The sequence below is a fragment of the Oncorhynchus nerka genome, linkage group LG3 (assembly GCF_034236695.1).
Source record: "Oncorhynchus nerka isolate Pitt River linkage group LG3, Oner_Uvic_2.0, whole genome shotgun sequence".
In the NCBI taxonomy this organism is placed as follows: Eukaryota; Metazoa; Chordata; class Actinopteri; order Salmoniformes; family Salmonidae; genus Oncorhynchus; species Oncorhynchus nerka.
In genome coordinates, this window is record NC_088398.1 from 31225993 (window position 1) to 31370171 (window position 144179).

General features: G+C 42.4%; 5 protein-coding genes and 1 long non-coding RNA gene across 14 annotated transcripts; 3 read left to right on the forward strand and 3 right to left on the reverse strand.

Annotated features, from left to right (window-relative positions):
• Nucleotides 1–16772: 16772 nt before the first annotated feature.
• On the reverse strand, nt 16773–21670 carry LOC115106847 (uncharacterized). Its single transcript, XR_003860112.2, has 3 exons — nt 21582–21670; nt 18401–18518; nt 16773–18310 (listed from the first exon to the last, which is right to left on the reverse strand). It is a non-coding gene; the product is annotated as an uncharacterized LOC115106847 (long non-coding RNA).
• A 179-nt stretch (nt 21671–21849) lies between these two features.
• On the forward strand, nt 21850–49200 carry ctps1b (CTP synthase 1b). Of its 3 annotated transcripts, none has more exons than XM_029629909.2 (18): nt 21871–21952; nt 29917–30097; nt 30204–30374; nt 30559–30659; nt 30930–31046; nt 31340–31423; nt 31505–31585; nt 31745–31896; nt 37434–37566; nt 37859–37947; nt 46951–47045; nt 47233–47295; nt 47433–47476; nt 47569–47665; nt 47744–47799; nt 47973–48069; nt 48304–48448; nt 48667–49200. In XM_029629909.2, exons 2-18 carry the CDS (start codon nt 29932–29934, stop codon nt 48731–48733), a joined length of 1758 nt encoding a protein of 585 aa, XP_029485769.1. In that variant the 5' UTR covers nt 21871–21952; nt 29917–29931; the 3' UTR covers nt 48734–49200. The 3 variants fall into 3 exon arrangements, with proteins under 3 accessions (XP_029485778.1, XP_029485769.1, XP_064867379.1); XM_065011307.1 differs by lacking the exon at nt 21871–21952 and adding an exon at nt 22477–22548; XM_029629918.2 differs by lacking the exon at nt 30204–30374 and having other exon boundaries at nt 21850–21952.
• Nucleotides 49201–49709: 509 nt separating this feature from the next.
• rab42b (RAB42, member RAS oncogene family) lies at nt 49710–57352 on the forward strand. The gene is made up of 2 exons (XM_029629959.2): nt 49710–50538; nt 56486–57352. The coding sequence occupies exons 1-2, from the start codon at nt 50321–50323 to the stop codon at nt 56925–56927; spliced, it is 660 nt and encodes a 219-aa protein (XP_029485819.1). The 5' UTR covers nt 49710–50320; the 3' UTR covers nt 56928–57352.
• Nucleotide 57353: 1 nt separating this feature from the next.
• On the reverse strand, nt 57354–62958 carry taf12 (TAF12 RNA polymerase II, TATA box binding protein (TBP)-associated factor). 2 transcript variants are annotated; one of them, XM_029629973.2, is made up of 6 exons: nt 62844–62958; nt 60838–61088; nt 60338–60415; nt 60086–60200; nt 59553–59641; nt 57354–58166 (listed from the first exon to the last, which is right to left on the reverse strand). In XM_029629973.2, exons 2-6 carry the CDS (start codon nt 61006–61008, stop codon nt 58131–58133), a joined length of 489 nt encoding a protein of 162 aa, XP_029485833.1. In that variant the 5' UTR covers nt 61009–61088; nt 62844–62958; the 3' UTR covers nt 57354–58130. The 2 variants fall into 2 exon arrangements, with proteins under 2 accessions (XP_029485833.1, XP_029485843.1); XM_029629983.2 differs by lacking the exon at nt 62844–62958 and adding an exon at nt 62473–62596.
• Nucleotides 62959–63218: 260 nt separating this feature from the next.
• On the reverse strand, nt 63219–92386 carry si:dkey-34d22.1 (discoidin, CUB and LCCL domain-containing protein 1). 4 transcript variants are annotated; one of them, XM_029629860.2, is made up of 15 exons: nt 92214–92386; nt 83337–83558; nt 81364–81501; nt 76242–76293; nt 76004–76076; nt 75669–75802; nt 75394–75431; nt 74625–74819; nt 74202–74314; nt 73858–74032; nt 73573–73665; nt 72686–72779; nt 72225–72265; nt 72037–72144; nt 63219–64517 (listed from the first exon to the last, which is right to left on the reverse strand). In XM_029629860.2, exons 1-15 carry the CDS (start codon nt 92311–92313, stop codon nt 64078–64080), a joined length of 2016 nt encoding a protein of 671 aa, XP_029485720.1. In that variant the 5' UTR covers nt 92314–92386; the 3' UTR covers nt 63219–64077. The 4 variants fall into 4 exon arrangements, with proteins under 4 accessions (XP_029485720.1, XP_029485710.1, XP_029485730.1 ...); XM_029629850.2 differs by having other exon boundaries at nt 72037–72147; XM_029629870.2 differs by lacking the exon at nt 73573–73665 and having other exon boundaries at nt 72037–72147.
• LOC115106815 (glucocorticoid modulatory element-binding protein 1-like) lies at nt 76138–111955 on the forward strand. 3 transcript variants are annotated; one of them, XM_029629937.2, is made up of 10 exons: nt 76138–76392; nt 104631–104775; nt 105114–105172; nt 105413–105534; nt 105780–105883; nt 106529–106677; nt 107212–107355; nt 107722–107859; nt 108352–108474; nt 109160–111955. In XM_029629937.2, exons 2-10 carry the CDS (start codon nt 104648–104650, stop codon nt 109795–109797), a joined length of 1605 nt encoding a protein of 534 aa, XP_029485797.1. In that variant the 5' UTR covers nt 76138–76392; nt 104631–104647; the 3' UTR covers nt 109798–111955. The 3 variants fall into 3 exon arrangements, with proteins under 3 accessions (XP_029485797.1, XP_029485789.1, XP_029485806.1); XM_029629929.2 differs by lacking the exon at nt 76138–76392 and adding an exon at nt 92734–93221; XM_029629946.2 differs by lacking the exon at nt 76138–76392 and adding an exon at nt 92734–93221 and having other exon boundaries at nt 104634–104775.
• The last annotated feature ends 32224 nt before the right edge of the window (nt 111956–144179 follow it).

Below are 144179 nucleotides of genomic sequence, written 5' to 3' on the forward strand. Positions count from 1 at the left end.
TTGTACATCTCAATTGTCAGTAGAAACCAAATGTGTACAAGCAAGTCAGCAATGTTTTTTTTAAAGGCAGTAAATGAGGCTGAATTAACTGTTTTGCTGCCAGACAAGGCTACTCTGATACCGCTGATAGCCAGGTGTAGCAGTAGTAAGGTGTTGGGACTGCTGTTGGGACAGCTTTATCTAGGCCATAACAGGTTGTGGGCACCGTTTGTTATTGTTATAGTGCAATTATAGTTTAGTGTTGTGTTGTGTAGGGGCTTTAACATTTAACATTTAACATTTAAGTCATTTAGCAGACGCTCTTATCCAGAGCGACTTACAAATTGGTGCGTTCACCTTAAGACATCCAGTGGAACAGCCACTTTACAATAGTGCATCTAAATCTTTTAAGGGGGGTGAGAAGGATTACTTTATCCTATCCTAGGTATTCCTGAAAGAGGTGGGGTTTCAGGTGTCTCCGGAAGGTGGTGATTGACTCCGCTGTCCTGGCGTCGTGAGGGAGTTTGTTCCACCATTGGGGGGCCAGAGCAGCGAACAGTTTTGACTGGGCTGCGCGGGAACTGTACTTCCTCAGTGGTAGGGAGGCGAGCAGGCCAGAGGTGGATGAACGCAGTGCCCTTGTTTGGGTGTAGGGCCTGATCAGAGCCTGGAGGTACTGAGGTGCCGTTCCCCTCACAGCTCCGTAGGCAAGCACCATGGTCTTGTAGCGGATGCGAGCTTCAACTGGAAGCCAGTGGAGAGAGCGGAGGAGCGGGGTGACGTGAGAGAACTTGGGAAGGTTGAACACCAGACGGGCTGCGGCGTTCTGGATGAGTTGTAGGGGTTTAATGGCACAGGCAGGGAGCCCAGCCAACAGCGAGTTGCAGTAATCCAGACGGGAGATGACAAGTGCCTGGATTAGGACCTGCGCTGCTTCCTGTGTGAGGCAGGGTCGTACTCTGCGGATGTTGTAGAGCATGAACCTACAAGAACGGGCCACCGCCTTGATGTTAGTTGAGAACGACAGGGTGTTGTCCAGGATCACGCCAAGGTTCTTAGCGCTCTGGGAGGAGGACACAATGGAGTTGTCAACCGTGATGGCGAGATCATGGAACGGGCAGTCCTTCCCCGGGAGGAAGAGCAGCTCCGTCTTGCCGAGGTTCAGCTTGAGGTGGTGATCCGTCATCCACACTGATATGTCTGCCAGACATGCAGAGATGCGATTCGCCACCTGGTCATCAGAAGGGGGAAAGGAGAAGATTCATTGTGTGTCGTCTGCATAGCAATGATAGGAGAGACCATGTGAGGTTATGACAGAGCCAAGTGACTTGGTGTATAGCGAGAATAGGAGAGGGCCTAGAACAGAGCCCTGGGGGACGCCAGTGGTGAGAGCGCGTGGTGAGGAGACAGATTCTCGCCACGCCACCTGGTAGGAGCGACCTGTCAGGTAGGACGCAATCCAAGCGTGGGCCGCGCCGGAGATGCCCAACTCGGAGAGGGTGGAGAGGAGGATCTGATGGTTCACAGTATCGAAGGCAGCCGGTAGGTCTAGAAGGATGAGAGCAGAGGAGAGAGAGTTAGCTTTAGCAGTGCGGAGGGCCTCCGTGATACAGAGAAGAGCAGTCTCAGTTGAATGACTAGTCTTGAAACCTGACTGATTTGGATCAAGAAGGTCATTCTGAGAGAGATAGCGGGAGAGCTGGAATGCATAATTTTTTTGTTGTTGAGTTTGCACCAACCAAGATTTACATGCTAAAATCGACACTTGTTGGGGGCCACAAACAAATCGGAACTCATCATAACGGGCCGCAGTGGGTGATGAGTAGGTCTGCGTACTCACATCCATACCCCAAACATTCAGAGAACTGATTTGGGAAGTTAAGTAATTTAACTCTCAACTAAATTAATTTTACCTGTGGCCCTAGCCTTTTGAGGGCCCACTACCTAGCGGACAAAACATTTCACTGGCCTGTTTTGCTGCCATAGAGATTTTAGTTTAATGTTAAGTTCCTGCAATGCTACACATTTTGCCATGAGACAGAGAAAATGTAGCAATTTTATAACAAATTCTTCTCATTTTGCCATTAAAAAATATATATATTTAACCTTTTATATAACTAGTGTCGGGACGTGACTATCATTAATGTGATGACTGTTATCTTATCAAATCAATGAATAACTTCTTAAGGCTAGGGGGCAGTATTTTGACTTCCGAATGAAAAGCTTGCCCAAAGTAAACTGCCTGCTACTCAGGCCCAGAAGCTAGGATATGCATATAATTTCTAAATTTGGATAGAAAACACTCTGGACGTTCTAAACTGCTAGAATAATGTCTGTGAGTATAACAGAACTGATTAGGCAGGCAAAACCCTGAGTTCAATCCGTCCAGGGAAAATGTTTTTGGGGTCATTGTGTTTACCAATTATTTCTATGGGAAGCCCTATTTATGAGGAACCTGGTTGCAGTTCCTATGGCTTCCACTAGATGTCAACAGTCTTTAGAAATTGTTCAATGTTTTTATTTTGAAAAATGAAGAAGTAGGGCTGGTCTTTGTAAGTGTCACTTCAGGTGGACTCTACTGTTTTGGTGCGCGTGAACTGGAACGCGCTTCACATTGTTTTTATCCGGTGTTGGAAACAGTTTATTCCGTCTTAAATTTTATCGATTATTTACATTTTAGGATACCTGAGGTTGGATTAGAAACGTTGTTTGAAATGTTTGGACCAAGTTTCCAAGTAACTTATTAGATACTTTGTAGTCATGTTGGGTTGAGTTAGAACCTGTGTATTTCTGAATCAAACGAGCCAAATAAATTGACATTTTGGGGATATAAAGAAGGAATTTATCAAACAAAACGACCATTCTCTTCAAAGGTAAAGCATTTATTATATGGCTATTTCTGACTTTTGTGTCTCGCCTGCCTGGTTGAATTTTTTTAAATATTTGTATGCGGGGCGCTGTCCTCAGACCATAGTCTGCTTTCACTTTTAGAAATCTGATACAGCTGCTGGATTAACAAGAAGTTAAGTGTTATTTTGATGTATTACACATATATTTTCGTGAATGTTGAATATTGATATTCCTGTAGTTTGAATTTGGCGCGTTGCCAATTCACTGGATGTTGTCAAATCAATCCCGCTAGAGGGATTGGCGCGTGAAGGGACCCATAATTAACTATGTTTAATTATTACGTGATTAAATTAATCATGTAACAATTAACTCATTAGCAATCTTGGGGCACCACGGGAAAAGTTATTTAATGAGTTACTATCTCCCGATTTAAACTCTAAAGATATAAATATCTATTACATAAATAACAGTCAATTATTAATTATTATTACCTCATGTCAGTCTCATTCTGAACGTCGTTGACTTCATAAATCTGCACAAACCCTAGTCTAAACGATGATTCAGTGATACACAAATTGGCTTAATTATTTATTTACTGCCTAACTAAATAATCACACAGAATTACATAAACATACACACAGTATAGATTATATTGATTACTAACATAATGCAGTCAGAAGTCCCTAGAGGACTAACAAAGGCAAAAAATTAACGTCCCTTTTTCAGGACCCTGTCTTTCAAAGATAATTCGTAAAAATCCAGATATTCATTGTAAAAGGTTTAAACACGGTCTCCTATGCTTGTTCAATGAATCATAAAAAATGTATGAACATGCACCTATTGAACGCTTGTTAAGACACTAACAGCTGACAGACGGTAGGAAATTAAGGTCACAGTTATGAAAACTTAGGACACTAATGAGGCCTTTCTACTGACTTTGAAAATCACCAAAAGAACATGCCCAGGGTCCCTGCTCATCTGCGTGGACGTGCCTTAGGCATGTTGCAAGGAGGCATGAGGACTGCAGATGTGGCCAGGGCAATAAATTGCAATGTCCGTACTGTAAGATGTCTAAGACAGCACTACAGGGAGACAGGACAGACAGCTGATCATCCTCGCAGTGGCAGACCACGTGTAATAACATCTGCACAGGATCGGTACATCCGAACATCACACCTGCGGGACAGGTACAGGATGGCAACAACAACTGCACGAGTTACACCAGGAACGCACAATCCCTCCATCAGTACTCAGACTGTCCGCAATAGGCTGAGAGAGGCTGGTCTGAGGGCTTGTAGGCCTGTTGTAAGGCAGGTACTCACCAGACATCACCGGCAACAAAGTCGCCTATGGGCACAAACCCACCATCGCTGGACCAGACAGGACTGGCAAAAAGTGCTCTTCACTGACGAGTCACCATTTTTCTCACCAGGGGTGGTGGTCGGATTCGCGCTTATCGTCGAAGGAATGAGCATTACACGGAGGACTGTACTCTGGAGCGGGATCGATTTGGAGGTGGAGGGTCCGTCATGGTCTGGGGCCGTGTGTCACAGCATCATCGGACTGAGCCTGTTGTCATTGCAGGCATGACAATGCCACCAGGCATGCTGCTCGTTCTGTGTGTGATTTCCTGCAAGACAGGAATATCAGTGTTCTGCCATAGCCAGCGAAGAGCCCAGATCTCAATCCCATTGAGCACGTCTGGGACCTGTTGGATCAGAGGGTGAGGGCTAGGGCCATTCCCCCCGAAATGTCCAGGAACTTGCAGGTGCCTTGGTGGAACAGTGGGGTAACATCTCACAGCAAGAACTGGCAAATCTGGTGCAGTCCATGAGGAGGAGATGCACTGCAGTACTTAATGCAGCTGGTGGCCACACCAGATACTGACTGTTACTTTTGATATAGACCACCCCCCCCTTTGTTCAGGGACACATAATTCAATTTCTGTTTGTCACATGTCTGTGAAACTTGCTCAGTTTATGTCTCAGTTGTTGAATCTTGTTATGTTCATACAAATATTTAGACATGTTAAGTTTGCTGAAAATAAATGCAGTTAAAACCTCTACTGACTGACATCGCCTGACACTAATTAGCATAACGCAACGGACATAAATATCCCTAGAAAATATTCCTATTCATGAAAATCATTGAGACACAGCTTAGCCTTTTGTTAATCACCCTGTCATCTCATATTTTCAAAATATGCTTTACAGCCAAAGCTAGAGAAGCATTTGTGTAAGTTTATCGATAGCCTAGCATAGCATTTTGTCCAGCTAGCAGCAGGTAACTTGGTCACGGAAATCAGAAAAGCAATCAAATTTAACTATTTTGTTTCAAATATTTTTTATTAAACACACACAAGAATGGTGTATAGGTATACAAGACAGGTATACAATTCTTATCTAAAGATAAAAGAGCATTCAGGAACAACAAGACCCAGAGCCCTGGGTGCAAAATAAATAATACAAAACACGACATACAAAACAAGGACACGTAGAAAGAAAGAGGGAAGATGTCCCCCCCTATCCCCCACTTATTCCCCCCCCCCCCCCCCCAACTGCTCGGGTGGCAGGGCCAGCACATGCTGCCCAATGGTAGATTAAAATATTACAATTGAGAGTGCGTTAATAAGTACAAATTCACAGCGCCGACTCGTCCAAGTAGGAGAGGAAAGGCTGCCAGATTTGATCAAATGTTGATCATTTATTGTTCAGAATATATCTAATTCTTTCTAAGTGTACAGTGTTTGCCAATTCACTGAGCCATAATTTGGTAGAGGGCGCTTCCCTCCTTTTCCAAAACAACAAGATGAGTTTTTTTGCCGAAATGAGACCGTACGAGATTAGTTGTTTTTGGGGGTTGGTTAATCCGTTTAGGGACTCAGATACTCCCAGGATTATCAGAAGCGGGTCTGGATCTATTGAAGTCTCCAAAACTTCAGAGAAGATCCCAAAAAGTCCACACCAATAACCATGCAAGCTAGAGCATAGGGCAAAGCAGTGGAGTAATGTACCCTGCGCAGCCTGACATTTATCACATGTAGGGGATGTATCAGGAAATATCCTATGCAGTTTAGTTTTGGAATAGTGTAATCTGTGTAATACCTTGAATTGTATGAGACGATGTCTGGAATTAATGGAGCATGTGTGGATATACTCCAAGCTCTCTTCCCAGTCTGCCACAGAAATGTCAGTCCCTAGTTCTTCCTCCCATTTTGCCTCGATGGCATCTGTAGAAGGTGTGCTAACAGATTGAAAAGCATCATATAGACACGATATCAGTTTATCTGAGGTGGGGCATATTTTTATGCATCCGTCAAACATGGAAGGTTTAGCATTCCCAAATGTTGGGAGGTGTTTTCTAACGTAGTCTCTCATTTGTAGGTATCTGAAAAAATTACTTCTGGGAATATTATAAGTTTCCCTCAGCAACTCAAAGGAAGTAAAGGTCCCTTCTATGTATAAATCCCCTATGGTACTTATCCCCAGCTCTCCCCATCGCTCAAAGGTGTTATCAAGGTTAGAAGGGGCAAAGGAGGGATTCCTGGCGACAGGGAGCATGAATGACATTGGTCTAAGCTCAAAGTGGACTTTAATTTGCTTCCAGATTCGGACTGTGCTATGTATAATAGTATTGTTACAATAAAGTGACATCTCCAGATTGACAGGCGACAAAATCACAGCGCCAATAGAGAAGGGGTGACACTCCTCACGCTCCATACTAAGCCAGCTGGATGCCGGAAGTGCGTCATCCAGCAGAAACGTAACAATGCGGAGGTTAGCGGCCCAATAATAAAATATAACATTTGGGAGAGACAATCCTCCTTCCATCTTGGATTTACAGAGGTGTTTTTTACCTATCCTGTGTGTTTTATAATCCCAAGTGAAAGGATTGATAATTGAGTCCAGTTGTTTATGAAAGGATTTAGGTATGAATACTGGGATGTTCTGATATAGGTAGAGCAGTTGTGGGAGGAAGACCATTTTAATGGCATTAATTCTTCCGAGCAGAGAAATTGGGAGAGTTCTCCAAAATAGTATGTTTGCTTTGAGTTTTTGTATCAGAGAGGGGAAATTCTCTTTAAATAGTAAGGAGTATTGTTTGGTAACTACAATTCCTAGGTAGGTAAACAGGTGTCTGCCCCCTCCCAACCATCACCCCCAGTCCCCTGCAAGCAATAAATACATGGTATGGTAGTAAGAATAATGTAAGGATTGTAAAATAAATAACGAAACAAAACAAAAGTGGGGGAATATAAGTATATCCGTCCGAAGGTGTCAGTGATCAAACCTGGAAGTAAAAAATATGCATCGCTCTGAGCACAGCCGGGATGAAAGTGAATTTAACGTTAAATGAGAGCTCTGACCGCCATCCATTGGTCTGCTCAGCGTCTTACATGTTCGGTAGCCCTTGTTGAGCCCGTTTAATACGTTTTCACCCAATATGGTATAGTATGGATTCGAGTCCATGAGCGGACCCTAACACGCAAATAACAAGGCACTCTAACCTGTACGGGGGATTGGTGTATATCCCCGGATAAACTTCTTTGCGTCCAAAACCGAGGAGAGCCAAATCTTCTCACCGGAAGGCGGGGTAATTCTTAGTCTTGCAGGGAAGAGCAAGGCTGGGCGAAGATGGAGTTTGTAGAGTTTGGTCATGACATCTCTGTAGTCGGCGCGATGCTTTGCCACATCGGGCACATAATCCTCATATACACGGAATGGATGCCCTTTATGTGACAGGTTGCCCCTCATTCGAGCTTCACGCAGGATAAGATCCTTGGTCTTGAAACTGTGACAACAGATGATTACTGGGCGAGGACGTTGGCCCGGTCCAGGCACTGGGACAAGGGAGCGATGTGCGCGGTCCAGCTGGGGATCCGAATCCAAAACATCCGATCCCATTGCATCCTTCAATAGCTTGGCGAAGAAGTCGGTGGGGCGAGAGCCCGCCTCTACCCCCTCTGCCAGACCAACAACGCGAAGGTTATTACGTCTGGATCGGCCCTCCAGGTCCACCACTTTCACAGAAAGCCTCTGCACACTATCCTGCAATGACGTGCATAGCTTCTCGAACTCGTCGATCCTACCAGCGTTGAATTCAGAAGCTTTCTCAAGGTCCACAATACTCTGGCCATGCGAAGCGACCGTTCGAATGATGCTCTCGATTTTGGTGTCCAGTTCAGCAATAGTGGCCTTAAGATCCTCAGCTATAGCAACACGTAGCTCCCCCAAAGCCCGGGTAAGTTCTGTAAGTGTCACGTTGTTGCATGTGCCTCCCGCCATGTCTGTCTCGTTGTTTAGTGGGGAGTAGGCCTCCGCTGTGGATTTATTGTCCTTTGGTCGCTTATTACTCAGAATTTTCATATAAAAAGTTACAATCTTGTATTAGAAAGAAACGTTTGTTGTAAAAAGTGCCATAAAGTAGGTTAAATTAGATTATTTCGCAAAAAAGTTGCAGGAGCCTCTCACGCACAGCCGTTCACTCCAACATGCTAGCTCCGCCCCGAGATTTAACTATTTCAACATGTGGATGATTCTCATGTTCTCTGGTCTCAATGTTTGATTATTCAGGGTACAGCTAGGACCACTTTACACACCGGCAGCAACCTGGCATATTTTGGTCTAATATGTTAATTATTCAGCAAGTTCTTGAAGCACCCGCCTTGGAGGTCGGTTCCATCACCTGGGCGTGGTTATTGACTTGGCAAAAGTTTATATGAAAAACATTTAGAAGGCTAAAATCACATTGATATCTTTTCACAAATAGTTCCATATTTAATCATATACGTTTTACAACATTTAGATGTAAATCTGGTAACTCGGATGTGACTACTTTCAGAGTTACAGTTATCTTGTTATACCATCCGTAATGACATCACAAAATGCTAATTGATATGACATGATTATTGTTTCGATTCCCAGCAACCATTTCCCACATTCTTTATGTTAGAAATATTGTTTCAATGTCCAATATTTTGATGTTAAAATACTGGCAAGTATCTCTCTGTTGTAACACTCAGACATTACATTCTCAATACTACAAAGGCAAGAGAGAGAAAGTTTACGACCGGTTGTTAAGTCATAAAACCAGCCCAACTTCCCCCCCTTCCTCTCTGATGGGAGAGAGAGGGAGGGGGGGATTTCTTTGATCCTCACCCAGGAGCAAGAGTCATGACACTAGGCAAGTCAGGTAAGAACAAATACTTATTTACCATGACGGCATACCCCTGCCAAACTCTAACCTGGACGACGTTGGGCCAATTGTGCGCCACCCTATGAGACTCCCAATCACGGCCGCTTGTGATACAGCCTGGAATCGAGCCAGGGTCTGTAGTTTTATTTATTTAATTGAACCTTTATTTAACTAGGCAAGTCAGTTAAGAACAAATTCTTATTTACAACAACTGCCTACCATGTCCAAACCTTAACCCAGACGATGCTGGGCCAATTGTGTGCCACCCTATGGGACTTCCAATCCCAGCCGGTTGTGATACAGCCTGGAATCGAACCAGGGTCTGTTGTGGCGCCTCTAGAACTGAGATGCAGTGTCTTAGACTGCTGTGCCACTCAGGAGCTCTATCTATATAAGGTCCCACAGTTGACAGTGCATGTCAGAGCAAAACCCAAGCCAAGAGGTCGAAGGAATTGTCGGAGAGATCCGAGACAGGATTGTGTCGAGACACAGATCTCTAGAAGGGTACCAAAACATTTCTGCAGCATTGAAGGTCCCTAAGAACACAATGGCCTCCATCATTCTTAAATGGAAGAAGTTTAGAAACACCAACACTCTTCCTAGAGCTGGCCACCCCCGTCCAAACTGAGCAATCGGGGGAGATGGTCCCCCCAATGGTCACTCTGACAGAGCTACAGAGTCCCCCTGAAAAGATGGGAGGATCTTCCAGAAGGACAACCATCTCTGCAGCACTCCACCAACCAGGCCTTGATAGTAGAGTGGCCAGATGGAAGTCACATGACAGCCCGCTTGGAGTTTGCCAAACGGCACCTAAAGGGCTCAGACCATGAGAAACAAGATACTCTGGTCTAATGAAACCAAGATTGAACTATTTTGCCTGAATGCCAAGCATCACATCTGGCGGAAACCTGGCACCATCCCTACGGTGAAGCATGGTGGTGGCAGCATCATTCTGTGGGGATGTTTTTCAGCGGCAGGGACTAGGAGACTAGTCAGGATCGAGGGAAAGAGGAACAGGGCAAAATACAGAGGGATCATTGATGAAAAGTTTCTCCTGGGAGCTCAGGACCTCATACTTGGGCGAAGGTTCACCTTCCAATAGGACAACGAGCCTAAGCATACAGCCAAGATGCAGGAGTGGCTTTGGGACAAGTCTCTGAATGTCCTTGAGTGGCTCAGCCAGAGCCCGGACTTGAATCCAATTGAACAAGCCTGGAGATACCTGCAAATAGCTGTGCAGCAACGCTCCCCATCCAACCCGACAGAACTTGAGAGGATCTGCAGAGAAGAATGGGAGAAACTCCCCAAATACAGGTGTGCCAAGCTTGTTGCGTCATACCCAAGAAGACTCGAGGCTGTAATCGCTGCCAAAGGTTCTTCAACAAAGTACTGATTAAAGGGTCTGAATAAGTATGCAAATGTAATATCATTTTTTATTTTTTATAAATTTGCAAACATTTCTAAAAACCTGCTTTTGCTTTGTCATTATGGGGTATAGTGTTTAGATTGATGATGAAAGAAAAACGATTTAATCAATTTTAGAATAAGGCTGTAATGTAACAAAATGTGGAAAAAGTCAAGGGGTCTGAATACTTTCTGAATACACTCTATTTAGCAGATGTTATTGCGGGTGTAGCGAAATGCTTGTGTTCTTAGCTCCAACAGTCAAGTAGTAAATAACAATTCACACAAATCTAAAAGTAAAATAAATATATAAATATTAGGATGAGCAATGTCGCAATGACATTGACTAAAATACATTAGTATACTGTATATACATATGAAATGAGTAAAGCAGTATGTAAACATTATTAAAGTGACCAGTGATTCCATGATTCCATATATAGGGCAGCAGCCTCTAAGGTGCAGGCTAGTGATGGCTATTTAACAGACTGATGGACTTGAGCTAGAAGCTGTTTTTCAGTCTCTCGGTCCCAGCTTTGATGCACCTGTACTGACCTCACCTTCTGGATGATAGTGGGGTGAACAGGCCGTGGCTGGGGTGGTTGATGTCCATTTTGGCCTTCCTGTGACATCGGGTGCTGTAAGTGTCCTGGAGGGAATGCAGTGTGCTCCCGGTGATGCGTTGGGCAGAACGCAAGTTGCCCATTCCTCCTCTAAACTGCCATAAACAGCAGTGCTAAAGATGATCAGGGGGTAGGGGGTCGAATATAATATAAATTAGATAATAAGGTGACGATAAGGTGAGAATATTTTGCAGCATGTATGTAAGGGAAAGGCAGGAGACACTTAGTTTCCGTTGATCAATAGCTTTTTGTCTGTTGCTCCATGCAACAAAAGACAATTGATGTATTTAATCATTTCCTGGAATGCTCTCACAGTTCCCGTGTCATCCCATGCATTTCTTTGACCTCTGTCTCTCTACTAGTCTGCGTTACGTTAACGCTGTTATAGCCCTCCAGTGTCAGTCTCGGACACTAAGGCTCAAACCAACCACATCTTTGGCTCTGTAGGGTCATGTTCCTAACATTCCTATGTCCATGTGACCTGTAGTAGAAACCGCCCAAGAAGTCAAGCCCTCCACTCTTTCTCATGAACACTTCTCATGGAAGGAACAGGCCGAGACGAGGCTCAGATACTGGAGATAGATCCTCTATTGATAAGGCCTACCAAAATAGAAAACTCCCATTGTGTACTACTGTAGCTCCTTTGTGCGTGTAATGGAGTGGAAAAAAAGGCTCATGAGGTTCAGAGGAGCTGTGACGAAATAAACCATTTGACTGTTGACCCAGCTATCACATAACGTTCTGAGAACCATATGTTTCTTAGGTAGGAATTTCAGTACTTTAAGTCTAACATTTCCTACAGGTTTCCTCATGGTTCTATTTAAAGTAATGTTCTCAGAACGTCCATAGAACATTAAGAAACAAATGTTCTTCTGTGTGAGTTTCAGTACTTCAGCAAACTGTTATCTGCAGGTTGCTTTATGGTTCTATTTAAAGTAATGTTCTTGGAACATTAAGAAAACCTTCCATAAAAAAACAAGAAAACTTTCGTAACGTTAAAAAGAACATTCTGAGAATGTTATTTAAAAGCATATACATTTTGTTCTCAGCGCCAACAAAACTCTCTCAATCTCTATCTTGTTTAGTGTGTTCAGGTCTGTTGGCAGCACACACTAATTGGCCACACCTGATCTTAACGAGTGCTTGTTTCCTTTGAAATGGACTAAATTGAATACTATGGACTAAAATAAACCGCTTTCTATGAGAAAAAAATAAAACATGGCATGCTCACTCAATCCTGGTAGCGCAGTGGACTAATTCCATGGCTAGAGAACAGAAGATCATAGTTTAGAATCTCACTGACGCCGTGCCACAAGAAAATGTATGTGTTTGCATGATTAATACCTAAGCAATTGAATTTCCATATGTTCTTATCTGTGCTTGGAGTTCAAATCAGTTAACCCAAACTAAGCTAGCAGTGTTAAGTCTTAGTGAAACATGTTCTCAGAACATGATTTCCATTCTGGGAACAAACTTATGGTTTTGTTTCCAGAGCTAATGGGAAAGCAAAAACGTACATTGCCACTACTTCCAAGGAACCAAATGTGCTAGCTTGGGGACCGAAGCCATACATTTCCTTGTAGTTTCCTTGTATTTTTTTCTACCCAATTTTGATCTTGTCTCATCTCGGCAATTTCCTAACGGGCTCGGGAGATGAAGGAGTCATGCGTCCCCCGAAACATGACCCGCCAAACCGCACTTCTTAACACCCGCCGACTTAACCAGGGACAAGCCCGCCACAAGCAGTCGCTAGAGTGCGATGAGTCATGTAAAGTTCCCCCAGCCAAACCCTGAGATTCAGTGCCTTAGACCTACTGAATTGTTAAAGTTCTGAGAACGGAGGTGATAAGTATCTGTTCTGGGAACATACAGTACATTTTTAGGTTGCAGGGAGGTTCTGAGAATGTTTTACTTTGGTTCCCTGAAAGTTTTCCTGGGAGGTTTTATTAACGTTCTAAGAACGGAAATTAAATGTTTTTTAAATAACATTCGTAGAACACTCTTTGAATGTTACTAATGTTTTTAGTAACAGTTTTTTATGGAAAGCTTTCTTAATGTTCTGATTACATCCTTTAAATAGAACCATGAGGAAACATTATGTACTGAAATTCCCACCTAAGAAACATGTGGTTCTCAGAATGTTATGTATCTGGGTATCTTGCACCATTCCCAGAGCATTGTGGCAAAATAACCAAAGGACAACCATGCTCTCACCAAGTTCTAAGAAACATATGGTCCTCAGAACGTTATGTGCTAGCTGGGGTTGCTCTTATTTGGAGAAACAGAGGGTTACTTTGAAACTAAATGGTCTTCACAACACAATCAAATCATGTCAGATTGAAAGGGAAGCAATGCCGATTAACTGTGAATGACAGAACACTAAATGCATTTAGACACTAATCAGTTAAATTGATTTTATTTGTTTATGAACCATTAGAGCTCCATACGGCACTCAAAGTGGTGTTCATATAATATTTTCAGTGTTGTAGAATAACGCATAATACTGTGAGTATTATACACAGGATTGAAAAGTTGTTGTCCAGATGTGTCAAAGCATACTGTACATACCCCATAATAACCCCAACTATTCATAATTCTACACAAAATAGTCAAAAATGTTTTGTTTGAAAACATGGGTTGATAAATGAGGCCTCATGATCTTGTTCTCAAATCTGCCATCGTGTCGTTCCTCGAAGGGGCGGACTGCAAATGGACAAGAGCATATGTTTTAAATGAATTTGTCCTTCTCATTTCCCTTCTCTAACCAGACAGCCCTCGTGGAGGGGGGTCTGCGGCAGGAAAAACAACAACATTGTCATCTGTTTTCAGGGAGGTGCCAGAATCCCAGTCTCTGGTTGTGTCTTGGCTCTGAGGAGCAATGCTGAGGAAGTCACATGCTATTAGCTGAGCTAGGAAAACAGCAGTGGAGTCTGAGATATGTTGGCCTCTGTGTCCAGTGTCCACACGCCAGCTCACAGATAACAGAGCAATGGCACACCCAGTGTTAATCTAGCATAGAAGGTATTTCCGCTCCCACCCCACCCCCCCCTCCTTTGGTGACCTTCTCATTTGCCCCCTGTGTATCAACCATTACTTGCCTTCCAGTCCCATTCTTTCTTTTTCTCACGTTATTTTCCCAGATAACAAAATGTAATTAATTCTAGACACAGGGAGGACTTGTATAAAGTGCAGACCCACAACAGACAACACCCTCCAACTGAAGATTGTTTTCCTAGTAAATTGTGGCTTGGGCTGGAAGGGCGCTGTGGTAGGACACTCAGGTTTAACATAATGACAACAAACTCCATGTTTGTAGCTCTTCCAAGAGGCAGCGCTGCATTTCTCAGAGGCATAATTTTTTTCTCAGACTCATTTACTGCAGTACCTCACCAAGTTGTCACATTATAGCCACTGTTAAGAATTACTGGTCATATCTCAAGTTCGCTACAACACTGAACCTTCACACTTGCGTCTATTTGTTATAATAGTAGTTTGGTCCTGAGGTTGCTGATAGTGAAGTACGGCATTATGTCTAAATGACCATGTGTGTTCACTGAAATCAAATCTCACACATTCCAAAACCAGGAGAAGGAGAAAGTGTATCATTCATAAATAATTTGGATGGGGACCCAGGATAATGTTTCTTTGTTTGTCCATGGTCTGCTACAGCCACTTTAGTCACTCACTGAACCCTCACTAAGCTTTGAAACCCCCAGGCCCCCGGAGGTCTGCTGGGATAGTGAAACATGCATGGCATCTGACCCCAGCCCTGCTGCTGGACCAAAGTGAAGGTGCTTTTAAAACCAGCACGAAATTAAAGTCTGTGTGTTTAGAATCAATAGTTCACAAAGTGGATGATATAAGACACGCTTTTTTGTTATGGGGCACCATGTCATCTTAGCTCCTCTCAAAGGATTGAGTTCTGATGTATTGTGCATGGATAAATCAGGTCAACCTTGAAGTATAATAACTCCTCTCGGTTCAAGGGTTTTAGCCTGGAGTTATTTTGGGTCAATTTTGAATCTACAATTGACATATCTTCCCTGGCCTTGTTGACCTCACTTCATTCAGTTTCGTAGAGTCAGGGTTAGAGAGGTTCACAACATCAATAGTTAACATGTCCAGAATGGTGGTATTTGACTGAGCCATCAATTTGAGAGTTTTTCTTAAAAATGACATTTATTTACCAGGTTTGGAAATATACCAGGACAATTGACACACCAACTTCTCTTTTATCTACAAGAGTCTGTCAGAGAAAAATGGGAAATAAATTATACAATAGCTAAACTCTATCGTGGAATTCAAAACAAAAGGTGGAATTATCTTGGAGTTTCCCGATGTATTATTTTTAAATGCGCAAGTAGATAAGTCGAGGGAAGGAGAGACACTTCACACAGAAGGTTAATATCTGAATGGGCTAGGTTGTTATATGTAATTGGAGGGAGCAGCTTATGAAAATGACATGGCAGGGACAAAGGCTTTAATTAGATCAAGATCATGAGCAGAAATTAATTAAAATCCCCACTCATTTATGGAGAGCTAAACTGGAGCAGGGCGGGAGAGTATGTAGGTGAAACTGATTGTATGCCATTGTAGTGTTGTAATAGTAGTATTTTGAGAAAGGATACCATTTATATCGCTTTTCAATTCCCTTAGGACTGTAAAGTATTATGTCACATGTAGGCCTATGCAAGTCTGCATTCCTGTTCAATTGATTGTGACAATACTGTATTTTCAGGTCAGGCTGAGGTCTTTCCCTGCTTTTGACATTTAGGGTTTTCTTTAACTATAAATTACTTACAGAATGTCAATTTGTAAAGTGTAAATTATACACTGAGTGTACAAAACATTAGGAACACCTGCTGTTCCCATGACAGACTGACCAGGTGAATGCTATGATCCCTTATTGATGTCACTTGTTAAATCCACTTCAAATCAGTGCAGATGAAGGGGATTAGACAGGTTAAAGAAGGATTTTTAAGGCTTGAGACAATTGAGACATGGTTTGTGTGCCATTGAGGGTGAATGGGGAAGACAATATATTTATTGGATATCGTAGTAGGTGCCAGGTGCACCGGTGTCAGGAATTGCAACGCTGCTGGGTTTTTTCACACTCAACACCTGACCTCTGTGTATCAAGAATAGTCCACCACCCAAAGGACATCCAGCCAACTCCACACAACTGTGGGAAGCATTGGAGCCAACATGGGCCAGCATCCCTGTGGAACGCTACCTTGTAGGGGGGTATACTCAGTGTACATAATCAAGCAGGTTAACAAAAGCAATGAGAGCTCACATGCCGTCTGGTGGTCATAGAACTAACTGCCACAAGATGGGGCCACCTTCTGCCTCCCACAACAGTAGGCCTCCCAGCCTCTGTGTGTATCAAAATGTAAAATGATGAGTTTGAACAATAACAAAACACGAGAATCCCCTTCAACATTTTTAACAATCAAATTACATTTGGGCCCCTAAAGTAAAGGCTGTTTTGAAAATATATTAGGTAATATAATTGAATGACTAATGATAGAACTTAAAGGGGAACTGCACCCGCTGATTTGGACCCCCCTCAATCACAACAAACAAACCTCCTGCAGGTGGAGTTCAATAACAACAGGCTGGTATGGTGAGAAACGCCGGAGGAATATTTTAATAGGTTAGTAGCCTACAGAGTAATATGAGAAGAATGCAATTGCTGAATTTACAGGTCTTATACTCAGCTGCCCCCCCCCCCACCCCATGTGGTTTGGTAAGACGAATGCCCCTCTTCCCACAGGTGTGATTACTACCTCTGCGGGTTTAGAACTTGAGGTAGTTACCTCATATACGTACTTGGGAGTATGGCTAGATGGTACACTGTCCTTCTCTCAGCACATATCAAAGCTGCAGGCTAAAGTTAAATCTAGATTTGGTTTCTTCTATCGTAATCGTTCCTCTTTCACCCCAGCTGCCAAACTAACCCTGATTCAGATGACCATCTTACCCATGCTAGATTACGGGAATGTAATTTATAGATTGGCAGGTAAGGATGCTCTCGAGCGGCTAGATGTTCTTTACCATTCGGCCATCAGATTTGCCACCAATGCTCCATATAGGACACATCACTGCACTCTATACTCTTCTGTAAACTGGTCATCTCTGTATACCCGTCGCAAGACCCACTGGTTGATGCTTATTTATAAAACCCTTAGACCTCACTCCCCCGCCCCATCTGAGATATCTAATGCAGCCCTCATCCTCCACATACAACACCCGTTCTACCAAGGTCCCCAAAGCGCACACATCCATGAGTTACTCGTCTTTTCAGTTTGCTGCAGCTAGCGACTGGAACGAGCTGCAACAAACACTCAAACTGGACAGTTATCTCAATCTCTTCATTCAAAGACTCAATCATGGACACTCTTACTGGCAGTTGTGGCTGCTTTGCGTGATGTATTGTTGTCTCTACCTTCTTGCCCTTTGTGCTGTTGTCTGTGCCCAATAATGTTTGTACCTTGTTTTGTGCTGCTACCATGTTGTGCTGCTGAAATGCTGTGTTGATACCATTTTGTTGTCATGTTGTGTTGCTACCATGCTTTGTTGTCATGTGTTGCTGCCATGCTATGTTGTTGTCTTAGGTCTCGCTTTATGTAGTGTTGTCTCTCTTGTCGTGATGCGTGTTGAATTAAAAAAAATAAAAAAAATAATTCCAGCCTCCTTCCCCGCAGGAGGCATTTTAGTAGGCCGTCATTGTAAATAAGAATCCCAAGTTAAATAAAGGTAAATAAAAATAATGTGTGTAGATATTCTAAACTAAGTGTTTTGATAACATTCAAATGTAGTAACAGGTCCATGTAGAATAAACAACCCTTTACATAAAACCATAGAATCAGTGTTCTGCTGATATAACAATGTGCACCTTTCATCATTCATTGTCATTCCCTGCCGATACAGATACTGTGCCTATCAACATTTTGTCTGGTGATAATTGGGCTACCTTGGTAAACATGTCAGAGTGGTCATACCTTCCTATATGGTGTCCTGTATACACCAGGAGTTACCTGATCCTGGTGCAGAATACACTGGGTTTCTCCCTCCCCATATTGACTGATACCATTCAATTCAATAATTTAAAAAAAGACAAGTAAAAGTTGTCTAGTAAAATGTTCATGCCAAGTACCAGGTCTCTCTCCATTTAGAGACATCAGTATGAAGCCCGTATGTCAGCCTGGACTTCACATCACCTTGCAAGTCTCCTAGTGCTGGGTCAATAGATGCATCTGTGAACAAATACACAGTCACTGTTTGATTACCAATGCCAGTTAGGATATGTTGTTAAAGTTTGAACAGGTCAGACTAAACCTACCTACCTCTCCATTGACGACCGTTAGTAAGCAGAGGCAAGAAGTGAGGCTGGAGGTAAGTTCTTTGCCAGCACCCCATTGATGGGCATGGCAGCATAGATGAGCTCCTGGCCCCTCAAAGATACTGGTCAGTCACACAAACAGAGCACTGATTACATTATTAATGGTGGTTATAATTAGCATGGTGAAATCAACCTGATCGTTGCATTCACCTTTCTATTTCACTTCAGATGTCATGATATGCAAAGTGAAATATTATGACAAACTCAGTGATCAGCCTGGTGGAACCTCGGTCAAGATAATTCTAGGTTGTCACTAGTTACAGCCACAAAGTCATATAGGCCGCCTATTTCTACAATTGCTCTTCTTAAAATGTGATTTTAAACCTAACCTTAACCACACAGATAACCTTATGCCTAACCTCAGTGGTGTAGCCAGAAATTCATTAGTGAGTGTGTGGACAAAAATTACCTCCGATTGGGAAATGTAATTTTGAACAGTATTCCAACTCGAAATTCCAAGTTGCAAACTCAGGCATTTTTCTAAGTGCTCTGACTTTCCGATCTGAAGATCACTGACGTCATGATTTGACCTAGTTTTTCCCCCTCCTAGTTCCCTTGAAAGCACCAATAGTTCACTGTATTAGTCAGACTCAGACATGAGTTAGCTACATCCATTATTAAGTTTTGCCCTAAACAAAATGGAATACACCTGTATGAGCTACAAAATAACTTGCAAATACGACTTGTAGGCTAACATTAGCTAGTTAGTTAACTAACATTAGCTAGCCTGTAGCCAGCCTGCCTTGCTAGCATTATCAAATGATAACGTTACATAACCAGCAGTATCTAGATAATACACAATACAGTTGTATGAGCTACGACCTAACTACGTTCAAATGAGGTATCTAGCTAGCTAGTTACATTAGCTAGCCTGGCTCGCTAGATCAAAAGATAGCTAGCTACCTACAGTGTCTTCAGAAAGTTTTCACACTCCTTTACTTCTTCCACATTTTGCTGTTACATCCCAAATTTGTAATTTATTGAATTTAGATTTTTTGGGGGTCACTGGCCTACACACAATACCCCACAATGTCAACGTTGAATTATGTTTTTTGGAAAATGCTTACAAATTAATAAAAAAATGAAAAGCTGAAATGTCTTGAGTCAATAAGTACTCAACACCTTTGTTATGGCAAGCCTAAATAAATTCAGGATTACAAATGTGCTTAACAAATCACATAATAAATTGCATAGACTCACTCTGTGTGCAATAATAGTGCTTAACATGATTTGTTTAATGACTACCTCATCTCTGTTTCCCACACACACACACAATTATCTGTAAGGTCCCTCAGTCGAGCAGTGAATTTCAAACACAGATTTAACCACAAAACACCAGGAAGGTTTTCCAATGCCTCACAAAGAAGGGCACCTATTGGTAGATGGTACAAAATGTAAAAGCAGACATTGAATATCCCTTTGAACATGGTGAAGATATTAATTACACTTTGGATGGTGTAACAATACTTCTTTTTTATTTAACCTTTATTGTAACTAGGCAAGTCAGTTAAGAACAAATTGTTATTTACAATGATGGCCTACCCCGGCTAGACCGCTGTGCCACTCTGGAGCCCAACAATGTCAACAACATTGTAGTTACTCCACAATACTAACCTAATTGACAGAGATGCAGTCTCAATCACCAGCATCATCCGGGTTAGGGTTTGGCTGGGGTAAACCTTCATTGTAAAATAACAATTTGTTCTTAACTGACTTGCCTAGTTAAATAAAAGGTTAAGGAGAACCATGGAGATGCACCGCTCCAGCGCCATCCATTTTCAGGGCTAGTTGATTCAGCAGGTGAGTTGTTACACACTCCTTAGCGGATTCCGACTTCCATGGCCACCGTCCTGCTGTCCAAATCTGTGTAAAGCTGTTCTAATTCTAGTTGTAAAGACTTGAATACAGACTCCTCTTCTTCAGATAGTTAATATTTCTTTAGAAAACTGTCAAGCTTGCTCATCAGCTCCTTTTCTCTAAGGCTCTTTAATTGCATCAGCTCTTTGGCGAGTTTAATGGCCACTTTATATTTGAAAAATTCCCATCTACTTCCATGACCCAAGTCTTTTCTAGCAAAAATATATTTAGCTAATGATTTGATGTTTTCAATGAGATTAGTATCTTTAAGAAGTGTGTTGTTTAATTTCCAATAACCTCGAGTACCTTTTGATTTTTTAGTAGCTTGTAAATTCAGGGAAATCAAGTGATGATCAGAAAAGGGAGCCAACTGATGATCTACATCTATAAATTGTAACAAAAAGAGGGACATTATGAATAAATCTATTCTAGATTTACGTGACATAGTTGTTGGTACAGGTATAACCCTTTGCATTTGGATTGAAATAACGCCAGGCATCCTCAACACAGAGATCCTTGCATAATGTAACGATAATGTTACTATTTTGAGGGCTTTGACTCGTTCTAGGAGGAAAACGATCAGCAGATGCATCAGGTGTTTCATTAAAATCCCCTGAAATAATTAGAAAAGCCTCTGAGTATTTGTTGCTTAAATCCTGTACTTTCCTGGTAAATTGGGTAAAAAGGGTCTTATTAGGAGTATGTGAGTTATACATTACAGATGATGAGTTTAACAGTTACTATGACCCATATCCCGTCTTGTGAAGATGTGGATTCTAGAACGTCACCTTTAAACTTGTGAATAAGTGTCAAAACACCAGCAGAATGATTTGATCCATGACTGAAATAGGCCATATCTCCCCATTGTGCTTTCCAAAGTTTTAAAATCACTTTCCTTCCTGAATGACACAATCTGCGCTACTGCGTTTACAATATAAACATAAAGCTTTCCTTTTTGTAGGATATCTCAAACCCCTAGCATTCAGGCTAACGATATTGAGTGAACTGAAAACGAACTCCGGCATTAAAAAAAAGAAAGAACACAAATTAGATAACACAAGTAGTAATGTGACCAATAAAACAAACAGTGAACCTTGAGACGATTACTCCGACGGAAAACTACGCTCGGCTGAGGTAGCGGTGGTGGTTAACAGAATAACAAATCTATTTACTTCCTTTTGTTGTTGTTGGCAAGTGTTCATCGGTTGTAGTTCGAACGGTACATTTACTCGTGGCAGTACATTAACTGTACTCATTGTATTACTCACAGTTCCAATTTGGTTCATGTCAACAGAGTTACCCAGTAATCATTCTTCCTTCGATAAACGCGTGTGGGCCCTTAAACCCAGCCTTCTTTCCTTCTTTGTCGTGCCTTCTCCAAGCAAGTACCCATTTCTACCGCAAACACAACAGTGACGATGAAGAGGTAGTGACGTTGCTCAAGTCCTGCTCATGAGTGTTTACTGTGCAGTGCGCAGCAAATTGTACACCATTTGGCTGATCTGCATGCAACGTCAACTCTTTTCACTTTGTAATATGTAAATCATTGCATTCAATTCTGCCTTGTTTTTGCGTCTGCGAAGTCTTCTTTTGTGTCAGTTTACGCCACACGTGTACCAACACAGAAGAACGTGCGCAGGCAAGTAGTAACAATATCGAGCATGACACAGAATACATGAAGAATTGACTTTATATCATTACATGTGTGATCCTCCTGGGGCTTGTGTGAACGATTTAATCTGTATTTGTATAATTCGGCGAGTTCAAATCGAGTAGAAGCTAGCTACGAGTTTGCTGTGCTAACTACACCAGATAGTTAGCAAGACAGCTACGGATTAGTATTGTAGCTTGATCAAGTGAGGTCTACTGTTGCAATGGTAATGGACTCTCCCAGTAGTGATAAAGTCATTTTACATCGCTAGCTAGCGAGATCATGTAAATAAGCAGCGAACCTGGCTGGCTATACTTGTCATATCATGTGATTTATATTTTAGTGTATAAACATAGTGTATAAACAAAACGATGTGATTGCCATGAGGAATTCGTAATTCATATTCATATTCAACTGTAGTGCCATTTTTATTTCCCGCCATTGGATTTCCGCAATTGTGACAAGTTGAAACTGGGTGAACGACCAGTCTCGAGCTCCAGACAAAATAAACTACAGCCATATAGAACACTATAGTAGTTAGAAGTGAACGGTGTTCATGTAATAGAAGAGATCCAAACACTACGGTGAGTGTATTACAGCTACCATGACATGATTGAATGTTATGGTGCTTTCAAGACAACTGGGAATTCGGGAAGATTCGAGTGGTAAATGAGGTCAAATCATTACAGTGCTGTTCAGGTCTGAAGGTATGAGCTCGAGAAAGATTCCCGAGTTTCCGACTTAGAATTCCGAGTTGGATGAGTGTTACACGATTTTTCACAGTCGGAACAGATTTTTTCCCCCTCCGAGTTTCCAGTTGTCTTGATCGGACAGAGGTCGGATATTTCCGAGTACCCAGTTTAGTATGAATGCGGCATTAGGCTAACGTTACATTATTTAAATGAAGACTAAGATGTCGGGGGGAAACGAATTGCCTCGATCAATCAAACTTATGGTGTATTATGACAACAAGTACTTCGCCATTTATATCATTCATTACTAGAGGTCGACCGATTATGATTTTTCAACACCAATGTTTTTGGAGGACCAAAAAATCCATACCGATTAATCGGCCAATTGATATATATATATATTTTTAATAATGACAATTACAACTAATATTGAATGAACAATGAACACTTATTTTAACTTAATATAATACATAAATAAAATCTATTTAGTCTAAAATAAATAATGAAACATGTTCAATTTGGTTTAAATAATGCGAAAACACAGTGTTGGAGAAGAAAGTAAAAGTGCAATATGTGCCATGTGAAAAAGCTAACATTTAAGTTCCTTGCTCAGAACATGAGAACATGTGAAAGCTGGTGGTTCAATATTCCCAGTTCTTCAATATTCCCAGTTAAGAAGTTTTAGGTTGTAGTTATTATAGGAATTATGACGTGTCGACTATTTCTCTCTATACCATTTGTTGTTCATAGACCTTTGATTATTGAATGTTCTTATAGGCACTTTAGTATTGCCAGCCTAATCTTGGGAGTTGATAGGCTTGAAGTTTCCTCGTGGATTGCAATGTAATCGGCATCCAAAAAGGCCAATTACAGGCCAATTCATTGTTATGAAAACTTGAAATTGGCCCTAATTAATCGGTTGATCTCTATTCATAACTCATTTGATTAATGTTTCTCCGGCCTTAAATTGCTTTAGTCCAAAGGCCGGCAGATGGCTTTCATTTCACTATGTATGCAGCCGGCAATACACTTGCATCAGTTCATAACCAAAACAATCTAATTTCAGACTGCAAAGGCGTTGATTTCCTCCTTAACTATATTTAATGAAATATAGTTAAGGAGGAAATCAACGCCTTTGCAGTCTGAAATTAGATTGTTTTGGTTATGAACTGATGCAAGTGTATTGCCGGCTGCATACATAGTGAAATGAAAGCCATCTGCCGGCCTTTGGCGAGAAGGTGGGGAACATGTTAGGGATGGGCATGAGTACTCGAACAGATATCAAAACTCAATCTTTGAAGCTGCAATATGTAACTTTTTGTGCAACCTGACCAAATTCACATAGAAATGTGAGTTACAGGTCCTGTCATTCTAATTGAAAGTAAGTCTACACGTGCGTCCACCATCGCGAGCATGGTGATTTTGGCCATCCACACCAGATGCGATGAGGACACACAAGTTGAAATATCAAAATGAACTCTGAACCAACTATATTAATTTGGGGACAGGCCAAAATATTCATGGACATTTAGCGAGCTAGCTAGCTCATTTGTCTTGTGATTTAAACATTGAAATGCACATGTTCCATTTTTCCGAATCTTTGTATAATTTGACACATGAAATCATGTGTTCTCTAACTAATCCACAGATAAAAGGGGAAACCTACTTAGTTTCTAGTAATCACTCCCCTTTCAGCAACTAACTAAGGTGCATTACTGCCACCAACTGGACTGGTGTGTGGAACTCTGTTCATCTTTCAATCACCCATGTGGGTATATGCCCTCGAAAAACCAATGAGGAGATGGGAGAGGCGGAACTTGCAGTGCATCATGCTTCAAAAATAGAATGAAGTTCAACTTTACATGCTGACCAGACCACACATGCACGTTGATTTAGTCCCCCCACACGCATGTTGAAATATCAAAACAAACTGAACCAATTTGATTAATTTGGGGACAAGTCGAAAAGCATTAAACATTAATGGCAATTTAGAGGGCTAACTTGCTGATGCTAGCTAATTGGTCCCGGGATATAAACATTGGGTTGTTATTTTGCCTCATGCATAAGGTACTCTACTATGACAATTAATCCACAGATAAACCAGTAAACTGAATTTGTTTCTAGTCATCTCTCCTCCTTCAGGCTTCTTCTTATTTTGACTTTATATGGCAGTTGGCAACCAACTTTAAGGTGCATTACCACAACCGACTGGAGTGTGGAACTCTGTTCATCTTTCAATCAGCCACGTGGGTATATGCTCCTAAAAACCAATGAGGAGATGGAAGAAGCAGGACTTGAGCGTGACAAATAAACTCAGCAAAAAAAGAAACGTCCCTTTTTCAGGACCCAGTCTTTCAAAGATAATTCGTAAAAATCCAAATTATTTAACATATCTTCATTGTAAAGTGTTTAAACACTGTTTCCCATGCTTGTTCAATGAACCATAAACAATTAATGAACATGCACCCGTGGAACGGTTGTGAAGACACTGACAGCTTACAGACGGTAGGCAATTAAGGTCACAGTTATGAAAACTTAGGACACTAAAGAGGCCTCTCTACTGACTCTGAAAAACACCAAAAGAAAGATATCCAGGGTCCCTGCTCATCTGCATGAATGTGCCTTAGGCATGCTGCAAGGAGGCATGAGGATTGCAGATGTGGCCAGGGCAATAAATTGCAATGTCCGTACTGTGAGACGCCTAAGACAGCGCTACAGGGAGACAGGACGAACAGGTGATCGTCCTCGCAGTGGCAGACCACGTGTAACAATACCTGCACAGGATCGGTACATCCGAACATGACACCTGCGGGACAGGTACAGGATGGTAACAACAACTGCCCGAGTTATACCAGGAACGCACAATCCCTCCATCAGTGCTCAAACTGTCCGCAATAGGCTGAGAGGGGCTGGACTGAGGGCTTGTAGGCCTGTTGTAAGGCAGGTCCTCACCAGACATCACCAGCAACGACGTCGGCTGTGGGCACAAACCCACCGTCGCTGGACCAGACAGGACTGGCAAAAAGTGCTCTTCACTGACGAGTCGCGGTTTCGTCTCACCAGGGGTGGTGGTCGGATTCACGTTTATCGTCGAAGGAATGAGCGTTACACCGAAGCCTGTACTCTGAAGCGGGATTGAGGTGGAGGGTCCGTCATGGTCTGGGGCCGTGTGTCACAGCATCATCGGACTGAGCTTGTTGTCATTGCAGGCATTCTCAACGCTGTGTGTTACAGGGAAGCCATCCTCCTCATGTGGTACCCTTCCTGCAGGCTCATCCTGACATGACCCTCCAGCATGACAATGCCACCAGGCATGCTGCTCGTTCTGTGCGTAATTTCCTGCCAGACAGGCCAGCAAAGAGCCCGGATCTCAATCCCATTGAGCATGTCTGGGACCTGTTGGATTGGAGGGTGAGGGCTAGGGCCATTCCCCCCAGAAATGTCTTGGAACTTGCAAGTGCCTTGGTGGAAGAGTAGGGTAACATCTCACAGCAAGAACTGGCAAATCTGGTGCAGTCCATGAGGAGGAGATGCACTGCAGTACTTAATGCAGCTGGTCGCCACACCAGATACTGACTGTTACTTTTGATATTGACCCCCCCCCCCCTTTGTTCAGGGACACAATTCCATTTGGCTACGCAGATGCTCGCGAGCAGAGTGGGTGCATAACATGTATGTGTTCATTTATTTGTGGTCAGCATGTAAGAAGCAGTAAATCTGTTCTATTTGCACTATTTTTATGCTTCCCGTTCTTACGTTTTTTTTTTGTTGTCTTTTACTTAGTTTTGTACTCCAGTTTCAAACAGATGAAAATACAATATTTTTGGTTATGGAAAATATCTTTCACACTAAACATTGCTTGTTTTGCCACAAACTAAAATTAGGCAAACTATTATAATTTTAGCAACCAGGAAATGGCGGAGCGATTTCTGCATAGTGCATCTTTTAACCAGAGATTAAAAAAAAATACTATAAAACTATTTGGTGGAATGTGCTTTGTGGCTTTGTCCCCCCCAAAATTTGTAATTTTGTCTGGAAGACAACGTTACTTTGCTTTGACTCTAGTGTTCCAGTTGTACATGGTTTGCGCACCACAACAAAAAAGAAACAAAGGCAAGCATCACACAGTTCACCCTAAATTCCCTTTCCCCTCCGTGTCTCACTCACTCAATTGCATTTTGACCGTTCCCTCTACACCGTTGGCCACCAACCGGTTGATCTCCAAGACATTCATAGTCGATCGCCAAACATTTCTGCAAAAAAAACAATGCTGAAGTCTTGTGTTCCAATTTCTATTTTTTCATCTAGTGCTGTGGGCGGTAAGGTGCACGATTCAGCTGCCTTCCGCACCAGATAGTTGGTGTTCCCATTTTGACTCTTTTAATGTGTCTGAAGGTTCAAACTCTGTCAAATTGATCAGAAATTAAGTGTAGACATTGTTAATATTATAAATGACTATTGTAGCTGGAAACGGCTGATTATTAATGGAATATCTACATAGGTGTACAGTGGCCCATTATCAGTAACCATCTCTCCTGTGTTCCAATTGCACATTGTGTTAGCTCATCCAAGTTTATCATTTTAAAAGGCTAATTGATCATTAAAAAAACATTTTGCAACTATGTTAGCACAGCTGAAAACTGTTGTTCTGATTAAAGAAGCAATTACAACTGGCCTTTAGACTCGTTGAGTATCTGGAGCATCACCATTTGTGGGTTCGAATACAGACTCAAAGTGGCCAGAAACAAAGACCTTTCTTCTGAAACTCGTCAGTCTATTCTTGTTCTGAGAAATGAAGGCTATTCCATGCAAGACATTTCCAAGAAACTGAAGATCTCGTACAACGCTGTGTACTACTCCCTTCACAGAACAGCACAAACTGTCTCTAACCAGAATAGAAAGAGGAGTGGGAGGCCCCAGTGCACAACTGAGCAAGAGGACAAGTACATTAGTAGAGTTTGAGAAACGGACTCCTCACAAGTCCTCAACTGGCAGCTTCATTAAAAACACCAGTCTCAACGTCAACAGTGAAGAGGCGACTCCGGGATGCTAGCCTTCTAGGTAGAGTTGCAAAGGGAAAAAAGCCATAACTCAGACTGGCCAATAAGAAGAAAAGATTAAGATGGGCAAAAGAACACAGACACTGGACAGAGGAACTCTGCCTAGAAGGCCAACATCCCAGAGTCGCCTCTTCACTGTTGACGTTGAGACTGATATTTTGCTTGGCATTGCACATTGTTATCTTAGGCTTGTGTGCTGCTACTCGGCCATGGAAACGCATTTCATGAAGCTACAAATGAACAGTTATTGTGCTGACGTCTCTTCCAGAGGCAGTTTGGAACTCGGTAGTGAGTGTTGCAACCGAGAACAGGCGTTTTTTATGCTCTTCAGCCCTTGGCGGTCCCGTTCTGTGAGGTTGTGTGGCCTACCACTTTGCGGCCGAGTCGTTGTTGTTCTTAGATGTTTCCACTTCACAATTACACCACTTAAAGTTGGCCATGGAAGCTCTAGTAGGGCCGAAATGTATGAACTGGCTTGTTGGAAAGGTGCAATGTTGAAAGTCACTGAGCTTTTCAGTAAGGCCATTCTACTGACAATGTTTGTCTATAGAGATAGCATAGCTATGTGCTCGATTTTATACACCTGTCAGCAACGGGTGTGGCAGAAATAGCCGAATCCACTAATTTGAAGGGATGTCCCTTTGTGTATATATAGTGTATGTGTCACAACAATGAGTTTGGATTTGGTAATAATTGCATGCCGTCTATTTTCAATTTAGGACTTTGCAAACTGCTAGTGCAATTTAGAATTTATTATTTCATTCCAAATCATAATCTAATTTCTATAGAGCTGCTGCTGCCTATGCTGTCTGACAAAAACACTATTTTAGTAGTTCTTCAATGTAAATAAGGCATCATTTTATGAATGCTGAGTACCAACTATCAATCACTTAGGTACCTCTCGAAGCAACTCCTCTCTATCCCTCTTGATCTGTCCACCACACAGACCGGAAAAGTAGATACGCAATGGATTTTGGTCATTGTAGTTAATGAGCACGTTTTCTGTGCTAAACTAATATATAACAAATAAATAAACGCAACAAGTGTTGGTTTCATGAGCTGAAATAAAAGATCCCAGAAATGTCCTATACACACAATTTGGTGCACAAAGTTGTTTACATCCCTGTTAGTGTGCATTTCTTTTTTGCCAAGATAGTCTAGCCACCTGACAGGTGTGGCATATCAAGAAGCTGATTAAACAGCATGATTACTACCCAGGTGCACCTTGTGCTGGGGACAATAAAAATGTGCAGTTTTGCCACACAACACAATGCCACAGATGTCTCAAGTTTTGAGGGAGTGTGCAATTGTCATGCTGACTGCAGGAATGTCTGCAAGAACCGCAGACCACGTGTAACCATGCCCCGGATCGTCTGAGACCAGCCATCCGGACCGTTGATGAAACTCGGGGTTTGCACAACTGAAGAATTTCTGCACAAACCGTCTCTGTGAAGATCATCTGCGTGCTTGTCGTCCTCATCGGGGTCGTAACCGACTTCAGTGGGCAAATGCTCACCTTCGATAGCCAATGGCACTCTGGAGAAGTGTGCTCTTCACAGATGAATACGGGTTTCAACTGTACGGGGCAGATGGAGAGTGGTTTTAATGTTGTGAACCGAGAACCCAACCGCCACTTTGGGGCAATGGTATGGGCAGGCATAAGCTACGGACAGCAAACATAATAGCATTTTATCGATGGCAAATTGAATGCGCAGACGAGATACTGAGGCACATTGTCATGCCAATCATCCTCCGCCATCATATGTTTCAGCATGATAATGCACAGCCCCATGTCGCAAGGATCTATAGACAATTCATGGAAGCTGAAAATGTCCCAGTTCTTCCATGGCCTGCATACTCACCTGACATGTCACCCATTTGAGCATGTGTGGGATGCTCTGGATCGAAGTGTTACAATTCCCGCCAGTATCTAGCAACTTTGCACAGAGGAGTGGGACAACAATCCACAGGCCACAATCAACATCCTTATCAACTCTATGCGAAGGAGATGCTGTGTGAGGCAAACGGTGGTCACACCAGATACTGACTGATTTTCTGATCCCTGTCCCGACCTTGAGGTCACAGAAAAAAACTCTTGAACCGACGTCTCAGTTGTTTTAAAAACTACAATAACAAACATTTCGGTTAATCGCTCAGCACTAACCTAACATTGATTATCATCTTCTATTTTTGTTTCTAGGTTTCACATGCCACTATGAAGTACATCTTGGTCACTGGAGGTGTCATATCCGGAATTGGCAAGGGCATCATTGCCAGTAGTGTGGGCTTAATCCTGAAGTCCTGTGGTCTGCATGTGACTGCCATCAAAATCGACCCCTACATCAACATTGATGCTGGCACCTTCTCACCTTATGAACATGGTGAGTGCATTTGGGTGGTGAGTTCTCTCAGACTAAAGCATTTAATCTGTGAGGGCTAGGCCAATGCATGCCTATCTAATTGACTTGAGCTGCATCACCCATCTAGGTGAAGTGTTTGTGTTGGATGATGGAGGTGAGGTGGACCTGGATTTAGGAAACTACGAGCGCTTCCTGGACATCAGGTTAACCAGGGACAACAACCTGACCACGGGCAAAATCTACCAGTCTGTCATCAACAAGGAGAGGAGGGGAGACTACTTGGGCAAAACTGTACAGGGTGAGCGAGAGAACAAGGGTTCTCCGCAAGGCAAGGAGCATTGGGATTAGGGCAACACCTGGAAACCTATGACATCACTCCTAGTTGTTGTGTTGATTTGTAAGGGTCTCTCCGTAGTCCTTTTTTCTATGCTGTTTCTGTGGATGCTGATTCTATTTTGCTGATGTTTTCTCTCTTATCTCAGTGGTGCCACACATTACAGATGCCATTCAGGAGTGGGTGGTGAAGCAGGCCAAGATCTCAGTGGATGACGATGGGGTGGAGCCACAAGTCTGTGTTATAGAGGTACGAGCCACAGCGTAGTCAAGTTTGTCTTATTATGGGTCATTCATTATAGGCCATTGTGATTGTCCCCATTAAGTTTTTATTGGTGTCTGTTTTCAGCCAGGGATTGTTAAGCTGGGTCATATTCATTAGGGCACACTGTAGCAACACATTTCAAAATGTTGTGCAATGGAAATCGAGCAGTTCAGATAGTACCTAACCTTTTCAGATGGTTTCTTGCGTTTTTGCCTAGTGAATGTTGAGGTCTCAGGCTGTGTCCTGTTTTGACAGTTGGGAGGCACTGTGGGAGACATTGAGAGCATGCCATTTATCGAGGCCTTCAGACAGTTCCAGTTCAAGGTGAAGAGGGATAACTTCTGCAACATTCATGTCAGCTTAGTCCCACAGGTAAGAGCTTTAACACACACACACGCAGAGTAAGGCTTGTTTGAAAGCCGATTTCAGCGTTGTGACAAAGCACATCTGTAGTACCAAAAATGTCCAAAACATTGTCAGCCCTTTCCTGAATTAGTACATACACACACACACAATTGAATCAAAACACAGTCTCTTACATAAGCATTGTAAAACATCATGAACACTTTAACTTCGTCTCAAAAGTACATCAGTTGTGTTTCAAGTAAAAGGTTTTACAATGATGCTTAACTGAGAACTGAAATGTCATTTTGTCTGCCTTTTAGCCCAGTGCCACAGGAGAACAGAAGACGAAACCCACTCAGAACAGTGTCCGAGAGCTCCGTGGACTAGGACTCTCCCCAGATCTGGTGAGTTAGATACTCCCTCATCCTTTTGCCTTGGGACTCTTGGAATTGGCTAACTATGTGTTTCTCCTAATGTATTTTCAGATCATGTGCCGCTGTGCGACACCTCTGGAGAACGCTGTCAAAGAGAAGATCTCCATGTTTTGTCACGTAGAGCCCACGCAGGTAAGGCCTTCTCTGTCCGTGACGAATTTCCGTTTTCCGTTGCGTGCCTAAATGAACACAACCCAGAAAAAAGTGAATGTAACGTCAACCAGCAACATTTCATATACTTTTGAAAAAACGTAATCCGATTCTTATGCTTTTCTCTCTCCCTGTCCCCAGGTGATCTGCGTGGCAGATGTGTCGTCCATCTACAGAGTACCCCTACTACTGGAGGAGCAGGGGGTGGTGGGCTATATCTGCCAGCGGCTGGACCTGCCTATTGAGATGAGGGCCAGGAAGATGCTCACCAAGTGGAAGGAGATGTCCGACAGGTGAAGGGGACCCCTGGCCCCCAGTCCAGTTGGACTGTTGTGGGCAGAAATAGGTTTCTGAATGTAGCACTACTCTGCTGTAGTACAATAGTGATGGGAAACAAAGCTACCTGAAGTATTGTGTTGAAATACTGTAGGTTCATTATTCAAGGCTTTACTCAATACAGCGTACACTAGTGGCAAATATTGCACGTAGTGTAGCCTTTTGTCTTCAACCAAAAGCAATAGCAAACCAGTCAGTTGGTTGTTCAACTAAACAAAGCTTAGGACATCATTGATCTCGTGACATAGGGCAAGATTCAGACTCACTTCTCAGTAGTTGGTATTCAGACTGACCTTATGCAGGTGCGTAGTGGGCTTTGCAGGTGTGGTACCCTTGCGCGTGCAGAATAAATGTAATTAAACTGCTGAAATCCCTCTCACTTGCTGGCCATCAGATTTTCTCGCAGGGTTTTCATTCAAGAGGGTTTTCAGTACAGTTATCTAAAGCCACCCCTTTAAATGTGGTGTACATACATATTTTTTTTTTCCAGTTAAGAATATTAGGGATCAATGAAAGAAAGCCATGTGGGCCTAAATAGACTTCTCATTTTTTTCAGCACCAATTTGGTAATGTAAAAAATACTCTGATCTTGTATATTATTTAGTGTTATGAAAGTATTTATAGTATAATAAAAACTTTGGAGAGTCTTTACGCACAAAATATATTGGTGAATCAAAAATAGTGTTTTTTTTGTTGGTATTTTGGCATTTTATTAGGATCCCCATTAGCTGTTGCAAAAGCAGCAGCTACTCTTCCTGGGGTCCACACAAAACATGAAACATAATACAGAATGACATAATAAAGAACATCAATAGACAAGAACAGCTCAAGGACAAAACTATATACATTGATTCATCCTGAAAGTTGCCATATTCAATTGTTCAATCCATGAAATATTAGAAGGTGAAGAAAATGCACATTAGTCCTATAAATCTACCCTAATAATCCTTACTAATCATGGAACTGTGATGACAACGGTCCTGTCGTCCATTTCTGTATGGACCTCGCTTTGTGCACAGGGGCAGTTTGGAAGTCGGTTGTGAGTGTTGCAGAAGATTTTTACACGCTAGGCACTTCAGCACTTGGCGGTCCTGTTCTGTGAGCTTGTGTGGCCTACCACTTCGCGGCTGAGCCGTTGTTACTCCTAAACGTTTCCACTTCACAATCACAGCACATACAGTTGGCCGGGGCAGCTCTAGCAGGGCAGAAATTTTACTAACTGAATTGTTGGAAAGATGGCATCCTATGACGGTGCCACGTTGAAAGTCACTGAGATCTTCAGTAAGGCTATTCTACTGCCGATGTTTGTCTATGGAGATTGCATGGCTGTTATGCTCAATTTTATACACCTGTCAGCAACGGGTGTGGCTGAAATAGCCTAATCCACTCATTTGGAAGGGTGTCTACATACTTCCTGCCATGTAGTGTACGTTAGCCTAATATGATCCACTATTTCTAGCGATTCTCATAAACAACGACATGAGTGTGACAGTGGAAAGAAAGGTAAACTAATGATGTAATGGAATGATGCAAAATGTAAGGAAACTAACACAAGTCTGACATTTATACATTTGTCGTTATAACTGACGGTGGCTACCTATAGTCGTTAATTCGAGCTTCTACTTCTAAAAATTCACCTTTCCAGAAACAAGTCTATCACTGTTGCCGTTTGCTATAGACCTCCCTCTGCCCCCAGCTGTGCCCTCGATACCATATGTGAATTGATTGCCCCCCATCTATCTTCTGAGCTCGTGCTACTAGGTGACCTAAACTGGGACATGCTTAACACCCCGGCCATCCTACAATCCAAGCTTGATGTCCTCAATCACACACAAATGATCAATGAACCTTCCAGGTACAACTCCAAATCTGTAAACACGGGCACCGTCATAATGTCATCCTAACTAACTCGCCCTCCAAATACACCTCTGCTGTTTTCAATCAAGATCTCAGCGACCACTGCCTCATTGCCTGCATCTGTAATGGGTCTGCGACCAAACGAACACCCCTCATCACTGTCAAACGCTCCCTAAAACACTTCTGCGAGCAGGCCTTTCTAATTGACCTGGCCGGGGTATCCTGGAATGACATTGACCTCATCCCGTCAGCAGATGATGACTGGCTAGTCTTTAAAAGTGCCTTCCTCACCATCTTAAATAAGCATGCCCCATTAAAAATATTTAGAACTAGGAATAGATATAGTCCATGGTTCACTCCAGACCTGCCTGCCCTTGACCAGCACAAAAACATCCTGTGGCATTCTGCATTAGCATCGAATAGCCCCCGTGATATGCAACTTTTCAGGGAAGTTAGGAACAAATATACACAGGCAGTTAGGAAAGCTAAGGCTAGCTTTTTCAAACAGAAATTTGCATCCTGTAGTACTAACTCCAAAATGTTCTGGGGCACAGTAAAGTCCATGGAGAATAAGAACACCTCCTCCCAGCTGCCCACTGCTCTGAGGCGAGGAAACACGCACCACTGATAAATCCACTATAATTGAGCATTTCAATAAGCATTTCTCTACGGCTGGCCATGCTTTCCACCTGGCTACCCCTACCCCGGTCAACTGCCCGGCACCCTCCACAGCAACCCGCCAAAGCCCCCACCATTTCTCCTTTACCCAAATCCAGATAGCTGATGTTCTGAAAGAGCTGCAAAATCTGGACCCCTACAAATCAGCCGGGCTAGACGATCTGGACCCTCTTTTTCTAAAATGATATGCCGAAATTGTTGCAACCCCTAATACTAGCCTGTTCAACCTCTCTTTCGTATCGTCTGAGATTCCCAAAGATTGGAAAGCTGCCGCGGTCTTCCCCCTCTTCAAAGGGAGTGACACTAGACCCAAACTGCTACAGACCAATATCTATCCTATCCTGTCTTTCTAAGGTCTTCGAAAGCCAAGTTAACAAACAGATTACCTACCATTTCGAATCCCACCGCACCTTCTCCGCTATGCAATCTGGTTTCAGAGCTGGTCATGGGTGCACCTCAGCCACGCTCAAGGTCCTAAACGACATCATAACTGCCATCGATAAGAGACATTACTGTGCAGCCGTATTCATCGACCTGGCCAAGGCTTTCGACTCAATCACCACATTCTTATTGGCAGACTCGACAGCCTTGGTTTCTCAAATGATTGCCTCGCCTGGTTTACCAACTACTTCTCTGATAGAGTTCAGTGTGTCAAATCGGAGGGCCTGTTGTCCGGACCTCTGGCAGTCTCTATGGGGGTACCACAGGGTTAAATTCTCAGGCTGACTCTCTTCTCTGTATACATCAATGATGTTGCTCTTGCTGCTGGTGATTCTCTGGTACACCTCTACACAGAGGACACCATTCTGTATACTTCTGGCCCCTCTTTGGACACTGTGTTAACTAACCTCCAGACGAGCTTCAATGCCATACACCTCTCCTTCCGTGGCCTACAACTGCTCTTAAACGCAAGTAAAACTAAATGCATGCTATTCAACCGATCACTGCCCGACTCCGACTTAGAATATGTGGACAACTACAAATACCTAGGTGTCTGGTTAGACTGTAAACTCTCCTTCCAGACTCACGTTAAGCATTTCCAATCCAAAAATTAAATCTAGAATTGGCTTCCTATATCGCAACAAATATGCTGCCAAACATACCCTCGTAAAACTGATCATCCTACCGATCCTCGACGTCGGTGATGTCATCTATAAAATAGCCTCCAACACTACTCAACAAACTGGATGCAGTCTATCACAGTGCCAGTTGTTATTTCCCACCAAAGCCCCATACACTACCCACCATTGCGACCTGTACTCTCTCGTTGGTTGGCCCTCGCTTCATACTCGTTGCCAAACCCACTGGCTACAGGTTATCTTTAAGTCTCTGCTAGGTAAAGCCCCGCCTTATCTCAGCTCACTGGTCACCATAGCAGCACCCACTCGTAGCACGCGCTCCAGCAGGTATCTCACTGGTCACCCCCAAAGCCAATTCCTCCTTTGGTCGTCTTTCCGTCCAGTTCTCTGCTGCCAATGACTGGAACGAACTGCAAAAATCTCTGAAGCTGGAGACTCACATCTCCCTCACTAGCTTTAAGCAATCTTCCATTTCCTAATAATTGCTCCCACAGTTGATTTCTTCAAACCAAGCTGCTTGCCTATTGCAGATTCAGTCTTCCCAGCCTGGTGCAGGTCTACAATTTTGTTTCTGGTGTCCTTTGACAGCTCTTTGGTCTTGGCCATAGTGGAGTTTGGAGTGTGACTGTTTGAGGTTGTGAACAGGTGTCTTTTATACTGATAACAAGTTCAAACAGGTGCCATTAATACAGGTAACGAGTGGGAGACAGAGGAGCCTCTTAACGAAGGGGTCTGTGAGAGCCAGAAATCTTACTTGTTTGTAGGTGACCAAATACTTATTTTTCACCATAATTTGCAAATAAATTCATAAAAAATCCTACAATGTGATTTTCTGGATTTTTTTTCTCCATTTTGTCTGTCATAGTTGAAGTGTACCTATGATGAAAATTACAGGCCTCTCTCATATTTTTAAGTGTGAGGACTTGCTCAATTGGTGGCTGACTAAATACTTTTTTGCCCCACTGTAGGTGACTTTGGAAAAGGTGATATATTGATTTGCTTCAGTTTGCTGCCATTTTTGTATTTATTGTGGATCTCCATTAGCTGCTGCCAAGGCAGCAAATAAAATTGTATTGGTTGCATACAGATATTTAGCAGCAGCTACTCTTCCTAGGGTCCAGCAAAATTAAGGCGGTTATACAATTTTTAAAACATTACAATACTTTTCACAACACATTAAGTGTGTGCCCTCAGGCCACTATTCTACTACAACAAATCTACAACACAAAATCCATGCGTGCATGTGTGTATATTGCGTATGTTATCGTGTGTCTGTGTGTGTTTCAATATGACTGGGTTCAGATTTGTCAATACAGTTAATCATAAGTTAAAATCGATCTAAAACAATATTGTAATTTATATTTACAATCCCCTCATCCAAACAACTTACATGTTTACCTAGCTCTTATCAATAGCTCTTATCAATTTGTAAATTACAGTGCATGGAGAATGTTGATATTTCTATCTGATAAAATAAAGTAGATGTTCACCTTAGAACTGACAAGTTGCTCGACCTTATTCATCATTTCATCGTGCCTAAAGGTGGTGGAATTATGAGGGAATTAAGTCAAGGTCAGAATACTGTTAGACCTCCGCTGCACCCTAATTCCTTTGATCTCCACCCAAAGTGAAAAGCGGTTGAATAGCATGCCATTCTCATGCTTTAGTTCAAGGTCAGAGTGCGCGTATAGAGAGAAGTGCATAAAAAGGGAATTATGTTCCATTTATGCACGATTAACTTCGGTTGGAATTTCCCCATACTGTATTGGGATTCTCACCCTGGTTTGATTGAGTATTTATCATGTTTTAGTCTAAAATATATATTGACTTGATACCCCAGGGTCCTCGGAACATGTTGGAACTAAACTGTCTCCTCTCAGGTCTGACCGACTCCTGGAACATGTGTCCATCGCCCTGGTAGGGAAGTACACAAAGTTCTCTGACTCATATGCCTCTGTCATCAAGGCCCTGGAGCACTCAGCCCTCGCCATCAACCACAAACTAGAGATCAAGGTATGGAACACAGTCACATTCACCCATGCTCCCTCTTTGGAGCGACTGCAGGTCCCTACGCACAGCATCTGTGTGTAGGAAGAGACTACTCTGCTTACATCGGTGGCATTGATGTTATCTTTTGTGCTAACCATACCTTGCGTGTCCTTAGACGAGGATTATGAGAAGCTCTGTTCTAATGGACTGTGTTAAATATGGCCTTATTTGTTATGTTATAATTAAAATGATGATTACTGTATGTCATGTTCTTATGCCACCCACCTCCCACTGACCCTCAGTCTTCCTCTTGCAGTTCATCGACTCTGCAGACCTAGAGCCAAATACACTGCAGGAGGAGCCTGTGAAGTACCACGAGGCCTGGCAGAAACTCTGCAGTGCTGAGTGAGTCTACAGCAAAATACCTACAATGAGTATACAAAACATTAAAAACACCTGCTCTTTCCATAACATAGCTTTCACTTGGTCAGCCTATGATGCGTTATTGATGTCACTTGTTAAATCCACTTCAAACAGTGTAGATGGGGAGGAGACAGGTTAAGGAAGGGTAATTTTTAAGCCTTGAGACAGTTGAAACATGGATTGTGTATGTGTGTATTGTTGGATTCTGGAGTAAACTTTGAACATTTGTTATTATATAGGAACATTAGTTACACAAGAGACATGAGGGGTGCCATAATGAAGCTTGGGAGGGGCTGAGTGCAGGAAAAACAATTGCATGTGACACTATTGATAAGGGGAGAAACTGTTGAAGGCTCATTTACGTGTAGTAGCAGTATCAATATGGAGAGAGGTTGGTTTATGCCCTATGGGGAGAGGGAGACATGAGAGATGATGCGGGTTATCAATAATAGTGATATTTGAGGATGTACTGGAATAGGACATTAAGTCATCCGTATTCTCCAGTAATACATTTTCAGACGCTATGGTATCGGTTCTAATACAAGGTATTAAGTGCCGTGACCAATGAATTATTATCCGGGGAAGTGTGTAGCGCTAACTTGTCAACTAGTTAATAGAAGGTGTGTATTATAGACGGGAGTGAATGACTCTAAAATACCCTGGACACCGTCGGGAGAGTTTATGGAATAATAACTATTGATATGTCGACAAACGGCTCTGATTCTCCCTGTAGAACAGAGCTAGGGATTTTAATGAAGCCATGGAGGCTCTGAAAGAGGCGCACAAGCATTCTACCAATTCGGCTGGAATATGGGACAAATTGAGAAAATTAGATAAAATTGGACAACATTTTCCTGCTGACGGAGAATTTGAAACAAATAAAGACTTCAGGGAGGCAATTAGGACTTGGCACAAAGACATAAAACCAGAATCAAAAGCTCAATATACCAGCGTTTTGATGTCAGCATTCTATCAACAAAAAGTGCATCACGATAAACCCGGAATGAGTACCAGGACTCTGCCATAGAAAGACGTAACGGGAGGGTATTGATAGAATTTGCAGTTCTGCTTTGATGGCAGGTTTGAACCCTGTGATCAAAACGGTATTTGCAGGGGTAGTAGATTTAATTCAAGACAATGTTTTGAGAGTGGAATATAGCTCTGCTAACCTCGCCGACGTGCGAGGGGTTAATAAGGGCCATAGAGAAAAGCACTAACTATAGTTTGGCCAAAATGGCCAAGATAAGACAATGAAACGTAGCGGAAATGCATCACAGCGTAGGGAGACCGAGTCCTGTTTTAGGTGTGGGGCTATTGGTCATTGGAAAAGGGAGTGTAAAGTGGGTATGGAACCTGCTCTATTCGTAGAAAATGCTGCCAGGCAAGCGTTTGCATCGTTTTGAAAACGGCAACAACAAATACTCTGGAAAGTAGCAGGAATGGAACTTTCACCTAGCGGTGTATAGTCTCTGTTCGATCAATTAGTGGTTAATAGAGATTGCAGTTTCTATATGATGGAAGACGTATGAGATCACATTTTAGCTAACTTTTTAGTAGAGGCCAGGGTTCAAATATTGCGGTTTCCTTACGACGGGAAATGGGCTAAATTTGCCACAGGAAAATGTATTTTGGGTTGAAGAATCTAGGCAAAATGCCAGGGGAATGAATTCTAAAGGTAACACATTTAAAATATATTGCCAAACACTCCTTGCAAACTCAGAAAGCCTTGTTTTTTTTTATATCATGAGACATTTTGTGGTTTTATTTTTTAAATATATTTACGTTTTATGTCTTTATTCTGAAAAATATTTCTAGAATGGTTGAAAGGGTGGAGGAGTCACGAGGTATTGGTATAGGGGTTATCAAACCTAAAATGAACTTTTCATTTTTTTATGTGGTGAGGTGGTTATGGAGAATCATGGGGAAAAGAGACCAGTGAATCGTTAGACTCGGTGGCGAGATAATGTTGCCTTGTCTAAGGGTAGTACATGCTAAATAAAGGATGGGGTGGATTAAAACAAACATTTAATGATTGGAGAAAGGACAGTGGATTTACAAATAACAGGTTTGGTTTATAATTAATACTATTGGGCTGCTGATTAAAATGTAGCACAGTGAATGCTAACGAAATGTACAATCTTTTCCAGAAGACGGGTTTTGTTATTTTTCGTTGGAAGGAGATTGTGAGGGGAGTGCAGTTAGTGATATTTGGCAGTTTTAGGTATTAACGTATCTGGATTAAGCCATAACCGAGTTCCAGATAATAAGTGAGGCCTGTTCATGTGTGTTCTGGACCTACGGTTCACCAGCACGCACACACCATTTACTGGTTACGAATGTGCGTCAGTGGTGTGTTGATACTGTGGGATTTATTGGATGGGGTCTTTTCAATTCGGTTAAATTGGGAATGCAGAAGGATGGACATGTTTTGAAAGGTATTTAAATGGTTTCTGAAGGACAGGGAAAGAAAAGGGAGAGGAAACATTTTAAATGGGTCGAATGCCCTGTATCCTAAAATGTCTTATGAAGTCTGATCAACCTCTGTAGAAATGATTGAAATGTGGATTTAATTATATTAATTATATAATATATATTAATTATAAAATGAATGCGAAACACCAGTCTCTATCAAAACTGTACCATTACTTTAGGAGATTATTATTATTTCCGTAGGGAGTTATAAAGAGTTGTAGTTCTAAGTTGATTAGTTATTCGAATTTGTTTATTTTTGATTTAACATATTGTTTTTGAATCACGTGTTCGACGGGGTAAATTACCAGTTCCCCGAGGAAAATATATGTTATAAGGGATGACAGTGACTTCAAATGGATTGTGATATATGTATTGCTCATTTCATTTTGTGTTTTTGTTTCGATACAAATTTCACCCGATTGGGATACTGGAGTGTGGAATTCTGCGAGGGGTTAGGGTGCTAACTTCACGATCTGGTAACTCTTCCGAGAGGTCGCCAGCTGAATATGGGTGTATGGACTGATTTAGAAAATGGGTTTAGCAGTAACACGTATGTTATGCTTTTTGACATTTTTCGTAGATATAATGTTATTAAGAAATGCTTGTCTGGATTTCCTGAAACAGAAATTAAATTAACTAAACTGTTGTTATGATCTGTGCTTTTTTGAGGTTATCATGGAAGGTGACGTCATACCGTGTCTTAATGCATGGTAGGAATAATTTGTCCACAAACAGTGTGTGCGAACCTCAAAACCCTCCCTAACCGTCTGAAGAAAGAGCGACAAAGGCGTGCAACGCGACAGTGACTTTTAACACTCCTGAGTCCGAGCCATAAACCGGGGCCGTAGTGCTGAGAGCGCGTGTGGAGTGAGCGTGGCGAGAGAGAGCGGCTCAGGTGAGAGACTCATGTACGTGGGAGAAACGTGTGTATCTACTTGGATATTAAAATCGGGACGTTATCAAGGGCCATAAAATGTGACAGGCAAAAGTTACATGTGCCGTTGGGAAGATGAACTGTAAACGATATCTGAAAAAGACACGCTAGAATGACAAGTGCCGGGTGAGGGGGGGGGGGTCCTACACACTGCGTACAATTTGGACTAAGGATGCATTGAGATACTGATCTTAATAAGAAGAGTTATTGCCGGCAATAAATGGTTGTTTATAAATGTATGTTCTAACAGGGATGATGTGTGCTAAATTGAGGAACTGGAATTTGAGTCCTAGACTCAAAGTAAGCACTAAGGACTGTCATTCTAAATTTGGGTTGGATAATTTATAGAATGTTTTAGTTCTGATTTGGACACAGCGGGAGAGAGTTGCTACAGAACGATGAGGGGTGGGGGCGCTGCTAAAATGTATTTGGCCGAGAGAGTCTCCAGAAACCTTATCTCGAAGTGTCATCCTAAAGGGAGGTGGTTTGTTTAGCTTGGGACAACCATGAACATTTTTTGTTCTCTTTTGTTTTACCCTGTACTCAGAATTTTTATGTTAAATCACATCAATGGGTGGTGCTAAGTTATTAAACATGTATTTTTTAAATTACTCTTTCCTTTTCAAGTCAATCTGTTTTTAGGTTTTGTGAAACATAAGAGTGATCGTTGTTCCAGAGGAGGGAAGGATGTATATTGACAAATTGATTTGAGAATGTGTATGTTTATAACTGTAAAAAATGCATTAGGAGTAGTGACTAGTGTGTTATGGGTTAGATGTTATGATAGAGGAGTATCATTCTCAGAGACTGTATATTGTTACAGGAGATCGCTCATAGGAGAGGGAGGACAGCTAATCGGTATACAATATGGGGATTTAGTTGAACATTACACATACCTAGGTCATGGTGAGAGTAGAAGAGTGGTAGCATTACAGACACTATGGTAAACATTCAGGAAATCTGTGACTGAGTTTTGCCAACTCGTGAGGGACAGTAACTGTAGGGACAGTAACTGGAGGGAGAGAGGGAGAGAGGTCAGAGTCAAGTCTCAAGTCCTAAACAAGTCATAATGTGCTCTTCACCAAATGTAAGAGTAATAGTATATTACATTTACGCAAATCATGAATGCTTTTAAAAAAGATCTATATTTATTACTTTCCAAATAAATTTGATATTTCCTTGGAAATACATGGTTAGCCATGAGAAAGACCCTCTCAGCGGGAGAGGCGGGTAGGCTGGGTCAGGTTGTGTGGGGTGGTTCCTCTCCTGTAGATGAATTAAGCAGCAGAGTATCTGCTGGCCATCCAACATGGCAATTCACATAGAAATACATCACCTACAACAGCCTTTGCCGTGTAGAATCGAGAACAGATCTATATATTGCATTTCTATCTGGAAAACTGTATCTAAATGCGGTGCCTTAGATGAAATAAGCCGCCGTTCTTCATTCATTATCAATGGAGAAAGCTCAACTGCAGAGGACAGCAGAGAGAGGGATGGTGGGATTTGTGTGAAGCATAAACACAATCAGAGGTTTAAGCACTCGCCGTAATCAGCAGGTTAGGAAGAGTACACAACCATTCTAGGAGGCACTCTGCCACAATTGTGCTTTGATCTTTTTTTATATTTTCCAGCAGTATGGGGGCAGTATTTCGACGTCTGGATGAGAAACGTGCCCAAAGTAAACTGCCTGTTACTCAGGCCCAGAAGCTAGGATATGCATATAATGGTAGATTTGGATAGAAAACACTCTAAAGTTTCCAAAAACTGTTAAAATAATGTATGTGAGTATAACAGAACTGATATGGCAGGCGAAGACTTGAGAAAAATCCATCCAGGAAGTGTGATTGTTTTTGATGTGGGTAGTTTTCAATTGAATGCCTATTGAGTATCTAACGGGTTAGGACCCAGATTGCAGTTCTTATGGCTTCCACTAGATGTCAACAGTCTTTAGACATTGTTTCAGGCTTGTTTTCTGAAAAATGAAGAAGAATGAGACCTTTCTGTCAGTGGATTGTAGAATCATGCAGTGCTGGTTTGCGTGCGTGATCGAGTGCGCCTATTGAATACGTTATTGTCCGGTTGAAATATTATAAATTATTTAGACAATTGACAACCTGAGGATGAATTATAAACATTGTTTGACATGTTTCGACAAACTTTACCGGTACTGTTAGGATGTATTCGTCTGCATGTTTTGATTGCCATTGAGCCAGTGGATTACAGAACAAAACGCGCCAACAAAACAGAGTTTTTGGGATATAAAGAGGGACGTTTTCGAACAAAACACACATTTATTGTGTAGCTGGGACTCTTGTGACTGCAACCAGATGAAGATCTTCAAAGGTAAGTGATTAATTTTATCTCTATTTCTGACTTTCGTGACTCCTCTACTCCTCTACTTTTCCTCTACTTGGAAAATGTTTGTATGCTTTTGTAAGCGGGGAGCTGTCCTTAGATAATCGCATGGTATGCTTTCGCCGTAAAGCCTTTTTGAAATCTGACAAAAGCGGCTGGATTAACAAGAAGTTCATCTTTAAAACCTGTTAGGGATAGGGGGCAGTATTTCCACTTTGGATGAATTGCGTGCCCATAGTGAACTGCATCAAAAATCTGTCCTAAATTGCTAATATATGCATATTATTATTAATAAGAACTCACAGGGCAGGCAATCTTCCAAACAAGTTTTGAAATCCTGAAAGTTGGGGCAACTTTGACGTCATCGCCCCCTCCCTTCCCAACAAGTTATGGATCTGGAAACACTTCCTACGTCTTCCACTAGATGTCCTCATTCAGTAGAAAGTGTAATGGAGCATTTGCTGTGAACTTTGACCTAATGGGAAGAAAAGTAGTTGGTGTCGCAAAAGGATGCCATTTTGTTGTGGCGCGTTTGCCTTTGAGTGCTTCGGCTGTTCCAATCAGCCCCAGATGAAAACGAATGATCCGGTTGGAATGCTATTGGATATATATGATTATAACATCCTGAAGATTGATTCTGCACTTAGTTTGACCAGTTTCTTCGACCTGTAATATGTCTTTTGGAAGTTTTGATGCAAAGTTATCCTGGACCAGAAGTCATTTTTTGGGCATTTGAGCTGAAAGTGGTAGCAAATGCTGCTACTTGGACACTAGAATTGAACATTATGGAACAAAACGATTTATTGTTGAACTAGGACTCCTTGCACTACATTCTGATGAAAGATCATCAAAGGTAAGGGAATATTTATGTTGTAATTTTGTATTTCTGTTGACTCCAACATGGCGGAGAAATATTGTTACGTCTGAGCGCCGTCTCAGATTATTGCAATGTTAGGCTTTTTCCGTAACGTAAAAAAAAAATGTGACACAGCGGTTGAATTAAGAACCAGTGTATCTTTTAATTATATGTAGAACATGTATCTTTAGTCAAAGTTTATGATGAGTATTTCTGCTATCTGGCGTAGCTTTCTATAATTCCTCCGGATATTTTGGAGGATTTTCTGAACATGGCGTCAATGTAAACCGAGATTTATGGATATAAAATGCATATTATCAAACAAAACATAAATGTACTGTGTAACATGTCATATGACTGTCATCTGATGAAGATTTTCAAGAGGTTAGTGATAGTTTTTTTTTAAATCCTGCTTTTGTGATTTTTATCTTTTGCTGGAAAAATGGCTACGTTTTTTCTTTGGTTTGGTGGTGGTCTAACATAAATATATGTTGTGTTTTCACCGTAAAACATTTTTAAAAATCTGACACGCTGGGTAGATGAACAAGGTGTTTATCTTTCATTTGAGGTATTGGACTTGTTAATGTGTGGAGGTTAAATATTTCTAAAGAATATTTTTGCATTCCCTGCGCCACCTTTTCAGCTGAACGGGGGGGTGGAGTTCCCCTAGGGGAACCCCTCGCCTCAACAGGTTTTAAGCCGATGTATAACACTTGTATTTTTATGTTTATTATGACTATTTCTGTCATTTTGAATTTGGCGCTCTGCAATTTCACCGGATGTTGTCGAGGTAGGTTGCTAGCGGAACGCCTGCGCCAGAGAGAATAAACACACAACCTCCTGTGATGGATAGCTGTCGGCTATATTAGCCATGTTTTGCAAGTTGCAATCCGTTTTTTGTTGATATAGCAGGTCTTTATATCTGAAAATAATAATTTGGGGTATCATCTTTCCAAGAGCTCCATCTGAATTCACCCGCCGACGTTCCTCTGCACTGCCACTCACAATTTGATTGGCTGTTTTCCGATTCAAACTATTCCGTTAAATGAAGAGTTGATGCGCTGCACACTTTTTAATAGCATAATTTTTTATATTTCGGTTTGGGGAGGATATCAAGTCAGGTCGAGTCATAAGGCTCAAGTCATGAGTCATTGGTGTCAGTCGAGCTGCAAGTCATCATATTTGTGATTCGAGTCTGATCAGAATTTCTGATGGAACTGTAAAGAGTGACATACAGAATAAGCGTTCCATCTGACATGGAACAAGACAGCAGACTCCGCTGGAATGGCATTTTGTTGTGTGATGAGAGATGGAAATAAAATTGTGTATGGTGTGGTCATAGAACAGAGGCCATAAGTCTCTGAGTTTGTAAACCTCAAGGTGGAGTTTGTTCTATCATTGTTCGTTCATATCTAATCTTTTATTTTTGATTCATGTTTTTTTTAGCATTGTTTGTTCATTTATAAGTAATTTCCAAGTTTATGTCAATTGAACAGTGGGACGCCATTGTTCAAAAAGAGGGACTGTTGGATTCTGGAGTAAACTTTGAACATTGTTATACTCAGAGTATAGGAACATTAGTTACACAAGAGACATGAGGGGTGCCATAATGGAGCTTGGGAGGGGCTGACTGCAGGGAAAACAATTGCATGTGACGGTATTTGATAATAAGGGGAGAAACCACTGAAGGCTCATATCACTTAGTTCCCTGCTTAGCAAGAATGATGCGATGTTTAGAGATGAAGAGGAGACTCCACCCAAAGTAGGGTATGAATACCACCTCGGGGGAAGCCATTTATTGGTCTGAATACAGCTGTGTCGACCCTTTGGGAAGAATTAAACTTGGTCAAGCTTCTTTAGTGTCCGTGAGTGATTTACTCAAAAAAGATGAGAACTTAACAGAATGAATGGGCAAGACAAAATATGTAAGTGCCTTTTGAACAGGGTATGGTAGTAGGTGCCTGACACACTGGTTTGTGTCAAGAACTGCAACTCTGCTGGGTTTTTCATGCTCCAAAGTTTCCTGTGTGTATCAAGAATGGTCCACCCAAAGGACACCCAGCCAACTTTTTTCTTAACTGTGTTGTTGGTTAAGGGTTCGTAAGTAAGCATTTCACTGTAAGGTCTACATGTGTTGTTTTCCCTTTAGAAAGCTTTCGATGCCTTGTTTTGAGAATTGAGACTATTCTGAGGGCAAAAGGGGGGGGGGGGTGCAACTCAATATAATAGGCTGCTTGACACCATAAATCCCACAGCATTTACATGAGCATTGTGAATAAAAAATGTTTCTGTGTAATTGTAACCCTAAGCCAAGGGAGCTGTGTTCTCCTGTCAGTGAAGGATCAATGTTGTCTCATACACACAGTGGTGTCTTGGTACCTGGAGGCTTCGGTGTACGGGGGACAGAGGGGAAAATCCAGGCTATCAGCTGGGCAAGGAAAAAGAAAAAACCATTTTTAGGTAAGATGTATTTAAGCATTAATGAAATACAAACGAATCAATAGTATTGTCATGTATCATGCGTCAGTTTAGCATGTTTTGTTAAATGGAAATGATATTCTGTATGTCACTCTTTATAGTTCCATCAGACTAGTTCAGCCTGACTTTTTTTTATTGCACACATTTAATCCCAATTGTCTTGTTGCAGGGGTATGTTTGGGCATGCAGTTGGCAGTGTGTGAATTTGCCCGCAATGTTCTTGGCTGGCAAGGTAATATTTGAATCAGTAATCGTTATATCCTTGAGGTGTATGTTGCGTAATTCCAGAATGTTCATAAGTTAAATGTTCAACTCTCAAACCTTATAATGGAACTGAAATACGTATTCCTTTTTTTATTTTTATAACAGATGCAAACTCTACTGAATTCCACCCAGAATCTAAACACCCTGTGGTAGGTGTGCCATAGTAATCATGCCCTTCTCTGTCACTTCTCACTGAGTTTTGGCTCACAAACATTGTGATATTCTGGTCCTTTTTTGACAGGTGATTGACATGCCAGAACACAACCCTGGGCAGATGGGTGGGACTATGAGGTTGGGGAAGAGGCGGACCATCTTCAAATCCAACACCAGCATTTTGAGTGAGTGCTAATCTTGGCAAAACCACATAGGGTTTGGTGTGTTATAATGGTTGATAATATTCAGTATTTCTTTTTCAGGAAAGTTGTATGGTGATGCTGAATATGTTGACGAGAGGCATCGTCACCGTTTTGAGGTAGTAGAGCTGAATCAAGTCTTGATGTGTATATTTGCGTTACATTTTTAAAGTACATTTTACATGACATGTTACTTGGAAGACAATCCATTTGACAATCCATTTGAAGTGTTACATGTATTACATTCTAAGTGTGGATGGGATGAATTGATGGGAGCTCTCTGTCCTGTTAGGTGAACCCTGAGCTGAAGCACCACTTTGAGGAGAGGGGCTTCCATTTTGTCGGCCAAGACGTAGAGGGAGAGAGGATGGAGGTCATTGAGCTGGATGGTGAGTTAACCATGGAGACATTTCAGTGTTTTCCACTGTCTGGCTCTTGGAAATGTTATTGTTAAATAGTGCGTTATCACTTCATAAAGTACTTTCTTGACTGAATTGAACAAAAACATTAACACAATTTGTAGGGGTATCAAATGTAATGACAGTTGTAGCTATGCCAACCGAAATGTATATGTCCGTAGTATCCATCTCAAACTGATCATCTTCCCACCTGTGTTGTTTCAGATCATGCCTATTTTGTTGGAGTGCAGTACCACCCAGAGTTCACTTCTCGTCCCATCAAGCCCTCGCCCCCCTACTTTGGCCTCCTGCTGGCTGCAGCAGGGAAACTCCAGAGCTACCTACAGAAAGGTTGTCGCCTCTCACCACGGTAAGACCATGCAGATCATTGTATTTATCATAATTTCCTTTTACTCCATGGAGGCAAGCAAGATGAGTGGCATTTGGTCTGGCGTAAAGGGGAATGGAAAAAAGTTACCCGGCCAGTATTGGATTTTTGTAATGCTATACCTAGTTTATATCTCTGACTTATCATATCATCCTGAAAAAGTATTATGGATGTATATAACTCTGTCCCTTGTGTTACAGAGACACATACAGTGACCGCAGCGACAGCAGCTCTCCAGACTCTGAGATCGCTGAACTGAAATTTTAGGAATTACCAGTTACATGCACCTGTTACTCTGTTGATGCTGTTATAGTTCACCTCATCTTTTCGAACTCAATACACAGCCTCCGCTCATCTACCTGACAATAAATACTTTTTTTCTGTCACCCAACAGAAGGTCTCGTTACTGAGAAAAGTAGCTCACTGAAATGATGCAGGAAACTAAAAATGGCTAGATTTTTGACTATTTTTAAACAATTGAATTGAACAATTGAATGCAACATATCGCCATTACAATGCCCCCCTTTTTTAAATGGTATTCTTCAAAGTGAAACGTTGTCCAGGAACACTAAGAAACAACAGTGTGAATACAGTTTGATAATATGTAAATGTAGTAAGAGATGTATGTGCTTGTCAATTTCCCTCAGAAAAAAACACCCAGCGAGGTGTTATTGAATAAAACAGTGATGCACTAATGAATGGAAGATGAAAATAAAAAGTTGGTGTGAATTTGATCCATCTTCCATTCTTTACTATTTCAATATCATCCTTCGAATTTATTTAACTTTTATAATTGTTTGAGATCAAATTTATTTATATAGCCCTTCGTACATCAGCTGATATCTCAAAGTGCTGTACAGAATATAAGACTGATATAAGACTAGTGATATTCTGTGACCCTGAATAGACCACCCTTTTCAGTGTGCACCAGTCCCTCTTGTTTCCAATGACAATCCTTACAGCTGAACGTGCAAGTTCCTGTCTTGACTTGAGAGAGATTGATTTGACAACCTATGAAATAAAGCTCAGTTTACATATCCTGAGCTATTAAAATCCCAAGTAGCCCCTCTGTGTGAGTCCTCGGAGAGTTTAGGTTGTATTGTTGTCCACTTCCCTTTTTCAGAGGCTCAACTGTACCCATATAGTGGGTTATGGGGGAGGCTACAATTCAGTGTAAGTTTCTTGATAACTTGATATAAAATGAGTGCTTGCAACCCATGTCATATTCTTATTTAGTGAAACATAGTGTCAAATAGTGACAACAGGAAATGCATGATTCAGGGGAGAATATGCACCCGTTCCCTTCAGAGAGCCGCAACTCCCCTTTTCTCTCTTTCCATCTGCACACCCCTCCCTTTCCATTGGAGAGCCCTCCCTCTCACACTCTTGCACCTCTCCCTTTGTCAAGTATCAAGTTTGCACAGGCAAACTTTGGAAGTCCCCACCCCTACCAAACACTCATACACACATGCACATGCTTGTGCAATATCAGTCAAGATCTACATGAAGGAGGACGGCAGCATAACAACTTAAGAACTCGATGGGATGGACATTCTTCCACAGGTGCTTTCACTGAGGATTTGAGGAGCAAGCACACACACTGAACCAAACACACTTTCGACAGCAGGGGATCAACAATGTGAGGGTGTTTCCTGGCTGCTGACACTACGGACAGAGACTGTTTTATGTGGGAGTCGTGAGAAGTGCCTCACACTATTTCTCCTCAGAGGGAGCGTCGAGGAACTAGCTCCAGCTTGTCAAAACCCTGTCTGCCTCTGGCTTCCTGAGGGGAATCCCTCTCTCCATATCTCCCTCCATCTGCACTATCCCCCTCTACAGTCCTCAGCAGCTGCTATGGACCTGACTCTGTGGCAGTACCAGTTCAGGATCATCATGTTAGGGGACTCGACAGTGGGCAAGACGTCCCTGCTGAAGCGCTACACAGAGGAAATGTTTCTGGACTGCATCAACCAGACAGTAGGGGTGGACTTCTACGTCCACTTCCTGGAGGTGGAGCCTGGCGTTAGGGTCAAACTGCAGTTCTGGGACACAGCAGGCCAGGAGAGGTTCAGGTAAATAACAGTAATGTGATGTATTACCACAACAACACATTCATTCAGCCTACAACATCACTCCATTCTGTAATGTTAGCTATTCATTTACTAATCCACCACCCAGTTACTTTTCTGACTTGAGGGACCTGCTTTCTACTCCATGGCATAAATCATGTAAATACATGATTACCATACACCCAAGCCACTGCCTGTTAACACCGCTATCATCCAGAAGATGAGGTGTAGTACAGGTGCATTAAAGCTGGGACTGAGAGACTGAAAAACAGCTTCTGTTCCGCTCTGACATTATGGGGTATTGTGTGTAGATTGATGAGGGGGGGAAAAAACACCATCAGACTGTTAAACAGCCATCACTAGCCCACTTTAAGGAAGGAAACACTAGTCACTTTAATAATGTTTATATATCTGGCATTACTCATCTCATATGTATATACTGTATTCTATACTATTCTACTGTATCTTAGTCCGTTCCGCTCTGACTTCGCTCGTCCATATATGTATATAGTCTAAATTAATTCCTACTTTGATTTGTGTGTATTGGGTATATGTTGTGTAATTCGTTAGATATTATTGCACTGTGGGAGCACAAGCATTACTCTACACCTGCTAATCACGTGTATGTGACCAATACAATTTGATTGGATTTTAATGCCATGATCTGCACAAACTGGGTATTTTACAGAGGCTCGGGGATAGGATTGTTCCCATAAAAGGACCATTCTTACTAGTAAGAACTAACCATATTGACAACAGGAAATACAGGGCTTGCCTTGATATGGAGCAGAATGCACCCTTTCCCATCAGAGAGCTGCAACTTCCCCTCTCTATTTCCCTTATCTTCACACCACTGCAATGTTCATGCAAATGCAATACCCCGATAAACTACCTGCTCTTTGATTTGGGTATTTTCAACAATAGGAGTATTCATCAGTCTTTACCTAAAGGAAAATCAAACAAATACAATATAACCTATATGGGAGTAAGGTGCATCAGACCTGCCCTCCTTACAGAATGTAATGAACACTGTGACTCACCACAGCCAAACAAAATATTCCCTGTGAATCAATGGTTAGGAGTTTCTTTTAACTGTCACATACTTGCACATTTGACCATAGTGCAAGCGTTCCTTATAGTCTGGTTTATCATCTGTCTCCCTCTCTGCCTCATGAGTTGATATTCAGTGTTGGGGAGTAGTAAACTACATATAGTTCAATTAGTAATTTAACTACATTTTGCTGTAGCTTGGTGGTAGTTGAACTACATTAAAATCTTGGTATCGTTTTCAATAGTTAACTTTTTTGTTGTTGCCATTTTAGAGGTGTAGCTAACCACACAATACTTTTTGGCAAAAATAAATATGGATGAAGTAGAATTGTCTTTCTTTTTTGTCATCAGACCTGCCTAATTGTCACTTGAAACAGTTTTTGTGTTTAATAGGCCAAGTTACACATTCTGTTAAAAGCCCAATGCAGACTATTTTATATCAATATCAAATACTTTCTGCGTAACAAATAAGTATCTTACTGGAATAGACTTCCATTAAAATGGGCAAAAATAGCTTTATAGCAAAAAACGGAAAACTAGCTGTTATTGGCTAACCAATTTACTGCATGGTCATGTCACCATTGAAAGCCAAAACCCCCGCTCATGCAAACCTGATGATTAGAAGGTCCTGTGTAGATTGTATTTTCAACCAGCAACAATCAGGAAATAACACGGATCTACTTTACAGTATGAGTTTCATCAGCTGGAAAAACTTAATTTTGGGACTGGGACTCAAGGGATGTGATAATTTATGAAAAAGTAGTTTGAATGTAGTGAATTACCTTTTCAAAGTAACTATAGTTAAATCAATTATATTTAGTGAAGCTTTAGTGAAGCTTAATTTCTTTCAATGTGGAGTAATTGGTAGCTTGCTAAACTATATTTTCAGAGAAGCTTCCCTAACACTGTTGATATTATTCAGTGATGAAAGGGGAGCTGAATAGTTAATTTATTTGCAAAGTGAGAGTGAGAGAAACAATCTGCTTAATCCTCTCTGTGTGGGGGGGGTGTACAACGGTAGACCCCTTAAGGCATGACATTTGAATAATTAAAAACCTGTCCCTCTGTAAAAAACCTGGCCCATGTTACATATCATATGGTGGTAGTTTTTGCCTCGTTAGTTATGGTGGTAGATTTTGCCTCGTTCTTTTGGCTTGCTCCTCAAGAAATGTTGGCGGCCATGACAGAAGCCAAATGTGAGTTGGCTTGGGGGTGTGGTTGATGTGGGTGTTAATTGGGTGTGTCCTTGCAACTACCAAGACACACCCATCTATCAGAACCTTGCCCGCAGCTGTTTCCCCCCACTCATAGTTGAGTTCAATAACTACAGGCAGATGTATGTTGAGGTGCCGGAGGAAACTTTGAATAGGTCAGTAGCCTACAGAGCAATATGAGAAGAATGCAATTGCTGAATTTATGTAGATATTCTAAACTAAGTGTTTTGATAACTTTCAAATGTAGTAAGAGGTCCATGTAGAATAAACAACCCTTTACATAAAACCATAGAATCAGTGTTCTGCTGATATAACATGTGCACCTTTCATCAGATACTGTGCATATTGGCATTTTGTCTGGTGATAATGGGGCTACCTTGGCAAACATGTCAGAGTGGTAATATACCTTCCTGCGTGGTGCCCCACCAGGAGTTACCTGATCCTGGTCCTGGTACACTGGGTTTCTCCCTCCCCATATTGACTGATACCATTCAATTCAATAATAAAAAAAAGACAAGTAAAAGTTGTCTAGTAAAATGTTCATGCTGTGTCAGGTCTCTCTCCATTCAGATACATCAGTATCAAGCCTGTCTGTCATTCTGGACTTCATCACATCATATTGCAAGTATCCATGAGCTGGCTCCATACATGTTTCTGTGAACACATACACCCATAGTCAGGTAATAGGTAACAAACAGGTACTACAGTGCATTCGGGAAAGTATTCAGACCCCTTGACTTTTTACACATTTTGTTACATTACAGCCTTATTCTAAAATGGACTAAATACATGTTTCTCTTCATCAATCTGCACACAATACCCCATAATGACAATGCGAAAACATTTTTTTAAATTATCTTATTTGAATAAGTATTCAGACCCTTGCTATGGGACTCAAAATTGAGCTCAGGGGCATCCTGTTTCCATTGATCATTTGACCACAGGCCAAACTGAGTAAATCGGGGGAGAAGGGCCTTGGTCAGGATGGTCACTCTGACAGAGCTCCAGAGTTCCTCTGTGGAGATGGGAGAACCTTCCAGAAGGACAACCATCTCTGCAGCACTCCATCAATCAGGCCTTCATGGTAGAGTGGCCAGACGGAAGCCACTCAGCGGCAGGGACTGGGAGACTAGTCAGGATGGAGGGAAAGATGAACGGAGCAAAATACAGGGAGATGAAAACCTGATCCAGAGTGATCAGGACCTCAGACTGGGTTGAAGGTTCACCTTCCAATAGGACAACGACACAGCCAAGACAACGCAAGAGTGGCTTCGGGACAAGTCTCTGAATGTCCTTGGGTAGCCAAGCCAGACTTGAACCCGATCTAACATCTCTGGAGACCTGAAAATAGCTGGGCAGCGATGCTCCCCATCCAACCTGACCTAACTTGAGAGGATCTGCAGAGAAGAATGGGAGAAACTTCCCAAATACAGGTGTGCCAAGCTTGTACTCAACAGGACTTGAGGTAATCGATGAAAAAGGTGCTTCAACAAAGTACTTCGTAAAGGGTCTGAGTACTTATGTAAATGTGATATTTTTACATTTGCAAACATTTCTAAAAACCTGTTTTTGCCTTGTCATTATGGGGTATTGTGTGTAGATTGATGAGGAAAAACAATTTAATCAGTTTTAGAATAAGGCTGTGACGTAAGAAAATTGGGGAGAAGTCAAGGGGTCTGAATACTTTCTGAATACTTTCCAATCCAATGTATAACCAAGTTTCCATCCAAACGTTTTATGCGAGTAAAATACAAAAAAAGCTACGACAGTGCTACCCAGGAGCACGAGCACAGGACATCACAAAGCTTCTATCGGCTGTTTTACGACAGATGCCGGGAGCTGACACTGTCGTAGTCCATGTGGGGTCAAACTACATCAGGAGGGCTAGCTAAGAACATCTGAACATGGATTTTAAGGAACTTATTTTAGCCTTAAAAGGCTCCAAAAAACGGCCAATCATTTCAGGTCCATTTCAGGTCCAGTACCATCGTTGGGTGTGGGAGATTCAGCAGGCTACTGGCATTATACATCTGGCTAAAATATTATTGTAGCTCTGCTGGAGTCACTTTTATAGATAACTATGACACCTTCTGGAAACAGAAAATATTCTACAGGAATGATGGAGTCCATCTAAATCATCTTGGCTCCTGGACTCTGTCCGTGCATTTCAAGGCTAAGTTGAAACAATGACTTATCAATGACCCAAGACCAGCTCAGTTAATCCCTATCATTGTGACAATGAGTCGTCATAATGCTGCATCAGATGTACATTATCGGAGGGGCGTTGGCAGACACAATGTAAGTATCTTAATGTATGTCCCCCTAATTGCCCTGAATACCTCTGTTGATCCTACAGCTATTGTATGCAGTAATCATGAGCCTATGAACCAGAGTTACACTGTTAACACAGAGGCGGTGTGCCCTAGTAGGAAGACCACTTTGTGCAGCTCACCCTGCACTATCAGCTCCAATATAAGTAACATGAGCAAGTCTACTTCTGATAAGCCTCCCAGTAAAGCATTAAAAACCATCACGCAACCCAGAAAAGTGCTAAAATAGCCCATATTAACTTGCAGCCTGAGAAACAAGGTCCATGAAGTCAATAACTTGCTTGTAAACAGATGACGTTCATATTGCATCTCTGAAACTCACTTCGATAATGCCTTTGATGATACAGTGGTAGCAATACATGGTTATAACATTTACCGAACAGACAGAAATGCCAACGGGGGAGGTGTTGTCTATATAAAGCACCACATTCCTGTAAAGCTGAGAGAGGATCTCATGTTAAATACTGTTGAAGTAATATGGCTCACAGGTTCATCTGCCTCACCTAAAGCCCATTCTTGTGGGAAGCTGCAATAGACCACAAAGTGCTAACACTAATATGTGTGAAATGCTGACCTACGACAGGGAATTTTTACTAGGATTAAATGTTAGGAATTGTGAGAAAGTTTAAATGTAGTTGGCTAAGGTGTATGTAAACTTCCGACTTCAACTGTATATATATTTGTAATAAATGACAATTGCAATAATACTGAATAAAAAAAAATCATTTTTATTTTAACTTAATATTATACATTAATCAAATCTATTTCATCTCAAATAAATAATGAAAACACACAAGAAAGTAAAAGTGCATAATGTGCCATGTAAAAAAGCTAACGTTAAGTTCCTTGTTCAGAACATGAGAACATATGAAAGCTGGTGGTTCCTTTTAATATCAATATTCCCAGTAAATAAGTTTTAGGTTGTAGTTATTATAGGAATCATAGGACTATTTCTCTCTATACCATTTGTATTTCATATACCTTTGACTATTGGATGTTCTTATAGGCACTTTAGTATTGTCTTCAATTGTAAGATATCCAGACACAATGCATCTGACATCTACTGAAACACAACTAGGGGTCGTTCAAAGAGGATACCTATTCTGGTGAAACCTCCCTTCAATGAATACCACATCCTCTTTTGCAGATGCAATAGATAGAGTTCCTCCATACATAGTCAACATTAGCCTAATTTAGGTTAACATTTACCAATGTGTATGAGTTCATAGTAATTATCACAACTATTTATATGCTGATCATTGATTCACATCCATAAATTGATTCCATTTTTTATTTATTTTATTTTTACAATTTAAACAATTCCTTTCACTTTTTGATGTTTTTCTTTTCTCTCAGGTCAGTGACTCGGTCCTACTTCCGTAACTCAGTGGGGGGCCTGCTGGTGTTTGACCTGACTAACCGTGCCTCCTTTGAGCATGTGCAGGAGTGGCACGCAGAGGTGTGTGAACATGTGCAGCCCCACACGGTGCTGTTTGTACTTGTGGGCCACAAGAATGACCGGGTGGCCCAGGGAGAGCGGGTGGTGGGCCATAACGAGGCTGAGAAACTGGCAGGCCAGCTGGGGATGCCCTACATCGAGGCGTCGGCTAAGACTGGTCAGTGTGTGACGGAGGCTTTCGAGCTGCTGACCCGCCGGGTGTACCAGGGCTTGCTGAGTGGGGAGGTGCAGCTACAAGAGGGCTGGGACGGGGTGAAGTGCTTGGCTCCACGTGCAACCTTAGCACAGATACAAAATCCCAAGATCAATATATCCAACAACAGAAGGTGCTGTTCCTGAGTTGCTGTATTGTCATGTATGCCATGTCACAATGCCTCTCTTCAAAAACTGACTGCCATATTAGATAAAAGATCATAAAATAATCGTGACTTGAGGCTCTTCACCGGATGAGAATAAGTTTTACAAGATGGGCATTACCTATTGTGACAATATTTCAGAACATGGAAATAGACATAACACATGTAAAAGACTTGCAAGTGTGTGTTCAGGGACTTTTCTGAAGGTTGTTAGTTTGTCATCCAGAATCGAGAAACATTATCACAGTGGTATTACAGTTAAGGAAATCTAGTCAAATCTCTTTACCCTGAATAGTGATATACTGATGTAATCCATTTATGTAGAAAGTGAACTCCGAAATACTCAAGGTTCCAACAAATGAGAAAGAACATGACTTAACACTGAAATAAACACACATCAAATGCCAAGTGAAATATGAATCTTGTTTTATTTATGGAATAAAAAGGTTTAACTAAAACACGGCCATATGAAGTAAAACAAAATGTTACTGCTTCCCTACACATCCCCAAATAAGGACCATTACCCAACCCCATCTCACGGCAGTCTGGCGATACAAGCAATACTTCACATACTTATGATTTTTGAATAATAATCAGTTAATTGTTGACATCTTATGAAAAACAATGTCCTGGGTAATTTTCTAATGAACTATGAAGATGACATCAGATCCCTACAGCACACAAACATAGTGCCATGAAAGTACCCTGAAAACTAACTAACTGCAAAAGGTGTACATTTCTGATGTTAGATGAAGGGGGTTTATGTGACAAAAACTAAACGCACAACAGCAAACGCATGCCAGACAAAATCAAATTAAAAAAGTGGGAAAGAGTATGGTAACCACCACCATATTGAAGGTGTGTGTGTTTGATGCTTACCCCCTGAACAAAAATGTAAAGTTGAACAGATAATTCCAGAAAACAAAACACTGTCCAAAAACAACACTCCATACCTGAGTGTACATTTACACTGAATGAGAGAGTGTGTGATTTTGGCCAGTTTGTGGTGAAAAGCATTAAAAAGGACAAGATATCAAAATACTTGTGTGATAGTGGAGCTGACAAATCACACACAAAACCTGGGGGAGATGAAGACGTGGGTGAAACAATGTCCCCCATTATTAGAAATACACAGAGAAAAGACAAAAAGCACAGAGTGTTTGTGCGAGGCTGGTTCCAGGTCTTGCTACTTTTTGGTTGTTTTGCGGATCAATGCCATTCTCTGGATGAGACAAATGAAAAACATGCTCAATCACTATTGCACTTAGGTCATTTTTTCGTAGACATTCTTATCCAGAGCGCCTTACAGTCACAGTGCATTCAACTAAGGTAGTAAGACAACCACATATTAAATTATTGAAATTATTTTCAATACTTTCTAAACAAACAATACACCAAAAATAATATTTATTTAATACATATTCAGTGCTGTGAAAAAGTATTTGTCCCCTTTCTAATTTTCTCTCCTTTTGCATATTTTTGATACTGAATGTTATATCTTCAACCAAAACCTAATATTAGACAAAGGGAACCTGAATGAACCAATAACAACAATTACATAAGTACTTTACACCACTGGAAGTAAGTAAGTAAAAGTACTACCTAAGTAGTTTTTTGGGTTATCTGGAATTTACTATTTAAATGTGACAACTTTTACTTCACTATATTCCGAAAGAAAATTATTTACTTTTTACTCAATACATTTTCCCTGACACCCTAAAGTATTCATTACATTTTGAATACTTAACAGGACAGGAAAATTGTCAAATTCACGCACTTATCAAGAGAACATTCCTGGTCTGATCTGGCGGACTCATTAAACACAAATGCTTCATTTGTAAAGATGTCTGGCCCACTCTTCCATGCAGAACTGCTTTAACTCAGCAACATGTGGGTTTTCAAGCATGAACTGCTCATTTCAAGTCCTGCCACAACATCTCAATTGGGATTAGGTCTGGACCTTGACTAGGCCATTCCAAAACTTCAAATGTGCTGTTTTTTTGCCATTTTCATGTAGACTTGATTGTGTGTTTTGGATCATTATCTTGCTGCATGACTTCAGCTTCAGCTCACAGACAGATGGCCCGACATTCTCCTGTAGAATTATCTGATACAGAGCAGAATTCATGGTTCCTTCTATTAAGGCAAGTTGTCCAGGTCCTGAGGCAGCAAAGCATCCTAAAACTATCACACTATCATCCACCACCATGCTTGACCATTGGTATACGGATCTAACTGTGGAATGCAGTGTTTGGTTTTCACCAGGCATAATGAGACCCGTGTCATCCAAAATGTTATACTTTTGACTCATCTGTCCATAGAACATTCTTCTAAGAGTCTTGATGATCATTCAGGTGCTTTTTGGCACACTTGAGTAAACTTTTTCGATGAGATTTGGTTGTAGTCATTCCCTTTATCTAATAAAGGTTCCCTTTATCTAATATTAGGTGTTGGTTGAAGATACATTCAGTATCAAAAATAGAGAAATTCAGAAAGGGGGAAAATACTTTCACAGCACTGTACATTTAAATTATTGAACGTTTAGCACAATTCATTAGTATAAATTTCAACCCTGGGTGTGATCAAGATGAAAGTGTGACAAACAAACCTGTTTGTGGGCCTCTGTGGTACAAGCCTTCTTATACGGCCGAATCTCATCTGAACCATAGCCAGGAATCCACATGTTCCATTGGCGCTCTGTTGAGTGGCAGACAACACAGGGAGTGAGAATAAAAATCAAAAAGAAAATACACTCAACAGGAAATGGTCCATTAACTTCATTCACCTTTTATATGCATATCTTTAAAACTCAAAACTGCTTACACCCATGGCTCATTTTTGCCATAGAAAATGTATCATTCCAGTAATGGAGACAAACACTGCTTATGCCACAATAGTTGCCAGGGCTCTACAGTGAGACCATTTTACTCGCATATACACCAAAATATTTTTCTGTGCGACCTGCAATTGTTATTTAGAAGCACCAGTATGCCTAGAAAAATGAAGGATCCTAAATTTATTTGTGTGCGCCAACATTTCTCAACTGAGGCGCACACGTGCTCCTTGTAAAAAAGTTCAGCGTAGAGCCCTGACTGCAGCGGCTGCTGCTCCAACCATCAGCCAGTATCAGCCTTTACTCACCCAGGTGTAGCTGGACGTCCTTCACTTCTAAGGTGTTGGACTTGCGATGGCGGGCCAGCTGACAGGCAGCCGTCACCACACTGTCAATAAAGTCATCTGCAATCTGCAGCAGCATCTGAGAGGAAGACAGATGGGGGACCTCGGGTCACAAGTGGTGAGGCTTCAAAACATTGCATGCACTAGTCTTTGCCTTGTGGTTTTGGGACGCCATCTTCAGTGAAAGACACTTCTGAGCTACTGTAGTAAACATACCTCCTCCACATCCTCATCGAGCTGCTCATTGGGGTCAATCTCTCTTACTAGGTCCTGCAGCTTCTTTTTACTCAACACCTGAGTGGAGGGCAAACAGGTTGTTAGTCATAGTCAATGGTACACTTGAAGCGGTCAAGCAGAGTGGCTACATATGCTCATTGTACAACCTGAAACTTGGCTTCTGGCTAGGGAGATGAACATAGAAGGCATGTTTTTACAGAACCAATCAGCATGTGAAACTGAAGGATTGGTGTCAATATGTGCAAAGCCAAGTAGTAACTGTACCCTACAGTTTTAGTGAATTCTTTGAACAATTCTATTGAAAAACATCACCCAGCTGGAGTATACCATGGTCGTGTTTATTAGCTACCAAATGGAAGAATCCGAACTGAAACAGGGAGGGACTTCCTGTCCAATAAAAAGATACATTTTCATTTTCTGTCACAAAATTTTCCAGCATGCCCCAGGTTGGTGATGAGGAGATGGATATGAGGACTCACCTGACTTCCTTCTGGGCTGATTCTGCCGGCAGGGCCAGGTGTGCCCATCACCTTCCCTGGAGCGGCGGCGCTGCTATTGGCCATGCTGGTGGCGAGAGGTGGTGTTGAGGAGGCCTCGGCTTTCACGGTGAAGAAGTTGGAACGGTTGGACTGTGGTTGGTACTGGGTCATAATCTTCCAGACCTAGGATGTCAGATGGTGGTGCCTCTCTCTGGGTCTGCACTTTCGTCGTAAGGACCAGGTCCGTGAAACTGGAATAACAAGGGAAAAGTGTGAGACAAAAAAGCCCCTTTCACCCTCAATCAACAACACACAGAATGCCAGGGTGAGGGTAGACTGGTACATGGGATATGACTAGGGCCTTGTAAAATCTGCGTTGCAGACGGCATCCAGCCATTAAAACAGAATTCAACAATAAAAACAATTTTACTGAACTTAGTAGGAATGTACTAAATGTATGAAACATTAGAAAATGCAATACATTAGAAAATGCAATAATTTGCCCAAGTTAATCATAAGACATGAACAAAATGCATCCGTTATTCATATTTGCCTGCAACTTTTGGAAACGGCACAAAATGAGAGAAAGACTCTCATAAACCCTCTAAATTAAAATGTTAACTTCAAAATAGCCTATGCCTTCCTCACATAATGATATCATGATTACTTGCATCAATGCAATCACATGAACGCTACAGAAACATAGCCAACCAAACAAGGAACTATTGCTGGTGCACACTTGCATTAAAGGGTATGCATCACAACCTCAAAACCCACATTTCTTCTATTTTTCCACAGACCTCCAAAGTGGTCTCCTGGCGTTGTTGTGGACTACAATATTAAGTGTGATTTGAGCATAAAAACCTGAAACGGCTTGGAAAAAGAGAAACCTGGAAAAAAAAAATAATAATTTGGGGAAATATTCTACAAATCTTAGAGGGCCCTAGCCATATCATGACATTTAGGTAGTTATCTTTTTTTAAATGTCAGACTAGCTAACTAAAAACCTAGCATGATATTTCTATGGATATTTACTGGGTAGTTAATAAACAAATATCACACATTGCGGCTGGCAAACCAATAACATTACATTTACATTTACATTTAAGTCATTTAGCAGACGCTCTTATCCAGAGCGACTTACAAATTGGTGCGTTCACCTTAAGACATCCAGTGCAACAGCCACTTTACAATAGTGCATCTAAATCTTTTAATAGTGCATCTAAATCTTTTAAACGTTACACCGTCTGTCAGTCTTACATTATTATGGGCATATCAACACTCAGGTGACAGCTATGTTTGTTGACTAGCTAGCTGGCTATGTTTGTTGACTAAGCTAGCCTGCCGACTCATGTTAACTGGATACATATTGATTGAGCACATGTTGATTGTTTGATATCGTGAGACAAGCGTTGAATTTAACTAGAGGAAGCCGTAATCATGTTGAAAAACTAGTAATAAATGCATCACAACCACAGCTAATTTCAGTTAACATCCGTTAGTTAGCAGGCTAACATGATTTAGCTAGGTAACGTTAACGTTACAGATTTAGCAAAGATTCAGCTTGAAGACACAGCGGTCACATTGTCCATGGAATGGTCCAAGCAAACGTATATACATATATAAAATAAATACCTTTATATTTCACTCGAACGTTACATTTTAATGCCAAGCCATAAATGCAGCTAGCTTAACCTTAGCCGTCTTGCTAGCTAGTTATTAGCCAGCTAGATACCTGCTAACACAATATGGGGAGGATCTCAATTTCACCCGTTCCTTTCTTTGCCTCTTTTTCAAAAACCCATTGGGGGAGAGGGTCAGAAGGGCGGGACCTCTGGCTTTCTCATCCAATGGGTTTTTGAGAAGGGGAGAGGACGCGAAGAGTAAATGATTGAGATCTTCCCATAATCATAACGCTGTGCGAACTAGCTGGAAAAAAAATACATTTAATCTCCCCAAGAGAGATATAATATATATATATATATATATATGATTTAAATAATTACCTGACAAAACAAACACTATCTCTCCATGTTTTGAACTAGCAGATTTAAGGCCACACAACACAAACCCGTCTTTGGCTAGAAAGTCAGATTTTTTTCAGATCTTCCTATTTGAATAACTGTATTTCCGGTACACCCGAATTGACGTACTCCTGCCCCCAGTGTCTGATGAAGGAAATGTTGCTCAATCTACAATATGAATGTGAACGCTATCCCCAAAAACTGATATCACGTCTAGCCTAGTCAATAACCCACAACTGGTCAATGTGATTGTGTATGGGTAAATTTGGGCATAAAATAATTTAAGACTAAATAAAAATGATTGGTCTTAATGTTTTCTTCACACATCATTGTCTTTACCACAAGATGTCAACAAAGCACGTTTGTGTAATTTTTATTCAACCACAACACACACTTTTATCTCTGTACACAAACATTTGAGGCCCAGGAAATAGTGTTAAATATAATAGAAATAACTATATCCGTCACTGTATTTGTTTTTCCAGTACAAAAATATTCACTTTTCAGTGTCATTCAGTTCACTCTGTGAACATGAAGTTCCCCTGAAAATTATTTAAAAAATATCACAGTAAAAAAACAAAAATAGTAAGCATTATCTAAACAGATGAGAGAAATGGTGTCACAACTTGATACAAGATAATACACTGTAATCAGACAGTCATATTGCTGTTTCCAAGTCATGCTCTTTTTTGTACAGCTCCTGTAAGAATGATTTAAACTGACACTTCAATGAGCATTTCAGCTTTCAAGTATGTTAAACTTTGATTTGTAATTTATATTTTACTTTTTGTGCCGTTTTATTCACGGGAATATATTAGTTAATTGGAATCAATATATGCCATTAGACACATTTTCTTGTAAATAACAGGTCATCAACTTTGGACGGTACTGGTCATGAATGGTCCCTGCTTTGCCCATTACGGTGGCCCAAGGGGTGGGAGTGCCAAGCAGAGAGCAGCCAATGGTGCCACCAAGTGCAAACTGGTACACACAGACAATGAAAAGAATAAGGCGTGTACCAGGTTGGGCTCTATTCAAACCTTATTGTTGAAATTCAGGGTTACAGTGTGAATTAAATTGAAAGACAACGTTCCTGTGTTTAGCGGAGACTGCAGTCACAGTAAATGCTGCATGTATCGGCGCAATCGTAAATTACCTTTACATTTATAGCGTGCAATATGTAACACTTCAGCAATAGTGGTTGAGCTTGCTGTATTCAGAAAGGCTCCTCATATGGGTGCTGTAGCAGGGAGTCAGACAACAGGGGCTCAGGCTCAGTGTAGACCACACTGGCCGGGCGTGGGACATTTGCATGGAGAGACGTAGTGCAATAGCCATTGGGCAACTTTCTGTGAGAGGGGCAGTCATACTGGGCTTGGGTTATTGTGGTCCTTGTCCCTGTAGAAACCATAGGCAGTACATGTTTGTTGTTGTGTAGTGTCCCCTGTGGAGTTGCCAGATTGGGATCTGGGGGCTGGTCACTGAATGGGGTTGCATACTCGGGCTCCAGGGGCAGGGGCTCAGTGTGCTCTAGGAGCTTTCCAGGGGTATCATAGTGGTTGAAAGTGAAGGGGACGGTGTAGCCCTCCTCCACTGTGGGCCGGAAGGTGGAGCCAAGCTTCTGCCCCCAAGCCATCACATCTGGCTCTGCATAGTCTGGGCAAGCAGAAACACAACAAACATGAATGTGTCATAGAGCTCACATATTACTTCTAGTTCTATGAAGCACCAGAAACCCATACAGTGGCAAGAACAATGATATGAACCCTTTGGAATTACCTGGATTTCTGCTTAAATTGGTCATACAATTTGATCTTATATTAATCTAAGTCACAACAATAGACAAACACAGTCTGCTTAAACTAATAACTCAAACAATTCTAAGTTTTCATGTCTTTTTTGAACACACTGTGTAAACATTCACAGTGCAGGGTGGAAAAAGTATGTGAACCCTTGGATTTAATAACTGGTTGACCCTCCTTTGGCAGCAATAACCTCAACCAAACGTTTTCTGTAGTTGCGGATCAGACCTGCACAATGGTCAGGAGGAATTTTGGACCATTCCTCTTAACAAAACTGTTTCAATTCAGCAATATTTTTGGGATATCTGGTGTGAACCGCTCTCTTGAGGTCATGCCACAGCATCTCAAATCAGGTTGAGGTCAGGACTGACTGGGCCACTCCAGAAGGCATATTTTCTTCTGTTCAAGCCATTCTGTTGTTGATTTACTTCTGTCTTTTGGGTTGTTTGGGTTGTTGTCCTGTTGCATCACCCAACTTCTGTTGATAGCCTTACAATTTCCTGCAAAAAGTCTTGATAAACTTGGGAATTCATTTTTCCGTCGACGATAGCAAGCTGTCCAGGCCCTGAGGCAGCAAAGCAGACCCAAACCACTATGCTCCCGCCACCATAATTTACAGTTGGGATAAGGTTTTGATGCTGGTGTGCTGTGCCTTTTTTTCTTCACACATAGTGTTGTTTGTTCCTTCCAAACAACTCAACATTAGTTTAATCTCTCCACAGAATATTTTGCCAGTAAGCGCTGTGGAACATCCAGGTGCTCTTTTCCGAACTTCAGACGTGCAGCAATGGTTTTATTTGGACAGCAGTGGCTTCTTCTGTGGTGTCCTCCCATGAACACCATTCACTCGTCAACAAAGATGTTATTAGTTTCCAGAGAATTCTTTAAGTCTTAAACAGACACTCAAGGATTCTTCTTAACCTCATTGAGCATTCTGCTCTGTGTTTTTGCAGTCATCTTTGCAGGATGGCCACTCCTAGGGAGAGTAGCAACAGTGCTGAATTTTCTCCATTTATAGACCATTTGGCTTACTGTGGACTGATGAACATCAAGGATTTTAGAGATACTTTTGTAACCCTTTCCAGCTTTATGCAATTCAACAATTCTTAATCTTAGGTCTTCTGATATGTCTTTTGTTCGAGGCATGGTTCACATCAGGCAATGCTTTTGTGAATAGCAAACTCACATTCTATGAGTGTTTTATAAAGGGCAGGGCAACTCTAACCAACATTTCCAATCTCGTCTCATTGACTGGACTCCAGGTTAGTTGACTCCTGACTCTAATTAGTGTTTGGAGAAGTCTAGGGGTTCACATACCTTTTCCAACCTACACTGTGAATTATTAAATTATGTATTCAATATAGACAAGAAAAATACATTAATGTGTGTTATTAGTTGAAGCACACTGTTTGTCTATTGTTGTGACTTAGATGAAGATCAGATCGAATTTTATGACCAATTTATGCAGAAATCCAGGTAATTCCAAAGGGTTCACATAATTTTCTTGCCACTGTAGCTGAAGTACAGTTTAAATGTAACATCCTTAATTTCAGAAAGGGTAACAGGGGTTAAGAACTTGTCATGACAACATACCCCAGTACTGTACAAGCAGGGGCTTGGGCTCCCGAGTGTTGCTGTGGTCTAAGGCACTGCATCTCAGTGCTAGAGGCGTCTCTACAGACACCCTGGTTCGAATCCAGGCTGCATCACAACCGGCCGTGATTGGGAGTCCCATAGGGTGGCGCACAATTGGCCCAGCGAAGTCCGGGTTTGACCGGTGAAGGCCGTCATTGTAAATAATAATTTTTCTTAACAGACTTGCCTAGATTTTTTACAGTACTGGGGGTATGTTGTCATGACAGTAGGGCTCATAAAAATACATTCAAATTAAAGTGTTGCTCTGTACTCCCTCCAGCCATGTCTTGAAAGTGCCTCGCTCATACTCAGTAGGGCTCATATCATGGGCATTGTTGAGCCCCTACAAGAGCTCTGTGGCCACAAACAATGGCCGATCTCTAGGGACAGGGATGAGGGCTGACAGGGGAGGCCTCAGACCCTATCCCTCACCCAACCTCTGAGGGGGAGCTATTTTAATTAGAGATGCCTATAATTGTCTTAGCGACTGACCCTCTGTTCTGTTTATCACTGGCCTTCTCAGTGTAGTGCCCCTTCTTCTGTGGGAGGGAGGGGGAGGCAGTGCTTCCCTGGCATGAATGCCTTTTATCCTGCTCCAATTAAAGGGTCTCTTTCAGAGCGGGCTCCGCCGACCAAAGAAAGGAATGTTTATACTGCAATTGGGAGACGGACTAAGCGAAGGGGAAGAATGGGCAGCCCATGGAGAAAGCTGTTTGCTTGTCAAGCCTGGTCTGAGCTCTGCAAACTGGCCAGCCAAGTCAGAGGATGTGTGTGTGTGAGAGAGCGAGAGAGAGCGAGAGAACTTTGGATGAGGTTGGACTGAAAGATGGTGATGGACTCAGAGTCACAGATGGCTGGAGGGAGAGAGTTCCAGAGCCTAGGAGCAGCCTTGGGAAAGGCCCTGTCACCAAAGCTCTGGAGCTTGGACCTGGGGATGTCAAGGTGGCCTGCTGTGGTGGAACGGAGTGAGCATGTAGGTTGGTGCGGCAGGTAGCCTAGCGGTTAGAAGCGAGCCAGCAACCGGAGCGTTGCCAATTCGAATCCTAGAGGGCATTGCCTGCCGTTGTGCCCTTGAGCAATGACAGCTCACCGGGCACCCAGTGTGGCAGCCCCCTGTACTTCTCTAAAATCTGTTTATGTATGTGTGTCTTTCAGAGGGGTTGGGTTAAAAGCGGAAGTAAAATTTTGGTTGGACCTTGCGTGCAATTGATCAATAAAGTGATCTAAATCTTAATCTGACAGGGGAGAAGGGAGATACAGTAGTGAAGTTGCCAGCTTTGGTGAGGGTGGATTTGGTGCCTATCAAGAGGAGTTCCGTTTTATCACTGTTGAACTTGAAGTTTTGTTGCATCCATGTTTTTATTGCAGAGGCAGGATTCAATGTGGGTCAGAGGCTGGTTGTGGAAGGATTTGGTGCCGAGGTAGATCTGGGTGGTGTCGGCATAGCAGTGGAAATCAAGGTTGAAGTGACGGAGGATCTGACCAAGGTGGAGGATGTAGATAATGAAGAGTAAGGGGCCCAGCACAGAGCCCTGGAGGACACCCTGTGTAACTTCAGCTAAGTCTGAGTTGTGGCCATTGAGGGTCTGGTTTGTGAGGTATGATTGTAGCCATGACTGCGGTGCCCTCAACACCCAGACCCTGAAGCCTGGTGAGGAGGATCTGATGGCTCACTGTCAAAAGCGGCACTTAGATTGAGAAGAATCAGGATGTTGAGGGCACCAGCATCAGCAGAGGTGAGGAGGTCATTGATAACTTTGAGTGCAGTTTCAGTACTGTGGCGGTGAGGGAAACCAGACTGGAAGGGCTCGATTAGCAGGTGGGTTTGGAATTGGGAGGCAGAAGTCCATTCCAGAGTCTTGGCAAGGAAGGGAAGCAGGGTATAAGATTCACTTTTTGGTCCACCAGCCACTGTGGCAGGTAGATTAAAAAAAATATACCAGCCAATCAGATTTTTTACCAGCCAAAATGTTTGTTGTTGCCAAAATTACACCAACAAAACACAAAAAAAACAGATGAGCATGCTTTGCATTGTTTCTAAAACAATAAATGTATTACTAGTAAAAAGTAATGTGGTATATTGTTAAATTTCATTTCTTGTGACCCGAGTCTTTTAACCAAATATCACAAAAATGTTCACCTGCCCCTTTAAGGGGCGGAGGTTATATGGTAGGGCACCTCCAGTCATATTTGTGCCTGTGAGATTGAGTCTGACTAGTTGAAGCGTTGTCTTCTCTTCCCTAACAGTTGAAACTCAAACATAGAAAAACAGAGAGTTGGAGGGGGTTAACAGCTTTGATGTTGCAGAAGGAGAGGAGGCTTTTATCAATGTTGTGGGGTGTGTATGAGAGAAGAGAGAAATTAAGAATATTGTGGTCAAACATTGGGAATTGAGAAGGGTTAATATGAGTCAGGTTGAGGCTAACATAGCAGACAAGATCAAGTATCCCTTGATGTGAGTGGGAAAATTGTTGAGTAATATTGAAACGGTCCAGAACTGCAATGAGATGAATCCACGTGAATATTCATATGCCTAGCAATAGTAAACGGGGGGAGAAGGGCATGTGTAGTCCTGTTGCCCTGGCAGGCTAGCCTGGTCCTGGATCTGTTTGTGTTGTATGGCCTAGGAGTTGGCAAAACAGTACAAACAGACATGGAACCAGGCTAGGCTTGACATGCCGCTCTCATTTCAGGATTATGACTGCTATGTCTCTGGCTCTTGGTTTACTGTGAATACATCTGGCAAATAGCTAAATATATCCGAAAACTGCATGTCTTCTTTCTATTTTTTATTTGATTTAACCTTTATTTAAGCAGGGAGTCATGCTGGGACCACTGTCACTTTCGCAGATGAGCCTTGAACGAACACATCAATAAACAACCATTACACATCTATATACATCAATTACACAATACATTAAAAGCAAACACGAAAACCAAAACACAATCACATGCATCAAAAACATTCTTCAGTAAAAAGGCCCTCTAAAATGTAAGGACTTTTGAATATCATTCCACACACAAAAAACTTAAAGCAGATATATCTAACTCGGTGGAGAATGAAGGAATCTCCAGGGTTGGCCATCCGAGTCTGGGTCTGGTAACTTATAGATCTGAAGGTCTATAACGGGTTAAGGTATGGCGGAAATTTATGCAAGAGGGACATTATAGAGAAAAAGATTGTGATACAAGATTTTGTGTACTGAACCTATTGCCCGGAATAAATCACAATGTGCTATGATAAACTGCATCCAAAGGCTTCAATACAATGGCAACTGCCATAGTCAATAACCGGAATGAATGTTGACTGAATTATTTGTTTTCTGCTACAGTTGAAGTCGGAAGTTTACATACACTTAGGTTGGAGTCATTAAAACTCATTTTTCAACCACTCCACAAATTTCTTGTTAACAAACTATAGTTTTGGCAAGTCGATTAGGACATCTACTTTGTGCATGACACAAGTAATTTTTCCAACAATTGTTTACAGACAGATTATTTCACTTATAGCTCACTGTATCACAATTCCAGTGGGTCAGAAGTTTACATACACTAAGTTAAGTGGGCCTTTAAACAGCTTGGACAATTCCAGAAAATATGAGGTGTACCTGTGGATGTACTTCAAGGAGTACCTTCAAACTCAGTGCCTCTTTGCTTGACATAATGGAAAAATCAAAAGAAATCAGCAAAGACCTCAGAAAAAAAATTGTGGACCTCCACAAGCCTGGTTCATCCTTGGAAACAATTTTCAAATGCCTGAAGGTACCACGTTTATCTGTACAAACAATAGTACGCAAGTCTAAACACCATGGGACCATGCAGCAGTCATACCGCTCACCACTAGAGATGAACGTACTTTGGTGCGAAAAGTGCAAATCAATCCCAGAACAACAGCAAAGGACCTTGTGAAGATGCAGGAGGAAACAGTTACAAAAGTATCTATATCCAGAGTAAAACGAGTCCTATATCAACATAACCTCAAAGGCCGCTCAGCAAGGAAGAAGCCACTGCTCCAAAACCACCATAAAAAAGACAGACATCGGTTTGCACCTGCACATGGGGACAAAGATTGTACTTTTTTGAGAAATGTCCTCTGGTCTGATGAAACAAAAAAAGGACTGTTTGACCATAATGACAATCGAGGAAAAAGGGAGACTTGCAAGCCGAAGAACACCATCCCAAACGTGAAGCACGGGGATGGCAGCATCATGTTGTGGGGGTGCTTTGCTGCAGGAGGGAATATATTGAAGCAACATCTCAAGACATCAGTCAGGAAGTTAAAGCTTGGTCGCAAATGGGTCTTCCAAATGGACAATGACCCCAAGCATACTTCCAAAGTTGTGACAAAATGGCTTAAGGACAACAAAGTCAAAGTATTGGAGTGGCCATCACAAAGTCCTGACCTCAACCCTATAGAATATTTGTGGGCAGAACTGAAAATAGCTTGTGCGAGCAAGGAGGCCCACAAACCTGACTCAGTTACACCAGCTCTGTCAGGAGGAATGGGCCAAAATTCACCCAACTTTGTGGGAAGCTTGTGGAAGGTTACCCGAAACATTTGACCCAAGTTAAACAATTTAAAGGCAATGCTACCAAATACTAATTGAGTGTATGTACACTTCTGACCCACTGGGAATGTGATGAAAGGAATTAAAACTGAAATGAATCACTACTATTATTCTGACATTTCAGATTCTTAAAATAAAGTAGTGATCCTAACTCCCCTAAAACAGGGTATTTTTTACTAGGATTAAATGTCAGGAATTGTGAATAACTGAATTTAAATGTAGTTGGCTAAGGTGTATGTAAACTTCTGACTTCAACTGTATTTAACGAAAGGACCTGCTCCCATAGAAGAAACCGATTTGAATTCTTAATTTCTTAACTAATTCATCAACATCCTTTTTGAAGGACAGCTTTTCGTCAATCCAGATATTTATAAATGAGGATACCAGCAACGAGGGCACCATCCAAAGTACTTATGCATCAGATACATTTTTACTTGATTTGGAAAATAACATATACTTGGTTTTACCGGCATTAAGTTACAATTTCAGTTCAACAAAGGCTTTCTGCAGGACAGTAAAGGCCGATTGAAGATTCACTAGAAGTTGACGGAACATCCATTGATCCAACTAGAGGCTGGGAGAAGGTTAGGCAGTCAACTGGCTGACCAGGATCAATTAAACCACCATTTTGTTAAAATAAAAAGCCTGCCGAGATAAAATGCCGATGGAAAGCATCACTTGTCTCATTTTTCTCAGTAATGATGCCAGAGTCTGACACAACTTGCTTCGGCAGGGAAAGAGGAATTTCCACGCTTCAGTCCATTAACTGTTTTCCAAAATGTTTACAAATCACCAACAAGGTCTGAGATAAAACTTAGAAATTACCTAGATTTCGCTTTCTTGATTGAGGAATTGCCTTGAAACTATTACCTATCAGCTAGTCAGTTTTTCTAGCCTTGGCCCTCAGATTTATCATCATAGCAAGATCAGAAAGTTTTATAGAGAACCAAGGATTTATTCTATTTTTTACTCTAAGGCATTTAAAGGAAGAATGTTTGTCTGCCAGAGAGATAAACTAGATAGAACAATTCTAGAACTAATTCAGGGTCAGGCATGCAGCTGATAGAGGAAAGGTCAGAGTAATACATATCATGAAGAAAAGCTTAAGGGATATACCCAGCCTCACTGGCATGCTCATTTGAAAAGGCTGGGTTATTTGTACATTCTTACCATTGAGAGGAGGGTTGGGTAAAGCATCATGGACACTCCGCTCTAGATGGTAGGAGATAAGCTCAGAGTCAGAGCAGGGGAGGCTCTTCTCCTGGAAACTCTGAGAGGCTGCTGGACAGACAAAAACACTTTCAGAGAGGTCCTGGAAGAGTAGTAAGGGTAAAACAGTGAGCAATGCGCAAGAATACCTTTGGGTAAGGAAAACTTTTTCATGTGAGCAGCTTTTTTCCTAAAAAAGACAACAAGACAACAAATCAAATTAAATCGAACTACAATATAATGATTTATCATAACATCAGAATAACACTGGAAAGTATGTGGCACTTGTGTTATCTGGGCGTTTGTTGGCAGCTAAGGACTAGATTCTCAGATCCGCGCTAGTCGACATCCGCATAGCGGTGTCGGAGATGGCAGCGGTGTCTGAGGTGAATTTAACACAAGTCGGATGGGTGTGGCTTCGTAACAATGACCACACTAGCAGCCGCTCACCGCTTTGACAGCTCTAACGCAGTTACACCTCCGACAGCTATTGAGCTATTGCCGGTTAACACTTGATCTGATTGAAACTGATTCAAATATCAAGCATTGGGAGGATAGCCAGTGAGTGGGTGTTGGACTGCTAACTACATATGGTATAGTGTTAAAATACCTTCTATTCCACCAGACTCCAGCCAACAGACAACTGACACACAGGATCAGTCCGAGAACCACGCCCACCGCAACTATCACTGGCTGATTGGAGCCTGCAGGGCACAGGAGGAGTCATTAGCATGCTAGGCTGAAGGGTCAGCACAACAAACAACCACTGCTGAAGAAAGGCCAGCTTTAAACTTTCATTTAGCTATGTGCTTTATAACAATGTGAAGGAAGTCCAGTGTCAAGCAAATAAGCAATCTAACATCAAAATCGATACTGTCGTACAACCATTTTTACAGCTGTTATAAAAGGCATGGTGGCCCCAAGGCTTATTCCGATCAATCAAGTACAAATTAAATTCCTCAGAAACTGCTGAAAAACATAAAGTACTTTAAAAAACCATAGAGGCAATGCCTGCATCCGTGTGTAAATCTAATTGCCACAATACAAAAATCCATCTGTTTAGACTAGATGTCGGCCTTCCGCATCTGCGATGGAAGTTGGCAGAACTACAGCATTGTTTGTCAGACCAGGACACATCCCAGAAATCGGTCTTGTCATGATAATGTCTGTTTGGGCTACAAACTAATATGTGGAAAGATGACTTACACGAACACGATGGTGTTCTCCATTTTGCTCTACGACCCCCACAAGCTTCACGAGACTCGTCGGTACTACTGATCTGTCAATTGCCTTGAATTGCCTCTGTTTTTCCATGTATGAATACGTTATTCAATGTGTTTTTATGGGCTAAAAGCACTAGGGCCAAATTAAATGTTTAATTAAATAATATTCACATTTATATTTTTTATACCTAATCTCCTAAAATTCAAACTCAAATAGCAAAATGGTCCCCAAAAGGATTAGACTTTTAGGGGTTTGAACACATTAGGTACATACTCAGGCTTGAGTCCTTTATGATAACAGGGCCCTCTGTGGGGACTGGATTGAGATGAGGTGTTGTGCTAACATCAACTTTTAAGGATGGAGATCCTATAGAGAGAGTTGGAGGATATGATATGAATGGCATCCAGCATACAAGCTACATTCGCTCTTGCTGATGCCACAATTGCAATTTACCATACAATATAATGGAGAGTTTATTCTAGTGGCACAGCTGCTAAGAGCATGTAGTATTCACATCTTCTAGACTGTTTTTATCTGGAAGGTATGGTTGAGCCTTACCCCCAGCGGAGCGAGGCCTGGGGTGGATCTTGGGGAGAGGGCAGCCCAGGACCTGGACGTGTGCCGAGGCCCTACCTTGCCAGTTCTGGGGCTGCAGCCGGAGGTACCGGACTACCACCGGAGGAAACAGGCTATTGAGAACCCTCAGATGACCATCAGAGTGGGCTTCAAACACCTACAGGCCAAGAAGAGTGACATTAACGAAGCTAGTTCTCTTAGATGGCTAACAGTACTTCCCTGTTTTACGGCCTCCCACAATCTGTTTGCTCAGCGCAGCTAGGAAAACATAGAACAGATAGGAAATTGATCAGTAAATGTCGAAGAAAACATTGCAGGCAGCGTACCTTTTTCTCTCTGCTGAGAGCAGCTTTGTAGACTTTCCAGTTGTGGCGGTCTTTGCTAAAAAGGAGAACGTAAGATTCGATGTAGAAGTCAGCCGATCCCCTTGTTATTATTCCTGGGAAAACACAGCGTGTCTTTTTCAACACTCCAGACCACATTCATAATAGGCTACAAGGATTGTTTGGCAAATCTGACTAGAAGTCAGCCTATCAACATCACAGCTGGAACTGGAATTTTTTTTTCATCCAATGAATAGAGTTTTGAAATCAGCAAAATAGTATTTTGAGTTCAATGAAAAGACAGTGGTTTCTATCTTCCTATTTTCATTTTAATAACAACTCAACTAATTATAGTGGATGTAGTAAATTAGACTCCTATTTTGGCCATGAGGGGAGAAGAACATCACCTCATAAACTTTCACTGACCTGTGACACTGCTCTTGTCTGTAAGCTCTAGCTCCAGCCAGGGCTCCCGGTCACTACCATCCGATGCCCAGGGTAGTAAATGTCCCTCTGCATCCATGTTCTTAGGGGACCATAATACAAGCTGCCCCAGTCTGTTCACTTCTCTCCAGATGGAAGATGCATTGAAACCAGACACAGTCAGTTCATCATTACACTCTGTTGGAGAGGAGAGGCAAGAAGAGAGTTGAAGTGACAGAGGAACAGGGCCAGCTCTAGCTTTTTCGGGGCCCTAAGCATCTTGCGGAAAAACATTTGACTAACATCCCTTTTGAAAGTGTAGAGAAAATGTATGTTTTAAAGTTCATTTCCTGCAATTCTACACATTTTACTAAGGGAGGGAGAAAAAATGTTGCCGTTTTAAAGCACATTTCCTCCAATTCTTTTTAGGACTTATTCCATGTTAATATGATATCTGAGTGAAAATGACTAACAAAATCAATGGTGCGTGTCCGGTCGGATTTCGGACATGATTACTACAAGTTTAGTTAGCTGGCTAGACTTACTGCCAAATGCGAAAATTGTTCGTTGATATGGCTAATTGAGTGACTGACTGATAAAAAACTAAATAAAAACTGCAGATGCACAACCACATTTCAAAATTGCACCTGGTGGCCCTAAGCGACCGCTTATGTCGCTTATAACTGGAACCGGCCCTGCAGAGGAAGATAACTTGCAATAATGACTTGAACAGCTAATTTAGTCTGGCATTATATCTCATGGCTCCGCTTACCTTTGGTGAAGACCAGCTTCTTTTCAGACAGTGATCCCCTGTCAAAACAACAATGTTCATGAATGGCATCCCTGCATACCACAAGCAAGAGCGGATCCTTATACAGTAAGTGGCCCACATTTCAGCTACCCAATAACACCTACAGAGGTCCTGGAATGCTGATTAGATTACATGAAACGTTACCTTTCTGTAACAGCAAATATTAACAGTGTCATCATGAATAATGAATACGCATCCCTTTCTCCCAAACCAATATGATGTGGATAGAAACATACATCTTGGACAGAATGCCGTTGGCAAAGCTGGACTCATAAAGCGTGAGGCTCCTCCCACGGGTCACAGTGATCCGTCCTCCTAGGTTGTCTGACACCACCCCGGCATGGATCGCAGCTTTGCACAAGACTGACGTCTGAGTGGGGTGGGGGAATGTGTGTGTGTGTTTGTGAGAGAGATTTAGAGAGAGAATAAGAGAAAGAGAACAAATAGTTTCAATAAACTATTGCAGCTCTCCACTGTTTAGCCTTCCTCGTGTGGCCCAGTACAACCGATGTCATTATCACAAGGCTGAGTTGATGAGGAAGTGAAACTGGAGCTGAGGCAGCATACTCACATCTCTGTAACCCTGCTCAGAGTGACCACATATGTCCCCCGTCACATCCTTACACCCAGCAGGACAGTACACACTGGAGAAGAGGAGTCACGTGTCACAGAGGTCCACCATTTCACACACAGTTTCTCTATAGCCATATGTTAAAAATTCCTCAACAAGCCTGTAAAGACAAAATGTAGTTCACAGCAAAAACAACACTGAGAAGTGACTACTGAAATAGCCAGAGTTGTCCACTTACCTAAACTGCTGAGAGATAAAATGTGTTCCTCTCTGTCGACACGAAATGAGACCTGGTATTGAAATCAAATAGAATATGGGTTTGTAAACAAACAAAACAAAAAACATCTGTCCACTCTCAGGATAATTCTAAGGAACTTCGCAATAGACGGGTGAGTAACAAACAGACAGGCACACACATACATGCACATATACAGACGCACATACACTATACACACACATGCACGTACAGGGGACTTGTGATTGTTACTGTAGATGTGACTAAGTATTTTGTCATCTGTGAATTAACTCAGAGCAGAGAGAATGCCTCTTGTGTGTTAACATGACAGAGTGCAATTTGTGGCACTGGCTCCAGACATAGCTGCATTTCATAAACAACTGAGTAAATAACAGGAAACAGGGATATACAAACCACTTTAGCACGAATTGGAGAAACAACAATCTTTAAAACGCACACTATTTGTGGCTGTAAATTGGGTAAAAGGTCATTTTATGACCCCAAAAAAGATCAATGTACACATCGCTAATTGTCACACTGGTATAAATGAGTCGGGAGACAGGCGCAGGAATGCGTAATCATTTTTTAAATTAAGCCCCAAATTACAGCGTGCCGTGTAAAGGCACGGTGACGAAGACCAAACAAACACGTCACAAAAACACAGGGCTGAAACCCCCCAAAAATAACACTAGCGCACAATGATTATCATCCTGGATGAGACCCGCAATCATCTGCGCAATCCACAATGGCGCGAAAGCCCAAAACACACAGCACAGGTACTCACACGCACTAACAGACATAGTAACAATAATTGACAGCACCATGGTGAACATAGAGCACATATATACAAATACAATCAGTGAGAATAGGGGCCAGGTGTGCGCAATGAAAGTTCCAGAGGGATCCGTGACACTAATTCTACTATCAATGAGGCAATGTCAAGTCAAAACATCTCCTTCTTTTGGGAATGATTTTCACAAGTATGTGGTACATTTTTACAATTTGAAGCACAAAATTCAAAACAGATAATCAAAAAGGCTCATGTTTCAAAACTCTAAGCACATTTTCAATTGACTGAGTACAACAGACACATTCACAAAGTCACTTGTTTACTGCACCAAATCACTAATTTAGTTTGGACACATATTCAATCTAAGTATTGTATCTGCTTTTCAAAATGCAATATTCAGTTCACATTTGATATGATTTTCTTGTAATTTGTTAACAATACAATACAGCAGCGACTCTTCCTGTGGTCCTGCAAAATTAAGCTAGTTTTAGAATTTTAAAAACATTACAATACATTCACAACAGATTTAACAACACATTAAGTCTGTACCCTCAGGCCACTACTCTACTACCATATATCTACAACACAAAATCCATGTGTACATGTGTGTATAGTTGTATGGTATCATGTCTCTGTATGCATGTGTCTGTGTCTGTGTTTGTGTCACTTCACAGTCCTCGCTATTCCATAAGTTGTATTTTTATTTGTTTAAAAAAAAAATCAAATTTTACTGCTTGCATGAGTTATTTGATGTGGAATAGAGTTCCATGTAGTCATGGCTCTATGTAGTACTGTACGCCTCCCATAGTCTGTTCTGGACTGTGAAGAGACCTCTGGTGGCATGCTGTGTGCCAGTAGTTCAAACAGACAGCTTGGTGCATTCAAAAAAGACTCACAAATATTTAATTTTACTAGGCAAGTCAGTTAAGAACAAATTCTTATTTTCAATGATGGCCTAGGAACAGTGGGTTAACTGCCTGTTCAGGGGCAGAACGACTTTGTCAGCTCGGGGATTCGAACTTGCAACCTTTCGGTTACTAGTCCAACGCTCTAACCACTAGGCTACCCTGCCACCCCAAATACTAGTAGTGATGAAGTGAATCTCTCCTCCACTTTGATTAACATGCATATTATTACTGTTAGCTCTCGTACATTCAAGGGCCAGACGTGCTGCCTTGTTCTGAGCTAATTGCAATTTGTCCATGTGCGACAAAACTAGGGCCTGTAGGACCTGCCATGTTGATAGTGCTATTAAGAAGGAACAGCAGCACTTTATTATAGACAGACTTTTCCCCATTTTAGCTGCCGTTGTATCAATATGTTTTGACCATGACAGTCGACTTGCTCAATTTGCACATTATTCATTAGAAAAGTTGAGGTTTAGGGTTTAGTGAATGATTTGTCCCAAATCCAATGTTTCTTCACAGATTTTCAGAGGTGATTAAAGATGAGCTTGCAGCCAGGGAGCTGCCCATGGATCTCGACTCCCTCATAGCCTAGACCATCCGGAACGTAGAAGGGAGAGTGGGTCTTTTCCCTGTCGCCCTTGCTCGTCCTCAAATTCCCAACTCGCCTCCAAGGAATCGCGGAAATCCCTGAAGTCTACATTTCCAAGAGAATCCGGTGTCACCCGAGTTCCCTCGGAGATCACCGAGGGCTCTCGACTAGCCTCCTCCGGAGCCTATGCAACTGGGCAGGGCTAGATTGTCTCCTGCTGAGTGCTTACATAGACTGAACACCAAGAGCTGTCTGTATTGTGGAGCTAAGGGACACTTCTTATTTAGCTGCCCATTAATAGACCAGGCTCATCAGTAGGTACGAGTACACTCGTATCCCCCTATGCTACCTTGTTGTGGTGAGACCAGTCCAAATTCATTCGGGTGCTCATTGACTCTGGGGCTGACGAGACCTTTATGGACACTACCCTTGTGTCAGAGCTGGGTATCTCCACTCAACCCCTTTCCATCCCGATGGACGTTAGAGCGCAGGATGGGCGCTCTATTGACAGTCACCCACAATATGGTTCCTATCAACCTGTGAGTGTCAGGCAACCACAGTGAGGCTATGCAGTTTCTGCTCCTGGAGTCTCCTCATGTACCCATGGTTTTGAGGTTTTAATGGCTCCAGAGGAACAATCCCCTAATCGACTGGGCTACGTCTTCCATCATGGGTTGGAGCCTATTTTGCCATGCACATTGTCTGAAGTCGGCACAGCCTGCCCCAGGACATCTTCCTGCGGGCTTGGGTAAAGCCTTGGATCCCTCTGCCATTCCCGCAGAGTACCAGGACTTACGGGAGGTTTTCAACTCTGGCCGCTCCACATCTCTTCCTCCACATTGGCCCTACGACTGCGCAATCGACCTTCTCCCCGGCACTGCACCGCCTCGGGGGAGACTTTATTCCCTGCCGTGTCCGGAGACCAACGCGATGGAGGGATACAATGAGGACTCTTTCGCAGCAGGGATTATGTGTCCCTCTGTCTCCCCCCCAGCGCAGAGTTCTTCTTTGTGGAGAAGAAGGACAAGACCGTGTATCGACTACCGGGGCCTTAATGATATTATGGTTAAAAACTGTTACCCGCTACCAATCATCTCCTCAGCTTTCGAGACTTTCCAGGGAGCAGTCATCTTCTCCAAGTTGGACCTTCCAAACGCCTACCATTAGGTTTGGTTACGGGAAGGAGACGAGTGGAAGACAGCCTTTAACAAGACTGGTGGGCACTACTAGTACCTGGTGATAACATTCATTCGGACTGACCAACGCTCCCACAGTGTTCCAGGCCCTTGTCAATGATGTGCTCCGTGACATATTGAACCGATTTGTGTTTGTCTACCTCGAGGATATCCTAATTTATTCCCGGTCAGCTCAAGAGCATGTCCTCAATGTCCGACAGGTCATCCAGCGTCTCCTGGAGAACCAGCTTTTCGTGAAGGCGGAGAAATGTGAGTTCCATTGCTCCACCATATCCTTCCGAGGATACGTCATCGCTGCAGAGAATATTTAGATGGACCCTGACAAGGTGAGAGGGGTGGTGGATTGGCCTCAATCCATATCCAGAGTGCAGCTGCAACATTTCCTGGGGTTTGCTAATTTCTACCGTCGTTTCATCTGGGGTTACAGCACCCTTGCTTCCCCGCACTCACCTCTCCCAAGTTTCCATTCTCATGGTCTCCAGCAGCTGACTGGGCGTTCTCAGACCTTCAGCACGTCTTCCGTAATCCATGGACTTCCCGTCGCCATGGTCAAGACCACCGGACCCCTGCTCCCCGCTACTGTCTTGGGCAGAGGGTATGGCTTTCTACTCGGGATCTGCCCCTCTGGGTGGAGTCCCGCAAACTTTCCCCTCGTTTTATCGGCCCTTTCCCCGTCTCTAAGGTCCTTATCCCTTCTGCTGTTGGCCTGCTGTTGCCCCGCACCCTCTGTATACACCTAACTTTCCATGTATCTAGAATTAAACCCCTGTCTCATAGCCCTTTGTCTCCTGTTTCCATCACTCCAACACACATATGAACATTGGCGTACAAATTCAATTGGTGTAAACGTGTGCATACATTAAACTGACTTCATGCCTGTGACTCCATCAACTCTAATGCTGGACTTGAATGCAACTGGGTATGAAATTACAGCATGTTTCCAGTCTCTTTGACACCTCAGTAATGGCTGTTTGTGCCTTTCAACTTGCTTAGCAGCACTTTGGGGGTTACCAGTGATGTAGGTGACGAGCAGAAAAACAACAATTATGATCACAGTGGGTGCTCTTCAGCACTGTTGTTTACATCAATGAGGTAGGGCCACTGTAAAAAAAAAATACAACTTAACCAATTGCTTAATCAGTGTTTTTCTGAGTTGAGTGGCCTTCAAATGGACAAGAATTTGAGCTAAGGTGTTCACATTTGTTCACTCAACAAACTCTGCTCAAAGTGAGTGAATTTGAAAAATCTTGTTGAGTAAAATTACAAATTCATGTTAACCCTTGGAAGGCAACACTCTATGTTGGTTCAGCTATATACCCAAATGTTGAGTATGCTGAGCAATGTTGAGCAAACTCACAATCCTATTGCAGCTTGACAATTGTCTGTTGAATCAACTTTATTTTTGTCTATTTAAAAAAAAAATTACAGTGTGGGTCATTGCTTTCACTGAGAAAGTTCCACCGCAGAGCTACTGTGCACATGTGGGAAAATAATATATTATCATCAACATTCTGTGTGTAATGTGATTGTATGATGAATTAATTAAATTAGATGAAGCATTTCCATATGTAGCACAGTGGTATATACAAAGGTAGCTATAGAAAGTAAACGTGTGAGCAGTGTGTGATGAATTGGGCCATACCTGAGTGTTGGTCTGTGGTGTAGGAGAACAGGAACCCTCGGCCTGAGTGATGGGGGCCAGAGTAGAATACTATTGTCACCTCATTGCTGTTTATAGTCACATTTTTCTCTGAGTCTTCAAGCTGTCCACACAGGGGGCCTGTGGATGACAGACAGGCATGCATGTAAGAACCCATACGCCACACACACACACACACACACACACACACACACACACACACACACACACACACACACACACACACACACACACACACACACACACACACACACACACACACACACACACACACACACACACACACACACACACACACACAAATATGACCAAGCTGGAGGCCTAGAGGCAGGGCAGTCTGGCTTTACGCACTATGCTAGTGTGTGGTCTCCTAGTCATGTTTGTGTAGTACTGCAGACCATCCATGCTTGTGTGAACAGATGACATGAAGTGAGCTCCAGAACAGCATGAGGTTGCCCCTGTGGAATCCGCTAATAAAAACAATATAATAAGCAGGGTAACTGAATAGTTACAGCCTCTGGAATTGTCATCTAATATCTAGGAATGGCATCATACCCTTGTGCCCACAAGGTATGGCTGGATGCACCATAGTGGTGTAGAATCGGCAGAGATGCATTGGCAGTGACATTGTGTTTATGTGCTCTCTGCAGTCTACACTTTATGGCTTTTACTAGTAGCAAAGATAGGTTTCGAATTAACTACTTACCTCTTAGGGCTGCAGCCCTGTACAGGGATCAACATCAGCGGAAATCAGCGGAAATTTCAGAGTGACAACTAATAGTACTCGATACAACTCAAACTTTCATTAAAACACACATGCAGGGTACTCAATTAAAGCTACACTCGTTGTGAATCTAGCCAACATGTCAGATTTTTTAAATGCTTTTCGGCGAAAGCATGAGAAGCTATTATCTGATAGCATGCAACGCCCGAAATACCCAAAGGGGACGTAAACAGAATAATTAGCGTAGCCGGCGCTACACAAAACGCAGAAATAAAATATAAAACATTCATTACCTTTGACGAGCTTCTTTGTTGTTACTCCTATATGTCCCATAAACATCACAATTGGGTATTTTTTTTCCCGATTAAATCCGTCCATGTATACCCAAAATGTCCATTTATGAAGCCCGTCTGATCAGGAAAAACTGCTTTCAAAAACGCAACGTAATTTTTTTAAATTAAAAAAGTTGCCTATAAACTTTGACAAAACACTTCAAACTACTTTTGTAATCCAACTTTAGGTATTAGTAAACGTTAATAATCGATCAAATTGATCACGGGGCGATCTGTATTCGATAGCAGCAAGTCTTGAAATCATGGTCCATTTTCTCCCTTTCATAACTTCCTCTGGTGTACCCGAAGACAGGAAGTGCCTATTCCTCATCTAACCAAGGATAAACTTCAGGCCAATTGCCAGTACTGGCGACATCGTGTGGAAGCTGTAGGCATTGTAAACTGGAAGCTATCTATTTTCCCTTGCCATAGACAATACAGAGACTGGCGGAGGGATATTTTTTGTGTGTTTTTTGTGAACAGTTTTCCTTGGGATTTTGCCTCCTACACACGTTCTGTTATAGTCACAGACATGATTTAACCAGTTTTAGAGACTTCAGAGTGTTTTATATCCACACATACTAATCATATGCATATACTATATTCCTGGCATGAGTAGCAGGACGTTGAAATTTTGCGCGATTTTTAACAAAAAGCTGAAAAAATTCGCAGCCTCCTTAAAAGGTTTTAACAGAAGAGACAGATCAAGTGGTCCATCAGAAGTGGGTGGATTTGTCTTAATGACAAGCATTAATTCAGTCAGTCAGAACTTGAGTGAGAATTCAAAATGTCACTATAAAATAGTTTGTCAATAGCATGTACAGTAAATCCCTTGTAAAAGTAGAGACAAGCACATAGCCAGCCAGGTCTGCGGCCCTGTGTGCACTGGAGAGTCTTACCCAGGCTGGGAGCTCCGTTGTTGGGTGTGATGGTGAGGGAGCCATTCCTGCAGCCCGGACTCCTTTCCACGTCAAAGTCCCCAAAGAGGAGGTGCAGTGTACGTCCCTTCGGAACTCGCAGTCTCCACTTACACCAGGAATCAACAGGGTAGGTCCACGGGTAGTTCTGAGAGGCCAGGGTGCCACTCTCTGTGGCCATCACAGTGTGCCCGCAGCCATTGCCTGAAATATGAAGACAACCAAACTTACAGTTATAACAGTTATTGTACTTGTACATAATACATCTGCCATATATGCAATGGTTTGGTGGCTAATTCCAGGCAAATGATATATCCTAACACTGTGTATGGTAATGTTGCTTTGGCATCCAGGGTAAATCCACAGTAATGTCAAATTTCCACACAAGTACGATAATGGCTATTTCCAGGAAATCCTTGGCCGCATGGTGTGTAGGTGTGAGAAATGAATGAATACATGACTAGCAGTGTAGGCAGTACGGCGGGGCAGCTGTGGCTTGTTAGCAGAGGGGACGGCCAAGTTCCCCACTGTTTAGTCACAGTACATAACAGGGACTTTCATTAATGATGTTAATACGGTAAGGACACTATTTAGAGCTCTGTTAATTATAGGGCTCCTTTCCCAGACAAAGTGAGTAATAGGAGTCTCCAGGGAGGGAGCACTGAGTGTGCGCAGTAGAGCAGGAGATGTTTACACTCCTGAGATCATAACCGCAAAATGTCCTAAAACAACCAGCTGCTGAAGCAGTCCTCCTCAACACTGTTGGACACTGCTTACAGTGAAACAAGATTGAAGGCCCTATGCGATCAAAACTAAGTGGAAAATACTATTATTCAAAGGCAAAGAGAAAGTGTGTTTGATTGTGTCATTTGTGTCATTTGAATCCAAAACTGCAATCATAACTCTTTAACGGGTTAACATGTTTGTTAACATGTTTGATTGAACAATACCCTCCTTACAGGGGCTAATCCTTAATACTACAGAGTGTTGAGCAAACTCATCATCCTTCCACTCTGTTTCTATTTCATTTTAATCAATGTTTTCCTGCTAGTTCTCTGTCGTACCTCTTCTTATTGCCCTATTCTTACATTTTTCCTATTTATTTTTAATTTGTACTTTATTTAACCTTAATTTAGCTAAGCAAGTGGGTTCAGAATAAAATCTTATTCACAATGATGGCCTACCACAAAGCAACAGGCCTATTGCGGGGATGGGGGCTTGGATTAAAAATACAAATAAAATACAAATATAGGACAAAACACACATCACGACAAGAGAGACAACACAACACTACATAAAGAGAGACCTAAGACAACAACACAGCATGTGGCTATGACTAACTATTTTTTGTAACGGAAAGAACTCAAATATTTAGCTAGACACATTCTTAATGTGACTGTTTGGATGAGTCAGTGCATTAGGTCATAGAGGTAAGTGCTGTGGGGTTGGCTGGCTGGATTAAAGTTGTACTGTGGTCAAACCAAGGACACCCACGCTCCCAGGGTAGACAGAAAGAAGCGCAGTTCTCCCTTGGGTTTAAAATTAAGTTTGCGTGAAGAGTTGGTGGTCTCTGTTTACTTTCCACTCAAATGTCACATACATGTCACATACACGTCACACTGGTTAGCCTTTCCTGTCCGGCTAAGAGACTCTTCCAATCATAGTACATAACATTCTATCTTTCTTTCTTTCTCCTCTCTCTTGCTTTCTTTCTTTCTTTCTATCTATCTATCTCTCTCTCTCTCTCTCTCTCTCTCTCTCACGTCTCTCCCCCTTTCTCTAACTATCTCCCATAACTTCTCACCGCTACCGCCCCATTTCCTGTCCCTTAGGATTCACTGGAAATGCCAGCGCGACAAACTGTAGCTGTGGGCAACAGAGCGTGGATCTGTGTCACCATCAAGTCTGCTTGGGAGCAGTATTCCTTGTATTCTGGGGACGTTTTTGGGTTGGCAGGCTGAGCTTCCCCCCTACACTCCTCCCCTCTCACCCTGTCTTTGACCTGGCCTGTCTCATGAAGGTCTTGTCTAGTGGGGCTCTCTCTCTCTCTCTTTCCCCAGTGCTTGGGATCAACCTAAGCTTTAACTCATGCGTTATAGCTGTTGGTTGTTCCATGGAGTGAATAGTCTACCCCCTGGCATTCCTGCTACTGGCCCATACGTGCGTCCTGCTTTTAGGTCTCTCTTGACAGACTGGGCTTTCTGACTGTCTCAGACATATAATCAAACGTTTAGATTATGATGGATATCCTTCTGAAAACCCTCACCATCAGGGGTAGAAAAACCAAAAGTAACAACACAAGTTTTTAGAACACCTACTCATTCAAGGGTTTTCCTTTATTTTGACTATTTCTTACATTGTAGAATAATAGTGAAGACATCAAAACTATGACATAACACGTATGGAATCATGTAGTAACCAAAACATTGTTTTATATTTGAGATTCTTCAAATAGCCACCCTTTGCCTTGATGAGCTTGACCAGCTTCACCTGGAATGCTTTTCCAACAGTCTTGAAACAGTTCCCACATATGCTGAGCACTTGTTGGCTGCTTTTCCTTCACTCTGCGGTCCGACTCATTCCAAACCATCTCAATTTGGTTGAGGTCGGGTGATTGTGGAGGCCAGGTCATCTGATGCATTACTCCATCACTCTCCTTATTGGTAGAATAGCCCTTACACAGCCTGGAGGTGTGTTGGTTCATTATCCTGTTGAAAAACAAATGATAGTCCCACTAAGCCCAAACCAGATGGCATATCGCTGCAGAATGCTGTGGTAGCCATGCTGGTTAAGTGTGCCTTGAATTCTAAATAAATCACAGACAGTGTCACCAGCAAAGCACCCCCACACCATAACGCCTCCTCCTGCTTTACGGTGGGAAATAAACATGCAGAGATCATCCGTTCACCATCTCATCCGTCTCACAAACACGGCGGTTGGAACCAAAAATCTACAATTTGGACTCCAGACCAAAGGACAAATTACCACCGATCTAATGTCCATTGCTCGTTTCTTGGCCCAAGCAAGTCTCTTCTTCTTTTTGGTGTACTTTAGTAGTGGTTTCTTTGCAGTAATTCGACCATGAAAGGCCTTCACACAGTCTCCTCTGAACAGTTGATGTTGAGATGTGTCTGTTACTTGAACTCCGTGAAGCCCTTATTTGGGCTGCAATTTCTGAGGCTGGTAACTCTAATGTACTTATCCTCTACAGCAAGAGGTAACTCTGGGTCTTCCATTCCTGTGACGGTCCTCATGAGAACCAGTTTCATCAAATCGCTTGATGGTTTTTGCGACTGCACTTGAAGAAACTTTCAAAGTTCTTGAAATTTTCCTTATTGACTGACAATCATGTCTTAAAGTAAAGATGGACTGCTGTTCTCTTTATTTATTTGAGCTGTTCTTACCATAATATGGACTTGGTCTTTTACCAAATAGGGATATCTTCTGTTTACCCCCCTACCTTGTCACAACACAACTGATTGTCTCAAACGCATTAAGAAAGAAAGAAATTCCACCAATTAACTTTTAAGAAGGCACACCTGTTAATTGAAATGCACCAGCTTCATGACGACCTCATGAAGCTGGTGGAGAGAATGACAAGAGTGTCCAAAGCTGTCACCAAGGCAAAGGGTGGCTATTTGAAGAATCTCGAATACAAAATATATATTGATTTGTTGGACACTTTTTTGGTTACTACATGATTCCATACAGTTGAATTTGGAAGTTAACATAAACCTTAGCCAAATACAGTGGGGAGAACAAGTATTTGAAACACTGACGATTTTGCAGGTTTTCCTACTTACAAAGCATGTAGAGGTCTGTAATTTTTATCATAGGTACACTTCAACTGTGAGAGACGGAATCTAAAACAAAAATCCAGAAAATCACATTGTATGATTTTTAAGTGATTCATTTGCATTTTAATGCATGACATAAGTATTTGATCACCTACCAAACAGTAAGAATTCCGGCTCTCACAGACCTGTTAGTTTTTCTTTAAGAAGCCCTCCTGTTCTCCACTCATTATCTGTATTAACTGCACCTGTTTGAATTCGTTACCTGTATAAAAGACACCTGTCCACACACTCAATCAAACAGACTCCAACCTCTCCACAATGGCCAAGACCAGAGAGCTGTGTCAGGACATCAGGAATAAAATTGTAGACCTTCACAAGGCTGGAATGGGCTACAGGACAATAGGCAAGCAGCTTGGTGAGAAGGCAACAACTGTTGGCGCAATTATAAGAAAATGGAAGAAGTTCAAGATGACGGTCAATCACCCTCGGTCTGGGGCTCCATGCAAGATCTCACCTCGTGGGGCATCAATGATCATGAGGAAGGTGAGGGATCAGCCCAGAACTACACGGCAGGACCTGGTCAATGACCTGAAGAGAGCTGGGACCACAGTCTCAAAGAAAACCATTAGTAACACTGTCATGGATTAAAATCCTGCAGCGCACGCAAGGTCCCCCTGCTCAAGCCAGCGCATGTTCAGGCCCGTTTGAAGTTTTCCCATGACCATCTGGATGATCCACAGGAGAAATGGGAGAAGGTAATGTGGACTGATGAGACAAAAATAGAGCTTTTTGGTCTAAACTCCACTCGCCATGTTTGGAGGAAGAAGAAGGATGAGTACAACCCCAAGAACAACATCCCAACCGTGAAGCATGGAGGTGGAAACATCATTCTTTGGGGATGCTTTTCTGCAAAGGGGACAGGACGACTGCACCGTATTGAGAGGAGGATGGATGGGGCCATGTATCGTGAGATCTTGGCCAACAACCTCCTTCCCTCAGTAAGAGCATTGAAGATGGGTCGAGGCTGGGTCTTCCAGCATGACAACGACCCGAAACACACAGCCAAGGCAACTAAAGGAGTGGCTCCGTAAGAAGCATCTCAAGGTCCTAGAGTGGCCTAGCCAGTCTCCAGACGTGAACCCAATAGAAAATCTTTGGAGGGAGCTGAAAGTCCGTATTGCCCAGCGACAGCCCCGAAACCTGAAGGATCTGGAGGTCTGTATGGAGGAGTGGGCCAAAATCCCTGCTGCAATGTGTGCAAACCTGGTCAAGAACTACAGGAAACGTATGATCTCTGTAATTGCAAACAAAGGTTTCTGTACCAAATATTAAGTTCTGCTTTTCTGATGTATCAAATACTTATGTCATGCAATAAAATGCCAATTAATTACTTAAAAATCATACAATGTGATTTTCTCTCACAGTTGAAGTGTACCTATGATAAAAATTACAGACCTCTACATGCTTTGTAAGTAGGAAAACCTGCAAAATTGGCAGTGTATCAAATACTTGTTCTCCCCACTGTACATTTTAACTCGGTTTTTCACAATTCCTGACATTTAATCCTAGTAAAAATTCCCTGTCTTAGGTCAGTTAGGATCACCACTTTATTTTAAGAATGTGAAATGCCAGAATAATAGTAGAGAGAATGATTTATTTCAGCTTTTATTTTTTTTCATCACATTCCCAGTGGGTCAAAAGTTTACATACACTCAATTAGTATTTGGTAGCATTGCCTTTAAATTGTTTAACTTGGGGCAAGCGTTTCAGGTAGCCTTCCACAAGCTTCCCACAATACGTTGGGTTAATTTTGGCCCATTCCTCCTGACAGAGCTGGTGTAACTGAGTCAGGTTTTTAAGGCCTCTTTGCACGCTTTTCAGTGCTGCCCACAAATGTTCTATAGGATTGAGGTCAGGGCTTTGTGGTCAGGGCTTTGTGATGGCCACTCCAATACCTTGACTTTGTTGTTCTTAAGCCATTTTGCCACAACTTTAGAAATATGCTTTGGGTCATTGTCCATTTGGAAGACTCGTTTGCGACCAAGCTTTAACTTTCTGACTGATAACTTGAGATGTTGCTTCAATATAGCCACATAATTTATTTTGTGAAGTGCACCAGTCCCTCCTGCAGTAAAGCACTCCCACAACATGATGCTGCCAGCCCCGTGCTTCACGTTTGGGATGGTGTTCTTCAGCTTGCAAGCATCCCCCTTTTTCCTCCAAACATAATAATGGTCATTATGGCCAGACAGTTCTATTTTTGTTTCTTCCGACCAGAGGACATTTCTCCAAAAAGTATGACCTTTGTCCCCATGTGCAGTTGCAAACCGTAGTCTGGCTTTTTTATGGAGGTTTTGGAGCAGTGGCTTCTTCCTTACTGAGCGGCCTTTCAGGTTGTGTCAATATAGGACTTGTTTTACTCTGGATATAGATACTTTTACAACTGTTTCCTCCAGTATCTTCACAAGGTCCTTTGCTGTTGTTCTGGGATTGATTTGCACTTTTCGCCCCAAAGTACGTTTAACTCTAGAAGACAGAACGCTTCTCCTTCCTGAGTGGTATGACAGCTGCGTGGTCCCATGGTGTTAATTCTTGCGTGCTATTTTTTGTACAGATGAACGTGAAACCTTCAGGCGTTTGGAAATTGCTCCCAAGGATGAACCAGACTTTTGAAGGTCTACAATTGTTTTTCTGAGGTCTTGGCTGATTTCTTTTGATTTTCCCATGATGTCAAGCAAAGCGGCACTGAATTTGAAGGTAGGCCTTGAAAGACATCCACAAATACACCTCCAATTGACTCAAATTATGTCAATTAGCCTATCAGAAGCTTCTAATGCCATTTTTTGGAATTTTCCAAGCTGTTTAAAGGCACAGTCAAATTATGTATGTAAACTTCTGACCCACTGGAATGGTGATACAGTGAATTGTAAGTGAAATAATCTGTCTGTAAACAATTGTTGGAAAAATGACTTGTGTCATGCACAAAGTAGATGTCCTAACCGACTTGCCAAAACTTTGTTAACAAAGTTTGTTAACAAGAAATTTGTGGAGTGGTTGAAAAGCTAAGTGTATGTAAACTTCCGACTTCAATTGTATGTGTTATTCCATAGTTTTGATGTCTTCACTATTATTCTACAATGTAGAAAATTGTAAAAAAAAAATAAAAAAATAAAAAAACTTTAATGAGTAGGTATTCTAAAACTTTTGACCGGTAGTGTAGTAATAACTGGACAGATGATAGGGAATTGTAGTCAATCATCAGCTCTGTATTGGACCAAAATGTATTGACATCTTTAGAGGATTTGCAGACAGGCCCCCACAGGTCTGTACAGGATGTTTAGATGTGTAATCTGTCACTACACAATACTGATGTGTCAATCAGAGCATGACAACACACACTGAGTTATTCATTGACCAGGAGAGGATTGATATGTTTTTTTCTTGTACATTTGTCTCTTGCTTCTCTCTGGGGCCAAAGTGATTCAGAGGAAGAAATGTACCATGAATTGGTCATCTTCCTCTGTGACGATACTAAATCCCCAGCAGCAAAACAAAATGTGTCAAGAGAGCCCAGATCTGCTTGGACATTCACAGTAAGTTTCCATATATGTGTGATTCATGTTGACCCCTGCCTGATTGTGAAATACCATGTCAACACAAGGGGTACACTCTCTTATTGTTGCATGTCTTCCTGCAAGTCTTCTTGTGGGGAATAGTGGGGGGGGGGGAAACATGTATATATGTTTTATCACATACACCAGGTGCAATTAAATGTGTTGTTTTATAGTGTCAGCCGCAGTAGTACAGTGCCCCTGGAGCAAATTATAGTTATGTTCCTTGCTCAAGGGCACATCGACAGATTTTTCACCTTGTCGGCTTGGGTATTCAAACCAGCGAGCTTTCGGTTACTGGCCCTGGCAATCATAGGTAAACACAGATGAGAGTTCACTATCTGCAATGGAATGCCACCATGACATAACAGATGACCTTTGAACTATCGGGATTGTTTGCTCCAGACAGTCCCAAAGATATTTGTGGCTTTGGTTTGATCCACCCCATGTGTTGGAAGAGAGTTATTCACAGGAGCACTGAGCCTTATATTCATTTAAACCCTATCAAAGCTAGTGTTGTCGACTACTTGCATGCACCCCTTTTGCTGAAGTCAACTGTATGTGTGACAGGGTTTTTGCATAAAATATTTACTCTTGGAAATGATTTGAAAGGATGCTCAGCAATGGAAAGGATGCTCAGTTTGTCGTAAATACTTGGAATGACTAACACAAGCAGAACAGCTCCAAACGAGGATGTGTACACACACCTCACCCTTGCCAATAAGAGTGAGTTACCAAAGAAGGACAGTGTACCTTTAACTTACCAATACAACAGCTACCTTGTTTATGAGGACTTTTATAAGAAACCTGAATTAAACTCATGCATCAGGGTATCAGGGTAGCCTAGTGGTTAGAGTGTTGGACTAGTAACCGGAAGGCTGCAAGTTCAAACCCCTGAGCTGACAAGGTCGTTCTGCCCCTGAACAGGCAGTTAACCCACTGTTCCTAGGCTGTCATTGAAAATAAGAATTTATTCTTAACTGACTTGCCTAGTTAAATAAAGGTTTTAAAAAAATGATCAATAATCTATGATATATACCTTCTGAACTGGACTGGAAATTGCAGCAGGAGCACTATTTATGTCACCAATAGCCACTTTAGAAAATGTCAAACGGTTTCAAATGTGGACAACGTGTGTATCCCTCAGCCAACAAAAAATAATAATTAGAAAGTGATGACAATATCTTCAATAAAGTAAGCACCACACAACATTAAAATGACATGAAGATAATCTGTGAATATGTTCATTTATGTAGGCTATTCATGTCGATGAGTTTACAATTATTTCATAATTATCCAGTCAAGGCTCAGAGTAATTATCTCAATAAAAATATCGTAAGCGATTTATAAAAAAGATAGCTAGTCTAATGTCTTTGGTTGTCTATTGCTCTACATATATTATACTATACTGTACATTGACGAGGACATACACAAGGGAATAAATAGCTTACCCTCCTGTCCGTTGACAATTATAAACACGACACTAAAGACGATCCAAAAACTGCCCAAATAATTCACAGCATCTCTAATCTGTCCAGGTTTCAAGAACATGATTTCCGCGGATAAATGCAAGGAGTAAACCCTCAAACACCGGGATAACACTACTCAGTTCACTTCTGCAGAAATTACTAAATTACGAGGCATTGAATATTTACGATTGGGCACAGGGAGACGAACTGAGATCTCATTGGCTTCCAGATGTGTCAATTAAATCACTTCAAGAATCGCTTTCCCAAATAAGGGGGTCTTGCTAGATGTGGACCCATAAATGCTGATCTAAGGTCAGTATAACTTGTTATTTCATGTCGCCGAGGGGGATACGCTGGTCCTAGACCCGTGCTTAGTGACAACCACCCCCTAAAACTTGAAATGACTTGAGTTGTGCAAAATGCATTAGAGCAGGTGAGCATACATTCCCTATATTTTCTGAGTTTAATTGAGTGCTAATAATTTATTAGGCTATGGGTTGAGCCCATAGCCTAATTAAAACTATGTGCGCTCTATGATTAGCCTACTGTACACAACTGTAAAAGTCCGCTACCCTTTACGTGTGCATTGATTTCTACCTATTTATTATGCTAAATCATTTTACACGCTCAACAAACATCACGTATTGCATGCAAATAATATATGTGTATTATAACAACACTCCTTTAGTGGCCTAATGACATACGCGCGGTCAAATAAAACAATATGTATAGTTGTTGTGAGCTATTCTAGTCATTTAGCCTTAACATTCTCTAAACCATTCCGTGGTGCTCAAGCAAGCGGTGCACTCCTAGTAGAGCAGTTTGACCGATATACACATCGCGTGCGAACAACCGCTTCTCGTGACAGTAGGACAGATGCTTCTCACAGGCAAATATTGCCTTCGTTGCAGGAAGTGTAGCGAAGCAGCAGTACAGCGCATGTTCTGAGAACTCTCTGCAAGCAAATGATGAATTCTCTGCAGTGAAACGGTAAGGAAAAACACAGAGTATTCAGTTAAAATAATATTTGATAATTTCTGGTTGGTTTACGTTGTGTTTTCGTTTGCCTAGTCTGGAATGGTGTGTACTATGTACACATTGGTTGGTTGTGTGCGTGCCGCCGCACCAACATAACGTCAGTTTGAGTGGGTGAAGGAGGGAGAGAGGCACGCAAGTGCCGAAGTGGTTTATGCGCTGGGAATACTGGCTAAGATCCCTGAAACCTTTGTTGGTATTTTATAGTGGATCTCCATCGGATTTTCCTAATTTTTGAATAACTTGGGTGTCTTTTTTTGATAGGGTTTAATTCCTTTCATAAAGCACTTTTCCATCCACAGTTGTTGTCCCATATTATAGACTCAATTATAGAACTGTTTCTAATACTTTTCAGAAAACTCAATGGATTAATGTACTACTCCACTATCTATGGATTGGATTGGAAGCATCTATCTTTACTGTGCCATTTTTATAATGCACCCCTCCAAACCTACAGTACATTCGGAAAGTATTCAGACCCCTTGACTTTTTCCACATTTTGTTACGTTACAGCCTTATTCTAAAACTGATTCAACTATTTTATACACACAAAACCCCATAATGACAAATCAAAAACAGTTTTTTATTTTTTTATTTTTAGCAAATGTATTACAAATAAAAAACAGAAATACCTTATTTACGTAAGTATTCAGACCCTTTGCTATGAGACTCGAAATTGAGCTCAGGTGCATCCTGTTTCCATTGATCATCCTTGAGATGTTTCTACATCTTGACTGGAGTCCACCTGTGGTAAATTCAATTGATTGGACATGGTTTGGAAAGGCACACACCTGTCTATATAAGGTCCCACAGTTGATAATGCATATCAGAGCAAAAACCAAGCCATGAGGTCGAAGGAATTATCCGTAGAGCTCCGAGACAGGAGTGTTGAGGCACAGATCTGGGGAAGGGTACCAAAAAGTGAAGGTCCCCACAGCATTGAAGGTCCCCACGAACACAGTGGCCTCCATCATTCTTACATGGAAGAAGTTTGGAACCACCAAGACTCTTCTTAGAGCTGGCCACCTGGCCAAACTGAGCAATCGGGGGAGAAGGCCCTTGGTCAGGGAGGTGACCAAGAACCCGATCCCAGAACTCCACTCTGTGGAGATGGGAGAAACTTCTCGAAGGACAACCATCTCTGCAGCACTCCACCAATAAGGCCTTTATGATAGAATGGCCAGACAGAAGCCAACTCCTCAGTAAAAGGCACATGACAGCCCGCTTGGAGTTTGCCAAAAGACACCTGAAGAATCTCAAGACAATGAGAAACAAGATTCTCTTGTCTGATGAAACCAAGATTGAACTATTTGGCCTGAATGCCAAGCGACACATCTGGAGGAAACGCATCATGATGTGGAGCTGTTTTTCAGGGGCAGGGACTGGCAGACTAATCAGGATCGAGGGAAAGATGAACGAAGCAAAGTACAGAGAGATCCTTAAACAAAACAGTCTGCAGTTCTAAGTCATGCTAGGCGCCGGCCGAGGCAGGACCTCGAGCACCGTAGCTGGGGAGATCCGCGAGACCTCAGGACCTCATACTTGGTGAATGTTCACCTTCCAACAGGACAACGACCCTAAGCACACAGCCAAGACAATGCTAACCCTAACCCTAATTTGTCCTTGCTTGGGGACAAATCTCTGAATGTCCTTGAGTGGCCAGGCCAGAGCCCGGACTTGAACCCGATCGAACATCTCTGGAGAGACCTGAAAATAGCCGTGCACCGACGCTCCTCATCCAACCTGACAGAGCTTGAGAGGATCTGCAGAGAAGAATGGGAGAATCTCCCCAAATACAGGTGTGCCAAGCTTGTAGCGTCATACCCAAGAAGACTCGAGGCTGTTATCGCTGCCAAAGGTGCTTCAACAAAGTACTGAGTAAAGGGTCTGAATACTTATTTAAATGTGATATTTCAGTTATTTTTTATTTTATTTTTAATAAATTTGAAACATTTCTAAAAACCAGTTTTTGCTTTGTCATTGTGGGGTATTGTGTGTAAATTTGAAACAACACAATTTGAAACATTTTAGAATAAGACTGTAATATAACAAAATGTTGAATGTCTGAATACTTGCATATGTGATAATGGCATTTATCCTATAATGGAGACTAAATTAAAGGACTGATTCAAATTCCTTGTCAGCAAACTCAATGGATTAATGTTTTCAACAACTCTTCTATCAAGTTATGTATTAGAAGCATATTTACTGTACCATTTACAAAATCCACTCCTCCAAACCTAATTACATCACACACAATAATGGCATTTTTCCCATGTTAAAGAATAAATTAAAGGGCCGTTTCATATACTTTGTGTTCAAACTCAATGGATTAATGTAGTACAACTACTCCACTATCTATGTTATGATCTAGAGTAATTTTTACTGTACCATTTTGAAAATGCACTCCAATCTACTTATACGACATAATGGCATTTGCAGTTCCTTCAGAAACCTTTCAAACCCCTTGACTTATTCGTCATTTTATTGTTACTGCCTGAATTAAAAATGTATTAAATAAATACCCCATAGTAAAAAAGTGAACATTTGTTTTTTAGAAATGTTTGCACATTTATTGAAAATGAAATACAGAAATATCTAATTTACTTAAGTATTCATACCCCTGAGTCAGTACTTTGTAGAAGCACCTTTGGCAGCGATTACAGCTGTGAGTCTTTCTGGATGAGTCTCTAAGAGCGTTCCACACCTGGATTGTGCTACATTTGCCCATTATTCTTTAAAGAATTCTTACAATTTGTTGTTGGTCATTATTAGACAAACATTTTCAAGTCTTGCCATATATTTTTAAGTAGATTTATGTCAAAACTGTAACTCGGCCACTCAGTAACATGTATTGTCTTCTTGGTAAGCAACTCCAGGGTAGATCTGGCCTTGTGTTTTAAGTTATTGTCCTGCTGCAAGGTGCATTCATCTCCCAGTGTCAATTTTGTGTATAGAGCACACTTCAGACAAAACTGAATTACATTTTTTCCTCCAGGTTGGCAATGTTGCAAACTACACTGAACAAAAATCTAAACGCAACATGTAAAGTGTTTGTCCCATGTTTCAAGAGCTGAAATAAAAGATCTCAGACATTTTCCATATGCACAAAAAGCTTATTTCTCAAAGAAAATGTATAGTTTACATTACTGCTAGTGAGAATTTTCCTTTGCCAAGATAATCCATCCACCTGACAGGTGTGGTATATTAAGAAGTTGATTAAACAGCATGATCATTACACAGGTGCACCTTGTGCTGGGGACACTGAAAGGCCACTCCAAAATGTGCAGATTGTCACACAACACATTTGGCATGCTGACTGCAGGGATGTCCACCAGAGCTGTTGCCAGATAAATGAATGCTCATTTCTCTACCATAAGCCGCCTCCAACATAATTTTTTAGCATTTGGCCGGCCTCACAACTGCAGACCACGTGTAACCACGCCAGCCCAGGACCTCCGAATCCAGCTTCATCACCTGCGGGATCGTCTGAGACCAACCACAGCTGACGAAAGTGTGGGTTTGCACAACCGAAGAATATCTGCACAAACTGTCAGAAACTGTCTGCGTGTTCGTTGTCCTCACTCGTTGTCCTCACCAGGGTCTTGACCTGACTGCAGTTAGCCGTCATAACCGACTACAGTGAGCAACTGCTCACCTTTCGATGGCCACTGGCATGCTGGAGAAGTGTGCCCTTCACGGGGCAGATGGCAGACCGCGTGTATGGCATCGTGTGGTGAGCGGTTTGCTGTGATGTCAACGTGGTGAACAGAGTGCACCATGGTGGGGTTATGGTATAGGCAGGCATAAGCTACAGACAATGAACACAATTGCATTTTATCAATAGCCATTTTAATGCACAGAGGTCCTGAGGTCCTGACGAGATCCTGAGGCCCATTGTCGTGCCATTCATCCAACAACTACTCCCATATCTATGTTATGGACTGGAAGCTATTTTACTGTACCATTTTGAAAATGCATCCCTCCAATCCTACTTACATCGCATACGCAATAATGGCATTTAACTTTTTGGGCGACCAGACCAAATTCACATAGAAATGTGATCTGTAGATCTGTCATTATCGTTGAATGCAAGTCTAAGAAGCTGTAGTTCTATGTGTCGTTTTTCTGTCTTGAGTCGGTTTTGTACACCAGCTTCAAACAGCTGAAAATACAATATTTTTGGTTATGGAAAATATATTCCACTGTGGTTTAGAAGGTACAATGATTCTCTACACTATATTTGCTTGTTTTGTCATATAAAATGAAATTAGGCAAACTATTAGAATTTTAGCAACCAGGAAATGGCGGAGCGATTTATGCATAGTGCATTTCTATGCTTCAGGCGTAAAATATTATGCTCTGCTCGAGGCATAATAAATAAATCAAATAAAACATCCCCATCAATATCTGTCTGCTTAAGCTAGATATATGTTGTTTTGCATGAGCTGCGTTTCAAATGCTGATTTTGACTTTCTGCATTTGCCGTGGAAGGTGGCAGAGCTACAGCGGTGTTTGTCAGGCCAGGAGACATCTCGAAAATCCATCTTCTAACAAAAACGTCTGTAGTGTCCAAACGGTTTGTCCTACAAATTAACATGACCCCTCAATGGAAAGATTACTCTCACGATGGTGTTTTGCTCTACGAGTGTCACGGTACGCGTATGAAGGTACATTACATTACATTTAAGTCATTTAGCAGACGCTCTTATCCAGAGCGACTTACAAATGGGTGCATTCACCTTATGACATCCAGTGGAGCAGCCACTTTACAATAGTGCATCTAAATCTTTTAAGGGGGGTGAGAAGGATTACTTTATCCTATCCTAGGTATTCCTTAAAGAGGTGGGGTTTCAGGTGACTCCGGAAGGTGGTGATTGACTCCGCTGTCCTGGCGTCGCGAGGGAGTTTGTTCCACCATTGGGGGGCCAGAGCAGCGAACAGTTTTGACTGGGCTGAGCGGGAACTGTACTTCCTCAGTGGTAGGGAGGCGAGCAGGCCAGAGGTGGATGAACGCAGTGCCCTTGTTTGGGTGTAGGGCCTGATCAGAGCCTGGAGGTACTGAGGTGCCGTTCCCCTCACAGCTCCGTAGGCAAGCACCATGGTCTTGTAGCGGATGCGAGCTTCAACTGGAAGCCAGTGGAGAGAGCGGAGGAGCGGGGTGACGTGAGAGAACTTGGGAAGGTTGAACACCAGACGGGCTGCGGCGTTCTGGATGAGTTGTAGGGGTTTAATGGCACAGGCAGGGAGCCCAGCCAACAGCGAGTTGCAGTAATCCAGACGGGAGATGACAAGTGCCTGGATTAGGACCTGCGCCGCTTCCTGTGTGAGGCAGGGTCGTACTCTGCGGATGTTGTAGAGCATGAACCTACAGGAACGGGCCACCGCCTTGATGTTAGTTGAGAACGACAGGGTGTTTTCCAGGATCACGCCAAGGTTCTTAGCGCTCTGGGAGGAGGACACAGTGGAGTTGTCAACCGTGATGGCGAGATCATGGAACGGGCAGTCCTTCCCGGGAGGAAGAGCAGCTCCGTCTTGCCGAGGTTCAGCTTGAGGTGGTGATCCGTCATCCACACTGATATGTCTGCCAGACATGCAGAGATGCGATTCGCCACCTGGTCATCAGAAGGGGGAAAGGAGAAGATTAATTGTGTGTCGTCTGCATAGCAATGATAGGAGAGACCATGTGAGGTTATGACAGAGCCAAGTGACTTGGTGTATAGCGAGAATAGGAGAGGGCCTAGAACAGAGCCCTGGGGGACACCAGTGGTGAGAGCACGTGGTGAGGAGATGGATTCTTGCCACGCCACCTGGTAGGAGCGACCTGTCAGGTAGGACGCAATCCAAGCGTGGGCCGCGCCGGAGATGCCCAACTCGGAGAGGGTGGAGAGGAGGATCTGATGGTTCACAGTATCGAAGGCAGCCGATAGGTCTAGAAGGATGAGAGCAGAGGAGAGAGAGTTAGCTTTAGCAGTGCGGAGCGCCTCCGTGATACCGAGAAGAGCAGTCTCAGTTGAATGACTAGTCTTGAAACCTGACTGATTTGGATCAAGAAGGTCATTCTGAGAGAGATAGCGGGAGAGCTGGCCAAGCACGGCACGTTCAAGGGTTTTGGAGAGAAAAGAAAGAAGGGATACTGGTCTGTAGTTGTTGACATCGGAGGGATCGAGTGTAGGTTTTTTCAGAAGGGGTGCAACTCTCGCTCTCTTGAAGACGGAAGGGACGTAGCCAGCGGTCAGGGATGAGTTGATGAGCGAGGTGAGGTAAGGGAGAAGGTCTCCGGAAATGGTCTGGAGAAGAGAGGAGGGGATAGGGTCAAGCGGGCAGGTTGGTGGGCGGCCGGCCGTCACAAGACGCGAGATTTCATCTGGAGAGAGAGGGGAGAAAGAGGTCAGAGCACAGGGTAGGGCAGTGTGAGCAGAACCAGCGGTGTCGTTTGACTTAGCAAACGAGGATCGGATGTCGTCGACCTTCTTTTCAAAATGGTTGACGAAGTCATCTGCAGAGAGGGAGGAGGGGGGGAGGGGGAGGGGATTCAGGAGGGAGGAGAAGGTGGCAAAGAGCTTCCTAGGGTTAGAGGCAGATGCTTGGAATTTAGAGTGGTAGAAAGTGGCTTTAGCAGCAGCGACAGAAGAGGAAAATGTAGAGAGGAGGGAGTGAAAGGATGCCAGGTCCGCAGGGAGGCGAGTTTTCCTCCATTTCCGCTCGGCTGCCCGGAGCCCTGTTCTGTGAGCTCGCAATGAGTCGTCGAGCCACGGAGCGGGAGGGGAGGACCGAGCCGGCCTGGAGGATAGGGGACATAGAGAGTCAAAGGATGCAGAAAGGGAGGAGAGGAGGGTTGAGGAGGCAGAATCAGGAGATGGACAGATGGTTGGAGACGGTTTGAGCAGAGGGAAGAGATGATAGGATGGAAGAGGAGAGAGTAGCGGGGGAGAGAGAGCGAAGGTTGGGACGGCGCGATACCATCCGAGTAGGGGCAGTGTGGGAAGTGTTGGATGAGAGCGAGAGGGAAAAGGATACAAGGTAGTGGTCGGAGACTTGGAGGGGAGTTGCAATGAGGTTAGTGGAAGAACAGCATCTAGTAAAGATGAGGTCGAGCGTATTGCCTGCCTTGTGAGTAGGGGGGAAGGTGAGAGGGAGAGGTCAAAAGAGGAGAGGAGTGGAAAGAAGGAGGCAGAGAGGAATGAGTCAAAGGTAGACGTGGGGAGGTTAAAGTCGCCCAGAACTGTGAGAGGTGAGCCGTCCTCAGGAAAGGAGCTTATCAAGGCATCAAGCTCATTGATGAACTCTCCGAGGGAACCTGGAGGGCGATAAATGATAAGGATGTTAAGCTTGAAAGGGCTGGTAACTGTGACAGCATGGAATTCAAAGGAGGCGATAGACAGATGGGTAAGGGGAGAAAGAGAGAATGACCACTTGGGAGAGATGAGGATCCCGGTGCCACCACCCCGCTGACCAGAAGCTCTCGGGGTGTGCGAGAACACGTGGGCGGACGAAGAGAGAGCAGTAGGAGTAGCAGTGTTATCTGTGGTGATCCATGTTTCCGTCAGTGCCAAGAAGTCGAGGGACTGGAGGGAGGCATAGGCTGAGATGAACTCTGCCTTGTTGGCCGCAGATCGGCAGTTCCAGAGGCTACCGGAGACCTGGAACTCCACGTGGGTCGTGCGCGCTGGGACCACCAGATTAGGGTGGCCGCGGCCACGCGGTGTGGAGCGTTTGTATGGTCTGTGCAGAGAGGAGAGAACAGGGATAGACAGACACATAGTTGACAGGCTACAGAAGAGGCTACGCTAATGCAAAGGAGATTGGAATGACAAGTGGACTACACGTCTCGAATGTTCAGAAAGTTGAGCTTACGTAGCAAGAATCTTATTGACTAAAATTATTAAAAATGATACAGTATTGCTGAAGTAGGCTAGGTGGCAGTGTCTGCGTTGTTGACTTTGTAGGCTAGCTGGCAGTGGCTGCGTTGTTGATTACGTTACGTTGTGTTAAAAGAACGACAATAGCTGGCTAGGTAACCTAGAAAATCGCTCTAGACTACACAATTATCTTTGATACAGAGACGGCTATGCAGCTAGCTATGTAGCTAGCTACGATCAAACAAATCAAACCGTTGTACTGTAATGAAATGAAATGAAAATGTGATACTACCTGTGGAGCGAGGCGGAATGCGACCGGGTTGTTGAGTTCTAATCGGTAGACGTTGGCTAGCTGTTAGCTAGCTAGCAGTGTCTCCTACGTTAAGGACGACAAATAGCTGGCTGCGTTATTGATTCAGGGGCTAGCTGGCTAGCTAGCTAGCAGTGTTGATTACGTTACGTTGCGTTAAAAGAACGACAATAGCTGGCTAGGTAACCTAGAAAATCGCTCTAGACTACACAATTATCTACACAATTATCTTTGATACAGAGACGGCTATGTTACCTGAAAAATGTATGGAAGTGAATAGGGCATTTCCACGTAATACCACGGTAAAAATGTATTTGATTTTTTCCCCTAAGCTTTCTTAGATTTTAGATATAGGACAGACACTTAAGAACTGTTTTTCCATGTATGAATCTGTTATTCAATGCATTTCTATGGGCTAGTAGTGGCAAGGCCAAATTCTATGTTTCATCAAATATAAACAATACCAGTCAAAAGTTTGGACACACCTACTCATTATTTTTACTATTTTATACATTGTAGAATAATAGTGAAGACATCAAAACTATGAAATAACACATATGGAATCATGTAGTAACCAACATGTTTTAAAACAAATAAAATAGTATATTCTTCAAAGTAACACCCGTTTATTGAAATGCATTCTGTCATCAAGGCACAGGGTGGCTACTTTAAAGAATCTCAAATTTCAAATATATTCTGATTTGTTTACCACTTTTTCGGTTACTAAATTATGTGTTATTTCATAGTTTTGATGTCTTCACTATTATTATACAATGTGTAAAATAGTAAAAATAAAGAAAAACCCTTGAATGAGTAGGTGTGTCCAAACTTTTGACTGGTACTGTATATATTTGATGAAACATTGAATTTGGCCTTACAAGGTGCATCTGTGTAATGATCATGCTGTTTAATCAGCTTCTTGATATGCCACACCAGTCAGGTGGATGGATTATCTTGGCAAACGAGAAATACTCACTAACAGGAATGTAAACAAATGTGTGCACAAAATTTGAGAGAAATACAATTTTTGTGCATATGGAACATTTCTGGGATCTTTTATTTCAGCTCATGAAACATGGGACCAACACTTTAGATGTTGCGTTTATATTTTTGTTCACTGTAATATGGGCTACTTTTATGTACAGTGTGTGTACTTACATTGTCAGTACCAGGGTTACGTTTACCAGCTAGAAATATTGTAATCAGATTACATATATTTTTGAAAAACTAGATTATTATTTAGAGGATTACTTTTAAATTCAGAAAGGATGTTTGCGAAAAAATATATTTCACTCTTCTCTGTTTTCTCAATGACATTCAAATCAGCATTGAAAAAAGGCACACATTTAAGTTTGTTCCAACTGATTGAGTCTGACCACAGATCAGAGACCACTATGATGACACACCAAATGTGTTTGATGGATTGCGGGAAAAGAGCAGGAACAGGCTTTGGTAGGCTACAGTCCAAGCTATGTCTTGCATTGGTGCTACTGCTGTCGGCATCCAAAGATTATCCAACTTGAATAAACGCTTGGAAGTAAGGATGACAGAAGTGGTGTCATCTACGGTGATACGGATATCACTTATTATTGATATCTACATGGCGCATTGATGTGAATCACACTGCTGCTCTCTCATTTAGCTATTTGCGCCTCATGGATTGTGGTTGTTGTGGATGGCTGTTCACAAATCTAAATGGGTATCTGAACCCAAAAATGGTTGAATTCAAGAAGTTTAAGCTGCCTGTCAATCATTGTTTTTGAAACCAGTGGACAGCCAGTGAAAAATGCGCTCTTGCAACAGCTGCATAGTGCGGATCCCAGCCTATATAATAAAAGTAATTTTTTTAATTGTTCAATCTAATTCATGCTGATTAAAACTAAACATCCATAGGCCAAACGGACACATGCTCAAACTCACACACTTTTGAAAAGACGTAAAGGGGCAATCTGAGGTTAATACATACATTTTAGGATTTATAAATTATATTAGTGTAAAGATAGAATTTAATTTTATTATTATATGCAGTAAAAAGCGAGGGGTTAGAAGAATCCTACATAAACAACCCATAAAGTAAAATTTTACATCCGTGTTTTGCCAGCTATGTAAACTTTAACATTGATTTATCCTGCAATAGATGTAGTTCAATTGGTAACATACATTTTTGTCTTCTTCTAATACTTCTTAAGGGGAAAGTAAATTAAAAGTAACGGAACGTAATCAGATTACGTTACTGAGTTTGGGTAATCCAAAAGTTACGTTACTGATTACAGGTAATTTACAGGTAAGTTACTTTACTGGACAAGTAACTAGTAACTGTTAATGGATTCGATTTAGAAAGTAACCTACCCGACCCTGGTTAATACAGTAGGTAATCTCAGCACCCAGAATAACCAATGAGAGACTACACTGTCTGCTACTTATGTAGCTACCTAGAATATGATTTTAGCACCACATGCAATTAAGTGGTAATGTTGTTTTCTCTACTTCTTCTTACACACCATTCCGAAGTTAGGGAAAGAACAATTCAACTTGTTGAAGCCTGTCAGTCTGTTTTTGTTAACCCCTATTTATATATATATATATATTTTAAAGGGGGGTAACCCATACTAGGAATGGCTCATAACCTTCATGCAAAATACTTTTTGTCAGATGATAAATTATTTGATTACATGAGAAGAAATCCCAGTCAGAACCATTTGTGCCATAAATTCAATATGGATCTATTCTCAATAGCTACTATTGCATGTCAGGACCTACAGTACTATTTAGGACTAGCGTAACATGGACCTCTATACAGTATGCTGAAAAGCATCTGTGTGTGTGTGTGTGTGTGTGTGTGTGTGTGTGTGTGTGTGTGTGTGTGTGTGTGTGTGTGTGTGTGTGTGTGTGTGTGTGTGTGTGTGTGTGTGTGTGTGTGTGTGCGTGTGTGTGAATGCGTGCATGGGGTAGCCTAGGCAGGTAGCCTAGTCGTTAGAGCATTGGGCCAGTAACCGAAAGGTTGCTAGAGCGAATCCCTGAGCTGACAAGGTAAAAATCTGTCGTTCTGCCCCTGAACAAGGCAGTTAACCCACTGTTCCCCGTTAGGCAGTAATTGTAAATGAGAATTTGTTCTTAACTGACTTGCCTGGTTAAATAAAGGTTCAATTAAAAAATATATATATATGCCCATAAATATGCCTGTCCCTACAGCAGTCCAGGGAGTGGTCATGGGGAGTGCTGAGATCACAGTGTCCTCAAGAAACATAGTGATGGTGAAGGAAGAGGAGGAGGAAGGGGAGCACTGTGAGAGCCGCAAGACTCAGGTCATCCTCCATCTGCAGCCCATCATACAGGGGTAAGACTTGCAATGCAAAGAGGGGGCACTGGACACAACAGCGTGGAGGGTTGGAGTTACCATTTGGACAAAACGCAAAAGTCTCAAAATTCTATTTGCAATTAGTAACTAATTTAATTTATCGTTACTACGTAATGTAATTACACTAAGAAATTACAAATGTATTTTTTTAAGTGTACAAAGTGTGCTTTTCTAGACATCCAAGTTGTCAGTAAGATAAAACTGTCTTTGAAGTGTAGAATTCTGATAGCAGGTTCTGTTATATACTGTACATTGTAACAGCTGCCTCAGTGGGAGTGAATATTGCATGAAATAGTGGACTTTGTCACCTCCTACAGGGCAAATGAGGACAACGCTGACACTGGCTCTACTGTTCTAGCCATAGAGACGCATCATGGTAAGATTCCAAAAGACGCTTTGTTTCTATTCCTTATTTGTATGACCCGTATTTTAATTCATTACTACATTCAACTTGGAGATTAGATTTGTATTGTTCACATCTAGTATTTTTTTAAACTGGATATATAATTTGTATTATTTTGTTTTGTTGTGTTTTTGATGTATGGATGCTTGCTTGTGATATTGTGTATGTTATATACTGTGTGTTTATATTGTATTTTACCATTATGGATGCTAGAAGACAATCTTGCGGAGGGTGAGGAGGTTGAGTATGGATACCCCATCACCTGTGGCGAGAGCAAAGCTGTCCTCCTGTTTAAGAAGTTTGTCTGTCCTGGCATCAACATCAGATGTGTCAAGGTACCAGTCATCAAGTAACTTGTTCAGTATGCCACTAAGAAACATGCTGGTACCTGTATGTGTGCTGTTTTTGTGTGTGTGTGTGTGTGTGTGTGTGTGTGTGTGTGTGTGTGTGTGTGGGGCGGGGGGGGTGTTCATAGATAATTTTGCTTTCCATTGTCGATATGAAAGCATGTGAGATATTTTATTATTATTTAACTCTTTCTGTGCCTGTGATTCTGTGTTGCTTTTTCTCCTCCCTGCAGTTCAATGACCAGCTGATCAGCCCCAAGCAGTTTGTTCACGTGGCAGGGAAAGCCACTCTGAAGGACTGGAAGAGGGCCATCCGACTGGGAGGGGTGATGCTCAGGTAGGCTGCGTCATACTGGGTGGAGGGCAGGGTTTACATTTACATTTTGGTCGTTTAGCAGACGCTCTTATCCAGAGATACTTACAGTCAGTGCATATAACTAAAGAAGCTAAGACAACCACATATCACAAGTAAAAACTGTATTAAATAAAGCATCTATAAGCAGAATCAGTGCTAGGAAAAAGACAGGTTGGGGTCAATATGTGTCTGGGATCTTCTTGTTTTGCCTGCATCGGCTTACCTGGAGTTTTTTGCCCCATACATTCCACTAGCAGTTAGTAAGCAGCGTTCTTGTGGTGGTAGGATCACATATCACGCCGTCAAATTGCTGAGTGATGCATTTCTCACCCCATCTTCGTGTTTGCACATGTTCTCTGTCCATCTGTGGTTTAGTCTGCTGCCTTCATCCCTACATATCAGATCAGAAGCTTTTGTTACAAGCAAAGCTTTGATGAAACATTGAATTCATTAACCACTTGTAAACATTTCACTGTGTAATACACATATTGCCGCAACTAGAAGTAGCTGTTTTCTGACTGGATTAGATATAGTGATAACAATGTTTATTATTATATAACTAATCATAAAATAAATATACTAAACCATTCTCCTTCTCCCAAATCTTCTCTTATGTCCTCTATGCAGGAAAATGATGGACTCAGGTCAGATTGACTTCTACCAGCATGACACAGTGTGCACCAACACCTGCCGCAGCACCAAGTTTGACGTGTTGATCAACAGCACCCGCTTCCTTCCGGGCAGAGCCATGCAGCCCCCCCCTTCCCCTCTGCCAAGTGAGCCTATCAGCCAATTAGCCAAGGGCTGACTACACATTGCCCAGTGTGCCTATCAGCCAAGAGCTTACCTAACTACAGTACACGTTTACTATGTACACATTTACTCTCTCATGTCCCGTGGCTGCTGCCATTTATTAAACTGCTTTTTTTATCCCTGCACAAACTACACTTCACCTTCATAAACTGTACCACTCATATTTTGAAATGGACTACATCAAAACATCAATGAATAATTGCCCTCAGCAGTCTTTGGTGTGGCACCTATTTTATCACTGCACAGGGCAGTGATTGGAATCTAGAAGTAGGAAAACAATTCGATTTAGGGGCCTCAATGGTCTCCTCAGATGCGCATAGAACTTGGATTGAAAACCCTGTGCTGTGAAGGCACTTGTAGAGCCACACAGTTGTTACCACTGCTTACAACAAAATGTCTACAACAGAACTGAACCAGAATTTGAGCTAGTGATATGAGTGATGACATGAGATGTTGGAGGAGTGATTTGATGTGTGTTGGTGGCTCTCTGTGTATAGTAGATGGAGGCCATGCTGCAGTGTCAGATGACAGGATAGAGGAGAAGGCCTACACTACAGTGGAGTGGAGCCCTGGGCCAGCTCCTCCCATCACCAGTACAGCCAATGGACATGTCAAGAGGAAAAGGGGTGACATCATCCCTGGTCTGTATAACAACAACAGGGATACATTGATAGTTAGCTTAATGTAAACACATGCAAACAGACACACGCTTACGCACACACGTTCACACACACATACTGTATAAACACACACACTAACGCACGCATGGTGGCACGCATACACACACACACACACACACACACACACACACACACACACACACACACACACACACACACACACACACACACACACACACACACGTGTTAGGGACTTACAGTACTAAGGACAGTCACTTTGATGACTAAAAAGGCATCCTGGTCACATCTGACGTCTTGACATACACACACATTCCCCCAACACCATTCCACTTTCCTAATCATGCCACGTCTCTTGCCTTTCTCTAGATGGCAGTCTAAGCTTTTGGAGAGGCATAGCAGACGTTGGCCTGATGGGGGAGGTGTTATCCAGTTTCCGCACAGAACTAGTGGCCATGTTGAGAGGAGTGGAGGTCCGCAGTGAGAAGGCCATTTTGCAAGAAGCCGGTGAGCTTACACACTGTTACAGGTTCCCACACATACTTACATAATACTTACATGTATGAAATATCAGAGCGTTAAAAAATGTAATGTTCTATGGGTAACATGTACACTGAGTGTACAAATCATTAAGAACACCTTACTAATATTGAGTTGCACCCTCCCTTTTGCCATCAGAACAGCCTCAATTTGTCGGGGCATGTACTCTAAAAGGTGTCGAAAGCGTTCCGCAGGGATGCTGGCCCATGTTGACGGCAATGCTTCTCACAGTTGTGTCAAGTTGGCTGGATGTCCTTTGGGTTGTGGACCATTCTTGGTACACACGGGAAACTGTTGAGCACCTGTACTCAGTGTATTTAGCAGGTTTATATAGAGGCAGGTGGATTGGCAAGAGTTTCGTAGAACAAAATTATAATTGGGGATTGGTTAATTTGTTGGACTGATTTATTTGAATTGCCTGTCTATTTGTTGTTCCTGTAATGTGTTTTGTTGTGTCAGATGCTGTTGTGCTGAACTCCCTTTCTGAGATGTTTGGGCTGCTGGACTCAGTGAGGAGGGTTCTGGACCTGAGACGCAGTGAGACTGATGACAACCAGCAGCAGGTCCACAATGCTCTTAATGGTGAGAGAATGTAAGCTTGGATGTGAGCTTAGAATGGGAAAACATACACTCTTGGAAAAAGGGTTCAAAAAGGGTTCTTCGGCTGTCCCCATTGGAGAACCCCTTTTGGTTCCAGGTAGAACCCTTTTTAGTTCCAGGTATAACTATGTTGGGTTCCATGTAGAACCCTCTGTAATGGGTTCTACCTGGAACCAAAAGGGGTTCTTCAAAGGGCTCTCCTATGGGATTCTAGATTGCACAACACATTTGTACTGTACTTACAATATATAGGTTTGGATCCATGCACTAAAAGTAACACCGTTGTTTAAGTTATTTTTGCTTACCTGATATGTATACAGACTATTACTATGTTAGGTTTTCTTATTTCACTTGTGGTAAACGTGGGGTGTTGGGTTGAGTGTGCCGAGATTAACACAGAGACAGTGAGGTTTTAGTCAGCAAACACAACTATAATAGGCCATAAAATAAACATAGCAAAGAAAATCACATAGGTTTGACTCAGTCCTTCTTCTCAGCTTTGGCTCTGTGTCGGTCTCTCCCGGTTCTCGCTGGCGGTGTGCCACAGTGCCAAATGTCGCATCACGTACCTCCCCTCTATTATCACCCCCTGGGGTAGACCTCCTGGGATACCACACACTGTTCATTGCTCGATGATATACCAGTACAACCATGTGTCCTTCCTCAGTGCTGGAGGACCAGTTGGAGGACCAGAGGAAGCTGAGGCAGGATGAGCCCCCACCCAGCCCTGGTCACCTCTACATGGGCAGCTTCTCCAAGGCCACCCCCTCAAAGTGCCCGCGGCTGCATCCCTCTAGCTCTTCCACCACCCAGCCTCAGAACCAGACCACACAATCGTCCATCGTCTTATCTCCCATTACCACATCCCCAGTGGGTCAGCCTCTCAATGTGGCCGGCTTGCCTGTGGCCACACTGGCCCAACTCCCCACTGGCTCCCAGCTCTTCACCCACTACACCACTGGCAACACCTCTGCAGGAAAGAGAGGCAGCGCCATGTCTGTGGCTCTCCATGCAGCCTCCAGGGTGACTGTGCTCAACACAACCACAGAGTCATGGGTGGGGACCCCTCTACAGGCACTTCATCTAACCCAGAAGAAGGAGCAGGACTCTGGGGACAAGGAGAGCCAGAGACTGGGGGAGGAGAGGATAGTACTTGTGCAGCAGGGGGTACTACTGGACACTCCAGGGATTCAGACACACTTTGATGGGAACAGTGGGGGCTCAATCAGAGATGGAGGAAGAGGGGGAGGAGCAGGAGCAGGGGAGGGACAGGAGAGTGAAGGTACAGAAGGAAGGGTTGCATAATGTAGAGTATAATGTAGAGTCTTTGGCAGGAAGAGGGCATTAAAAGAACGTAAAACCAAGTGAGAGAAGAGAGAACCGTAAGGAATACAGTTGAAAGAGAATAGAGTGAGTGAGTGAGTGAGTGAGTGAGTGAGTGAGTGAGTGAGTGAGTGAGTGAGTGAGTGAGTGAGTGAGTGAGTGAGTGAGTGAGTGAGTGAGCGAGTGAGCGAGTGAGCGAGTGTGACAGTGTGTGTGTGGAAGAGAGCAAGAAGGTGAACTTCGCCATGTCATGTCATGTGTAGCTCCACACAGATTTTAGGCTATATGTGTTTTAGGCTATATGTGTAACATCATTTTAACGTACATAGTACTTTAATTACCCATGGTCTTCATCATCAAAGATATTGATATACTTAATGATAGGGGAGAGTGGGCTAAGTTGAGCCTTTCTCCGTCAAGGGAAATATTGTATTCTTTCTAACAAAGATGTCTACATTTATTTCAGGATGTTGTGTATCCCTGAAAATAATCAGAATTATGTATATATTACAGTTTTGCGGGACAAGGTAAGTTAAGCCGCCTATTTCTGTACTGAATTAAATATTACCACTACTGTTTTAAAACACTGTCTACCTTTATTTCCTAAACACAAATCAACACAATCACAATCATTTTTTTGTGTTTTAATAATTTAAAGCATATTTAACACTGGCTTAAAACTCTTTGTACTTTTTTAAAACACATTTAACTTAGGCCAGGCCCTATTGTCACCTCATATCCCAGCGATAATGAGAAGAAAACACTTACATTTGCTCAACTTGCCATTGGCTAAACTTTCACCCCATGGCAAACATTTTGACTATAATTAGTCCACACAGCTACAAGGATGCACTTTCATGCTTGGTTTAGGACCTCATATTGAAACTTATAGAGACCCCCAACTGATGTACAGAACGATCTTAAAATGATCTACATTGGTTTAGATACAGTACAAGCATCATGAAAACACTTGACACAATAAATTCATTTTTTTGGATCTAACTTGCTTACCACTTTTTCCATGTGGTTTCTTTCTTCACAGAGCTCTTCCTAAATATTTGGTCATGTAATACATGTTTTGTGTATGGTTTCCTAAAAACAAGAGTGGCCTAACTTACCCTTTGTCTCAGCTTACCCCACTCTCCCCTACAGGGTTTTATCACAACCTCTTCAGTAGTTCTCATCAACTCCTGTAAATCACAGCTTGTATTCATAAACCATATCAGAGTAGGATTGCTGCTCTTGGATCAGTTTTGCATTTTAAATCATAATGAATAAAAAGGGGGAACCTGATCCTTAAACAGCACTCCTACTCTGAGACGCAGAACTCACTGTTCCTCTCAAGTACACCAGGAGATAGGAACCATCTGTGCTATTATCATTTGGCTGTTTGTTCCATTCTGGGTTCTGAATTATCATAGCAGAACCCAGAATGGAACAAACGGCCAAATGATAATAGCGCAGATGGTTCCTGTCTCCTTTAGTTCAGATTTGATTACATATTGGCATCAAAATGACAGCACAGACTGGGGCAGGACTCTAGCAAGTCCAAAGTTGTCAAAAGGGTTTTGTGTGCAAACATTAGAATATTCCTTTAAATCTTTTTTCTTCCTGAAGTTTTCACATGTTCAAATTAAAAACTTTGTTTCCCATTTTTGTTAGTAATGGAATGCTCCATGATAAATGTTTTGGTTGTTAGAGGTGCTTCTGATGCATACACATCTAATGTTTTATTATTTGGTATGCTATAAAAAATGAATAGTCACACACCATGTATAAGCCTCCCAGAAATGTATTCGGTAAACCACCAATGTTTCGGCATCATATTGCCTTCTTCAGGGTTATTATTTTGTATAAAGAAATATTTTGTGTTATTATTTATCATACCGAGAGATGCGTCTGTAGTGTGATTCTTTTTTAAACCGGCAAACATGTTTGCTAAAGTTTTAAAGCAAAACTTTTTTGTGTTTTTCACTTTCGTCCCACATCATCTACCCAACAACAATTGCAAAAATATATATATTGAAACGTCATAGCACCTTTAATTGTGAGAGTAAATGCACTACATTGAGTAAGACTGAAAATGACAATTGTACAAACTTGTTATGTAAAAGTTGAATTAAAAATCCATTGCATATGAGATCTTTATCTGTGAATTCATTCAGTAGAAAAATGAAAGACCGACGACAACAACCCACACTGTCATTGCTTTACATTTACATCGCAATACCGTGATTGTAGGGTTGGCACAGAGGTTGGAGGTTTATAGAGTGGAGGCAACGGAATGGAGTCACCATTGGTTTATTTGACAAAAAAAAGGTGCGGAGTTACTAATCCAGTGAGGAATATTGAAATCGCAGAATTTTGTTGGTTTGTTTTTTGGGACAAAAATTGAAAAATATTCCACTGGGCACAGACACCAGTTCAATTTCTAGTTTTTATTTACATTTGGTTGAGTTGTCAACTAACGTGAATCCAATGTGAACTCAACAAAAAATGTCACCATGTCATTGGATTTAGGTTAAAAGTTGGGTGAAAAAATGAAGAAATTCCGTTGAATTTTTTGGTTAAAATTACGTGGAAACCATGTTGATTCAACCAGTTGCATGCTTCCGTGCCAAAGGTTCACCATGGTCGTGCCATTGAGATGGCGTCGGGTTGCTTCTTTCCAATTTAAAAGGTGAGCAGATTTATGCACAACTGGGGAAATATGCCTGCAGTCTTAAAATATATATTTTTAAATCCATCACCATGGCAAGCGTAGCTAATATTGTTCAGCCAATCAGGTGGCTCCTAACATACAGAGTCAAGCCTGGTCTGTATGTACAATGTGCAAATGATTGGCTGGACGCCGAACGCTACTTCTTGGTGTAGCACTACTGGCGTGGTGGTGGAAATTTTACTGTAGGCATATTTTCCCCGTTTTTTAAACCTTCTCCCCTTGCAAGTTAAGAAGGTAAGGAGAAAACCTACACCAAGGCAGTCTGAATGGCACATGTTTGATGTCCCTGCTAGCACAAGGCAACTATGGGTAGGTGCACCCCGGAGTAGTGGGCATGTGGGTGCGTTGAAAGGAAGGAGTTTGCATGTCTAAAGCACTATGCCATAGGTTAGAGGCTTTGGCTAGATGGTACACAGTTTATGTAAAAAACAAAACAACGTAGCAGGTTAGGATAATTAGCTTAAGGTTTGGAAAAGGGTGTTATTGTATTTATTTAACCTTTATTTAAGCAGGGAGTCATGCTGAGACCACGGTCTATTTCGCAGATGAGCCCTGAATGAACACATCAATAAACAACAATTACACTATACATGAAAAGCAAACACAAAACACGGGTTAGGGTAAGGGTTAGCATGAATGCAGAAAGGGTTAGGTGATTCGATTTTGTGCAATTCTATACATTTTACCATGGGGTGTAGAGAGAATAGGGCGGTTAGAAATGTTTGCTGTTTTTAATATGATATAATTGTATTTAACCTTTTACTGCATTGGGCTAAATACGGGTCACACAGAGTGTTTCTTGGAGGACTTAAACAAATCTACTTTGAAACAAAAGTATACACCTCAGACACATGGTTTATGGGCTTATCAAAATTAAGACACCTGTACCATGTCAGATATAGAGTTGAAATGTATTACATTTTGAGTTTGCATCCCAATATTACACTTTATAGACATCACAGAAGACTGAAATATAACAAAACAGTTAAAACATATATGTTTATTAATGATGAAATTAAGAAAAATATTAAGAACATTCCACCCATGAGGACACTAGGTAATTTAACTGTAGGAGAGGGTTAAATTGAAGTGAGACTGACTAACAAAATAATGCCCCCCGGCCGGTACTTCGACCTGTTAACAAGTTTAGATAGCTGGCCGCTAAACTAATTTAGTAATCTAAAAAATGTTAGCTGACATGGGCTAATTGACGTAACAAGAGAAAACTGATGATGCACAACCAAATTTCGAAATTGCACATTGTGTATTCTATTAAAATACAAATAAAAGTTGCCCATCCCTGATCTAGCTAGTACTATCACACCATGATCCATCTCACCTCTCTTTGTGATTGTCTCCACCCCCCTCCAGGTGTCGCCCATCTTTCCCATTATCCCCTGTGTATTTATACCTGTGTTCTCTGTTTGTCTGTTGCCAGTTCATTTTATTCACCTAACCTACCAGAGGTTTTCCCCTTGCTCCTGTCTTGTCTATAGTTCCCGTTCTCTAGTTTTCCCGGTTTTGACCTTTCTGACTGCCTTGAGCCTGCCTGCTGTCCTGTACCTTTGCCTACTACTCTGGATTACCGACCTCTGCCTGCCCTGAGCCTGTCTGTTGTCCTGTACCTTTTCCCCACTACTCTGAATTACCGAACTCTGCCTGACCTGACCCCGAGCTTGCCTGCCATCCTGTACCTTTGCCTGCCCATGTTCGATTTAATAAACTTTTGTTACTTTGACACTGTCTGCACCTGGGTCTTACCTTCAAACCTGATAAGTACACACTAAGAATAGCTTGTCAATTGCTACAGAGCCTTAGATATGAGTTTGTCACACTTTTTTTCAGGTGGACCTATGGGATGTTTGAGGGGGGTGTTCCTGCAGCTGCAGGAATGCCCACATCCAGGAATGCCCCAAATGCAGGAACGCCCCGCAATCACACACTCTTTGCTCTCATCTCTCAGGCCTATCAGTTACAAAACTCTCAGGGAAAACAAACCCCCTCTTTCAATTGGCTCCTGGATGATTCTCTTTCTATTGGCTCTTGACTACTTCCTAGTAGTCACAGTATTTTATTTAACCCTTATTTTACCAAGTAAGTTGACTAAGAACACATTGGCCACTAGTCAGTAAGCCTTTCCCGACTGCAAACAAAAAATTGAATAAAGTGCGTGGATGTATGGATTATGTGAGCAGCACTACATTACCTACACAGGTCTGATGTCATGATGTTATTGAGATGGCTTAGCCTGTGACATTGATGTAACATAATTCATTGTTTCCTAATGGAACCTGTAGCATACTGTATATTACACAGAGAACGAAGCTGTCTGGATTCCCTGATTCCCCCTAGTTTCCATCTGAGAGGTGCTGTAGGTTTTAATCCAACCCCCGAATCACTACCCTATTCATCAGGGCTCAGCTAAAGTGATCGCCTGCTGCTGCTGTGGAATCTCTCTGATCTGAATATGGCAATGACAGAGGCTCTGTTCAACATTTATATCAGATCTCTGTCCCTTTATTAGGTTGAGGAAAGCATTCAGGAGAACCTGAGTCAGACTGATCATTTAACACACTGTCTAGGGATTGTGAAGGTGGGAGACTTTTGAGTCTATGTTGGGTCATAGATGTAGAGTATTACTTTTGTTTCCTTGGGGATTGGAATCGTAACCTTTCTTGATTAGAGGCTAGAGCTAATCTGTTTGGTTCTCCAGATGTGTTTGTTTACAGAGGGTTGATAGTGGCAGCTGCTGGTCTAGTTGACCACTTAACACATCCACATTGTCAGTGTGCCTCTGTCCACCTATTGGATTCAGGCAGCATATTATCCCAACCCCCACATCTGTGTGGCAAATTACCCTCTGGTTTCAAAGTGGCTAAGTCAATTTGTGGTGTGGTTGGACTATTAAGGTGCAAAATGTCTGCCTGCTTCACCCAGGTGTGATTCCAGATGCTTGCTTGACATTCACTTTGCTCCTTTAGTCAAATTGAATCATTTGCAGAGTAATCCATCGCTCATCTGCCATCCCCGGCTAACTACATTAGAGACTGGGACGTGAGCTCCCCTTGCAGGCTCAGAGACGTCGCTCTCGGCAGGGGTGTGCGTCTGTTTCCCCTGTTTAATCCAATCCAGCGTCTCTAATGTTCAGGCGGGGAAACAAAATGAATGATGAAACAGCCTGCAAATGGTGGTTTGATCCAATTGGGCGTTCTGGGGCCACAGTGTTTAATGACGTCCAAACTTTGTTCTAATGCTACCTTGGATCATTCTAGGATCCCACTAGGCACAAAATGGTTGAATCAACATTGATTCAACGTAATCTGTCAATGTATTGTGACATTGAATCTATGTTTGAAACACATTTGGATTTGCAAAAGTAATCAACCATTATTGTTTCTTATAATTCCAACCAGCGTTGACCTTAACCTGACTAACTAGTTGTTAGATCAGCCATGTATACATGGAAATTGCGTTGCTAATTTTACATAGAATGGTTAGAAAAATGAAACACAATTCATGTCATGTGGTGTTGGAAATACTTTGAACATGCAACATCAGATCCATGTCACATTTTCATCATATTTTAGATGTTGACATTTTCGCATTTTCTCACTGTTTAATCAATGTCTGTTTTTCATCCTATATCCAATATATATTGGGGTGGTAGAAATTATGTTGAACCCTGCTAAGCTTTGGAAACAAGCTGTGTGTCACGCATAGGTGTAATAGGTGGCAGGGAAGTCAGGCGCAGGAGAGTCAAATGGAGTTTAAATATGGAATCTTTTAATAAAGTTCCACGAGTATGCTCCATAACAATAAATGTACAAACAAACAAAACATGGGTACGAAGACCCGACGCGCACCTATACAAACAAGCACACTACACAGACAACAAATCAATCTCTGACAAAGACATGAGGGGAAACAGAGGGTTAAATACACAACAGGTAATGAATGGGATTGAAAACAGGTGTGTGGGAAGACAAGACAAAACCAATGGAAAATGAAAAAAGGATCAATGATGGCTAGAAGACCGGTGACGTCGAACACCGAGCACCGCCCGAACAAGGAGAGGCAACGACTTCGGCAGAAGTCGTGACACTGTGTTTGTTTCTGCTATCATGTCAACACATACGGATACTGAGCAGATTCCATACACATGTGCATAGCTATGCTCGACCTTAATAACATTGAATAGTTGAAAGTAACTCCTCTAAATTGTGAAAGTAAATTCGGAGTGAGGTTGGGTTTATGTACAGTACCAGTCAAAAGTTTGGACACCCCTACTCATTCAAGGGTTTTTCTTTTATTTGACTATTTTCTGCATTGTAGAATAATAGTGAAGACAATGAAACTATGAAATAACACATGTAGTAAGCAAAAAAGTGTTAAACAAATCAAAATATATTCATATTTTAGATTCGTCAAAGTAGCCACCCTTTACCTTGATGACAGCTTTGCACACTCTTGCAAACTCTCTTCCAACAGTCTTGAAGGAGTTCCCACATACTGTATGCTGAGCACATGTTGGCTGCTTTTCCTTCACTCTGCGGTCCAATTCCTCCCAAACCATCTCAATTGGGTTGAGGTCAGGTGATTGTGGAGGCCAGGTCATCTGATGCAGCACTCCATCATGCTTATTCTTGGTCAAATAGCCCTTACACAGCCTAGAGGTGTGTTGCCTTGAATTCTAAAAAAATCACAGATAGTGTCACCAGCAAAGCAGCCCACACCATCACACCTCCTCCATGCTTCACGGTGGGAACCACACATGCGGAGATCATCTGTTCACCTACTCTGCGTCTCACAAAGACATGTCAGTTGGAACAAAACATCTCAAATTAGGACAGATTTCCACCAGTCTAATGTCCATTACTCGTGTTTCTTGGCCCAAGCAAACCTCTTCCTCTTATTGGTGTCCTTTAGTAGTGGTTTCTTTGCAGCAATTTGACCATGAAGGCCTGATTCACACAGTCTCCCCTGAACAGTTGATGTTCAGATGTGTCTGTTACTTGAACTCTATGAAGCATTTATCTGCATTATCTGAGGCTGGTAACACTAACGAACTTATCCTCTGCAGCAGAGGTAACTCCGGGTCTTCCTTTCCTGTGGGCGGTCCTCATGAGAGCCAGTTTCATCATAGTGCATGATGGTTTTTGCGGCTGCACTTGAAGAAACATGAAAAATTCTTGAAATTTTCCGCATTGACTGACCTTCATGTCTTAAAGTAACGATGGACTGTCATTTTTCTTTGCTTATTTGAGCTGTTCTTGCCATAATATGGACTTGGTCTTTTACAAATAGGGCTATCTTCTGTATACTACCTCTACCTTAAATATGCTAAATCAATTTGGATTTGTTTAACACTTGTTTTGGTTACTACATGATTCCATATGTGTTATTTAATAGTGTTGATGTCTTCACTATTATTCTACAATGTAGAAAATAGTAAAAATGAAGAAAAACCCTGGAATGAGTAGGTGTGTCCAAACTTTTGACTGGTACCGTAGGTTCCATTCAACGTAGTACATTGACCTCAGATTTGCCCAAAGGACACCATAATTTCAAGGTGTAGCTAGGTATACTATCATTCATTCATGATTCATCTTTAGAAGTTTAAACGTAGTGACCAACTTTTTATTTAGTTTTGTCATTTTTATTTCTCAAAGTAATTACCCTATAAATTGGATGCCAAATTCATGATAATAGTAATAAACTTTTATCTTTGGATATTGTCTTTTCTAAATGTCATTCATAATATATATGGGTAAGACAATATCCAAATATAAATGTTTATTATATTAATATCATGCATTTGGCATTCTATTTTTAGGCATAAGTTGCCAAGCGGCTTGACCGAGCGGCTGGATTCAGTCTTATGTAGCAAAATTTGAAATGGTATTTTTACATTGGATAAAAGAGACTCTGAGCTAGAAAATGGTATATAATACAATACAATTGAGGAACAATGGGAAAGTCATTCTGCTTTGAAAGTTGATTAACTTGTAACCTCACTTTTTAATTCTGCTTTGGAAGTTGATAAACTTGTAACCTCACTTTTGAGAAAATGGCCCTTGAATGTTTTGGTACCTACTGGAGAGCCCCTTTTGTCTACACCCATTCAACATCATTCACACCCTCTTAAGCTTTAGCCCCACCCATCTCTTTAAGGTTTCACATGTGAGGCTATGTACTAAACGACCAAAGATTTCAAGACTAAAGGCTGGATTTTACTACGAGTGTGTTCGTAAATTTAATCGGGCGTGGCAGAGTGTGCTCTGGTCATCCGTAAACTCAGAGCTTTGTCAGATGGTTCGTTTGTAATTTCAGAGCACTTCAGTCTCAGAGCGTTCAGAGCACACACTGGTCGCTCTGGCCGAGGAGTAGGGTTGATCAATGCATTCGGACCTAACAACAGCAGTCAAGCACCAAAGCTAACTGGCTAACATTGGCTAGCTTGCTAGCTACTTCCAGACACAAATGAGAGAACAGCTCACTCTAACCATTTTACTCACCCTAGCAGAGCTAGTTAGGCTGTTTTTATGTTATCCAGAGCGTTGGTGACTGCAACTGTGCTGCTGGCGACAATTTAATTATGCTTTTCATGCCAAAGTTTACTGACAGTTATTCTGCACTCTGGCACACTCAGATGAGAGTGCTCAGAAATCGGAGTGGATTGACAGAGCGAATTAACCAGCTACGTCTATCGACAGTTGTCGCAGGTACATCATAAACATTCTATTGAAATAGTTACTTGCATGGTGGAGTCTTTTGTTGAGACTTGTAGCTAGCTAGCTAAATAATTAACCATAATCCCAACTCCTGATGTTACTACCCTGTTTTGAATCTGCAGGTAGCGAACCCACAAGGTTCAATGTTTGCTAGCTAATGTTAGGCTACAAGTAACTATGAAAATGGCTCTGAGATATGAATAATATTACTACACAGATCATACATGTAACGTTAGCTAGCTAGCCAGCCAGCTAACATTAGCTAGCTAGCTAACAATACACTTTAACTTGAAATTAAATGACTTTCTGACAAAATTAGGAATGTGTCATATCTGAAAATGTAGCTAGCTAGACTCTCTTACCTGTATACATGGATGAACACTTCTCCCTCTCTGTCATGGATGCCATGGTTACCCTTAGTTTGAAGATGTAATCCGGAGACAGGTGTTTTATTCAACAGCCTTCTGTGTGTTCTCTTTTCGACTCTGTCTGCATATTTGCAATCAAACGGCAGAATTTTCTCCTTAGCTATCATACTCTAATTCCACTGATTTCAAAACTCAGTCCTCTAGAAAGTGGAGAGCAACATTTATGCAGTTCTACTACGTGATATCTTTTTTTTTTAAAGCTGCGTTTAGAAAGGATTATCTACACATACTGACCAGCTCATGTTATAGACAGAAAGAATCGTGCTACATGGCAGACCAAACCGAACTCATCTCTTGGCATGTCCAGCCCACTCATTATCTCAGCCAATCATGTCTAGCGGGAAGGTTGTTAGTGTTTTCCATTGCTAAACCAACTAGGCTTGTAATTTAACAATTGTATTCGTATTTACATATGCATACAAGTTTGTTATTAAGGCACATGAAAGTTTAAGTTCAAATGGAGCTCCTGTGAAGTAGTGACTCGTGACGTACCCCTAGTTTCGTGAAACAATTCACATATGATGTTTTGGGCTCCTGAGTGGCACAGCGGTCTAAGGTACTGCATCTCAGTGCTAGAGGCATCACTACAGACACCCTGGTTTGATTCCACGCTGTATCACAACCGGACGTGATTGGAAGTCCCATAGGGCAGTGCACAATTGGCCCAGTGTCATCTGGGTTTGGCCGGTGTAGGCCGTCATTGTAAATAGGAATTTGTTCTTAACTGACTTGCCTAGTTAAATAATGGTAACCCCCCCAAACAAACAAAAAAATTGTGATTACATTGTATGAAGTGTTGCCACACTAGTGAAAAAGGTGTCTTGTCAACCTGTTCACGATGTCTTCTGACAGATGAACCCGATTGACCTGATTGCCTTATTAGTATGTGTTGCCTACAATTATTAACACAGAGCACAACCAATTTCAAGCGAATCAAGCCCTGCGTCGAAGACAATGACTGAAGAGGTAAGACAATCATTTTGTCACCTATAAATGCAAATGGACTAAGTTTGATGGTTTGTTGGACCCACCAGATTAGCTAAATGCTTTCTATACTCGTTTCGAGGCAAGCAACATTGAACCATGCGTGAGAGCACCAGCTGTTCCGGACGACTGTGTGATCACGCTCTCCGTAGCCGATTTGAGTAAGACCTTCAAAACCTCTACGGGATCGGTGTCCCTCCACCGGGATGGTGGAGCTAACGTGTGCTAATGTGATTAGCATGACATTGTAAGTAACAAGAACATTTCCCAGAACATAGACTTGTCTTATATGGGTAGAAAGCTTAAATTCTAACTGCACTGTCCAATTTACAGTAGCTATTACAGTGAAAAAATACCATGCTATTGTTTGAGGAGAGTGCACAACAACACAATACTTTTATCATGGCAACTGGATTGATACATTCACCTCTGAAGGTAAATAATGTACTTACATTCAGTAATATTGCTCTGATTTGTCATCCTGAGGGTCCTAGGAATAAAATAGTTTAATTTTGTAGTTTTGTTTGATACAATCTATTTTTATTTTCAAATGTAGGGAACTGGGTTCTTCAGTTTGAACCCCTGCTGTGTCTGGCTCCACACCCACCATGCCATCGAGTGTGAAAGTTAGTGTAAAAGCTAATAATCCATTATGTATGACATTCCTGGGAGTGTGTAAACTTAAATTTTGATTAACCATATCATTATTGTATGTTCTCTGTAGTTATATACTTGAAAATGTATCAATTGACAAATTTGGGCAGACTTGATACAAAATATTGTCCAGTATTGAAATGCTTCACTGGATCAATCTGAAACTTTGCATACACACTGCTGTCATCTAGCGGCCAAAATCCAAATTGCGCCTAAACTGCAATAATACATTATGGCCATTCTCTTGCATTCCAAAGATGATGAAAAAAAAGAAACCACATGCATTTTTGTTTGTATTGTCTTTTACCAGATCTAATGTGTTATATTCTCCTACATTAATTTCACATTTCCACACACTTCAAAGTGTTTCCTTTTAAATGGTATCAATAATATGCATATCCTTGCTTCAGGTCCTGAGCTACAGGCAGTTAGATTTGGGTATGTCATTTTAGGTGAAAATTGAAAAAAATGGTCCTATCCTTATTTAACATGTTAGCATTCACAAGGCTGCAGGGCCAGATGGATTACCAGGACGCGTTTTCACAGAATGCTCTGACCAGCTGACAAGTGTCTTCACTGCCATTTTCAACCTCTCCCTGACTATGTAATACCTACGTGTTTCAAGCAGACCACCATAGTCCCTGTGCCCAAGAATGCTAAGGTAACCTGTCTAAATGACTATCGCCCCATAGCACTCACATCTGTAACCATGACATGCTTTGAAAGGCTGGTCATGGCTCACATCAACAACATCATCCTAGACACTCTTGACCCACTCCAATTCGCATACCACCTCAACAGATCCACAGTTGACACAATCTTTATTACACTCCACGCTGCCCTTTCTCACCTGGACAAAAAGTAACACCTACGTGAGAATGCTGTTCATTAACTACAGCTCAACACCATAGTGCCCTCGAAGCTCATCACTAAGAACTATCAGCTCAAATATAAATAACATGAGCACGTATACTTATGATAAGTTTCCCAGTAAAGCAATAAAAACAATCAAGTATCCCAGAAAAGTGCTAAAAATAGCCCACATTAAGAAACAAGGTTCATGAAGTTAATAACTTGCTAGTAACAGATGAGATTCATATCCTATCTCTGAAACTCAGATAATACCTTTGATGATACAGTGGTACCAATACATGCTTACAACATCTACAGAAAATACAGAAATGCCAATGGGGGGGCAGTACTGCGGTCTATATTCAGAACCACATTACTGTAAAGCTTAGAAAAGATATCATGTTAAATACTGTTAAAGTAATATGGCGACAGGTTCATCTTGTGGGAAGCTGCTATATACCACCAAGTTCTAACAGTCAGTATTTGGATAATATGTGTGAATGCTTAATAAAGTATGTGATATCAACAGAAAAGTATATTTTCTGGGTGATTTTAAATATTGACTGGCTCTCATCAAGCTGCCCACTGAAGAAAAAACGTCAAACTGTAACCAGAGGCTGCAAACTGATTCAGGTTATCAGCCAACCTACCATGGTAGTTACAAACTAGCCAGGAATGAAATTCTCAACATGTATTGATCACATCTTTAACAATTTGCTTTAAAGGAGTATCCAAATCCATCTGTTGTAGTGATCACAATATAGTAGCCATATCTAGAAAAACCAACGTTCCTAAGGCTGGGCCTAATATAGTGTATAAGAGGTCAAACAATAGGCTTTGTAGTGATTCATATTTTTTTATTCAACATTATTTAACCAGGTAGGCCAGTTGAGAACAAATTCTCATTTATAACTGCGACCTGGCTAAGATAACATTTACATTTACATACAGATAAAGCAAAGCAGTGCGACATAAACAACAACACAGAGTTACACATGGGATTAACAAACGTACAGTCAAAAACACAATAGAAACATATATGTACAGTGTGTGCAAATGTAGTAAGGTTAGGGAGGTAAGGCAATAATTAGGCTATAGTTGGGAAATAATTACAATTTAGCATTAACACTGGAGTGATGGATGTGCAAATGATGATGTGCAAGTGGAGATACTGGGATGCAAAAGAGAAAAAAAAATGAATAGCCATATGGGGATGAGGTAGTTGGGTGTGCTATTTACAGATGGGCTGAGTACAGGTACAGTGATCGGTAAGCTGCTCTGACAGCTGATGCTTAAAGTTAGAGAGGGAGCCGATTCTAGATTTAATTTTGGATTGGAGATGCTTAATGTGAGTCTGGAAGGAGAGTTTTTCAGTCTAACCAGACACCTAGGTATTTGTAGTTGTCCACATATTCTAAGTCAGAACCGTCCAGAGTAGTGATGCTAGGCGGGCGGACAGGTGCGGGCAGCAATCGTTTGAAGAGCATGCATTTAGTTTTACTAGCGTTTAAGAGCAGCTGGAGGCCACGGAAGGAGTGTTGTATGGTATTGAAGCTCGTTTGGAGGTTTGTTAACACAGTGTCCAAGGAAGGGACAGATGTATACAGAATGGTGCCATCTATGTAGTTGTGGATCAGAGAATCACCCAGCAGCAAGAGTGAAATCCTTGTTATATACAGAGAAAAGAGTAGGCCCGAGAATTGAACCCTGTGGCAACCCCGTAGAGACGGCCAGAGGTCCGGACAACAGGCCCTCCAATTTTACACACTGAACTCTATCTGAGAAGTAGTCGGTGAACCAGGTGCGGCAGTCATTTGAGAAACCAAGGCTATTGAGTCTGCCGATAAGAATGCGGTGATTGACAGAGTCGAAAGCCTTGGCCAGGTCGATGAAAATAGCTGCACAGTACTGTCTTTCATCGATGGCGGTTATGATATCGTTTAGGACCTTGAGTGTGGCTGAGGTGCATCCATGACCAGCTCGAAAACCAGATTGCATAGTGGAGAAGTTACGGTGGGATTCTAAATGGTCAATGATCTGCTTGTTAACTTGGCTTTTGAAGATTTTAGAAAGGCAGGGCAGGATGGATATAGGTCTGTAACAGTTTGGGTCTAGAGTGTCTCCCCTTTCAAGAGAGGGATGACCACGGCAGCTTTCCAGTCTTTAGGGATCTCAGACCATAACGAAATAGAAGTTGAACAGGCTAGTAATAAGGGTTACAACAATTTTGGCAGATCATTTTAGAAAGAGATGGTCCAGATTGTCTAGCCCAGCTGATTTGTAGAGATCCAGATTTTGCATCTCTTTCAGAACATCAGCTATCTGGATTTGGGTGAAGGAGAAGTGGGGTGGGGAGGGGGCTTGGGCAAGTTGCTGCGGGGGCTGCAGAGCTGTTGGCCGGGGTAGGGGTAGCCAGGTGGAAAGCATGTAGCTGTAGAAAAATGCTTATTGAAATTCTCAATTATTCTAGATTTATTGGTGGTGACAGTATTTCCTAGCCTCATTGCAGTGGGCAGCTGGGAGGAGCTGCTCTTATTCTCCATGGACTTTATGGTGTCCCAAAACCTTTGGGAATTAGTGCTACAGGATTCATATTTCTGTTTGAAAAAGCTAGCCTTAGCTTTCCTAACTGACTGTGTATATTGGTTCCTGACTTCCCTGAAAAGTTGCATATCGCGTGGGCTTTTCGATGCTAATGCAGTGTGCCACAGGATATGCTGGTCAAGGGCAGTCAAGTCTGGAATGAACCAAGGGTTAAATCTGTTCTTAGTTCTACATTTTTTGAACGGGGCATGCTTATTTAAGATGGTGTGGAAAGCACTTAAAACATTTTTTATATACTTTGTTTTTATTGTAGGAACACAAAGAAAGTACAAATAAAGTAAAATAAAAGAACAACAAAAAAAGATCTGGCAGTTACAGTGCACGTCATACCTTCATCATATTAGTTACATTGACATCTTTGAATTAGACCTTTTTCAAGTACGAAACCCATTTTTCCCAGTATTCCTGACTTCTCTCCTCTTGTGTTCTTAAAGCAAAGGTCATTTCTTTGACAATGTCTATCCATTGTGTCACTGTGGGAGGGTCTTTTTGTAGCCATTTCCTAGTGATAGTCTTTTACTGGCTGCCAGTAAGAACCTTCAAAAGGTACTTTTCTCTATTGTGTCAGGTATTTCACCCAAGTACAAAGAAATTAATGTTTGTTCTATGTCAAATCCCATTATTTTTCCAATGTTAGATCTTATTTCTCCCCAGTAAGTTTCAATTGCGGGGCAGGTCCAAAACAAATGAGTGTGATCCACCCTCAATAGAAAATTCCAACAAGCAGTCTGTTTTGATTTCAGTTTTTAGGTGTTATGAAGAAACGTATAACATTCTTCCAACAGAATTTTCTCCATGACCTTGACTTGGTGGAACTTTGTTGAGTCTCTAATATGTGCAACCATGTTTTATCAGTTATTTCAATGTTAATTAAGTTCCTCCTCACATTTCTTTTTAATATAGTTTGTAGAATGTTTCTTTGAGGAGTGGAGATTTGAAATAGTTTTTTTGTTACTCCCCAAGTTGTATGCATTAGTGAATACTTTGATACATTTTTGAGGTGCTCGAGGGTCAGTCACTTTTATCTCCCTTAAGAAATTGTGTCGAACTTCTGTATCTGTAAAAATCTTGTTTATCCAAGCCATGTTTTTTACTTAGGTCTCGAAGTTATCTAGGTCCCCATTCCTTATAATTGTACTGAATGATGTGATGCCTTTCTGTGTTCATTGTTTAAATCTGCTGTCCTGAGTTGCAGGGTTGAAGCTGGGGTCGTATGCGGGCCAACTCAGCAATTTGATCTCTCTGTCTAAATAATTTTGCTTAACTACCCTAAACCATGTCTTTAGAAAGAAATGAACCCACTGATTTTTTTCTATTGATATTTCTATTACCATGTCCTTATTTCCCAAAACTGACTGTATGTGTCACGACTTCCGCCGAAGTTGGTCCCTCTCCTTGTTTGGGCTGCGTTCGATGTCACCGGCTTTCTAGTCACCACCGATCCATGTTTCATTTTCATTTTGTTTTGTCTTCATTATACACACCTGGTTTCCATTCCATGATCAATGTTCCTTATTTAACCCTCTGGCTTCCATTTCAGTTTTGTGCGTGATTGTCGTTGTCATGTGGGTTCGTTCTTTTGTGCTCTGGATATTTGTGTTTTTCCTTGTTGAAACATTGCTTAAATTTTGGGTAAATTCTGATTATTACTCATAACGGTGTCCTGCACCTGACTCCGCCTTATCCATTCACCTAATCGCTGACAGTATGGGTATCTCTGTCTCAAGTTGTCTCAATATCTTTCCATTTGGATTCGTATTCTGAATTGCACCAACACACCAGAGGTCTCAATTGGGCTGACACAAAATAATCGTTTAGGTGTGGTAAGGCCATACCCCCACAGTTTTTTTGGTAATTGTAATGCTGTATTTCTAATTCTTGGTCTCTTACTGTTCCAGATAAACCTTGACATCCGTTTATCCCATTACCTAAACTGTTGAGGTGGGATTTCTATGGGCAGTGATTGGAACAAATACAGTAACCTCGGCAGGATGTTCATTTTGATTGTTTCAATTCTACTAAGATCTAAGGGAAGTGAATTCCACCTGTCTAGGTCATCATATATTTTCTTGTTGATGTGATCATAATTCATGCAATAAAGTTTGGGTGTATATTTTGGTAGATTTACTCCAATATATTTAATGGATGAAGAGGTCCAGTGGAAGTTATACCTACTCTTCAGCTCTTCCTGTGGGGTGTCACGATCCTCTTCCTGTGAATGACTGGACCAAAGCGCAGCGTGAGACATGTTCATGATATTTTATTAAAAGCAGAACACTAGAACAAAAAATAACAGTTCTGTAAGGAAACTAACTATACAGAAAACAACTACCCACAAAACCCATGTGGGCAAGAGCTACCTTAGTATGGTTCCCAATCAGAGACAACGATAGACAGCTGTCCCTGATTGAGAACTATACCCAGCCAAAAACAAAGAAATACAAAAACATAGAAATAATAACATAGAATGCCCACCCTAGTCACACCCTGGCCTAACCAAAATAGAGAATACAAGTCTCTCTATGGCCAGGGCGTGACATGGGGTATAATTATATACTAGGACTTGGGTCTTGTGAAAGTTAAGCACATACCCTGAATATGTTTCAAATGTTTGTAAAACATCCACCAATCTAGGTACACTTGAGCCTGGGTCTTTAAGGAATAACAGAACGTCATCAGCATACATGTATATCTTATGTTTATTGTTACTCCCTCTAAAGTGGGTCCTGTCTTATTGCCTGTGCTAATGGTTCGAGGTACAAGGAGAAGAGCGTGGGTGAAAGATTACAGCCTTGTCTTGCCCCTCGCTCTCATTTAGTTGTTTGTGACAAATGTACATTTATCTTTATTCTAGCGGTCGGACATGAATACAGTGTTTTGATGCACTGTATCACTTCTTTGTTGAAACCAAATCTGTCCATAACTTGGAATAGGTAATCCCATCCCACTGAATCAAATTATTTTTCTGCATCTAGACTGATAAATACTGCACTTGTCTTATTCTGAGTAATGTGGTCCATGAAATGTAGTGTTCTCCTTATATTGTCCTGTGTCTGCCTATTTTGTATGAAACCAGTTTGATCTCCGTCAATCAATTCTGGGATTATGTTCTCCATTCTTGTGGCTATTATTGATGCATATAGTTTATAATCCGTGTTAAGAATTGCGATAGGTCTATATGAACTGCATTCCTTCTTATGTTTACCCTCTTTTGGGATTACAGATATGATGGCCTCTCTCCATGATGGTAGGAGACCCTCTCCCGCAGTCCAGTTAAAACAGGCCTTATAAGTAGCTTTGTTCTCTGAAGGTCTTGAACCATTCTGAAGGGAAGCCATCAGGGCCTTAAGTAGAGGTGTTAGTTGTTCTCTGAAGGTCTTGAACCATTCTGAAGGGAAGCCATCAGGGCCTTAAGTAGAGGTGTTAGTTGTTCTCTGAAGGTATTGAACCATTCGGAAGGGAAGCCACCAGGGCCTTAACTTCTTGCGTCGAGCAATCCCGTATCCGGGAGCGTAATCATAGCCTCAAGCTCATTAGCATAACGCAACGTTAACTATTCATGAAAATCGCAAATGAAATGAAATAAATATATTGGCTCACAAGCTTAGCCTTTTGTTAACAACACTGTCATCTCAGATTTTCAAAATATGCTTTTCAACCATAGCTACACAAGCATTTGTGTAAGAGTATTGATAGCTAGCATAGCATTAAGCCTAGCATTCAGCAGGCAACATTTTCACAAAAACAAGAAAAGCATTCAAATAAAATCATTTACCTTTGAAGAACTTCGGATGTTTTCAATGAAGAGACTCTCAGTTAGATAGCAAATGTTCCGTTTTTCCAAAAAGATTATTTGTGTAGGAGAAATCGCTCCGTTTTGTTCATCACGTTTGGCTAAGAAAACCCCCCGAAAATTCAGTCATTACAACGCCAAACTTTTTTTCCAAATTAACTCCATAATATCGACAGAAACATGGCAAACGTTGTTTAGAATCAATCCTCAAGGTGTTTTTCACATATCTATTCGATGATAAATCATTCGTGGCAGTTGGGTTTCTCCTCTGAAGCAAATGGGAAAAATGCACGCAGCTGGAGATTACGCAATAATTGCAACGGAGGATACCAAGCGAGCACCTGGTAAATGTAGTCTCTTATGGTCAATCTTCCAATGATATGCCTACAAATACATCACAATGCTGCAGACACCTTGGGGAAACGACAGAAAGTGTAGGCTCATTCCTTGCGCATTCACAGCCATATAAGGAGACATTGGAACACAGCGCCTCCAAAATCTGTGGCATTTCCTGTTTGAAATTTCATCTTGGTTTCGCCTGTAGCATCAGTTCTGTGGCACTCACAGATAATATCTTTGCAGTTTTGGAAATGTCAGAGTGTTTTCTTTCCAAAGCTGTCAATTACATGCATAGTCGAGCATCTTTTCGTGACAAAATATCTTGTTTAAAACGGGAATGTTTTTTTATCCCAAAATTAAAAGAGCGCCCCCTATATCGAAGAAGTTAAGTAGAGGTGTTAGTTGTTCTCTGAAGGTCTTGAACCATTCTGAAGGGAAGCCATCAGGGCCTTAAGTAGAGGTGTTAGTTGTTCTCTGAAGGTCTTGAACCATTCTGTAGGGAAGCCATCAGGGCCTTAAGTAGAGGTGTTAGTTGTTCTCTGAAGGTCTTGAACCATTCTGAAGGGAAGCCACCAGGGCCTTAAGTAGAGGTGTTAGTTGTTCTCTGAAGGTCTTGAACCATTCTGAAGGGATTACTTTTAGTTGAGATGTTGCTTTAAAGTAAGTCTATCATTTTGCTCTGGCCCAATTGAGGGGAGATCAAGTGAGTTCAAAAAATGATATATTGTCTGTGCATCTGCCTTCTCTGGTTGTTGTACAGATTTGTGTAATATGATTCAAATGCATTCCGTGTTTCATCTCATTTGCATGGAATCTTCTTTGTTTTGGGGTCTTTTATTTTCAAATTGGTATTCTGTGCTTGTTGTTTCCTGAGTCTCCATGCTAGTAATGTGGTTGCCTTTGAGCCTGCTTCATAATATCTTTGTTTCAGGAACCTGAGCTTTTTCTCTACTTCTTCTCTATAAATCTGGTCTATTTCCTGTTTTACCTTTTGGATCTCTTGTAATATAAGAATGTCTGTATTGACTATGAGATCGTTCTAAGTTTCTTAAGGTTTCCTGTAATTTCAGCAGTTTCTGTGCTTTAATATTTTTCTTCAGGGATGATGTGGCTATGATCTTTCCTCTAATAACCGCCTTAGCTGCATCCCACAATGTAGCAGGAGATACTTTTCCGTTATCATTATTCTCCAGATAGATGTTCAATTCTGTCTTTATTGATTCCTTGGGTGCTGGATCATTCAGCATGCTTTTATTAAGTCTCCATATAGTATTTATTGGTTTGCTATCAAGGTGTAGAGTAAGGTAAACTCCATTATGATCTGATAAGTCACTCTGCCCGATCCTACAATTCTTAAGCCTGTGTCTATCTGCATTGTACATGAAAAAGTAGTCTAACCTGGAGTATTCAGTGTGGCGGGCTTAGTAAAAAGTATAGTTTAAAATTGTGTTAAAATCCCCTCCACAGATAAGAGTGCCAGAGGTTTCTGTGACAATTAAATCAAACACCTTCCCATAGAAGACCATGTCACTCCCTGGGGGTGCGTATACATTAAATAATGTAACTTCCTTGTTATCCAGTTTACATTTAACAAGTATAAACCTACCCTCCTTGTCTTTTATTTCTGACATAAACTCAAAATGAACTGAATTTGGATTGCAACTCCCCTTCTACCCATTTTGTAAGAAGAAAAAAAAGTATTCATATATCCCATTTTCTTGAGTTTCTCATATTCAGGTGTGGATAAGTGAGTTTCCTGACAGAATAGTATGTCAACTTTCTCCCGTTTCATCTTTGCTATTACCTTACTTCTCTTGATGGCACTCCCCAGTCCGTTCACATTGAGACTTATGACCTTAAATTCCCAATGATGCATCGATATGAATAAAAAAACCTGTGCACCATATCTGCCTGCTTATAATGAGCCTAAAAATGAACGAAAAATCAAGAACAATAATAAAGTAAACCAAAATGGGAAAATTGTACTTTGGTATTTGGACTCCCATGTCAGAGGACTGTCTCTTGCCTCTGGGGTTTGAGGGATGAACCTGTCCGCAGGAGGGGCCCCTCGCTCAGATATGAAAATGTGTGATGTAGTCAGAAACAAGACCTGTTGGAACCGGAAATAATAAGGGCACCTATTTTGTCGCTTACACACACCGGTTAATTACAAGTGAAAACTATATTGGTCATGCTTGCATATCATGAATCCTCCACTTGATATGCCCTTCTGTCAACCCCCGTTGTCAATGTGTCATTAATCCTTAGCTAATATATATTCTACTTAGTGTGTTCCTAAAGAACACATACTTTTGGCGACTCACCCATGTTCAGCATTGGGGAAAATAGGGGAGATATTTTACCTATTGCAATGTCAACCGTAACAACCCAACGTCTTAACAGCTCACGGTAACTATTAATTATGTTAAATCCGATTCAGTGTCTTCCATCTTCCCGTTGGAAATGCCTGAGTCTCTCTCAGATGTGAACGTCCTCTCGTCGAGGCGGTTTCCCTCTTTCTCCATGACTCTGCTTGTCGACAACGATCCATGGGAGAGCCTGCTCTTGTCTTTCCACTGGGATGCCCCTCGACTTCAGGTCCTCAGCCGCCTCGTCTGCATGCTCATGTGTAACCGGGCCATTTTCCAGAAATACCTGCATTTTTTTGCCAGGAATGGTGTTTGGAAGCGAATACCCTTCTTTTTAAGTGCTTTCTTAATCGGGGTGTATTCTTTCCTTCTTTTCACTATCTCTCCTGTGTAGTCGTGATTAAAGAACACTCGTTCTCGTGTTAAAGAACACTCGTTGACCTTGGAAGTTCATAGGATTTTCCCAGGTTGCATATGGTGTCCATGGCACAGCTGGGGGCTGAGGGGGGTCTATAACAAGCGGCAACATTGAGAGACTTATTTCTGGAAAGGTACATTTTTAAAAGAAGCTCAAACTGTTTGGGCACAGACCTGGATAGTAAAGACAGAACTCTGCAGGTTATCTGTGCAGTAGATTGCAACTTCGCCCCCTTTGGCAGTTCTATCTTGACGGAAAATGTAGTTGGGGATGGAAATTTCAGAATTTTTGGTGGCCTTCCTATGCCAGAATTCAGACACGGCTAGGACATCAGGGTTGGCGGAGTGTGCTGGCTTCTGATGTTAACATGCATGAAACCAAGGCTTTTACGTTTACCAAATTCAACAAACGAGAGCGCCTGGGGAATAGGTGTGATGCTGGGGGCTACAGGGCCTGGGTTAACCTCTACATCACCAGAGGAACATAGGAGGAGTAGGATAAGGGAACGGCTAAAGGCTATACGAATTGGTTGTCTAGTGCGTTGGGAGCAGAGAATAAAAGGGGCAAATTTATGGGCGTGGTAGAATAGATTCAGGGCATAATGTACAGACAAGGGTATGGTAGGATGTGAGTACAGTGGGGGTAAACCTAGGCATTGAGTGACGATGAGAGAGTTTGCATCTCTGGAGACACCAGCTAAGCCAGGTGAGGTCTCCCCATGTGTGGGGTGTGTGACAAAAGAGCTATCTAAGGCATGTTGAGCTGGACAAGGGGCTCTACAGTGAAATAAAACAATAACTAACCAAAACAGCAGAAGACAAGGCATATTAACATTAGAGAGAGGCATGTGTAGCCGAGTGATCATAGGGTCCAATGAGCAGCAATAGGTGAGCCCGGGAGCCGTTCGGTAGTCGCTACTATGCTAGGCGAGCGGGAGGCACGGCATTCAGAAAGCTAGTGGGCCGGGGCTAGCAGATGGATCTTTGGTGATAACGCAACGAAAAGCCTGTTGAAACCACATCAGACTATTAAATCGGCAGGCCAGTCGTGATGGATTGGCGGGGCTCCATGTCGGCAATAAATGGTCCAGGCCAATTGGCAAAAGAGGTATTGTAGCCCACGAATTAGCGGGTACATGATAAGGGAATTTATATGTTTAAGGAAATGACTAAATAATTCCACCCTGAAATGTAATTATTAGATTATGTAACACGTATAAGAATAATTAGACTAACGTAATTATTAGACTATGTAAAATGTATTAAGAATAATTAGACTAAAGTCCAATAAGGTTTTGTCGAGACAAGTAAGGGAGAGAAATGTGTGTGTGTGACTAAGAAAACACAGAGGACAATTAAACTATATATGACCTGACCTGGTTGGAATTTACAACAGGAAAGAGACACTGTCAAGGTCCCTCTAATCTCGGGAGGGAGGGAATAATATGGAACTCCCAGCTTGGTAGTGATATACGAGGAATGTGAACTGTGGGGAAAGATACATCCCACCTACTGTTTGTGTGTCTGTGTGTGCGTGTAATCCCCCTACTGTTTGTGTGTCAGTGTGTGCATGTAAGTAGGTGGGGGGTAGGAGTTATAAAATGACATGTCTTTGCATTTTTGGACTTTAGAACGTTCTCGTGAATAAAGAACCAACCTTTTGCAGAAGCTGAGTCTTTGACTAATCCTTATTAACCCTAGCTTTACAACCTTGGGGGAATTGTTATCATCATTGGGAATGAAAATTCTCGTGACAGTACACCTCTTCAGCTAGCCGGGAGATAGGCCTAGATTGAGACTAGCTCAAGGCTAACTGGTGCTTGCTTCGGGAAAGAGGCATTAGCCAGCGGTAGCCACTCGATTGCAGCTAGCTAGCTGGGCAGGAATCCGGTGATGTGGTGGAGAAAAGCTGTCCCAAATCGAGCTGTGCAGACTGGCAGGTATTGACCGAGCTAAAGCTGGCTGGTGACCGAGCTAAAGGTGAAGACCGCTAGCCGTGGCTAACAGTGACTACTAGCTAGTAGCTAGTTAGCTGGCTAGTTTCTGGTGTAGGTTCCAGTTATAACGTATAAAAATAGCAGATCTGTACCACATTGGGTGGGGCGGGTTCGCAGGACATTTAGATTGTAGGTTGAAAGTGAGATTAAAATATATACGAAAAGAAATGATGAGACACTATTTACATGGGACAAGACAAACTACGCCATATTTGATATGTTGATGATATAAAGAAAATTTGCTGGTCAGTGGTGTGAAATGAGGAGCAATCAGAGGCTGCACTTGACACATTTATGTAATTGCTTATTTCAGTTACTAATAAGCATGCACCCATTAATAAGAAAATGACTGTAAATCTGTTGAATCCTTGTGGATTGAGCAACTTCCGGGTTGGAGCGAGCGGTCGCATCTGCACTCGGTCCGCAGGTAGTATTACATTTCATTACATTTCATTATAGTACAACGGTTTGATTTGTCTAATCTTAGCAATTTTTCTTCTTAGCTAGCTACATAGCCGTCTTTGTATCATAGATAATTGCGTAATTATCGTATTTCGTCGTCCTAACGCAGTCTACACCGCCCTGCAGCTAGCTAGCTAGCTAACGTCTACCGTTAGCTAGTCCACCGTCTACCGATTAGCAGCACAACTTACACTCAACTGAACGACTTGATTAGTGTAGTGTTAGCTAGCTACATAGTTGTCTTTGCTGTCTTCGTATCCAAGATAATTGTGTAGTTTAGAGTGTGTAGTTTTAGAGTGATTATCTTAATTTACCGAGGTTAGCTAGCCAGCTATTCGTCGTCCTTAACGTAACAGAACTTCCGCACTCAACAATCCGGTCGCATTTCGCTTCGCTCCACAGGTAGTATTTCATTTTTCATTTCATTACAGTACAACGGCTTGTTTTGTTTGATCGTAGCTAGCTACATAGCTAGCTACATAGCCGTCTTTGTATCAAAGATAATTGTGTAGTCTTGAGCGATTTCCTAGGTTAGCTAGCCAGCTATTGTCGTTCTTTTAACGCAACGTAACGTAAATCAACACTGCTAGCTAGCCAGCTAGCCCCGAATAGCAGCACAGTAGCACAGTAGAAACCATTACACTCAACGGAACGACTTGATTAGTGTAGTGTCAACAACGCAGACACTGCCAGCTAGCCTACATAGTCAACAACGCAGCCTCTGCCAGCTAGCCTACTTCAGCAGTACTGTATCATTTTAATCATTTTAGTCAATAAGATTCTTGCTACGTAAGCTTAACTTTCTGAACACTCGACACTTAAGGAACAGTCATGTCGAGTTTGTTTCATTTGGTGACCTCATGAAGGACAGGAGACACACATCACTGTTTCTTTGTTTGTATACACTTCTCAGTTATGGGGTTTGCATCTGAATGTTGTATAAAATAAATGATGAAGCATAAGAATACTTTTGGAAAGATAACAATGTGATCAATGTGAATTGTTTTTCATAGTAACTTAGGCTCAGTCAGTGGCCACGCCCCCGTGAGCACAGACACTATACCCAAACGTCATGGAACGCCCTTTTCCCCAGAGCTAATAAAAGGACTCGTGACAAAATGTACATTTAGTAAAAAAATACAGGGACGGAAGTTCCCACGTTGAAATGTGTTCCGGAGTTCTAAATTGAGCAGCTGCTGAAAAATGAGCTCCTGTATATATTGAGATTTAAATGTTTTTTTAGAGTGAAGTACATCGAAAAAATCAAGAGAAAACTGCCAGACTCAATAGAAGACAAAACAAGGAACAAACCAAAAAGACAGGCTTTTGAAGAAGTAACTATTTTTCATAAAATTGTACAGTTATCTTAGCTAGCTGAATTGCTAGCTGAATTGTTTACTTGTTGCCAAGCAGTTGCTAGGGACTCTCCTGGAAGAAGCTAGCTAGCTTACAAATAATAACAACAAAAAGATCTAGTTAACAGAAGAAAGGAAGACAAAATAAGGACAGAAGAAAAGGAAAATAAAAAGGACAACAAAGTGAAACCTCTAAAGAAACAAGAGACCATAATACAAGAAACAGCACTATAGAGAGATAGAACAACAACAACGCAGCCACTGCCAGCTAGCCTACTTCAGCAGTACTGTATCATTTGAATTATTTTAGTCAATAAGATTCCTGCTACGTAAGCTTAACTTTCTGAACATTCGAGACGTGTAGTCCACTTGTCATTCCAATCTCCTTTGCATTAGCGTAGCCTCTTCTGTAGCCTGTCAACTATGTGTCTGTCTATCCCTGTTCTCTCCTCTCTGCACAGACCATACAAACGCTCCACACCGCGTGGCCGCGCCACTCTAATCTGGTGGTCCCAGCGCACGACCCACGTGGAGTTCCAGGTCTCCGGTAGCCTCTGGAACTGCCGATCTGCGGCCAACAAGGCAGAGTTCATCTCAGCCTATGCCTCCCTCCAGTCCCTCGACTTCTTGGCACTGACGGAAACATGGATCACCACAGATAACACTGCTACTCCTACTGCTCTCTCTTCGTCCGCCCACGTGTTCTCGCACACCCGAGAGCTTCTGGTCAGCGGGGTGGTGGCACCGGGATCCTCATCTCTCCCAAGTGGTCATTTCTCTTTCTCCCTTACCCATCTGTCTATCGCCTCCTTTGAATTCCATGCTGTCACAAGTTACCAGCCCTTTCAAGCTTAACATCCTTATCATTTATCGCCCTCCAGGTTCCCTCGGAGAGTTCATCAATGAGCTTGATGCCTTGATAAGCTCCTTTCCTGAGGACGGCTCACCTCTCACAGTTCTGGGCGACTTTAACCTCCCCACGTCTACCTTTGACTCATTCCTCTCTGCCTCCTTCTTTCCACTCCTCTCCTCTTTTGACCTCACCCTCTCACCTTCCCCTCTACTCACAAGGCAGGCAATACGCTCAACCTCATCTTTACTAGATGCTGTTCTTCCACTAACCTCACTGCAACTCCTCCAAGTCTCCGACCAGTACCTTGTATCCTTTTCCCTCTTGCTCTCATCCAACACTTCCCACACTGCCCCTACTCGGATGGTATCGCGCCGTCCCAATCTTCGCTCTCTCTCCCCGCTACTCTCTCCTCTTCCATCCTATCATCTCTTCCCTCTGCTCAAACCTTCTCCAACCTATCTCCTGATTCTGCCTCCTCAACCCTCCTCTCCTCCCTTTCTGCATCCCTTGATTCTCTATGTCCCCTATCCTCCAGGCCGGCTCGGTCCTCCCTCCTGCCCGTGGCTCGACGACTCATTGCGAGCTCACAGAACAGGGCTCCGGGCAGCCGAGCGGAATTGGAGGAAAACTCGCCTCCCTGCGGACCTGGCATCCTTTCACTCCCTCCTCTCTACATTTTCCTCTTCTGTCTCTGCTGCTAAAGCCACTTTCTACCACTCTAAATTCCAAGCATCTGCCTCTAACCCTAGGAAGCTCTTTGCCACCTTCTCCTCCCTCCTGAATCCTCCTCCCCCTCCCTCTCTGCAGATGACTTCGTCAACCATTTTGAAAAGAAGGTCGACGACATCCGATCCTCGTTTGCTAAGTCAAACGACACCGCTGGTTCTGCTCACACTGCCCTACCCTGTGCTCTGACCTCTTTCTCCCCTCTCTCTCCAGATGAAATCTCGCGTCTTGTGACGGCCGGCCGCCCAACAACCTGCCCGCTTGACCCTATTCCCTCCTCTCTTCTCCAGACCATTTCCGGAGACCTTCTCCCTTACCTCACCTCGCTCATCAACTCATCCCTGACTGCTGGCTACGTCCCTTCTGTCTTCAAGAGAGCGAGAGTTGCACCCCTTCTGAAAAAACCTACACTCGATCCCTCCGATGTCAACAACTACAGACCAGTATCCCTTCTTTCTTTCTCTCCAAAACTCTCGAACGTGCCGTCCTTGGCCAGCTCTCCCGCTATCTCTCTCAGAATGACCTTCTTGATCCAAATCAGTCAGGTTTCAAGACTAGTCATTCAACTGAGACTGCTCTTCTCTGTATCACGGAGGCCCTCCGCACTGCTAAAGCTAACTCTCTCTCCTCTGCTCTCATCCTTCTAGACCTATCGGCTGCCTTCGATACTGTGAACCATCAGATCCTCCTCTCCACCCTCTCCGAGTTGGGCATCTCCGGCGCGCCCACGCTTGGATTGCGTCCTACCTGACAGGTCGCTCCTACCAGGTGGCGTGGCGAGAATCTGTCTCCTCACCACGCGCTCTCACCACTGGCGTCCCCAGGGCTCTGTTCTAGGCCCTCTCCTATTCTCGCTATACACCAAGTCACTTGGCTCTGTCATAACCTCACATGGTCTCGCCTATCATTGCTATGCAGACGACACACAATTAATCTTCTCCTTTCCCCTTCTGATGACCAGGTGGCTAATCGCATCTCTGCATGTCTGGCAGACATATCAGTGTGGATGACGGATCACCACCTCAAGCTGAACCTCGGCAAGACGGAGCTGCTCTTCCTCCCGGGATGGACTGCCCATTCCATGATCTCGCCATCACGGTTGACAACTCCATTGTGTCCTCCTCCCAGAGCGCTAAGAACCTTGGCGTGATCCTGACAACACCCTGTCGTTCTCAACTAACATCAAGGCGGTGGCCCGTTCTTGTAGGTTCATGCTCTACAACATCCGCAGAGTACGACCCTGCCTCACACAGGAAGCAGCGCAGGTCCTAATCCAGGCACTTGTCATCTCCCGTCTGGATTACTGCAACTCGCTGTTGGCTGGGCTCCCTGCCTGTGCCATTAAACCCCTACAACTCATCCAGAACGCCGCAGCCCGTCTGGTGTTCAACCTTCCCAAGTTCTCTCACGTCACCCCGCTCCTCCGCTCTCTCCACTGGCTTCCAGTTGAAGCTCGCATCCGCTACAAGACCATGGTGCTTGCCTACGGAGCTGTGAGGGGAACGGCACCTCAGTACCTCCAGGCTCTGATCAGGCCCTACACCCAAACAAGGGCACTGCGTTCATCCACCTCTGGCCTGCTCGCCTCCCTACCACTGAGGAAGTACAGTTCCCGCGCAGCCCAGTCAAAACTGTTCGCTGCTCTGGCCCCCAATGGTGGAACAAACTCCTCACGACGCCAGGACAGCGGAGTCAATCACCACCTTCCGGAGACACCTGAAACCCCACCTCTTTCAGGAATACCTAGGATAGGATAAAGTAATCCTTCTCACCCCCCCTTAAAAGATTTAGATGCACTATTGTAAAGTGGCTGTTCCACTGGATGTCTTAAGGTGAACGCACCAATTTGTAAGTCGCTCTGGATAAGAGCGTCTGCTAAATGACTTAAATGTAAATGTAAATGTAAATGGCTAAGAAATCTACAAACTAAAGACCAATTATTCAGGCTGCAGCTGTTTAAGTACTTTAGTCTAGTAAATACAACCGGTCACACAACCAAATGGTACTCTGACATATCCATTATAACAAGCTACAATTACGAAAGACTTTGATCTCTGTTGGACAAACCATTGACTTTCTGTCAATTGACTATCCTGCAGACGGACTGGCGATCACAGAGAGGGACAACAAAGGCATACACTCGTAAATATTTTTCCCTTTTCTACCAAGACGTCATATCAATTTCGTCCACTAGGGACCCTTCTTTGTGTCATGATAGTAACCAATTTATAACTATTGTGCGTGTGTTTATGTCATTCTGTGATTGATTAGTTTGTTAGTAAATAAATAATTAAGCCAATTTGTATATCGCTGATTCATGATTTATGATGCTCGGGTTCGTTTTTACATTCTTATTTATTTCACCTTTATTTAACCAGGTTAGTTAGTTGAGAATAAGTTCTCATTTACAACTGCGACCTGACCAAGAGAAAGCAAAGCAGTGCGACACAAACAACAACAACACAGAGTTACACATGGAATAAACTAGCGGACAACACAATAGAAAAAAAGAAAGTCTATATACAGTGTGTGCAAATGACGTGAGGAGGTAAGGCAATAAATAGGCCATAGTAGCGAAGTAATGACAATTTAGCAGATTAACACTGGAGTGATAAATGAGCAGATGATGATGTGCAAGTAATGATACTGGTGTGCAAAAGAGAAGAAAAGTAAATAAAAACAATATGGGGATGAGGTAGGTAGATTGGGTGGGCTATTTACAGGTGGACTATGTACAGCTGCAGCGATAGGTTAGCTGCTCAGATAGCTGATGTTTAAAGTTAGTGAGGGAAATGTAAGTCTCCAGCTTCAGCGATTTTTGCAATTCGTTCCAGTCACTGGCGGCAGAGAACTGGAAGGAAAGGCGGCCAAAGTACGTGTTGGCTTTGGGGATGACTTAGTGGGATACACCTGCTGGAGCGCATTCTACGGGTGGGTGTTGATATTGTGACCAGTGAACTAAGATAAGGTGGAGCTTTACCTAGCATAGACTTATAGATGACCAGGAGCCAGTTGGTCTGGCGTCGAATATGTAGCGAGGGCCAGCCGACTAGAGCATACAGGTCGCAGTGGTGGGTGGTATAAGGGGCTTAGGTAACAAAACGGATGGCACTGTGATTGTTATGCAGGTGAGTGAGGACCCAAAAGCGGTTTAACAGAAACAGAGTCTTTTAATGTCCAAACAGGGAAAACATAAATCCTCAATCTTTACAGGAGAGTCCCCTTCTAGCAGTAGAGGAGAATAGCAGGGCTAGCGGCAACAGACTGCAGGTCCCTCCGGGTAGGCGCGGGCCGTAGAGGACAGAGACACCTGCTCACACGCAGCATCTAATGAAGAGGCAGATTACGACAGGACGGGACAAGGGCAAAGCAAACGAGAATCCGACAAAGACAGAAGCAGAAACAGAGAGAGAAATAGAGACTTAATCAGAGGGAAAAGAGGGGACAGGTGTGAGAGAGTAAACGAGGTCGTTAGGAGAATGAGGAACAGCTGGGAGCAGGAAAGGACCATAGAGCGAGAGAGAGATAGAGGGAGAGAAAGTAACCTAATACGACCAGCAGGGGGAAACGAAGAGAAGAGAAAGAACAGGGACAAGACATAACATGACAATACATGACAGTACCCCCCCACTCACTCGAGGAGGAAACCTGGCGGCAACGGAGGAAATCATCCATCAGCGAACGGTCCAGCACGTCCCGAGATGGAACCCAACTCCTTTCCTCAGGACCGTACCCCTCCCAATCCACTAGGTACTGATGACCACGGCCCCGAGGACGCATGTCCATAATCTTCCGGACCCTGTAGATAGGTGCGCCTCGACAAGGACGGGGGGGGGGAGACGAACGGGGCGCGAAGAAAGGGCTTGACACAGGAGACATGGAAGACCGGGTGGACGCGACGAAGATGTCGCGGAAGAAGCTGTCGCACTGCGACAGGATTAATGACCTGAGAAATACGGAACGGACCAATGAACCGCGGGGTCAATTTGCGAGAAGCTGTCATAAGGGGAAGGTTACGAGTGGAGAGCCATACTCTCTGACCGCGACAATACCTAGGACTCTTAGTCCTACGCTTATTAGCGGCTCTCACAGTCTGCGCCCTATAACGGCAAAGTGCAGACCTGACCCTCTTCCAGGTGCGCTCACAACGTTGGACAAAAGCCTGAGCGGAGGGGACGCTGGACTCGGCGAGCTGGGACGAGAACAGAGGAGGCTGGTACCCGAGGCTACTCTGAAAAGGAGATAGCCCGGTCGCAGACGAAGGAAGCGAGTTGTGAGCGTATTCTGCCCAGGGGAGCTGTTCTGCCCAAGACGCAGGGTTACGAAAGGAAAGACTGCGTAAGATGCGACCAATAGTCTGATTGGCCCGTTCTGCTTGACCGTTAGACTGGGGGTGAAAACCGGAAGAGAGACTGACGGAAGCCCCAATCAAACGGCAAAACTCCCTCCAAAATTGAGACGTGAATTGCGGACCCCTGTCCGAAACGGCGTCTGACGGAAGGCCATGAATTCTGAAAACATTCTCAATGATGATTTGTGCCGTCTCTTTAGCAGAAGGAAGCTTAACGAGGGGAATAAAATGAGCCGCCTTAGAGAACCTATCGACAACCGTTAGAATAACAGTCTTCCCCGCTGACGAAGGCAGACCGGTAATAAAGTCTAAGGCGATGTGAGACCACGGTCGAGAGGGAATGGAAAGCGGTCTGAGACGGCCGGCAGGAGGAGAGTTACCGAACAAGCAGCCACGAAACGACGCGTGTCACGCTCCTGAGTGGGCCACCAAAAACGCTGGCGAATAGAAGCAAGCGTACCCCGAACGCCGGGGTGGCCGGCTAACTTGGCAGAGTGAGCCCACTGAAGAACGGCCAGACGAGTAGGAACGGGAACGAAAAGAAGGTTCCTAGGACAAGCGCGCGGCGACGGAGTGTGAGTGAGTGCTTGCTTTACCTGCCTCTCAATTCCCCAGACAGTCAACCCGACAACACGCCACTCAGGGAGAATCCCCTCGGGGTCGGTGGAGGCTACTGAAGAACTGAAGAGACGGGATAAAGCATCAGGCTTGGTGTTCTTAGAGCCCGGACGATAAGAAATAACGAACTCGAAACGAGCGAAAAACAGCGCCCAACGAGCCTGACGCGCATTAAGTCGTTTGGCAGAACGGATGTACTCAAGGTTCCTATGGTCAGTCCAAACGACAAAAGGAACGGTCGCCCCCTCCAACCACTGTCGCCATTCGCCTAGGGCTAAGCGGATGGCGAGCAGTTCGCGGTTTCCACATCATAGTTACGTTCCGACGGCGACAGGCGATGAGAAAATACGCGCAAGGGTGGACCTTGTCGTCAGAATGGGAGCGCTGGGAAAGAATGGCTCCCACGCCCACCTCTGACGCATCAACCTCGACAATGAACTGTCTAGAGACGTCAGGTGTAACAAGGATAGGAGCGGATGTAAAACGCTTCTTGAGGAGATCAAAAGCTCCCTGGGCGGAAACGGACCACTTAAAGCACGTCTTGACAGAAGTAAGGGCTGTGAGAGGAGCTGCCACCTGACCGAAATTACGAATGAAACGACGATAGAAATTCGCGAAGCCGAGAAAGCGCTGCAGCTCGACACGTGACTTAGGGACGGGCCAATCGCTGACAGCTTGGACCTTAGCGGGATCCATCTTAATGCCTTCAGCGGAAATAACAGAACCGAGAAATGTGACGGAGGAGACATGAAAAGCGCACTTCTCAGCCTTCACAAAAAGACAATTCTCTAAAAGGCGCTGGAGGACACGTCGAACGTGCTGAACATGAATCTGGAGGGACGGTGAAAAAATCAGGATATCGTCAAGGTAAACGAAAACAAAGATGTTCAGCATGTCTCTCAGTACATCATTCACTAATGCCTGAAAGACAGCTGGAGCGTTAGCGAGGCCGAACGGCAGAACCCGGTATTCAAAGTGCCCTAACGGAGTGTTAAACGCCGTTTTCCACTCGTCCCCCTCCCTGATGCGCACGAGATGGTAAGCGTTACGAAGGTCCAACTTAGTGAAAAACCTGGCTCCCTGCAGGATCTCGAAGGCTGAAGACATAAGGGGAAGCGGATAACGATTCTTAACCGTTATGTCATTCAGCCCTCGATAATCCACGCAGGGGCGCAGGGTCCCGTCCTTTTCTTAACAAAAAAACCCCGCTCCGGCGGGAGAGGAGGAAGGGACTACGGTACCGGCGTCGAGAGCTACAGACAAATAATCTTCGAGATCCTTACGTTCGGGAGCCGACAGAGAGTATAGTCTACCCCGGGGGGGAGTGGTACCTGGAAGGAGATCAATACTACAATCATACGACCGGTGCGGAGGAAGGGAGGTGGCCCTGGACCGACTGAAGACCGTGCGCAGATCATGATATTCCTCCGGCACCCCTGTCAAATCACCAGGCTCCTCCTGTGAAGAAGGGGCAGAAGAAACAGGAGGGATAGCAGACATTAAACACTTCACATGACAAGAGACGTTCCAGGAGAGGATAGAATTACTAGACCAATTAATAGAAGGATTATGACACACTAGCCAGGGATGGCCCAAAACAACAGGTGTAAAAGGTGAACGAAAAATTAAAAAATAAATGGTTTCGCTATGATTACCAGAGACAGTGAGGGTTAAAGGTAGCGTTTCACGCTGAATCCTGGGGAGAGGACTACCATCCAAGGCGAACATGGCCGTGGGCTCCCCTAACTGTCTGAGAGGAATGTCATGTTCCCGAGCCCAGGCTTCGTCCATAAAACAGCCCTCCGCCCCAGAGTCTATCAAGGCACTGCAGGAAGCTGCCGAACCGGTCCAGCGTAGATGGACCGACAAGGTAGTACAGGATCTTGAAGGAGAGACCTGAGTAGTAGCGCTCACCAGTAGCCCTCCGCTTACTGATGAGCTCTGGCTTTTACTGGACATGAAATGCCAAATGACCAGCGGAACCGCAATAGAGACAGAGGCGGTTGGTGATTCTCCGTTCCCTCTCCTTAGTCGAGATGCGAATACCCCCCAGCTGCATGGGCTCAGCACCTGAGCCAGTGGAGGAAGATGGTAGTGATGCGGAGAGGG

Excerpts from the sequence above, each read along its gene's own strand:
- ctps1b (XM_029629909.2), top strand. The coding sequence starts at position 29,932 with ATGAAGTACATCTTGGTCACTGGAGGTGTCATATCCGGAATTGGCAAG. Across the intron at positions 47,296-47,432 it reads CAATGTTCTTGGCTGGCAAG|ATGCAAACTCTACTGAATTC; the intron begins GTAATATTTGAA and ends TTTTTATAACAG. Across the intron at positions 47,666-47,743 it reads ATCCAACACCAGCATTTTGA|GAAAGTTGTATGGTGATGCT; the intron begins GTGAGTGCTAAT and ends TTTCTTTTTCAG.
- rab42b (XM_029629959.2), top strand. The coding sequence starts at position 50,321 with ATGGACCTGACTCTGTGGCAGTACCAGTTCAGGATCATCATGTTAGGG. Across the intron at positions 50,539-56,485 it reads GCAGGCCAGGAGAGGTTCAG|GTCAGTGACTCGGTCCTACT; the intron begins GTAAATAACAGT and ends CTTTTCTCTCAG.
- taf12 (XM_029629973.2), bottom strand. The coding sequence starts at position 61,008 with ATGACCCAGTACCAACCACAGTCCAACCGTTCCAACTTCTTCACCGTG. Across the intron at positions 60,416-60,837 it reads TCAGCCCAGAAGGAAGTCAG|GTGTTGAGTAAAAAGAAGCT; the intron begins GTGAGTCCTCAT and ends CCCTCCACTCAG. Across the intron at positions 60,201-60,337 it reads TCGATGAGGATGTGGAGGAG|ATGCTGCTGCAGATTGCAGA; the intron begins GTATGTTTACTA and ends TCTTCCTCTCAG.
- si:dkey-34d22.1 (XM_029629850.2), bottom strand. The coding sequence starts at position 92,313 with ATGTTCTTGAAACCTGGACAGATTAGAGATGCTGTGAATTATTTGGGC. Across the intron at positions 81,502-83,336 it reads CAACGGAGCTCCCAGCCTGG|GCCCCCTGTGTGGACAGCTT; the intron begins GTAAGACTCTCC and ends TGTCATCCACAG. Across the intron at positions 76,077-76,241 it reads TTTATCTCTCAGCAGTTTAG|TGTGTACTGTCCTGCTGGGT; the intron begins GTAAGTGGACAA and ends CCTCTTCTCCAG.
- LOC115106815 (XM_029629937.2), top strand. The coding sequence starts at position 104,648 with ATGGGGAGTGCTGAGATCACAGTGTCCTCAAGAAACATAGTGATGGTG. Across the intron at positions 105,173-105,412 it reads AGCCATAGAGACGCATCATG|AAGACAATCTTGCGGAGGGT; the intron begins GTAAGATTCCAA and ends TATGGATGCTAG. Across the intron at positions 107,356-107,721 it reads AAGGGGTGACATCATCCCTG|ATGGCAGTCTAAGCTTTTGG; the intron begins GTCTGTATAACA and ends GCCTTTCTCTAG.